The following is a 144179-nucleotide window of genomic DNA, read 5'->3' as shown; positions in this document are numbered from 1 at the left end:
CCACCAATGGTTACCTCCATTGCATGGTGCTGCGCGAAGGTGAGCTATATGCAAACAGATGCTTCTGATTGCTTAGATGAAGAGAAAACGAGCCAAACGAAAACCAATAAAACAAAAACAAACTGGATCCTTAGCCCAGGAACAAACCAGTCAAGCAGGAAAGTAGCTTAACGCAATTTTATTAAATTAAAAACAAATGCGTTTTCGCTGCTGAACCTTCAGCTGCTTCTTCAGAGCAAGTAGTAGCAAAACGCGCCAAATTTTAAAAAGAATATTTAAATAGTGTTGTCATAATGACATCACAATGTACAAAGCAAGAACATTCCTTAAATAAACTTTTTATTTTTTACTTGTGATGAAACATTTTATCTTTATTTTTGTTTCAGATTCGTTCTGATTTCATAGTTTTTTTACACATACAGTTTCTATATGTATGGCTGCTGGTGTTATGCATCGTGTTTCTTTAAGGAATGTTCTTGCTTTGTATATTGTGATGTCATTATGACACCACTATTTAAATATTCTTTTTAAAATTTGGCGCGTTTTGCTACTACTTGCTCTGAAGAAGCAGCTGAAGGTTCAGCAGCGAAAATGCATTTGTTTTTAATTTAATAAAATTGCGTTAAGCTACTTTCCTGCTCGACTGGTTTGTTCCTGGGCTAAGGATCCAGTTTGTTTTTGTTTTATTGGTTTTCGTTTGGCTCGTTTTCTCTTGGTTTGATATATGGATACTGGAACTCCTGTTCACCCTGGCACTACTAACTTACCTTTAGGAAATGGTCCTAATGACGGTAACGACAGTTTTGAAATCCCGTCAATTTTGATGTCGCTCTCACAATGGCTTGATGTTTTGAACTCTCGTTTGGATTACCTTGACCGTAAAGATAACCACAGAGTGACTACAATTATCCCTGGCACTTTGCAACAATTACACCAGCTCAACAATACTTGTTCGCAATCTCTTCCAGCTGGACAACCCGTGGAGCCTATGGGTTTATCAGATGTCAATATTTTACAAGCTGAAGCTGACGGCCCCGTTAGGAGTGGGATTCACTTACCACAACATAATGGGAATAATAACCTGTCTCCTAACTTGACACTTAGTGGTATTCCTTTGCTGGCTGATTGGATTGTGAATTTAGAGGCCTTTAAGTTTGCACAGTGCCCTACTGGGGCACAAGCGACTGGCGATTCTTCTGGCTTACAAGGTACTTTGTCCACATTAACTGATAATTTGAAAACATTTGATAACAAATTATTGAAAATTAAAAAGTTTCAACTAGAGGTAGCTTACTTACAACAATGCTTGAATGAGAACATTGTCCCTAAGGGGTTAAGAAATAATTTTTCACCTACAGGGTTGTTATCAGAACTAGCTTTTCTTATTGACTTGACAGCTTTATTTGAGAGACAAGGAGCTCATTTAATGGAACTTATGATAAAGCACTATTCAAACGCTATTACAAGCTTGTTATCTGAAATCACAATTTTGGACAACGCTATCAAAATGGACATAGATTTTGTCCATTACAAGTATGACTACAATCGTATTTTTGTCAGTATTGATGCACTCCTTGTTAAACTAAAAGTGAATAAAACTAAAAAACTTGTTAGGGACAGACTTGCGTACCAACATTTTAATGCTTATCCTAAACTTAAGGATAGACCCAGTATGGCTACTCCGGTAGCTAGTAACCATAATACATCTAATACACAGCAGATTTCTGAGACATTTGAAGTAATTGATGAGGAAATAGATGGTGAATCAACACATGGTCCTAGGCGTAGTAACAGAATTAAATCTTCTTATAACAACAACGCACCATCTTACCCTAATAGATTTGGTAACAACAGGAATAATAATTTTTTAGGGAATCAGAACAACTCCCAGTCTCAGAAAGGGAACAGGAAGCGCTACAATTGACTGAAATAGAGGACCATCCAACTGCTTTGGGGTGTGCCTCTAAACCCCCTACTGTCCTCACTAACAAGAAAGGGGATTTTCACGTTTATAATTTCTCAAGTGCTGTGTTGGATGATGATTTAGTTGAGCTTCTCTCGCTGGGTTATACTTTTGTCCCTACTAATTATTGCAATTTAGCTAGAACAATGATTGACTTTAAATGTTTTGTCTGCAAACTTAATTTAAAGCTGCTGTTTAACAACCCTTGTACCACTGATGACACTCGTTTAAAACTTTCGAGTGTGTTCAATCCACCCTTACATCCTGGTTTGAATACTTTTGAAAGCATTTGTGAATTAGACTTTAGACACCTGGCTTCTTCCAACAATAAGATGGCCTCTACAGTTCAGAATTTTAACATCACTAAGGAACAAGCTTGGGCTTTGGACAACTTGAGTAAATCACCAGTTAGGGTCATCAAACCTGATAAAGGTGGCGGCCTGGTGGTTTTTGACAAATCAGAATATAACGAAAGAATGTCTGTAGTGCTCAATTCTCCAGCCTACTCTGTTTCGTCCCTTAATGAAATGAATGTTACATACAAAAGAATTAGAGGCTATTTAAGGGACTTGTTTTTGACTGGTAAAATAGACTTAGACACTTATAATTTCTTGGACATTAATTTTCCAAAAACACCTGTAATGTTCGGAATCCCTAAGATTCACAAAGACCTGGTGAATCCACCTATGAGAGCTTTAGTAGATGGTAGATCTTCTATGACACATCCTGCTGCAGCTTGATTGACACCATCCTCTCAAAGTATCTTAAATCCATCCCTGGGATTTGTAAGGATTCCTGGATGTTTCTCAGCAACATCAATGCAACTGACTTTAGCCACACTTTGAATTTCTTGACCACTGACGTGGTCGATCTTTATACGTCCATTCCACATCAAGAAGCAATAGAATGGACTAGTAGCCTATTGAAGGAACTGAATGCTTCACGTAAAGAGATTGATGTTGTCTCAGAACTATTGGACATTGTCCTTAGTTCTAATTTCTTTATCTTTGACAACCAATTTTTCTTACAAAAACATGGCATCGCCATGGGGTCTCCATGTGGAGCGAGTGTAGCTAACTTTTTCATGGCTTATTGGGAGAAACATTTTCTCCTTAACCATCTTGTATTTAAAGATTCGATCAAGTTCTACACTCGCTACCTTGATGATATTTTCATCCTTCTCCGTGGTGATGACCATCTTGCTAACCAACTAGTAGAGTTTATGAACTCTACTACTGATTTTCTCAAATTCACTCATCAATTTTCTTCACTGGCTATCGACTACTTGGACGTGAAGTTAGAAAATAACACCTTCCTTAACTCATTCCATTCTTTCATCTTCCGGAAACCGACTTATTGCAACTCTTTTTTGCATTTTAGTAGTCAACATCCTTATAAACAAAGACGGTCAATTGTAAAAGGTCAGCTTGTCAGAGCAGCACAGATGTGTAGCTCTCTGGATGTCTTTCATAAGGAATGTTCTTTTTTGAAAAACTTATTTATCAACCGGGGTTATCCGTCTGGCTTGATTGATGACCTTATTGAGGAAATTGTCCAAAAGAGGCTGGTTGGTTTTTATAAACCACTTCTCCATCATGATGGGTCTTCCCTGCCTGGTCTTATTCCAATTGAACATTCTATGGATGACCCCTCTGCCTCTACTGATATTACTGTACCAGAAACATCTACTTTTGATTTTACAGACAACTTTAAGATGAGTTTCATTAGAACTTTTAATAGAAATTCTAAATATATTTGGCAGATTATCTGCAAAAATTGACAACTTATTTCGGACAACCCCTTTTTGTTGGAAAAACTTGGTCCTAGACCTGTTGTCATTTATAAAAGAGGCAATAACTTAAAAGAGTTATTACAATGGAACAGCGCAGCTGGTTCTTTCTCTAGGCTAAAAGGCACATTTACTTGTGGAGCATGTAATTGGTGTTATTATTGACAACAGGTAGTTCTGTCCCTGTTAGAAATAGAAAGTATGACATCCATTATAACATCAATTGTAACACTAAGTCCATAGTCTACGTAGCTCTGTGTGACTGCTGTGAAGCTTTTTACGTTGGTAAGACTGATCGCAAATTCAAAGAGCGTATTTACCAACATATTTACTCTATCAGGAATAACAAAATGGATAATGCGCTGGCCAAACATATTTCGAGTGCACCAGGTCATAGTTTCCATTTCATGGCAATTGACCATGTTCCACCTAACATCAGGGGAGGACCTACTTCTCTCCTTCTGGAGAATAGAGAGTTAGAATGGCAGCTTAAATTGAATGCTTTTTCTTTTCCCGACCTGAATGAAAGCTGCAATATTGCTTGCGTTTTAAAACTTAAAAGCTATTTGAGATAATCATTTTGGTTTAAAACCATAATATAGCATATATTATTTAATTTTTATACTTAATTTTCTATTTTCTTAAGTCTTAATTCTTAGAAGATTTAATTCATTCATGCTACTTTTAACTAAGTTTATATTTACAATTATATTACACTTTTTATTTTTTACTTGTGATGAAACATTTTATCTATATTTTTGTTTCAGATTCGTTCTGATTTCATAGTTTTTTTACACACACAGTTTCTATATGTATGGCTGCTGGTGTTATGCATCGTGTTTCTTTAAGGAATGTTCTTGCTTTGTATATTGTGATGTCATTATGACAACAATATTTAAATATTCTTTTTAAAATTTGGCACGTTTTGCTACTACTTGCTCTGAAGAAGCAGCTGAAGGTTCAGCAGTGAAAACGCATTTGTTTTTAATTTAATAAAATTGCGTTGAGCTACTTTCCTGCTTGACTGGTTTGTTCCTGGGCTAAGGATCCAGTTTGTTTTTGTTTTATTTGCTTAGATGAAGATAGTGGAATAGTGGCTGGTCACCAAACTTTGTGGAGCTGCGTTAAAACAAGTGCAAACCCTCACAAATGCAGGGCTTATGTAGCAACTGTGAGAACCCTTTTTTAAAACAATTTAACCAATTTTCAAATAAGCTGACCAATGGAAATGCTTAGTACTGAGCCTTATTCCAACAATCCCCAACGAAGATGAGTTCTTTGCTACACTTGTCTGCCACAAGGTTGCAGTGGGCCATCTTAATGTTAGATGACCGGTTTTAGTGCTCAGATAATGCCAAACAGTGTAGATTCAGTAAATCTGAATCTAGACTATGCTATAAAATGCAAAAGTACTAGAAAATACAAAGTGCAGGAAAAACAGTCTCAAACAGCAAACAGTTGAAACAGCGAAACAGAAAAAGTTAAATAGTTAAAAACTGTTAAAATTAGGTGTCAATTCAGTAATACACAATTTAAAAGTGCAGTACACTGAATAAAAATACTTATTTTTTTCTGTAGATTTCAAAGGATGCCTTGGATTTCATTTGGATTCACTGCAGAGATCAGAGAGAGCACACCAATCCTAGAGCAGCTCCTGTAAACTGAGCACAGGCCCTTGTAAACATTCTGCCTAAATACAAGCTAAGTTAAGCAATTTTCAAACAAGTTGGCCAATGGAAATCTTCAGTACTGAGCCTAATTCCAACAAGCTCAAACTCAGATGGATCCTTGCTACACTCTTATGCCACTGGGGTGCAGGGGCCCTCTTAATGTAAGATGGTTGGTTTTAGTACTCAGATAATGCCAAACTGTCTAGATTCAGTAAATCTGAATCTAGCCTATGATATAAAATACACAAGTACTAGAAAATACAAAGTGCTGGAAAAAAGGTCTCAAACAGTAAACAGTCGAAACAATGAAACAGCAAAACAGTTTAAAATAGATGGCAATTCAGTAATACACAGTTTAAAAGTGCAGTACAGTGAATAAAAGCACTTATTTTTCTGTATTTTTCAAAGGATGCCTTGGAATCCATTTAGATTCACTCAGAAGATCAGAGAAAACACACCACTCCTAGAGACGTTCCTGTAAACTGAGCATAAATTGTTTATGCCTATAATGGCTAAATGAATGGCAAAGATAATGCCAAAATTGATAGATATGGATCAGTGTGGTACTGTGGTGGGGAGGCAAACATTTGACGACATAAACAGAATAATGATGGTTCAGAGGGAAGCAGAATGTAAGAAAACACCACTGTTGTTGGTGGGTCTTGATGCATTGAAAGCATTCAACAGAGTAAACTGGGATTTTATGAGTAGGGTTATGGAAGCATTTGCATTCCCTAAGAAAATAATAAGGTTAATTAGGAGGATATATGAGGGATCTGAGGTGAAAATCAAAGTGGGAGATGGTTTCTCTCTGATACGTTCTGTTTGAATAGAGGAACCAGGCAGAGGTGTCCTCTTTCCCCTTTTTTATTTGCATTATATTTAGAATTATTGTCAAGGAAAATAAGAGACTCAGAAATTCATAAATATAATTGTTATGGTAATCAAGAAAAGCTGGCTTTATTTGCAGATGATATTATTTTGTACCTGATAAAATCAGAAAAGGCTGGATATTTCAGTGTTGTGGAACATTCTGAGTCAGTTTCAAGTCTTATCAGGATACAAAATTAATAAAGATAAAACAAAGGCAATAGCTGTGAACTATATACCCACACACAAATTGGTTCAGCAATATCCATACTTATGGGGACATGATAAAATGAAGTACTTAGGAGTATCGGTTAAAAGGGATTATGTTGTGGCAGCTAGGGATATGTGGTAACAGACTAAACTAAAGATAATACAAAAACTGAGAAATTGGAAGCTCTGTCTTATGGATAAAAATAGCAAGATATAAGCACTGAAAATGTTTTAGTTTCTTTAGTTTTATACATAGGTCAGACATAGGGGGATTCAGTAATCCTCCATGTAAGACTAACTAAATCTTACATGGAAACGGCAGCCTAAGAGTATGACGTCAGCTCGCCATGCATATTCAATTCATGAGGGTGCACTGACTCAACTCTAAGGCTAACACGGACCATGTAGGAGTGCAGGGGGCGTGTCAGACTGCCAAGCAGTCCAAATATCCACACCCCTGCAAGTGCCTGAATTTGCAAATGTCAGCAGATATGAGTGAGTCCGCTCAAATGTGTATACCCCCAACACTACACTCCCCCACATTCAAACCCCTGTACAAATGAAATAAAATGTAAAACATTTTTTTTTATTATTCCTGATATAGCTCTCCGTATTTGCAAGTGTGTGTGTGGGTGTGCCCATTGCTTAGCTACAGTTAGCAGTTTAGACATCAAAGAGGATAATAAACCACTTATATGCAAATTAAGCCAAATAGCAATAGTGTAGTGGTAGAGCCTTCGCACAAAGAGGAGGCATTCCCGGTTCGAGTCCCACCACTCCCCTTTCCATTTTCTGTAGGAAATCTGTGCATAAAAATAATTCCTGACATTTACTTTTTAAATTTTATTAAAATGCATTGAAATGGCCTATGTAGTAGTGAACAATATTTTAAATATATATATATATATAAGAAGGTGAAACAGTCATGCATACTAATGAATGCATAAGTAACCTATCTTAAGCAATGTGAAGCACTGCTAAGCAACGTTTACCAGCATTAAGCACATTTAAGAATAATTGCCCATAGCTAAGCACAGCTTTAACTAGCGCAATGGCTTTGCGCGTAGCTGCGCATCGCGCCAACTCACTCAACAAAACATGTTTGCGCGGAGCTGTGCACAGCGCTAACTAGCGCAACGTCGGGCAACGTAGAGCAATGTTGGGCAAAGGTGACCAAAGTCGGCTAAACATAGCCATACCTCCTAGCTGGTCAGGCCAGTAGTAAAATAAAAAGCAATGACAGGTTTCAAACCTGGGATACTGTGCACCATAATCACAGTACTGAACCTCTAAGCCATGACAGCTTTTGCTGTTCATGCACTGTCAACATACATATACATATTAATGAAAGTTTACTCAGGGTTAAGCAGGTGTGCACTCAGCTGAGAATTTTCAAAACTGGCCAATCACAAATAAGTGCAGGAAATGAGGCATATTTAAGCTCCATAGGCAGGAATAATCGCCATAACTGGTTGTAGCTCCCATCTGCAGTCAGAATGGCCAATGCAGGAGAGGGCTCTCATTTTCAAGCGCAACGGTGGGGCATTGAGGAGTCAAAACTGATGGTTTGGCTCCTTGTCCTTCATCATGATGCAAGATTCCTGCAGGGCCAGTTCCAAGGCACGGAGTACAAAGCGGAAGCTTGGAACCGTCTAACACATGATCTCACCAGTGTCACAGGTGTCTCTCGGACTGGTGAGCAGGTCAGACACCACCATGTAGACCTGTAGAGACGGAAGCAGGACCAACTGAACCAGTGGATACACGAGGCCAGTGGAAATGACAATGCCCCACTACTGAGTAGGTAGCCATGGAATGGAGTATGTGAGAATTGCTATTGTAGTCTATATAATAGACAGGTATGTCTCAATATCCCTTCATTTACTTCACAGCTGCAGGTGTCCATGCTGCGAATCAGCAAGCCTATGTAGATAGGCTGCTAAGGCTGCACCACCAGGCAGGTTAGTAATTATTCTGCATGTATTGTTATATAAAATAAGTAAGAGAGCCTGAAAAAAATGTTGTAGCCCAAGAATAAAGGCATAATAAGCCCTGAATAATTTCTCTGCATGTACTGTTATATAAAATAAGTGAGAGAGCCTGAAAAAGAGTGTTGTAACCCATTAATAAAGGTATAATATGTCTTGAATAAGTCCTCTGCATGCACTGTAATATCAAATAAATGAGAGAGCCTCCAGAAAAGTGTGTAATGTAATTAATAATGGTATAATTCCTGGAGTGTGTCTGTGTCACTTACTTCAAAATGTTGTTGTACTCTTGCATTATATAAATAGTACTGTTGTATTAAGCGTTGTCAACCCACACTTGGCCAGGCCCATGTAAAGTGGATGAAGGGAGTGCCAGTAGCTGGGAAGCATATAAACAGTCCTCAACTGTTGGTTAATGGCTGGCATGCATAGGTAAATCTGGCACATGGGTAGCTTGTTAATGTGTTCCCCAGAAATGTCAGTGTGCTGCCAGAAATGTAGGGGGCTGTAGAAATATAACCGATAATGTCACCTGAACACATCCAGATATGTAGATATATAAATATAAAAAAATATATATAAATACATAGCAGTAACATCTGCATCCTGGACAGTTTGTATGTCAGATACAGGTCAGGTATATAAGGAACTAGTCAAACCCATTTCACAAATTAATGGACTTTGCCTAGTGTAATAATACATGTAGGGGATATACACCCACAGTCAATAGGAATGTAGTGTAAACTATAAGTACATATAAGATGTTAATGTCGGTATCTTTTTACACCCTACTGTATGTGCATAAACAATCAAATTCCACACCTCAATGGGTATGTCTAACCTCAAAACATTTGTTGGGACATATGTTCTATTGGTTTATAAATATCTGCATTTACTTTGATAAATTGTGCCCTGTTCATATATCACAATCTTGGTGCCCTTTTGCCACCAATCAATCCTGCATGCTGTTGGAATGTCCTCTGCTGTTCTATATATGCATGTGTTATGCTTGATGTTCAACTGTTGGAACTCGGGTGGGTTAATGGGAATATTACTGCATGGTGTTACAACTAATTTGGAATGCTGTTGGCTGTTAGCAACCCATATTGTCGTTAAACCTCCTAAACACAGGAAGTATAGGAAGGCCGGTCCCAGCAGACCCACCTGTCCCACCTCAGCTGGCGATGGCACCTGGCAACAGCAGGTTCGGTGCCCAGCCTGGGACCTCCTCCTCCGTTGGCTCTGTGCCACCTTCGGGTGGAAGTGCTGCAGGGGATGGGGCTCATCCCCATGCAAGAGTGGCCAGAGGAGGGCCACCTATCACCCTCCAAAAGGTTCAGGCTGTGATGCGTAAGGAGATCCAGTGTTCAGTCGCTGATCCTCTACGCCAGCTCGAGGCGAGAGTGGCGCGACTCACGGGTGAGCCTGCCTCTCCTACGCAGCCCCCAGCATAGCCACCCTCTGGGCTGTGAAGGTGCAGTGGTGACTGCCCATGGGTGGGGATTTCAGTTCCACTGTTGCCATCTGTGGGCTCATGGGCTTGCGATTTCCAAACATCCTTCCCCGTCAATGGTGTTCACCCACCCCATGTGTCATATTCCGCCCCTGTATAAGTCTTGTTTGTCTTATCTGTTTGCCTCCCCAACCTACCTCCCCAAATATACCTACTTCCCCTACCCCACATTCCACTCTCACCTGTAAAAAAAATGGGCAATCTGTTCCCACAAAAAAATTACGCCCCATACATAGCTGCCCATTTTGCACAAATGTCCACTGGACACAGAAACTGAAATTTAATTGGCAGTACAACATACTTCGTTGTCCCCACCCCTCTCTCAGGGGTGGAAGGTTTCAAATTTCCCTCCAAATTACTAGTATATGCACAGCTGTTGCTGTTAAAGAAATGGGCAGCTATGGACCTTCCCTACACCCGTCCTGCACATACCAAGCAGTTTTCCCTACTGTCTTACCCTCTTTGTACCCCTTTTTCACCAATTTTCTATCACCTCATTTTCTTTCAAAGAAATTAGCGCGGGGTTAGGGGGAGTAAGCACTTTTAAGCAGTAGTTAGCGGGTTTGCGTGAGTGTGCACATGTGTGCGCTTAGCTAAGTATTGCTAAGCATTGCGCAAACCCACACAAACCCACTTACAACTGCGTAAAAGTGCCTTAGTCACCCTGCATATGAGGGGCCTTGTTCTGCTCAGCAGCAAAATAAAACACCACTGTCAGTCTCGAACCCCGGACCTTGGATACACTAGACTGCATGAAGTACCACTAGGCCACAGTAGATATACAGCAGATTGTTGCTGAAATATATATATATCATGCAAGAGAATGTGTGAATGTAAAGGAAAGATAGGAATGCCATAACACAAAACCTGTTCTGTGGAACTTTACCAGCAGTTGTTGTGGAATTGCATTACATGACTGTGATAACAGAACCACACATTCTAGCAGTAAATAATTTTACAGCAGCACTCTACAACCCTCACACAGTATCCCACCCAAATGTACAAATTACCACTGTGTTCAAGTTACAGCAAGGATGTAGGTAGGCATACTCAGTACTGGAATTGTCCAGTTATCATGAGCATCCTGTGATAATGTCAACAAAATAAAAAGCACAAACTGTGCAGAAGTGAGTACATTAATATCCACAGTACAGCAGTTCCCAAACAGTTCATGTGCAAAATGAAAACATCTCAATAACTATGTATGTATGTATGCCAGCTAATTGTATAAGTAGAAAAGAAAATACATACTCCCATGTATCTTGTGTTAGCATTTGTAGGGGTGAGTACAGTTCTACACTGTCAACTGTGTACTAAAAGTAGCTACATTCAGGTCTGAGTACAACATTCAAATCACTGGCTACACCCCTAGCATCAGTTATGAGAAGTATACCAACCTTCTGATTTACACAACGGTGTCCACAGCAAACAAACATGGTCCCCACTTTGGAAAGCAGAAAGGGCTATGCCTACCTGACTTAGCAATTTATAGTATTGGGTTGCTATGACAGTGAGTACTGCAAGTACCACACAGCAAGCTACATGCAATTGCCAAATGGTGGCCACCAATTGGTGCAGAGGCCATCACATGCACATGTGCAGATGCGTACAAAAGCAGGCTGTACTTGCTGTCCACACATGCAATCACTTCATTGCAAGTATGGAGGGAGAGAGAGAGAGAGAGACGTACAGCCGCAGCTGACAGCAGCAGGAAAAAAGAAAAAAGATCAACCAGAAATATATTTAAAGAAAATGTAATATATAGCAAAAAAAAGCTAAAAGAATATATTGAAAAAAAAATATTGACAAAGATATATTGCAAAAAAAAGTTTATTGAAAAGAAAAATATATAGCCAAAAAAAATCATATTGAAAAAAAATATAAAAAAAATTATTAAAAAAATATATATTGAATAGAAAAATATATTGAAAGAAAAAATATTGCAAAAGCAATAATATATTGAAAAGAAGTATAATCATACTGAAAAAATATATATATGTTGAAGAAAATCATAAGCTATAAAAAGAAAATCTTTTACAAAGCACACGAAACAGAGGAATACGAACACATAAAAAGGTAAGGTATGTAACAGCTATGGATTTACTGGCATGTAGTAGATGTTCATGAAGAGTACTCTACATAGTTTGAATCATCCATATGTGGCAGCAGTATGTAACTATGCACAGATGCCCTGCATAACTACTGGCATGGAGACATCAGTGTGAAGCTGTGTGCAGTGGGATATGACTGACATATGTAGTTCAGCATTAAATGTCAAACATCTGATCCATGTTATCTGTGTTCTGTACAGTAGTGTGTACAATGTCTGTCTGTGGGAGTAGTGCATACGGTTATATAAACATGGATGTCACAGAGTAACAAATGGATGATAGTCATATTAATGTGTAGCTTAGCATTGGCAACAGCTGTACCAGGCTAGTATGTTAATCTAGCATTCACAGCTATATATACACGCTCTAATATTACTGTGTGCTCACATGTGACACCTGTTCATGTTGCAGCAAGGCCCAACAGGTCAGCCGTGAGGTACACAAACTTACAACAGTGTGGACCTTGTGTGTGTATGGCACACAGATACGAAGAGATCTGTTTGTGTCAGATATATTAGCATCTGTACATGTGCATAGAGCAAGGGACATACTGCAACTGTTTGTGAAGGGTGGACATATATGTTGTTGATGGCTGTTATATGCATATGTCTATGTAGGTTGTAGTGTGTGGCAAACAAGACAGCATACAGTGCTGTTATATGACATGTGGTAGTTAAACGCTGTGTGTATGATTCGTCAGGTTTGTAGTGTTGCAGCCAGTGAGGCCTGCTAAAGCTACATGGGCTGAGAACACCTTCAATGCATTCTGCACAACACTGTGCAACATAATGACATAACAGTATATCTCACAACCTTTGCATAATTGATATACCCACCATGAAAGGTGGACTGTATATGTGCCAATATGTATATCTACATGTACACCAATAGACGTTTATATGTATGTGTGTGTGTGTGTGTGTGTGTGTATATATATATATATATATATATATATATATATATATATATATATATATACATACATACATATATATATATATATATATATATATATATATATATATATATACATATTAGAGAGAGAGAGAGAGAGACAGGGTCATATTTACTGCAACAGATGCCTGGTGACAAAGCCATGGACCCAAGCTTACTGCTGATACTGCATTGGCATACCTTCTTGCAAAGACTCTGTACCCATGAACTACCACATAGGTGGTAGTCTACTTAACACCGAAGGTGTGATAACAGCCCATGGGACACAGCTGGACAGTAGTCACCCCTTTGATAATCACAGTGCCACACTAATCATGCCAACTGTCTACGTGGTGCACGTCATCACAAAAGATGTGTCATCCAGGGAAACCACATCGCCACAGTGGTCAGGAAATCCTTCTACATGGCTCATCTCATCACAAAAGGATTCTCATCCAGAAAAAAAGAGGTCATTGTTCCCCTCTACTCATCACTCATTAGACCCATTATAGAGTACAACGCCCCTTTTGGTATGTACCTCACAAGACATCTACAATAACTGGAAAGACCACAGAAATACCTCACAAAGAGGATTACTGGTTTCAAACAGATGCCCTATGCAGACCGTCTCAAAAAACTACAGCTTTACTCCATCGCATATCGCCTACTCAGGGACAATCTCTGCCTAACATACAAAGCTATGTTAAACCCAGAGCTGTTGGACATGCTCCACTTAAAGAAATCCCAATCCCTTCGAGCTACATGCTCTAGGGACCAAAACCTTGTCACCACAATAAACAGAATATGCTGGAGGGATAGATTCCTGTCCCAGAGGCTTCCCATACTCTGGAACAGACTATCTATCTATGTCAAACAGAGCTCCTCATTAGCACTCTTCAAGAAAAATCTTGATGATTGGATGGGAAATGGGAAATTCACCCTGGGGATCACTTCTGTGGCTCTGCTCAACAGGGGCACAGGAAAATAATTTTCTTGGGTGGCGAAAGCCAGGGAACATTTTTTGGCTAGGCTTATATGGGCCCTAGGGCCGATAGCCTAGTATCTACCTATGAACCTATGAAATATAGGTCAGTGTTCCCCTCTACTCATCACACATAAAGCCCATTATCGAGTACAATGCCCCATGTGATATGTACCTCCCAAGACATCTACATCAACTGGAAATGACACAGACATATCTCACAAAGAGTAATACCAGTCTCAAACAGATGCCCTATGTAGACCATTTCACAAACCCATAGCTAGACTGTGTTGCATACCGCCTCCACAGAGGTGACCTCTGCCTAACATACTAAGCTATGTCAAACCCAGGGATGTTGGACATGCTCCATGTAGACAGATCACAATCCCTACGAGCTACATGCTCTAGGGACCTAAACCTTGTGACCTCAATAGACAGCACATGCTGGAGGGACAGATTCCTATCTCAGAGACATCCCATACTCTGGAACAAACCACCTATCAATAGCAAACAAAGCCCCTAATCAGCTGTCATCAGAAATAATCCTGATGAATGTATGGGAGAGAGGAAATACACCCCGGGAATCACCTCTGTGGCTTTGCTTGACAGGGCCACGTGAAACATACTTACCTGTGTGTCAAAGACCAGGGTAGCATATGTCTAGACTTCTATAGGCCCTAGGGCCAATTGCCTATTACCTACCTATGAAGCGATACACACACACATGTACTTGTTGCAATAATTGCTATGTGAGGTTGACTGAGTGTGATGGTGAATGTGTTGGTGAATGTGTCAGAGTTCGGTATATGTGTGATACCTTAGTGGGAAACTGTTTCTGTCATGGTATTATGTGTCCTAGCTGTGATCCTACCAAAAGATGTGTATACAATTGCTAGGCTGAAGAAGCAGTATGCCATAAGGTCTGACGTAGTCCCTTGTTATCGACTGTGGTGCCCATTGTAGGCTAAAGCAGTACATGCATGCTTATTGAGTGTTACTGCTGGTGAATCCAACACCTGTATGAACTGTAGTACTACCTGAAGCTGTATGCCTAAACAGCACAGTATGGTGTACGTCCACATGTATTGGAACCACTGTTTCATGTGTTCCCTGTATTCATCACAGATTACGTACCTCAGGCATAAGGTCTCGTAACTATTGACACACAGTACTGTAAGGTACACAGGTAAAGGTCACCTGGGTTGCCATACCTATGTGTCTGGTATGTATGTCTGATGTGTTGGTGTGTGTATGCCTATACCATGGCCTCGGTCATATGTGTGTCACAGGATATAACTGCGTATCTAGCAACATGTATAGTCTAGTACAGCAGTATGCCACCTATATTCACGAATGTGCACATATGTTAGGTTTGGGTCTGCCATCGACGACTAGTGTGGTATAGTGGTAATACTGTCACTGGACTTTACAATCATTGCAATGGATTACAATTTTCATGATGCATTAGCATGATATATACCTCCTGTGGCTAGGTTGTGCATTGTGTTGCATACAGTGTGCCATGTACTGTTGTATAGTATTACATACTGTTGTAACTTTGTTGCTGTGCAAAATGTGGTTTGATATATAGAGTGTGCCAGGCACTGTCAAGCAGTTGTGGGTTAAGAACTGATATGTGGTATTGAAAGTGTGTATCTTCTGACAGCCAATAGGTTGCTATATATGGCAGTTAATTGATATCTGTACTTTAGAAAGTTACGTGTGCCACATGACTTGCTCACACATATTGTTTCATTGTCTTCCAGGGTTATGTCCCACCATCGTAATCCCGCCTATACCACGGTGGAGGAAGAAGTGATCACAGCCAGCCTGGTGCAGCAGTATGCCCTGCTGTTCTCCAGAACCAGCCAGGACCAGCATGAGTGGACTGCGCTGTGGCAAGAGCTTGTCCATAGGGTAAATGACATAGGCATGCATAACCAGACATATGAGCAGGTACGCCATCACTGCAGTGATTTAATTAGACATGTCCGGCAGCATGCGTCTGATATCCACAGACAACAGCTTGCCACAGGTGGGGGGGGTAGCCATCCATCCCCCCCTCACCAGAGTGGAGGAGCTGCTCCTGAGCCAGGTAGCTCCTGGCCAACAACAACCCCAACAATTAACATGTGTCATCCTGGAGGCCGGAGCCACCCAGCAAGTTGACATGGAGCGTGCAGGTAACATGGCATAGCTGTAGACTACTGTTACCTCTATTGTTAGAGCATGCTTATGTGAGATGTGTACTGTGTAGTTAGACATTGTGGTGCCTAGTGTTGTGCAATAGTAATAATTAGGAATACAATCTGTAGGCCTGTGACTGTCAACCGTTGTACTACTGTACAATTGCAAACACACAGTAGCAATACCACAGTTGTTGCCACTGACAAAGTGTCTCATATCCTTGTAGGTCCCTCTGGTGTGACAGCAAGGCAGCAGACCCATGCTGGTGAGTGTGTTCTACCTTTAATATTGCTAATTAAATGTGCATGTCATAGGTGAGGTGTAGGCCATGTACACGTAACACACCTACGCATAATGCATGCTGTGCATGTTTTATTTATTTTATTTTATTTAATTAATTTATTTATTTAACATTTGTTGACTGGGAATGTCCGACTAGGTTCCACAGATCCTGTTTTCAGCGGAGGCCCGGGGAGAAATGCTCCAGAAGCATGTCTTTAGAATGTGGAAGGAAACCGGAGTACCCGGAGGAAACCCACGCGAACGCAGGGAGAACATGCAAACTCCACACAGAAGGCACCCCAGCCGAGAATCGAACTGGAGAACCTGTTTGCTGTGAGACTATGCACATCCCAGTAACGTGGGTAGCTGCCTAAAACACATACAATACACAGAGCATCCCACACAATTGTGGCAACACTGAAGTGGACATTGGATAGGCAGAGTCAATGCACATGCACACAACATACACAATTTTGTCATACGCAGTACACGTTAACATTCTACATATGGCGTATTCAGACACCCACTGTAAGGTCACACTACAGTATCCCACATGTCATCCACACAGCACACATAATATACCTGAGGGGTAGATGCCTCACATGTGGCTGTGTGACACTATTTGACACACAACACATTCATGGTAGGCAATGCCCCCTATTGTGCACCTTACAAACCCATGTAACAACTGGCTGTGAAATGGTGAATGTAGCCATGGTACTGCAGTTCCGGTACAGCATGGTATGTGCCAGTCTGGCACACATTATTAGCCTTGAATGACAACATGATGCTGCATGATGATGGCTCATGGTAGTACACCCCATCCAGTTACAGTGACCACAGTACTACACATAGCATTACCTGCTATGCACCTCAATGTTGTGTGTGTGAAAACATAGGCACCTATACAAAATATGCATAGCAATCACCATTTGTACAAAGTGACACATATATGTCTTGTAATGCTATTGAGTGTATAGGTCACATGACACACACTGTGTCTGACTAGAGAGGTTGTTGACTGCAACTGAGCTACAAAATATAAGTATCTTGATTTTTTTTACAGATTACTGTTTTTACAATTTAATATATATAAAGCACTTTGTCTATTCAGTATCTTCACAAATCCTTATCTGTTTAAAAACTTTCATTTGTCTCTGTAGTGCTTGCTGTCTTGTAGGCTATTGTGTAAACTGAAACATCTCCTCTGTGTAATTATCTCTTGGCTAGTGGGGGCTGGTTCTTTTGTGTTCTTGTAAAAAAAAAAGTTTCTGTTTTTTGCACACAGTGCAGACTAGAGAGGTTGTTGACTGCAACTGAGCTACAAAATATAAGTATCTTGATTTTTTTGATTATTTTTACAGATTACTGTTTTTACAATTTAATATATATAAAGCACTTTGTCTATTCAGTATCTTCACAAATCCTTATCTGTTTAAAAACTTTCATTTGTCTCTGTAGTGCTTGCTGTCTTGTAGGCTATTTTGTAACACCCTCCCTCCCTGTTGGTGTCTTGCTCTTATACTTGGTGGCTTTGCAGTTGCCCGCCCCTACTGTGACACACCTCCCAGTCTAGTGTCATTAGCTCATTCTGCTTAATACAGAGAGAACATTTGATAAGGCCTTCTGTTCCTCCTTTTTCCCTTTCTAAAAGTATATCAAAACTTTATTTTTTTTCTTCGCCTGAACCTTCTTGTGTTCTGACTGTCCTTCTCAAACATTTTGGAAATATACAGTATATTTCAGAGTATTTGTTATAACTGTATTTGCTATAACTGATTTAAGTATTTTTTCTGGCTTTTTGATTATTTACTGCTTAGCGACTGCATTTTAGCCTGTTTATACAGCTCTGCATTCTATTTAAACTGTTTTTGTGTTGATTAACTGTTTTGCACTTTTAAAAGTTAGTTGTTGCTTAATTTTACCTGTAGGCTAACACACTCAAGTGCGCTAGCCGCTTAAAAGCATTTATAGCATTTACTGTCTGTTTTTCTTCTGTTTTCTGCAAAAAAAAAAACAAAAAAAAAATCTTGTTTTCCCGCCTTACTGAACTAGAATAGTCCAGTCTTCAGAGTTTGCTGACCTCTGGGCTTTGTCTTGGTTCCTGTGCTATTCCACATCCTTATTTGGATAAAAGGAAGCGTCTTTATTCACCAGTGGGAGTGAGGAGCACTGAGCGGCCTATTTGTCCCTAGAGGAGTGGTTCCAGCCAGAAACTTGTAGTCTATTGGCCATTTTGGGTCAATTCCTAGCTCTTTTCAGCCCCCTGTAATAAAGCCCGCTTTAGCGCGCTTTTTCGCTTGTATTCAACTCAGCACAGCTCCTCGTGGTGTCCTGCAGAGTTCTACAAGCAGCAGAGAGCAAAAGAGTGACTTTTTCCTGATTTAAGTATTTTTTTCTGGATTTTTGATTATTTACTGCTTAGTGACTGCATTTTCACCTGTTTATACAGCTCTGCATTCTACTTAAACTGTTTTTGTGTTGATTAACTGTTTTGCACTTTTAAAAAAGTTATTTGTTGTTTAATTTTACCTGTAGGCTAACACGCTCAAGTGCGCTAGCCGTTTAAAAGCATTTATAGCATTTACTGTCTGTTTTTCCTCTGTTTTCTGCAAAACAAAAAAAAAATCTTGTTTTCCCGCCTTACTGAACTAGAATAGTCCCGTCTTCAGAGTTTGCTGATCTCTGGGCTTTGGCTTGGTTCCTGTGCTATTCCATATCCTTATTTGGATAAAGGGAAGCTTCTTTGTTCACCAGTGGGAGTGGGGAGCACTGAGCAGCCTATTTGTCCCTAGAGCAGTGGTTCCAGCCAGAAACTTGTAGTCTATTGGCCATTTTGGGTCAATTCCTAGCTGTTTTCAACCCCCTGCTATAAAGCCCGCTTTTGCGTGATTTAGCGTGAAGTTGCCCATAGAGCACCATCGGGCAGCGCCGGTTAAACAAGGTTAAACTATTTCTGGCTCCGTAAAGTCTGCTTTTCAATTTTTCCCTTAGAACTTCTCTACTTGCAATCTAAACAGTCTATTCTCTATCTCAAAAGCTCAGCACTTGCTCCTAAAGCATTTTTATATAGGTAAAGCTCAGCACTTGCTCCTAAAACATTTTTATATAGGTAAAGTACTTGTATACTAAACAAAGTACTACATTAGCCTAGAATCCCCTTGAGTACCCATTTCCCTATAGGTCCCTTCTGACTCAGTTACACAGCAAACTTTTTCACTTTTTCTAGCATGTCAAGGGTCAGTTGCTAGCGTCCTCTCCTGTTCAGCTGGTGAATCTAGAATCTTGAGGCAATGTTACAATTGCCTCATGTACACAGACAACCCACTCCTTCTCCCACAAAACACAAATACATGTGAGAGATGCAACTATATAGCCAAACTGGAGGCTGAGCTCTCAACTCAGGACTGGCAAGACCAGACAGGAGGAGAAGGAAACCACGACACCACAAACCCAGTTTCACATAGAACTATCACAACTGCAAAACAAACACATAAACACACAAAGACATACTCGGAGGCACTGATCAAAAATCTACCAAAACTACAGAGGCCTCCAAAGCAGACACCCAAGCAACTGCCACCTCAAGACATAAGACATGCAACACATAGTTCTCAAAGTCAGTGTGCTAAACAGTCACAGCCCTTAAGGCCAAACACAATGCCAGACACACTTGTTATAGGTGACTCCATAGTCAGACACACTGACGTCCCACTCACCAGACTGAACAAGGAAAAGATCACAGAAAGCTGCCTGTCAGGTGCTAGAATTCGCCACATAACACAAGCACTCAGGTACCTCCACAGCAAGTACAAGTATGACTCAGTCATTGTCCATGTCGGTGTGAACGACCTGAGACGTACCTCCCTGGACTGTATGAAAAGAGACATAGAGGAGCTCTCAGATTATGTAGCCCAGGCTGGTATGACCCTGACCCTGAGCAGTATCCTACCCTCACCAAGAATGATGCCTCAATACAGAGACAAAATGATCAGCTTTAATAATTGGCTTAATTACTGGTGTCATTCTAAGGGGATCCAATGTCTGTCTGCCTGGGATGACCTGCTTGACAAGCCACGCTGCTTCGCAAGGGACGGCTTGCACCTGTCACCCCTGGGCTTCCGGATATTGGCAAAGGCTCTTGCCACCCCCATAGTGCCTTTTTAGGCAAGGCTCAAATGATAAACCTACCGCCCTAGAAAACAAAAATGGAGAAAAACTAAGGGTAATACTGCTCAATGCCAGAAGTCTAAACCTCAAGATGCACCTCGAAGCCCTCCTCAGTATGGAGAACATCGATGTCTGTGCTGTGACTGAAACTTGGTTCAAGGCTCCTGAGAGCACCCCAGCACTATCAGGTTATACCTCATATCATGCTCCGCCCCAAAATCCGGACCGAACCACAAAAGGAGGGAGTATCCATATTCATAAAGGATACCCACACCTCCAGGTTAGTGGCAATGCACAAGCATCGGAGACCATCCAGGTGCAATTAACCATAGGTAAAACTGCCCTACAGTTTGTAACATGCTACAGACCACCTTCTCAAACTCAGGAAACCCACACAGCCTTCCTGAAGACACTGGAGAGTATGAATGTCTCTCCAAACACCATCATATTGGGTGACTTCAACTACCCAAACATAGACTGGGAACATTACTCAAGCCCCAACACCCTAGCCCAAAGGTTCCTTGAGTTCATAAACTCAAATGCTATGGAACAACTAGTCACCATTCCCACAAGAGGAGAAAATATACTAGACCTGATCATCACAAACATGGGGACAAAATGCTCCACACCGGAAGTATATCCCTCATTGGTGAGATCAGACCATAAATTAATCTCACTGGAGATCCACATCCCGCCCCACCCCAGCAAAAGACCACAGTGAAGAACTTCTCAAAAGCAAACTTCACACTTCTTAAGACTGGAGTGGTATCCTTCAAGGCCCCCGAGCCAGTGGAAACCACAACCCACGCTGCTGAAACCCTTACAAATGCCTTCTACAAGCACCTCCAGGAATGTATGGATCAAGCAATCCCTAATAAAATCAAGACCCTTTCCACCAAAGACAGGCGCCTGGTCTGGTGGACTCCAGCCATAAACAAACTCTACAACAAGAGGAGAAAGCTACTACATGACAGAGCAAAATCCCTAAATGGGAAGGCATCTCTGATCAATACTAGCAAAAAACTACGATCACTCATAAAATCATCCAAGGCCAACTTTGAGAGAAAAATCGCTAATGACACAAAAGACAATCATAAAGCCTTCTTTAGCTATGTTAGAAACCTGGGTGGAAACTCCCAGATATGCTCAGAATTAGTCCAAAATGATAAAAAAAATCACTGAACCCACAGACATTGCCAACATACTGGCAGACAGGTTCAGTGCAAATTTCACCCTCCTCCCCCAAAAGGAGAAATATCTATCCCACCAGAGTCTAGCCTCCCAAACATCTCAGATGCCCAGGTGAGAGCTGCTCTCTAAAGCAAAAACACAGCATCAATGGGACCGGACGGTGTCCCCGGCTGTGTGCTACACGAACTCAATGAGGAACTAAACCCACACATAAGGCTGCTGTTTAATCTTAGCCTTACTACAGGATATGCCCAAAGAATGGCGCACGGCAACTGTGGTCCCACTCCACAAAGGCGGTGCTTCTACGGACCCTGGAAATTACCGCCCCATAAGCTTGATGAGCCTTGTCTGCAAAGCTATGGAGAAGATCATAATGGAACTCATAAATAAAGACATTGGGGACCTACAGACACTGGATCCTACCCAATTTGGCTTTGTCAAGGGCAGATCCTGCCTCTTGAACTTGGTCGACTTTTTCGAAACAGTCACTTAGGCCATTGATGAGGGTAAGGCAGTTCACACAGCCTACCTTGACCTAGCAAAAGCGTGACACAATACCCCACTGGGCATCATAGAAAAGCTCACCAGCTTAGATGTAAACCCATATGTCACAAGATGGGTTGCAAACTGGCTCAAGGACAGAACACACAGGGTTAGAGTTGCTGGTGCCATGTCAGACTCTAAGCCGGTCACGGCGGTGTCCCACAGGGCTCAGTCCTGGGCCCCTCTTGTTCGGCATTTATTTTTCTGAAGTGCAGGCAAACATAGGGGGATTGTGACTGACAAAATTTGCAGATGACTGCAAACTGGGCACCATAATTGACACTCCATCAGACACAGACATCCTCCAGAAAGGTCTCATAGAAATGGATAACTGGTGCCAGAGCCATGGCCTTAAGCTAAATGCCAAAAATGTATAGTCATACCCTTTGGGAAAAACAAGGTACCCTAATTACCACATAGGTGGTAATCCATTAAACACGGAAGAAGTTATCAGGGACCTGGGGACCCAAGTTGACAGTAACCTCTCTTTTGACACTCACATTGCCAAAGTGGTTAGGAAGACCTTCTACATTGCCCACCTGATCATGAAGGGATTCACATCCAGATCAGGAGAAGTCATTGTACCCCTGTACTCTTCACTTATCAGACCAATGATTGAGTACAACGCCCCATTCAGAATGTACCTTACCCGACACCTGCAGCAGTTGGAAAGACCCCAAAAGTTCCTCACCAAAAGGATAAAGAGGCTCAAACATATGTCATACGATGCCCAACTGAAGAAACTCCAGCTCTATTCAGTCACATACCGTCTGCTCAGAGGTGATCTGTGCCTGACATACAAGGCCATGTCCAACCCGGAATTAATGGACATGCTCCACCTCAAAAAATCCAAATCCACCAGAGCCATGAGAGCAAGAGAATTAAACCTCAACACAGATATAAATAGGACGTGCTGGAGGGACAGATTCATCACCCAGAGACTCCCTACACTATGGAACAGAATCCCAGTCCATGTGAGGCAGAGCCCCTCACTGACTCTGTTCAAGAGAAATCTTGACGAGTGGATGGGAGATCGTAGGTTTACCCCGGGAATCATCTCTGTATCACTGCTGGACAGAAGCACAGCAAACTAATGGGTATAGTATTCTCATCCTAAGGGGTGGTGAAAGCCACACACACTCTGGCTAGGCTTATAAATGCCCTAGGGCAGATAGCCTAGTATGAACCTATGAACCTATGAACCTATGTTTAATGTAGCAGTTGTGTTGTAGCATGCCATGTCATGTCTGGCACTGGCATGTCCACAATTTGTCCTACACTCACCATAACCACTGTACAATGGCCATGTTGAGCAATGGTATTCCATCAGGTAAACATGCACCACTCATCCTGTGTGTATACACTGCATGCATGTGCTAAACCTGTGTCCACAATTATCTGCTAAAGACACAGACGCTCTAATCAGAAATGGATATCTATGTGAAACACAGATACACATCCAGCCATGATATGTATACCTGTGAGAGATGGTGCACAGGACATTGCAAAGCTTTTAATACTTGCACAGCAATGTCGTGTCCATGTACACAGTGCATTCCAGGGTGAGGCTAATCACTGAACAACAACACACATGCATCAAAGACATGTATAGTGTTATTGGCAAGGGCTGTCAACACCCGCACTACATGCTGTTGGGAAACACACGTCCTGCATGCTGACACATGTGATATAAATGTTTGCCTTGTGATACTGTACCCCACCATCACCCGCTATTGAGTATGTTCTGGATTGCTGGCGGTGTGTGTGTGTGTGTTTTAGTGAGGAGTGTATTTGTGTGCATGTGTTCATGTGTGCATGTGTGCATGTGCTCATGTGTGCATGTGTGCATGTGTGCATGTGCTCATGTTCGCATGTGTTCATGTGTTCATGTGTGCCGACATCATATACAGATCGTAAAGTGTGTTTCCAATCTTCCTCTCACAGGTGCTGGCTTTGGGCTGGTTCACTGAAGCAGGGAAACTTATGTCACTGAGCAAAATAGTGATACTGATGATAGGTGTGTTGAGGCACAGGTATGTTTGCCAGGGTCTGTCGTTGGGCCACCAATCGACAGTACACAACTGTCCACCCCATCCATGCATACAGTCATACTGCCAATATATCCATCACCAATGCCCTTAGCTGAGGGACAGCGTACAGTTGGCATTGGCCAGAACAATGTGGTATCCATGGCACATGCATCCCGACACAGCAGCCATACCCAGATGTCTGGAAGGGTACCACATAGGCAGATGTCCAGGGGTTCTCGCAGGAGCACTGCTGCTCATCATGCCACTGGCAGACGTGCCACAGGTCTGACAACATCACGCATGTTCCAGGCTGTCAGGGAGGCACAGGCATGTATGGAACAGTACACCAGACAGGGACTAAGGGCACAGAGGGAACATAACACCACCGTCATTGACAGTATCCGTGACCTAGCAGGTGCCATCCGTAATTACATCTAGGTCACTGATAGACGTTGGGGAGAGACATTAGATAGCCTCCACAATGTCATGTCCATGTGTCAGGACAGTACGAGATGGTTGAGTCGTCAATGTGGACATATGACAGCAACATCAGCAGCTGGCAGTCACCGCAGACATCCCTCAAGCCACAGCCGCTCCCATAGTGCCAGTACCAGCCCCAGCAATGTTGGGGGTGGGCTGTCCATAGAACGTCCTAGAAGACCACATGCACGTGACTCTGGACAGTCCCAGCAGGGACCTGTATCCAGTGTACATCCATCTACCTCTGGGGATAGTACCCAGTCTGGCTTAGTACCTGATAGTGTCAGTAGCACCCCTGCCAGGCACAGGTACTGTATCCATGGCCAGAGACAGTGATCTGTAAAGCCTCGCAGGTACAGTCTGTGGCTGTCCCACAAATACCCGTATATGGCAGCCTCATGGTGGAACTGTGTGCATGCAGACACACACACATACTCCAGACACCTAGGGCTAACACATACCCACACACATTACATCAACATTGGCCCATACCAGTATTCTTGCCCCACACACACACCACACACACACACACACACACACACACACACATGTTGATTGGATGGCTCACTGTAGGCATCTGGCAAACCAACAACACACCCTGTGCATATGATGAAACCTGTGCCACCTCCTGTCATCTGTAACATCGATGCAGGAACAGGCTACCATGGTGCTGATGCACAGGGTGTCTTTATAGCAGTATAGCAATGTTAGCATGTTGTCAGCAGTAGAGTGTAATGATATGCTTGAAGGTGTAGCTGGGCAGGCATGATGCATTAAAGCTATGATTGTCATTGTAGTGTTGTTTACACCAGTGTACGTTCCAGTTGTGTATTTTCCAGCCATGTGCCACTTGGCTGATGTGTGCAGTATTGGCAGCATATGTTAGAGAGTGGACAGTATGTGTGGGATGTATGTAGCACAGATTTGCAGGTGTACAGTTGTGAACATGGTGGAGGTGCACTGTCTGCATGTACGTGCATAGTGGACACATGGGCAGGGTGACATGCTCTGTATTACACAGTAACACTCCATAGTTTCTATTGATGGCCAGTATGCATTGTACTACACACATTTCAGAACCTGACTACACATGTGTGCATGACATGGTTTGAAACTGTGCCGTGGCTGATACTGTTACTATCTGTCATTGTTTTGCATTCTGGTAGTATACATCACTTCAACAGCCTGACCATAACCAATCGTTAGATGATGTCTTGACAACTGACACACAGATGTAGGACACACAGCAACATTTGGATCCTTCAGGTATACTATGCCAGTAACCACTGGTATTCACCTGCACTCATTACTGACACCATTACTATTTGGCATATAGCTCCCTTATGTACAAGGAATCACAGTAGGGATATGTCCGTCCACGTCTAGTAATGCATACTGTGGCCTATAATGTATTCTCCAGATGACACACCCATCCTCCAAAAGGGTATCATACAGACAGATGCCTGTTGTCAAAACCATGCTGTAAAGCTATAAGCCAAACTAAGCATAATCATCCACCTTTATGGAACATATTATCCCCACAGTACCACATAGGTAGTAGCCACCAACATGATGAACAGGTACTGATGTGTACATGCAACCAAGTGTTACGTCATCTCTCCTTTGTTAATCACATTTCCAAAGGTATTTTGAAATCCCTCAGTGGCTCACATAAGCAATAAGGGGTCTGCATGCAAATCCTCAAAGGTTGTTGTACACCTGTTATGAATAGTCATCATTGACAGACTTTGCTTTGTTTGAACAGGTCTGACATATACCTCGGCCATAAACCCTCACTCACACATTCCAATAGAAACTGTAATGAGTTTGTGTGACATGGATGACCTATGCCATCAGCATACAGATGTGACCTAAGATCTGGGAAGCAGCAGCACAGTCTGGCAAAGATGACAGCTGTGTTCTTGAAGAAACCAGGGTTCCCACACATGCAATAATTGAGGTAACATGTACGTATATGTATTTGCCACACAGCTAGCGCACATGTGCAATGCATACTGATATGTCATACAGTAGTAAAAGCAAAACCCACAACACATTGACCAACAGTGTCACACACATACAGCACACACACTCATAAAGTGCAGGATTCAAACCCCTACCTAACTACTTCATGATACTAGAAGAGTATGCATTAACACGACGCGCTATACACATTACTGGGAGTTATTTTTTCCACAGGTATATTTGTAGGATGGTGACATCATCAGACTATACAAAGTGGGTTACATTAGGTGACATTAGATGGGCTATATTGAAGGAATGTCTAAACACTTTGGCCATGTGATCATTAAAGGGGAGTTTACTATCTACCTGTGTCCCCAGGGCCATAATGACTTTCTCCATACATACTGGATTACCACCTATGTGGTCATTTGTGTGCACTTTGTTTTATCCAAAGGGGATGACTATGCATTCTTTGCCATTTAGCTTGAGGGCATTGTTTTGACACTAGGTATCTATCTCTGTAAGACGCTTCTGGAGGATGTCTGTGTCAGCTGTACAGTCGATTATGGACCACAGTTACTATTCATCTGCAAACCTGTTCAGCCATACACCTCCTGTGCTTGCCAGTACCTCTGAGCAGTATCTACTGAACAGGTGGGGTCCCAGGACCAAGACCTGTGGGATGCCATTTGTGACTGGCTTAGAGTTGGACATGGCACCTGCAACTCTGAACATGTGTGTTTGATCTGTGAGCCTCTTGGCCACCCATCCTGTGACATAGCTGTTAATGTTCAAGCTGGTACACTTGTCCATGATGACAGAGTGGGGAATGGTGTAGTAAGTCCTTTGTGAGGTCCAGGTGGGCTGTGTGGACTACTTTCACCTCCATCTATGTCCTTGGTAACTGTTTTAAATAAGTCAACTAGATTTGGGAGCCAGGATCTGCCTTTAACAAGGTAAAGTTGTGTAAAGTCCAGTGTCTGGAGGTCTCCAATGTCTCATTTTATGGGTTCCATGACAATTTGCTCAATAGCTCTGTAGACCCGGCTGAGTAGACATATTGGGCAATGGTTTCCAGGTTCTGTTTTGGCACACCCTTTGTGGAGCTGGATGACTGTTAGTGTATGCCATTCTTTGGGTATATAGCCTGTGGTACGCTTGAGTCTGGACAGTGAATGTAGGTGAGGGTGTAGTTCCTTATGGGCCTAGTGTAAGATGCAGCCTGGGACACCATCCAGTCACATTGATGCTATGTTCTTAGCTTTGGTGAGGGCTGTCTTTACCTGCATGTCCATGACGTCTGGGTCTCTACATCCTTCTGTGATGGACACAGGCCCTTTTGGGGGTGATGGGGGGGAGTTTACACTGAACTTGTCCCCCTGGATGTGGGCAATAAAAGTTGGTTTGGTGTATTTCTTTCCTTTTTTCAGTAGCTGGCAGCATATTTGGAAGTTGACACCTATATGTCCGGTATAGCTACCGAAGGCTTTGTGGTTGTTATTCTTACATTCCTTGGCTATTTGTCTTTAGAAACTGCCCTTGGATTATTTTATGAGTGATCATTGTTTCTTCCTGATAATGATCAGTGATGCCTTTCCTTTAGTGAAGTTGGATCTATCATGTGTTCGTTTCCTCCTTCTGTTGTCTAGCTTATTTATGGACAACAACCACCTGATTGTTGTCCTATTTTTGGAGGAGTGCATCTTGGTTTTATTTGTGATGTCTCATTCCATGCATCCCTGTAGATGCTCATAGGATGCACTTGTAAATGATTCTGCAGATTGTATACCATTATCCTATAGCAAGAGGTGTTCGGAACGTTCCACTTTGGTCTTGGGAAGTGTGCAGTTTGCTTTTGCAAATGTCTTCACAGTGGTTTCATTGACTGGGTGGGAGGGGGCGGGATGTGGATGTCCAGTGTGATTACTTAATGATCTGATATTACCAGTGAGGGGTTTATCTCGGTTGTGGAACACTGGTAGCCCATGTTGGTTATGATCATGTCCAGTATGTTGTCACCTCTAGTGGGTGTGGTGACCAGCTGTTCCAGAGTGTTAGAGTTTTTTAACTCTAGGAAACATTGGGCAAAGGACGTTGTACACGAGTAATTTCCCCACTCAATGTTTGGGTAGTTATAATCTCCTCATATAATGGTGTTTGATAGGACCTTTATATTTGTCACTGTTCTCTGGAATACTGAGTGAGGTTCCTGAGACAAGGTACGTGAATCTGTAGCAGACTACAATCTGATGGGCAGCTTTGCCCAATGTTAGTTGCACTTGCATGGTCTCCAAGGCCTCATGCTGTGTCACTAACCTGAAGGTGTGGATATCCATAAAATATCCAACAGCTCTGTGTTTGACATAGCTTTGTATGTTAGGCAGTGAACACCTCTGAGTAGGCGATATGCAAGGGAGTATGGATGGAGCATTTTGCGATGGTCTGTGTATGGCATGTATTTCAGGCCACTAATGCTCTTTGTGAGGTATTGCTGCTGGCTTTCCAGTTGTCATAGTTGTCTTGTGAGGTACATAGCAACAGCGGCGGTGTACTCTATTATAGTTCTAGTAAGTGGTGAGTAGAGGGGAACAATGTCCTCTTCTATTCTGCATGAGACGCATTTTGTGATGAGGTGTGCCACATAAGAGGGTTTCCTGATTACTGTGGGAATGTGATTATCACAGTTGTATCCACTGTCCACCTGTGACCCAGGGTCTCTTGTCACACTTTCAGTGTGAAGTATACTACCACCTATGTTGTAGTTCTTGGCTACAGAGTTTTTAACAAAGGGGATGATAATGCACCTTTTGGCATTGAGCTAGAACCCATGGCTTTGACAACAGCCATCTGTCTCAGTGAGGCCCTTTTGTAGGATATCTACATCTTTATTGTTTATAATTATGGCTCCTAGTTTGCAGTCCTCTGTAAACTTCAGTAGCCACAGACCTTCCATGTTAATGTTTACTTCAGGGAAGTAGATATTACACAGCCTGGGAAGTTATCTAGTCCCATGGCTGCTATGATACTGGCTTTGGAGAGTGTTTTTTACCTGTGCAGCCATGATGACAGCAACTTTGCAGTCTTCCATTATAGAGATGTGCTCTTTCATGGGTGAGAGGGGGGTAAAGTTAACACTGATCCTATCTGCCAGGATGTTGGCAATATCAGTTGGCTCTGTACATTTAGTGCCATTGAGCTGTAACTCAGAACAGATCTGAGTGTAACTATGAAATGGACCTGTCTGTTGGGCAGAGATCTCCTGAGTAGGCAGTATGCAACTGAGTACAGATTGGTTACATTCAGTCTTGTTGCATGGGGCAACTATTTGAGGCCAGTAATCCTCTTGTTAAGGTACTTCATCGGTCTTTTTAGCTGCTGAACGTGCCTAGTCAGATTCATCGGAAGTGTGTTGTGGTACTCTCTGACAGGTCTGATGACTGCTGAGTAGTGGCAACCACCTTTGACCTACATGCACAGACCTTGGCAGTTTGTGTGAACACATAGCATGATTTTCAAACCACTTTGTGAATGTGTTTCTGGAAGTAGAGATGACTATCCACATTTGTCCATAGATCCCTTATTATCACATCCGTATTTAGCCTGTGTATGTCAGCATGCCCAGTATGACCTTTCAGTATGTTCCTGCCTGACATTTGATTCGTTTCTTTAAGTGTGTAAGCATGCCCAGTATGACCTTTCAGTGTGATGCTGAATGGAATCCACTACATTTGTTGGAGCGTGGGAACACGCACAATATACACATTTATACTATATGTGTATGGTAAATCAAGTTGTATTTTTACAGCAGGGCTCACCTTTGTGTCATAGATCAACAGGGATCATGCTGTGCCTGCAGGGCTTCCATGAGACACTTTACATAGACTTATCAACATTTCTACATACAGGGGGGACAGCTATTCTTTGTACATTTCTACCCATGGGCATACTGGATTGTTACTGTGGGTGTACATAGGATGTGGGTTTCACCTGACACTTATACACATTTGCTATGCCTGCACTGCTATGTACATGACACCATTTCAGTCTGTACTGTTGCCTATTGTACTGGCTTGAGGCATACTACTGTACTACAGATCTTAGCGTCCAATGTCACGTATATTAGCTTGCAACTTCATAGCCTACACAACCCACATCACACCACCTGGCCTGATGTTCTCTGTCTGCATATGTGTCTGGGGGAGGTTACCCATTTGCCTCTTTAGGGGAATGATACAGCATTTATTTGTGTTTGCATTATTGTACAATTGTCCTGCTGTGTCTGTGCCACCGAAATGCTATCATGGCTTAGTGGTTCAGTACTGTGACTACAGTGCACAGTATCCTGGGTTCAAGCCCTGTCACTGCTTTTTATTTTCATGCTGGCCAGACCAGACTGCTTAAGGAACAGTAAAGCAGATATGAGCATGTTTAACTGACTTTGCTCAACTTTCCCTGACCTTGCCCAACACTGCACGAGCAATTTTGTTTACATATACTAGATATTGGTAAAAGCTGCTTAGCACTGCTTTATATTGCTTAAAACATGGCAATCATGTCTCAGGTGGTGCTGCAGGGCTGCCTATGTCAGATGCACATACTACACTCCCTATACATGTTTGGAAACAGGTAGTGTCAAGTTAGGTATCCCTTTTATTTTATGTGCGAGTCAGAGAGAGGTATCATTTCCAGGGTCCCTACTGAGCCAGTGTATGTGCTATGCGTTGCCTCTTTGCCAAGGCCAAGGCATACTGGGCACGCCTTCTTCTGCCTACTGGGGCAGGCTCAGGTTGTTCCTCCTCCGAGTCACGCTGTGCTGGTGCAGGCCTTGGCAATGGTGGGGGGCTGTTTGGCCCTGCCCCATGCTGTTCCTGCTGCAGCTGTTTTCGCAGGATCATATTATGTAGCATGGCACATACCATGACAATTTGGGTACATGTAGTTGGTGAGTACTGCAAGGCTCCACCAGATGTGTCCAGGCACCGGAACCGTGACTTGAGCATCCCAAACACATGCTCGATTACATTTCATGTTTGTGCGTGTGCCTCATAATGGAGTTCTTGTTCAGGTGTGTGTGCATTTCTGATGGGTGTCATCAGCCACGGCTCCAGTGCGTATCCAGCATCCCCCACTAGGTGACCGTCAGGAATGTCCCCATTGGCAAATGTCTGGTACAGCTGTGACAGATGCCAGATATGGGAATTGTGGTAGCTTCCAGGGCAGCCAGCACACACATTCAGTATTCACACACGACCTGGCAGTTGATGGAGTGGAAGCCCTTGCGGTTGATGTAGGCCCTACCCCTCTCACCAGCTAGTGCTTTGATGTGTATGTGCATGCAGTCAATTGCACCCACTACCTCAGGGTATTCCACTATTTGTTGGAAGAGATGCATATTGCTGGCCAATACCTCATGGGAATTGGGGAAATATACATGATCACCGACATGTGCTGACATGGCATTCAGGAACTGGTGCAGTACCCTGGATGCTGATGCCTGTAAAATCCCCATCATATCAACAGTTGGTCTCTGGAAGGTACCTGTTGCTAGTATTCTTAGGCCAACACATACCTTGGTTTCCACTGGGATAGGTTCCCCTCTGTTGGTTCTGTGTGTGAGGAGTGGCCTGCACAGCTCAACAATTTGCTGCAGGAGCTCTCTGTCCACTCTATAGTGCTCCACTATCTCCAGCTCATGTAGCCCCTGGTAGGTTACCCTGGGTCTGTACACTCTTCTCCGTCTCCTCACTGTGGGTTGCTCAGCAACATTTGCAATGGCACCACCCTCAGCATCTTGCACATGTTGCCTTATAACAGCAATGGCAGCCCCTAACATTTTTATGTCTCAGTTTAAGCTTTTTAAGGTTTCACTTCTCTTTGTTGACTGCAGTGTTGAAGTTTCTGAGAAAAACATGAGGGAATGTTGTTTGCAGAGTTTTAAGTGCTGGGCTGGGCTGGGCTAGTGTATTGCCTGTGTAATTGGCTGATTCTGATTGATTTCACCTGGCAGCTCTGCTAGTTCTCCTTGGTTAACTTCCTACTACTTTTTTCCCTTCCTTTTCCATTTCTGTTTCCACAGGGGGCAGCGCACACGCTTGCACACAGGCTTACACAGGCTTAGATGGGTGCACATGCGCGCACACAGTCTTACACAAGCTTACACAGGCTTAGGCGGGTGTACATTCTTGTATACAGGCTTAGACAGCCTTACACAGGCTTACACGGGTGCACACAGGCTTAGACGGGTTTACACGCTTGTACATGCACGCACACAGTGTAAGCAGCGTTGCAAGAAACTTTAGTGATAGCCATGGCGTACACCTTCGGTTTCTGGGTTTCAGTTTAGACAACTGTAGACAATCCTCTTCCAGTCCTGAGTAACTCACAGCAAACACATGCCACTCTACTCCAATAAGCTTACAGTCTTTTTGATACATACCCCCTCATGATGTCACCCATTTTCTACTCTGTTACTCCCCTAATCCTACTCTTACACTCTAGGGACATGGTTCACATAGCAGGAAAATTTGGGCTTCACTATCCTTATACTCATTTGCACATAGGATTGCCTGCTAATGCTTGGTTACACCTCTCAGACTGAGCTTCCCCCCTTAGCAACCACTACTCAGTAGCCATGTTGTCTTCAGCCTGCCATTCACTTGCATGGCAGATGAATATTTTGAATAAAATCCCTTTTTGTGGCTTTTATTTTTTGTTTTTCTGGTTTTTAGTGCGCGGCGCTGCACTACGCTTAAACATCGGAGATCGAGGGAAAAAAAATATTTGTTATTATTTTGCAACAGATAAAAATGCCAATGGCCGTATATTTGGCCATTGGCATGCTTCCTCAACTGAATGCATCCTTTATTTGGAGCTGTCATGGCTCCATTTTGCTATTTGCAGAACGGTACTCAGTTGCCAACCGAGTACATTTCTGCAAATAACACTACTCTTACTCGGACAGGTTAGTGTTTCCTGGATCGCAAATTTACCTCATTTGCATAGCTTTCAGCAGCAAATGAGGTAATTTGCATAAACTAACACTGTCCGTGCAAAAGTTGTTTTAGGAGCTCTCTTGCACGCCCTTGCTGGCTGTTCCTGGATCACTCGGCAGACATGTTGGCTGGCTGGAGTCTTACTCTACTCTTAGACTCCGTGCAAGCCTTTGTGAATCCGGCCCATATTTTTTTATCAACTGGAGGAGAAGCTGTGGATAGCAATAAAGAGTTGAAGGATTTTATGTAGGAGGGAAAGAGGGCAGGAGTCAAGTGGAATACAGTAAACTGTCAGTTAACCAGAACTCAAGCAACCATCACTCTGAGGCAACCGGCAAAAAAAATCAAAGAAATACAGTACAATTTTCATGTGTTGCACTTTCTGTTGTCCCCCTGCAGAAACATAACTTTACGTTTTTAGAGTTTTATAAAGGAAGATAGGAATGAATTCCCTCTCTCCCCAACCTGAGAACAAGTCAAACCAAACAAATAGTATAGGGTACAGTATTAGTCAGACCTATTTTTAATAGAAACTCTCAAGCAACCAGAAACTACATTTATCCGGCATCTACCGATCCCCATGGGTGCCAGTTAACTGAGAGTTTACTGTATGCTGAGCCTTCCAATAGAACAAGGAGGTTTAAGATTTCCTAATTTGAAGGGGTAATACAGAGCTATACAGTTAAAGCTCCTATACATAGCACAAGCAGAAATATATAATTCAAAGTGGAAAGGGATGATAATGAAATGGGGGAAGCTCAATAAATAAGGAGATACTTGGATTTTAGATGCAGATTCTTAAGGATAATAATAATAACTATACATATTTGAAAGTAGTAGAAAGTATTCTCAAAAGAATAACATTTCACTGAATTGTGGTTAACTATTAGAACATTTTCAATCAGAGGTGCTTTTTTAGGGGAGGGAATACATGGTGGTTTAAGAATCCCTAAGATATACACAAGGGTACTAGAGAGTTATGCTGAATGAGATAAATAATATGCCAGTGGGACTTGGTTTAAAAGCCTGCGTTTGCACTTGTTTCCTGCCTTTCCTGTAACTAGTCTAGTCCAGGTACAGATTTGCTGTATCCAGGACTGTTTGTAAGCTTCTGAGTGGTGCTAAAGACTGCTCTTCAATTTTTCCCTTAGATCTGCTAGTTCTCTCCTCTCCTGCACTTTTACTAGCTTATTAGTTTAGCACTTTACCAGACTTCTTGTAGCAATTATTGTAGCACACAAAAGTGCTACCAGCACTAAACATTCTACAAGGAAACAGCTCCAGTAATTATTAATGCCCACCCCTCCAGGCATGTCTAAAGGTCAGTTCCCTGTGCCTTCTCCTATTAACCTGGTGAACTTGGGCATCCTGAAGCAATGTAGCAACTGCATCATGTATACCGACAACCCTCTCCTCTTACCTCCCAACACTCAGACTTGTGAGAGATGCACTTATATATCCAAACTGGAAGCCACGCACTCTCCAGCCAAGACCAGAATAGCTGGTCAAGAGTAGAAGGTCAACACTTGCACCACACCACATGGAACACATAACCCTCCAGAACACACACCATCACTGCCTTCACATAAAAACACAAACCCACCTTCGTGGAGGCTCTCAATAAAAATCTACACAAACAGCAGAGACTTCCAAGGCAGAAACATAACCGACCAGCACAACACAACACTAATAATGAGACACATAACTCTCCTAAACAGTGTGCCACTCAACCAAAGGCCCTAAAGCAAAACAGCATGTCCAACACACTAGTCATAGATGACTCGATAGTGAGGCACACTGATGTTCCACTCACTAGGTTGAATAAGTAAAAGGTCAGCTGCCTGTCAGGTGCCAGGATCCGCCACATAATGCATGCACTCAGGTTTCTCAACAACAGGTACAAATATGACTCTGTCATTGTACATGTGGGTGTGAATGACCTGAGACACACCTCCCTGGACTACATGAAAAGAGACATGGAGAAAATCTTGGATTATGTAGCACAGGGGGGTATGACCCTAGCCCTGAAAAAAATCCTACCATCACCCAGAATGATACCTCAGTACAAGCAGAAAATGATTGATTTCAACAATTGGCTAAGTTTGTGGTGTCATTCTAAGGGGATCCAGTATCTGTTTGCATGGGATGACATGATTGACAGACCTCGATGCTTTGCCAGAGATGGCCTTAATCTATCACCCCTGGGCTTCCAGATACTGGCCAAGGCTTTTGCCACCCCTATAGTGCCTTTTTTAGGCGGTGTTCCAAAGACCAAATTACCACCGTAACAGCTACAAACAAATACAGTCTGAGAGTCATGCTGCTCAATGCTAGAAGTCTAAATTCAAAATGCACTCATTCGAAGCACTCCTTAAAATGGAGAACATAGACATTTGTGCTGTAACAGAGACCTGGTACAAGGCAGCAGAAAGCACTCCTTAAAATGGAGAACATAGACATTTGTGCTGTAACAGAGACCTGGTTCAAGGCAGCAGAAAGCACCCCTCCACTATCCGGCTATAACTCATTCCACACCTTTTGGCCCGAGAACTTGGACCGAAGCTCCAAAGGTGGTAGTGTTTCCATATTCATAAAAGATGTGCACACCTCCAGACTGGTAGCCCAACATAACGCATCTGAGATACTTCCAGTGCAGCTAACACTAAGACAGCAATTCAGGTTGTAGCCTGCTATAGGTCCCCAACCATATCCCAAGACTCGCACTCCATGTTCCTAAGCACCCTAGAGAATATTAGGGCCCAACCTAACACTCTCATACTGGGTGACTTCAACTACCTCTCCATTAACTGGGAAAACTACTCATGTACCTATACACTTGCCTAATGCTTTCTGGAATTCGTTAATTCCAATGCTCTGGACCAGCTCGTTCTTACCCCCACTAGAGGTAGCAACATCCTTCACCTGGTCATTACTAACATGGGTGACTGTTGCTCTACACCAATAGTGAACTCCTTCCTGGTTAGATCTGACCACAAACTAATCACCTTGGAAATCCACATCCCTCCCATCCACCGCCCACAAAGGTAACCATCATGAAAAACTTCTCCAAAGCTAACTTTGGGCTCCTAAAAACAGAGATCGCTAACTTCACGGCACCCATGCAAATGGAGAATAATTGCATGACCGCTGAATCATACACCAATTCACTGTACAAATACGTGCACAAATGCATGGATCTCGCCATACCCAAAAGAACTAAGATGCTCTCCTCAAAAAAAAAAAAAGGAAGCCAATCTGATGGTCCCTTGCCATAAACAAATTCTACAACAGAAGAAGGAAACTGATACGGAATAAGGCAAAGTCTCAAAACTGGAAAAACTCCCTTATCAGCCTCAACAAAAGGTCGAGATCACTCATCAAATCCTCTAAAGCTAGCTATGAAAACAGAATTGCAGCAGATAGTAAAGACAACCACAAGGCCTTCTATAATTGTGTAAAGAATCTCCATGGCAATACCCAGATTTTCTCTGAGCTACTGCACAATGGTACCTCCTATACCGAGCCAACAGATATTGCCAATGTACTGGCCGACAGATTCATTGCTAACTTTACCCCTCTCTCCACCCCCAAAGGACCAATCGCAATTCCAGTAGATTGCCAGGCACCCAGAATTACTGCTGCACAGGTTAAAACAGCACTGTCCAAGGCCAAGAATACAGCTTCTATGGGACCTGACAATATCCCTGGCTGTGTTCAAATGAACTATGGAGTGAACTGGCACCTCACCTGTGTGTCCTGTTCAATCACAGCCTCACCTCAGGCTTTGTCCCTACCAAATGGCGCACTGCTACAGTCATCCCTCTCCGCAAAGGAGGAGCAACTACAGACCCCAGGAATTATCACCCAATTAGCCTGATGAGTCTGATATGCAAAGCTATGTAACGCATCATCATGGACCTAATAAACAAGGATATAGGGAATCTCCAAACTCTGGATCCTACACAGTTTGGTTTTGTGAAGGGTAGATCATGCCTGCTCAACTTGGTTGACTTCTTTGAGTCAGTCACCAGAGCTGTGGATGAAGGCAAGGTGGTTCATACAGGCTACCTTGATCTGGCCAAGGCCTTTGATACCATTCTCCACTCAGGAATCATGGAAAAACTCACTAAGCTAGGCATCAACCCCATGTCACTATGTGGGTTTCAAACTGGCTCACAGATAGAACCCACAGTGTGAAAGTAGCTGACTCCAAGTCAGACTGCTGACAAGTCATGCGTGGAGTCCCACAGGGTTCAGTCCTGCATCCTCTCCTGTTTGGTATCTACTTCTCTGAAGTCCAGGCCAACATGAAGGGACTCTGGCTGACAAAGTTCGCAGATGATTGCAAGTTGGGAGCTATTAACTCCCCAAGTGATGCTGACATCCTACAGAAAGGTCTCAATGACACCAACAACTGGTGTCAGAACCATGGCTTTAAGCTCAATGCCAAAAAATGTGTCATCATCCCCCTTGGGAAAAGACCCGGTTCCCTTGAATTACCACATTGATGGTAGTCCACTGAACACAGAAGGCTTTATAAGAGATCTGGGAACACAGGTTGACAGCAACCTCTCTTTTGACCACCACATTGCCACTGTGGTCAGAAAGTCCTTCTATGTGGCACATCGCATTACTAAGGATTTTGCATCCAGGAAGAAAGAAGTCATTGTCTCCCTCTACTCTTCCCGCATTAGGCCAATCATTGAGTACAATGCCCCATTTGGCATGTACCTCACTAGACACCTGTAACAACTGGAGAGGCCGCAAAAGTACCTCACAAAGAGAATCCTAGGCCTTAAACACTTGTCCTATATGGGCAGACTCAAAAAACTCCAACTATTCCCTGTCTCATATCGCCTACTTAGAGGCGATCTCTGCTTGACTTACAAAGCCATGTCTGACCCAGCTCTGTTAGAAATGCTACATCTAAAGAAATCCAAATCCCTCCACACCACATGCTCCAGAGACCTCAACCTCATTACCACAATCAACAGAACATGCTGGAGGGACAAATTCATAACCCAGAGACTGCTCATGCTATGGAATAGACTTCCCATACATGTCAAGCAGAGCATCTCACTGGCCCTCTTCAAAAAAAACCTTGATGAGTGGATGGGAAATAGAAAATTCACCCCAGGGATCACTCCAGTGACTCTACTCGACAGAGGCACTAAGAATTAAGGTCGGGTGGTATGATGCCAGGGTAATCCTATGGGCTAGGCTTGTAAAGGCTCCAGGGCCATTAGCCTAGTACACACCTATGAACCTATGAACTACAGGAGTGAAAAGTAAATGGAAAGACTAACAGACTGTAATAGACAATCCTGGGGATTCAATAAATTCTGTGTAGGCTTAGTGCAAAGCCTACATGCAGTTTACATGTTTGTGTGGTGAACAGTAGCATGAATTACATATGCATGCTGTGCACCATGTTTAAATGTAAACAGGTGTGGTTTCATGGCTGGCAGCACAGAAAACCTTGTAAATTAACACAAACACCAGCAGACATGTAAACCTGTTTACCTACAGGCAAATTAGGTCTGCAGGGTTGTGCAGAAAGCCACAGTGACTACCAGGTTTATTAATAAATCAATGTATGTAGTTCTAACACATTGCATGAAAGTGTAGACAGTGCACAGTATTGTAGAAACCTGTGTCGGGCATACTGAATAAAAGTTGCGTAAATGACCAGTAAGGGTACATAGACTGCATTATAAATAAATAGTCAGGGGGAGTATGTGTAGTGAAAAGGGAAACACAGATAAATTGTAAGAATGAGCACAGGAGAACATGACAGGTGAAACATGGTAATGTACAGCAGATGAGGGCATGTCAATGAAGACAGTGGTAGCATGGATAATAATCACATGACATGATACAGCATGGACTGCTCAGCTATGGTATATCATGTGACTATCACAGAATCTGACACATCAGTGGAGAATATTCTTTGTGATATAAGCATCCTGACATGAACAATGATGAGGACCTATATCAGGGATGGCATATACAATAGGGGATAGGTGCATATTGTGAAGCTGTGCAAAATGAGTTGCCTGAATATGACTGTAATGTCAGCACAGGTCTCAACCAAGTGGGACACATAGCAACAGGCTAATGGACAACAGTAGACAGAAGCATGCACAATCATGGACAATATCAGAATAATACCACCAGTAGTCCCATGTCTGTGACATATCATCTGTGATTGTAAGTGATCACACATGTTCTTGTACAACTATTATGATTTGTCAGCAATCTTTGAGGGGAATCAAGCATATGTTCAGCAAAATTTAACATCTCCTGGAGATGTTAGGAGGGATACTGTCACACCTGTATTTGCAATCATAAGTGATCTTGGCTAGCTGACAGGTGTGCATACCATACATATGGCATAATCTACACTGTCACAAATGTAACTCATGCCATCAATGTTTTCAATCAGCTATATATTTACTGTGTGCATTACAGATACAAGTATCACACATGTATCTTGAATAATACCTTGATGGGGGTTCTGCATCATCAACCAGTAATGTGTATGCTATACTTTGATATGGTCAATAAGATGTGTGGGAGGTCACAGTGGCAAATGTGGTACACTTGAATACCTCATCCCTGGAAGATGTGTTGTGAGATACATGAAAAAGGGTTGCTTGTACTCAGTTATTGTTGTGATGAGGGCTGAGAACTATGGAACTATAATACCATTTGATGTGGATGTCCCATGTGTACTCAGGAGTTGTGTTACATACATAGGAGTATTCACCACTTTGGGCACATGCAGGTGGATGTTCCGCATACCGTCTACCTGAGTACACAGGTCAGATACCAGTTGGGCCCGCAGTGGTGTGCTGTCTATATTATAATTAGGTTGTGTATTTGCTTTTATAATGTGACAAATCCCCCCATTATTTTTTTACCATGTTGCCATGGCTGTGGCAGCAATCCTCTGTGTGTGTTGATACTGTATATATTATACTAATATCACACTTGGATTCAATGCTTGTCCACAGTCTGCAGTCCTCCAAAAAGCTGTTTGGACAAATGATGTATATGGCATTCTTCATGTCTAAGACTTCAATAATTAGCAGGAAAGGGCCTAGCAGAGAGCCCTGAGATACAGGCATAATCACTGGACACTAGATATAGGTCATTTCACATACTTCAACATATTCATCTATTACTTATGTGATTCAGTGCTCTACCCACTTGGTGAAATAGGTGTTTGTGGACATTTATGAAAATGTCTGAGGAATACCTCAGTGCAGATTTGTGTCAAATGACTAGGCCAGGTCAAGTTATGCAGGATGATAATGTTGTCATCATGCATGCCCTTTTTGACCTTCTTGAGGACATTGAACAGATGTAACAGATATGATCTAGCCTGAACAAATCACACATGGGTTTGGTACACAGTTAGGATATTACCTGTGTCCTTTTAAAAAAAAGGTCGATGATGACTTGTTGGTCTGCCTCACAGATGATGAGAGTCATGATGTGACTATACATTTATGCATCAGGTGATGTTCTTCCCAGAGTCAGAAGGATGCATGTTGAGGTACACTCTTCTATGGGAACATAGTTTGTCTGAAGGCTGTGTTGAAGTATGGATCCAACCGTGTCTGGTAAGTCCATGTTTTGAGTCACACTCATGCTATAGGTAACCTGTGATGTTGTCAGGGCTTATTCATCCTGTTATTAGCCATAATGAGCACACATATGTGCTGCCCTCCTTAGAATAAAAACTGAGAAATATTTGCATGTATACTGTAGCTGATGGCCAGTGGTGACATGGTGGTGATGTGTGAGACAAACTGTCAGCTAGTGGACTGTCTATTCCTTCCAATTGGGTATGTCTGGTGGCATCCACATGCAGATCTGTGCTTATCTCTGTATTACACTTAACATTTAAAATTTATTAAAATAAATAATTTGTGAAAAGACACACAAATGCAACCTTGGTCATTCAGCACATTTCACACACTGGTACTATGCACACAGTCGTACAACTGTACCAATGTCATGTACTTACTTAAATTGCACAGAATATGCCTAATTGTGTTTCATGGGCAAGCTGAGTATAAGCAGCCTGATGTGATATCAGGACACATTACAGATCAGTTGTTTGTGTCTCATGCATAACATTTCCTGACACAAATGCTAAACATCACACAATGATGCTGTTGACCACTTCAATTATCCTTGGGTACAGCAAGGGTTAGAGGAGAGTTGGACATAGCTGTGGACTCACATATTCTAAAATTGTTACCATAGTGATTGTTGAATGCACACACAGTTGACTGAACCCCTTCTTAACTCTTTACTAAGCACAGTACTTAACACAAGTACCACAGCACAATTCTGTCATTTATAGTGTTGGAGAATACTTTATAGCTGATGACATCAGCAGAGTTTTGTGCAAAGAGGATGGTAATATCAGTGCTCCACATGCAGATGTAAAATTGTCTCTTGAATGCCAACCAAGTGAATACACACACACACACACATATCTATATCTTTATATATATAAATATATATATATATATATATATATATATATATATATATATATATATATATACACACACACACACACATCAGTTGACTGCAGTGAAAAGAAAACCTCTGCCTAAGTATACAGCACAAGGCTGACTTGGAGAGCGTCAGGCAACATTTTACAAGTGATGACATCACCAGTGTCTGGTGAGAAGAGGATGGTAATAGCAGTGTGCCACATTCTGGTATAAAATGGTCTCTTGAATGTCAACCAACTGAACACACACACACACACACACACACACACACACACACACACACACACACACACACGTACGTACCAATTGACTGCGGTAAGATTAGAATCCCTACCTAAATAAGTACACTGATTAGAGAAATGAGTACTTAACACAAGCACCACAGCACAAGTCTGACTTTTATAATGCTGCAGAACAATTTCAAGTGGATGAGATCAGCAGTAGATGTTTGCCAGAAGATGTTGGGAGACCTGAATGAAATGGATAAGTAGGCATGTATAACTGTCAAAATATTGATATGTCATGGGATTGTACTGATGACTGCAGCATACACAGCTATGCTTTTCTGAGTAGATATATACACACACACACACACACACACACACACACACCAGTTGAATACAGTGAGATTATAACCCCTACCTAAGTACAATGACTAGAGACCTTGGTACTTAATGCAAGCCCAATGCTTGCATGTTTGCATGGAGGTAAAAAATAGAGGATACAATGTAACCATTTTGAAACTGTCTACTTCCTGTCTGCAGGTGTTCTAGACCTGCAGGTGTTAGAGAAGGTTACTAACCACCATGCAACACCGCTTAGTGGGTTTGCGTGATGGAAAGCAAATGATACAACAATGTATCTGTGATGACCCACCACTGCCAACCGGTAATCAAGGAGCTTCAATCCTCACCACTGGCAACAGTGGGTGGCATTCAATGGGAGGATAGCAAGTACACACACAGCATTTCCAGATGCAGCTCTCTGCATAACTGCAATTTCCCTTAAGAGCACATAGAGACCACAGTCAGCCTGGGGCTAGTTTTTCACTCTTTCTCCAGATCCCCAATAAGACTCCCCACTGGCACAGCTATAGTTTGAGATCTCAGCTGAGTGACCAAGCCAAGACCCCCCCAGCACCCTCTCTGTCCAACTAGTGCTTTGTGTCGCTGTCCAAGTAGCTGGCACACACACACACTTTGAGGTTTGATTTATGCACACACACCTGGGAGAGGCTGGCCCATGTTTACTAGCTACGACCCTTTCTGCCCAAACTATAAGGTAGTTACCACTGCCACCAATCAACTCCTTATCAGCTACTTTAATGCCCTTAACAAATGGTGTCCAAACTTACTGTGAAATGTTAATATTAACACAAATGGCAGTTTGACCAAGAGCAAGGCTGTTAGGAGTGGCCCACACAGTGTCACCAAATAAACATGCAAGTACTCTCAAAACTTAAATATCGCTACACAGATCAGCCACAATGAACAGTTTAAATATATTTAATAATAAATAATAAAAGAACAAAACAATACTAAATATATATTCACAGTGACATCATAGTTCAAAACCACAAGAAATATTTAAAATAACATTGCTCGATAGTCTCAAATAAATAAAGGAAAAACATCTAAACTAAGCTTTACTATATTCTTGACTGTATCTAAGAGAATTACTATACCCTAGAAACTTACTTCATTATAGCAAGGAAGATGTTGTGGTGAATGGGTCTTCTCAGGTCCAAGACATAATACAGAATGCCTTGTCACTCTAAGAGACTTATGAAATTGATATCTCAAATACTATTGCAGGGATAGCTTGCAGAATGACATAATTTCTTGTCATCTGACTCTATCCCAGGTGAAATCCCCACTGCTGGAAGCTGAAAACCGAGAGATACCATATTTTATTGTGTGGCCATAAAGTCATTTAATTTAATTTATTTTTCTGAAGTTAACCTCCTGTATTCTAGTTTCCACTGTTAAAATATATACATTTAAACAGTTACAATAGTGCATGTACATTTCTGTTCTATTCCAGTAGGGCACACTGTGGTTACATTTTAAGCTCAAACACTTTATGAAATACATTTTTAACACATGTCTGTATAAACCAGTTTGATATACACATGACACATTTCTAATACAAGCATCTTATATAAATCATTTTGATATTCACCAGTGGCATGTAATTATTTACAAAATTCCAGCTAGCTGGGCTGGCAGTATCTCCTTTTGTCACAGTATCCTTTTTGAAATTGAGAATGTTTGCATCCTGTCTGCAGGTGTTCTGTCTGCTTTGTGTGTGGGCCATTAGTCCAGGTGTGTGTGAAGGTAAGTGATGCGCAAACATGACAAGCAAATCTCACCTTGTTTTATCATTTATGTTGTTTCTGAGGGATATGAAGTCTGAAACTGAAATCTGTATCATTATTTTGTAACTTCACTCTTTAATGATTTTCCAGTATCATAGAGAGGCCAAACTGTAGACATTCGGTGAAAATCTGTACAGTTTATATGTATGAATATATGAATCTTTGATTCATGAGGCCTATTAGTTGATAGAGGACACGTATTCACATAAGTCACTGCTTTCACATCTTGATGTAATTGCTGTAGAAATCACCTACCTTATACTTACTTACATTACCAAGTAAAGTATGCAAGGATATGCCATTCCTTTATATTCTTAGACATTTATTTTTCTATTCAAGGTTCAACACTTACCTTGGAGATCCCACAGGTGCAAGAGTTTTAGTTCAGGGCTGTCTCTGTCTGATGCTAGCAGTACACAGCCATTACATGGGTAAGTAAAGGTTGTGAATGTTGCCTGGCATCAGTGCTATTGTATGTATGTGCTTAGATGAAGGTTTTAACCCCTTAGGTGGTGAGTATGTGTGCTGTTCATTGCCTCTTGGCCAGTGCGAGGGTATGTTGTGCATGCCTACATCTGCCTACACCCGCAGTGGCTGCTGGTTCCCCCTCTGACTCCTCACCTGCATTTGGCTGTGGTGACCTTGCCAGTGGTTGTGGGACGCATGGCCCTTCCCCTTGGTGTTCCTGCTAAAGCTGTTTTCTGAGAATAATATTGTGAGGGGGCACAGAGAGAGAAATTTTCTGCACAAGTACTTGGATTGTATTGCAGAGCTCTCCCTGATGTATCTAGGCACTGGAACCACAACATCAGCAGCCAAAACACACTCCCTATATTTCTTGTTTGAGCATGTGCCATGGTTCCATTGCATAACCTGCATCCCCCAGTAAATGACATTGTGGGATATCTCCACTAGTAAACATCTCATACAGTTGGCAGTTGTGCCAGATATGTTAGTCATGGTAACTGTCTGGGTTTTAAGCACACACATTAAGGAAGATTCCCTTAGCATTACACACAATGTGGCAGTTAATGGAGTGGTAGCCCTTTCTATTTATGTACACCCTTCCCTGTTCCCCAGGTGGTGCTTTGATTTCTACATGTGTACAGTCTATGGCACTCAAGACTTCAGGGTAGTGTGCTACAGGGTAGAACTCCTTTATAGTTTTGGCTCTGTTCTCAGGTGTACAGAGAAAATACATGCACTGACTGGCATGTTGTAGCATGGCATTCAGGAATTGATGTAGGATCCTGGATGCTGATGCCTGTGCTGTGACACCTCCAGTATGTCCCCTGTTGGTTCCTGGAAGGGTCCTGTAGCTTAAATTCTAAGTGCTAGACATACTTTAGTCTCCACTGAGATTGGTTCCCTTCAGTTTGCCCTTGATCTCAGCTGAGGATGACAGAGGTTACACAGTTCCTGTAATGTGTCTCTATCCACCCTGTAGCTCTCTACAATTTCCACCTCATGCAGATTGTGAAAAGTTAAACAGGGTTTAAACACCTTTTTCCTTCTTGGGGGTGGTCTATTAGCAGCAGCACAGACTTGGGTCTACTCACATACACATGAATAAGAGCAACAGCAGACTCTAACATTCTTTCCATGTAGCCTAGTTTCTGTGTCTGTATTTCAATAGGTTTTGAAATTTGCAGGGAAAACCAGCACTGAGTCTACACTCTTGCTTTATAGCTTGCTCCTCCATCTTGGATTGGTTAATTAGCATACAGTTCAGCTGCTTATGTTGTAATTAGCATGCCACAATGTTTACCGTGTTCGCATGGCTCTACACAGCGTGCAGAGCTGCTTACTGAATACAAAGCAGTGCGCCATCATGTGCACATCTTGCCACGATACACATACAGATTTAGTGGACCATGTAGGCTTTATTGAATCTGCACCAGTGTCGACTGACAGACTTTCAGTAATTCATACAGCTCTCTTGACACATACCTGTTTAGGCACAGGTATACCAAATGATTATCCTTCATATCTAACATGTAGCCTAAGCCAGCCATCTGTGTATATTGTCTAAAGACATTCCTTTCCATGGTACTACAAGTGCTCAGTCAGTCTTCTTATGACAAACATACCAGCAGCTGTATGCTTGGACAAACCTTCTATTCTGTCTGCAGCTACTCTAACTACTCTGTATTTGACTGGAACTTAGTATAATGCAATGTAAGCAAATGGAGCTTTTCTCCCAGGATCTCTGCTGAAAATGGGTATTACCTAGTCAGACCTTTCTGGATTAATAAAGACAAATAAATAAATAAATTTTGAGACAGCTTTATGGCCAGACTCTAATCTTATCAGCCAAACCTGGTGAACAGACTTCTTTTTTTTGCCATGTTATGATCAAATGCACCCCAATTTTGCTGAAGAAGTATGTCATATCTAAGATGCTTTTCTTGTATTGTTCTGCTTACCCAGATTACCATATTTGGAAAATGACTGCACATCTCTGCTCTTAAACTATCATGTAGTACAACAGGATTCTATCATAAGGAATACCTTCTCCCACTAATTAAGATGGTAACGGGAGGTTTACGTGTATGACAAGCAGTTGATAAGGGACAAATCCTCAGTCCTGTACTAGTAATAACTAATTTTGCTCCTGTGCTGAGAACATTTTAGGAAAAAGACGTATCATATAGAAAGTAAATATATGACACAACAGAACATTGTTAAATAAACTATACCAGATCTTGAATCTGAAAAAAGGAGATGTGTTTTGAAGTCTATAGTGAAAACAGCACAGAAAACAAAACTAAATTAACATGACAGAGAGTTGTTTTACTTATATTTTAACTATTTATGCATGCATGTTTGCATTATGTAAAGAAATACAGAATGCAGCAAGCTTAAAAAATGCATAACTGGTAAACTCAGGACTTAAACTTGCATACAGAATGTATGGTTTGATAAAAGATAAGAGCCACTTAATGGGCCACCAAGAGTAAGACATAGAGCGTGAGAGACTAAGTGATATACTCAGTCATATAATATGGACATGGAGGTACTTGTAATCAAACACATATCTGCAAAATTTACAGAGTCAAGAGTATTACCAGTATACTGCCTCATCCGAAAAATATGTCCTCTAGATGTCTAATCACAGTATAAACACTTAGCTCCTCTATCAGGAGCTCTTTGTCATCTGACAGAAACTTGTTCATTGCATATTCCACTGGGAAGGGAATGGAAACCCACACTCTACCTACTATGTCACTCATCAGGAAAACAGCAGAATCTGAGGCTATGAGGATGCCCACGATCATCAGGAAAACAGCAGAATCTGAGGCTATGAGGATGCCCACGATCATCAGGAAAACAGCAGTATCTGAGGCTATGAGGATGCCCACGATCATCAGGAAAACAGCAGTATCTGAGGCTATGAGGCTGCCCACGATTTTACTGTTGAAACCTTAGTGCATGCAGAAGCTTTAAGCATTTCTCACCAGAGATCATGAATGATTGGTAATGTTCAGTACGCTACAGCTCAGCTGGTACAAAGGTGAGACTACCTCTACCACCACCCTTACCTGTGTTGCACTTTCCATCAGACCTGATGAAAAGTACTTTTATGGATTTGTCAGCCAGTACGCAGGTGGATGTATCGTGACTGGCAGCTGGTGTTCTAACACAGACTGGAAGTAGCAATCAATGGGATTTCCACTGAAAAAATGCTCACACCAAGAAGGAGGTCTCCTGCTGGGGAGTTGCAGGCCATTAAGAGGGAAGTAATATGAGCAAGATGGCATATATGGAACATTTTTAAAGGGAGATGGGTGGGCAGAGTCCCTCCCCATCCTGTTGAAATGATCCAACCATTGTTTACCCTCCCATAGCCTGCAGATACTTCCTCACGTGAGGATCACTGGAGCTGTTGTGATGGGGATACAGCTTAATAGAAGTAATGTTACGGAAATGCTGGCTTCCGCAAACACACAAGCATATATATATATATATATATATATATATATATATATATATATATATAATCAACTAAAGGCATAACATAGATATATAAGTAATTAATTACTGCAAACATTCTTTGTATGAACCAGAAGTGTAAAGCTGTGGGCACTCAACAGCTACTATAAAGTGATAAGGTGTACTCTGTATTTTTTAAAAGCTCTTCCATGCAACCTCTGGCTGCATTTTCCCCAAAAGCTCTATTTTTCTGAATTTGTTTTCCTCAAAGCCAATTTCTGAGAAGATGAAATGCAATGTGGCAGGAAAAAGTATAGCCATGTTCTAAATGTAGGGATAAAAATCTATGTATGTATGTAGTCACAGATCTGTTTTCATCATGTCTCAAGATCAGTGGTAGCTTTGCACAACTTAATGCATCTTCACAAATTACTGCATCTTTTAGGCAGATCATGTTGAACAAAGTTGTAAATGCAGTCTCAGTTCTAAAGTGATTTAGGGTGAATCTGATGTTAACAAAGTGAACAGGCAATTTAAACACACAGTCTCTCAAAAATGAAATATTCTGACCGTTCATGATTTTATTGTTAGTACTTACAAGATCAAGACTGACACACTGAGATGTGAATATTTTTGGAAATTATGTTCTTCATTTAAAACGTGCACACATAGTAAGTTACTATGCATAAGCAAATAACTCAAGAAAGGAAAAAAATCGAAAATTCTCCTTTTACTTATCTGGACACCAAAAGACACATTACCACATATTTGTATAAAACCGACACACGCGCACGCACGCACGCGCACACACACGCACACGCGCACACACACACACACACACACACCTCTTAGAGCAAGAAATCTGGAAAAAGCCATTACTAAAACTGGGCCAAATGCCCAAAAATAGGGACAGTTTTTAAAATATTGCTCTTACAAACTTAGAAAGTTGATAGAATAATAGTTTTTTTATTAGTATGAATTTTCTGAAGGGTATGAAGTCTGAAACTCAACTGTTTGTCATTATTTTATAAATTCAGTCTTTTATGATTTGCCACTGATTTGCCAAAAAACTAAAATTTTATGAAAAACAGACCAAAAATATGAGGGATTAATCTGGACATTCTGTGAAAATCTGTACAGCTGAGAGGTATGACACACACACACAAATGCACGCACTCACACACATTCACACACAAACAAAACTAAATTGATTTGTGTGCCCTATGTTGTTTCATCCTTAAATATGTGCCTATACATTTACTATTAGAAGATGTACAATGCCAAATGTGCATTAGGGAATCATGCTGGGCCCAGATGTGCCATTACTACATCAGTGTGAAGGAATGTATTTTTAAGCTATCGTTACCATGAAGAACAGGCACACACATCTACAGATCATCTCAATGCGTGTTAATTTATAAATCCTCTTGTAAAACTTTTGTTTAGCATTTTAATAGTTCTCAGGCATATTGATTCAATTAGAAAGTCATTTTTTTTTTAAAACAGTGAGTCATCTGGAAATAATTTGATGGATTCTGTATTTTTTTTGTGAAAAGCACAGAGTGTACTAACATCTGTAAAAGTCAGCTTCATGGATTGACAGCTTAGATACTGTTCAGTTTCAACAATGAAACACAGACACTGTATCAGGAAGCGCATATAATTGATGCACTTTAGGGATAATTCTTCAAAAGCAGACTCTTGACCAGTTTCTGTTCACCCTGCCCACAAACACTAAGCTCACTTATTTGGTGCAGGCTGACATCTTTTTCATGAGCAGTGGATATTCAGGCAGCTAGTGTTGTTAGCTATAAGTAGAATTAGCGGAGTTACATTTTTATACACATATCTTGGTTCTTATTCATGTGTGAAGGTTTTCAGTTATCTTATATTCTCCCACATGTGCATTTTAACTTCATTCATTGGAAACACATCACTAAGGCAGGCCCAGATAATATTGCCTGCCATACATCTATTTTTAACACCTTTATTGAATTATCACTTGTGACAAAGGCACATTTACATTTATATAAAAGTAATCAAACTGTATTAGCAAGTTCACATAGTGCCACACAACAGTATGGACCAAAGTTGCTTTCCAAGAAGTAGGAGCTTTTATTGAACTTTAGAATGTTCCCAAATATTCATATATGGATTTTGTCTGAAACTACTTTATGCCTAATAACTACAAATCATGGCATTATCTTTGAGTTATGATACAAGCTGATCTGCCTGTCTAGAAACTGAGACTGTATGTTGTGGGTGTGGTGTGAGATGTGCAGATTTTGTATGTAGTCTGTAACAGTTACTAGACAAAGGCATGGATATCTAGACGCATTATATACCGTGTCCATAAAGATAATATTTGCTTACTGGATGTCAGCTTTGGTCCATCTTTTGCATTGTGGCACTGTCCCTTAGTAGCAGACCCACTGCAGGTCCCACATACACCAGCTCTCATGCTTAGCAGCAGACCCACTGCAGGTCCCACATACACCAGCTCTCATCCATGTTCTTTCTGTGGCACTGAAGAGCGGAACGGCCCATTGGCAGTGGTGCATAAACAGCCTGTTGTGCCACCAAGAAATGTTTTAATTTACTGTAGTCGTGTATTTGTGATCTTGCCTACTTGTCCTTCAATGATCTATGCCATAGGGGAAAGGATAAATGTAAAATATATGTCCAAATTTAGACTAACAATCAACCATCATGTTTTGGGAAAATGGAAGAAAACAGGAGTACCTGAGGAAAACACACACAAATGGAGAAAATATGCAGATTCTACACATGGTGGCAGGATGTCAGGACTGAACCCCATACCCTGGTGCTGTGAGCAGAGTTCATCATGCTCAACAGCTTTCTTGTCAGCATAAGCCATGGATAACTGGTTAGCTGTGAGTTTGCCATGTGCATTCTCATACAGTACAGCAAATTAAACTAAAACATTATCTGTTATTTTACTTTTGGCAAGTGTTCCTTTTCATGACAACAAGAACACTCATCTATCTGCCTACTTAAGTAAATAAACTACTGCAAACGTCAACAATACATCTTTATTCCTCCCATAGGGAGGATATCAGAAAGAGTCTCCTGGATCTGCTAGCTAAAGTGACTATCTAGACTAATCCTTTGTTCTCTGTTTTCATGAAAAGTGAGTTGAAAAATCGTAACAGGAATCATAATAGGAACACAGGAAGTGAATCAAAGGTTAAGGTTGTGAGCTGTACTACACAGTTTGTTTCCCTCTGCTCTCATTTACCAACTGTGTCACCTTGAGCAAGACACTTAATCAGGCATTTCTCCCAGGCCAGGTAGCCCCTGAAAAGGGACTGTGTGTCCAATGGGCCTACCTGGTTAACAAATGGGAATTATAATTGTTACGATTACTATTGTTATTATTAGCTAATTTGTCAGTTTAAGTATGGGTTCAAGAATTTCAGATCACAGCTTAAAACAGCTCACTTACTCATTTACAAAATGTGTAAGTAAACACATTTTAAAAATTGTAGTGTACTTCTAGTCTTGTGGGGTAGAACTGTGCTGAGTCTTTTGTCCTGCTTGACCACGTGTACACAGTACTTTTGTAGCTATTCACCACCTGTGTCAGCCTGATTCCATGCCAATATTGCTTCTAGTTTCCTAGCTGGCATGTACTTTAAAGATTTGTGAAATGCTGTAGTGTTGCAGTTTTGTTCCATGATGTAGAACTGCAGCCACAGTATATGGAAATGATCTGCTTTCCATTACTAATGAGGAGTCATTATACACTATGATTCCATTGGTGTTTTCAGAATATCCCTAGTGGGAACACTGACTCAACAGCATAACCTCTAGAACCAAACCAATCTCTCGCTGCTGAAAAGGATAATGCAGTCTGGGACCGCCTTCTGTCTTGTCTGAGCCAGACAGCACAGGGAAGTAAAAACTATACTCTAGTTCATACCAAGTGAGATATATATATTAATTTATGCAGTGCTTTATGAAACTAGCTTTTTATTACTTAACAAAACACATAGTGAAAAGCTGATTCATGCTTTTACTACCTCACATTTAAGAAATCTTGTCTTAGATAACTTCTGCCTCTGATGGCACAATACGAAAAGATTCTTTCTCCAATTATCATTTTTTATCCAAGCTTGTAAAAATAGTATAGGCTCACAAAGAATACGCCAAATTAATGTGAACCCATGATTATCTTTTTGTTTTGAATGTCATCACTTCTCCAAAGAACATGGAGGCTTGATTTGTTCTTTAATATTTTGATTCTATAACAGCAATACATAAAACTGTCAAGCAGTAAGCAGATTATTTTGTGTTGTTATCTAGCTGTCACCACCATCCTAGTGCATGCTAGTATTTAGTTCCCTAAGAATGGAATAAAGTATAATTTATATTGTGCACTCTGTTCAGTGGAGGAGTTGTGATACAAGATACTTGAGCTTGACTGCTATCGAACACCTTGCATCAAAGTCTGAGTGTGATTATTTTTTACCTTTTGAAACATACTTCATTTATATGGAAACATACGTGTTTTGTAAACATCAGCAATTATATACTAGTAGATTCTAGAGAAACTGAAAATTAATTTAAAATGGGTGGCGAAAGCCAAACACACTCTGGCTAGGCTTATAAATGCCCTAGGGCAGATAGCCTAGTATGAACCTATGAACCTATTTGTTCAACACACCTGAAATCCCTATATATTTTGTGTAGTGTTCTCTGTAGGTGGCAGAGCTAGGTTTTCTCTCACAAATGCAGGTATTCTTAATGCTGGATTCATTCGCTCACCTTGCGTTTGTAAATTATAAGAAGCTACACTAATCTTTCACCACTAGCACACATCTCCTGAAGAGAGGGATCTAAACTGGGTCTTCCCTAAAATAAATAGACTTGCAGCTGATGTTACAAGACAAGACAGCAGATATTAATTAAGAGTATCTGTCTGCCTGGGATGGCATGCTCGACTGACCTCGATGCTTTGCCAGAGATGGCCTGCATCTGTCACCCCTGAGATTCCAGGTACTGGCTAAGGCTCTTGCCACCCCTATAGTGCCTTTTTCAGGCAGTGTTCCAAGAACAAAATTCCACCATAACTGCTACAAACAAATGCAATCTGAGAGTCATGCTGCTCAATGCTAGACGTCTAAATCTCAAGATGCACTAGCTCAAAGCTCTTCTCAAAATGGAGAATGTCGACATCTGGGCTGTAACAGAGACCTGGTTTAAAGAGGCAGAAAGTACCCCTGTGCTTCCAGGCTACAACTCATTCTATACCTTTCGGTCCCAGAATACGTCCGGAAGCTCCAAAGGCGGTGGTGTCTCCATATTCTAAAAGGATACGCACACCTCTAGACTGGTAGCCCAGCATAATGCATCCGAGATACTTCATGTACAACTAACAATGGGTAAGACAGCGATACAAGTCATAGCCTGCTACAGAACCCCAAAGATGTCCCCAGACTCTCACTCCAACTTCCTAAGCACCCTGGAGTCTATCAAGGTCCAACCCAATACTCTCATACTGGGTGACTTCAACTACCCTTCCATCAAATGGGAAAACTAGTCAAGTAACAATGTACAGGCCCAACACTTTCTGGAAGTTATCAATTCCAATGCCCTGGACCAGCTCATTCTGACCTCCATTAGAGGAAGCAACATCCTCGACCTGGTTATCACCAACATGGGAGACTGTTGCTTCACACCTATAGTTAATTCCTCCCTGGTTAAATCTGGCCACAACCTGATCACCATGGAAATCTCCATCTCACCTACAACCCTTGCTAAGGTGACCACAGTGAAAAACTTCTCTAAAGCTGACTTTGAGCTCCTAAAAACAGAGGTGGCTAACTTCCCGGCACCCGTGCCAATGGAAAATAGCTGCACGACTACAGAATCATACACCAATGCATGGACCTTGCCATACCAAATAGAACTAAGACATTCTCCTCCAAAAAAAGGAAGCCAACCTGGTTGTCCCCAGCCATGAATAAAGTCTACAACAGGAGGAAGAAACTGTTGCAGAAAAAAGATAAAGTCACAAGACTGGAAAACCTCCCTTATCAGTCTCAACAAAAAGCTGAGATCCTTTATCAAATCCTCTAAAGCCAGCTATGAAGGCAGAATTGCGGCTGATTCCAAAAACAACCAGAAAGCCTTCTATACCTATATCAAAAACCTCCTAGGCAATACTCAGATTTGCTCTGAGTTATTGCACAATGTCACCTCCTATACTGAGTCAACAGATATAGCCAACATACTGGCCGACAGTCAGTGCCAACTTTACCCCTCTCTCCCTCCCAAGGACCCTATGACAAGACCAGAAGAAAGCCTGGTACCCACCATTTCTGCAGCACAGGTAAAAACTGCATTGTCCAAAGCCAAGAATACAGCATCCATGGGACCTGATAATATCCCTGGCTGCATCTTACATGAGCTACAAAATGAACTGGCACCACATTTGTGTGCCTGTTCAATCACAGCCTTACTTCAGGCTATGCCCCTAATGAATGGCTCACTGCTACAGTCATCCCATTCCATAAAGGGGGAGCAACTACAGATCCTGGTAACTATCTCCCCATTAGCCTGACGAGTCTGGTATGCAAAGCTATGGAGCGCATCATCATGGACCTGCTTAACAATGATATAGGCAATCTCCAAACTCTTGACCCCACACAGTTTGGCTTTGTCAAGGGGAGATCCTGCCTACTGAACCTGATTGACTTCTTCGAGGCAGTCGCTAAGGCTGTGGATGAAGGTAAGGCAGTGCATACAGCCTACCTAAACCTGGCCAAGGCCTTTGATACCATTCCCCACTCAGGTATCACTGATAAACTCAGCAAACTAGGTATCAGTCCTTACATCACTAGGTGGGTTGCAAATTGGCTCACAGACAGGACCCACAGAGTGAAAGTTGCGGATTCCAAGTCAGACTGTCGACCAGTCACGAGTGGAGTCCCACAGGGCACGGTCCTGGGCTCTCTCCTGTTTGGCATCTACTTCTCAGAAGTCCAGGCCAACACAGAAGGACTCTGGCTGACCAAGTTCATTGATGACTGCAAGCTAGGAGTCATTATCAACTCCCCAAGTGATGCAGACATCCTACAAAAGGGCCTCTCTGAGGCCAATGACTGGTGTCAGAACTATGGCCTGAAGCTTAATGCCAAAAAATGCGTTATCATCCCCTTTGAAAAAAACTCAGTTCCCATGAATTAAACGTTGATGGGAACCCACTGAACACTGAAGGGGCCATAAGAGATCTGGGCACCCAGGTCAACAGCCACCTCACCTTCAACTACCATATTTCCACTGTGGTCAGAAAGTCCTTCTACGTGGCATATCTTATAACCAAAGGTTTTGCATCCAGGAAGAAAGAGGTCATCATCCCTCTCTACTCATCCCTCATTAGACCAATCAATTAATATATCGCCCCATTTGGCATGTACTAGATCAGACACCTACAATAGCCGGACAGGCCACAAAAGTACCTGACAAAAAAGATACTAGGCCTTATACACATGTCCTACATAGACAGACTCAAGAAACTTCAGCTGTTCTCAGTCTCTTATCGTCTACTTAGAGGTGACCTCTGCTTGACTTACAAAGCCATGTCCGATCCAGCCCTACTTGAAATGCTACACATAAAGAAATCCCAATCACCCCATGCCACATGCTCCAGAGATCACAACCTCATTACCACAATTAACAGAACATGCTGGAGGGAAAGGTTCATTTCCCAAAGACTCTGGAATAAGCTTCCCATTCATGTCAAGCAGAGCACCTCACTGGCCCTATTCAGAAAGATCACCCTAGGGATCACTTCAGTTGCCCTACTGGATAGGGGTTCTGTGAACTAACATCAGGTGGTACGGTGCCTGGGCAATTTTTTTGGGCTAGGCTTGTAAAGGTTCCAGGGCCATTAGCCTAGTACACACCTATCAACCTATGAATAGAGGTAAGCCCAGGTTGGCAAACATTTATTTAAGGAATGTAATCAAAATGTGTTTGAGGCTTCTCAAATATGCAACAAAGTTTAGAAGATTTAGGATTTTTGCTTGGGAGTGTTTGCCTACGTATTTTGTACCCCAAACAGAATCCAAAGAACTTTCCTCAGGTAGATGGCAAATGTTGAAGGTGTGATGGGGAAGAAAGATGTAATTGGTAACATATGTTTTCGGAATTTAATGAGTTGGCAGAATTTAAAAATTCCATACAAAGTACTCTGTCAGATATACTGGGTCAGCAAATGAGTGTAACTAAGGAATGATTTTTTTTTTTAACTGGGATACAGGATCTAAATGATCTAGACATGGTAAATGCCTTGTTAAGTTTAATTTTGGTTGCTGCTAAAAAAGCAATTACTAGAAAATGGAAATCAAAGTCTAACCAACCATATTTGAAATAGTGAATTCTAATAGAGCTGATAGAACTGGAAGTGGGATCTTTAGAATAGGGTAGGAGTAAATTACATAGAAAAAAAAAGAAATTATGGGAACAATACATGCAGGAAATGTTTTCGAGGAGGAATGAGGTTTAAGGGAAGGCAGGAATTGATCAGCTTATGTAATGTTGGATTTATTATATCGTACAGAAGAATATGTGTGATGTATAATGTTTGTAACTATGAACATGTTAATATGCTTTGTTTTCTCTTATATACATGTAAGTTTGCCTTAATGTTTTTGAGGGTTGCCTTACTTAAACTCAGTATTTATTTAGCTAATTAACATTGGGCTTGTAGCTTTCCCTGATTAAGTTACTTGTTCGCTGAGATACAAAAATATTCAGTGCTATGCAATAGATATGCTGTCCCTTCCTGCAATCAGATTTATAAAGAAAAGTCAGGCCTCGCTGTACTCACAATACACAGACCAGTACTGCAATTTAACTGCTTGGTTTAGTGAGTCTTTTGCTATTCAGTTAATGTAAGTGATTCAGTTTTGCACTTTTTAGAGATTACTTTATTATCGTCTGTTAACCCGCAGTGGTGGTGCTGCGGTAGCGTTGTCACCTTACAGTAAGACGCTGTCCAGTTCGATTCTCAGCTAGAGTGTCTTCTGTGTGGAGATACGCGTGAATGGGTGTACCTTCGTTGAAGGTTGTGCGTCAGGCCTGGCAAGCCAGTACGTAAAAATCAGCTGCCAATCATTAGCAGACCGGTGTTCTGCTGCGGCGACCCCTAACCGGGAAAAGCCGAAAGACACAAACAAACTTTATTATCTTCTGTTAATAGGCCTCAGAATGACTATCATATTTTCCCCCCTGAGGTGGGATGACAACAATACAGAGCAGACGTAAATGTGTTTTAGCTGATAGAGTGGATTAATATGTTCCAGCAAACATTGTAAACTATAGAATCACATCCTTTTCCCAAGCCCCTGGTTTTGTCATCTGTGTTAGTAGTGTGGACATTTCCTCTGGTAAGTTTTCATTCACACCACCGGCATAGTAAAACACTCGGTGTCACATCTGCCAAATCATAAGAAATTATTTCTTCTTCTCCTTCTCCCTCTTCCTTGTACAAACCAATGATGATAAGTCTAATGAGTAAAGGCTTTGGCTGTCATCTGTCCTGCCTCCTCTGTGAGGTGTTGCGGTTGTCATTTATTTTATTTTTTTTATTTTACATTTGTTGACCGGGCTAGTCCAGCTGGATAATTTCCATTTTCAGTGGAGGCCCGGGGAGAAAAGCTCCACAATTAAAACAAGGTTAAACATTTAAGCAACAATGCATACATTTTAGTGTAGTAGAAAATACAGCGAAAAAAAATCAGGTAAAAAACAAATAGCCTAAGCTATATATTCATATTTTTTTTTTTTAGAACAGTACAGTAATTTAGTCATTTGAAATAGCAGGGAAAGATAGTGATTTTTACGTAGGGAGGTATGGCTGAAGAGCGAAGAAGTCATTTAGTCTGGATTGGTACAGGAGCAGAGCCAGAAGTTGTTAAGATGTAATAGAAGTTGTTTTTTGAGTCTAGTGAGGTAATGTGTGGTGGGGAGGTTATTCCATATTTTCCCTATGGAGTTTGAAAATAGACAGTTACCTGCTGAATTTGTAATTCTAGTTGTGGTGACTTGTATCTTTTCGCAGATCATAACTGTTTCAAGTTTTTGTAGGGAGTAAGGAGGTTACTGAGAGCTGGTGTTTTGTTGGTTGATAAAGAATGTTATGTGTAATTAAGAGTTGTTGATAGATAAGCTTGTTAGGTAGTTCTAACCATTGTAATTGTTTTAAGTTATTACAGTGGTGAGTTCTGTACTGGGATGCTGTGGCAAAGCGGGCTATATTATGATAGGATGTAGTTAGTTTTTTCAGGTTACCTTTAGAGAGATTGGTGTAAATAGAGGAAGCATACAGTAGGGTGGAGATAAGATTTGATTGAGCTAAGGTGGTCCGTGCTTCTGGAGTAAGGAAGGGTTTTATTCTGTACAGTGAACCTATCTTTTATTTACTGCTTTTATAGTGTTATTGATATGACAATCATAGTTAAGATTATTATCAATAGTAACACCAAGCAGTTTGGTAGTAGAGTCTGGGGAGATAAGAGAATTGTCAGCTGCAGTAATAGTAAAATTTAGTTGAGGAGATTTGTGGGTAGGTGAGAATAGTAATAGCTTTGTTTTCTTGGAGTTGAGAAGGAGACATCTTTTTGAGAACCATTGTTCAACGGTTGAAAAGGTAGATTGTGTGAGTGACTGGAGTTCAGATTGGGTGGGAGCTGTACAGATGATGGTAGAATCATCAACATATTGTATGCAGGTAGTGTTATGGATAGATGATTGAAGATCATTAATAAAGATAGAGAATAAGAGTGGACCTAATATTGATCCTTGAGGTACTCCTAAGGAGATAGGTAGTAGAGCAGATAGAGAATTTTTCCAGAGTACTGCTTGTTGTCGGTTTTCAAGGTAGGATGAGAACCAGGTTAAGGAGGAAAAATCCAAGGCAAGTGAGTTTAGTATGTGTAGGAGAAGTTTATGGTTGACCATGTCGAAGGCTTTTGACAGGTCTAGGAAAAGAGAAGCAGTTAGTTTGTTATTATTACGAATCCCTCTAGGCACTGAGGCACAGAACCCTCCGTTTAATGACACAAAACAGTACTTTAGATAGGATCACTACAGCTCCAAACTGTCGAACACCAGATGGACGAGCAGGAAAGGTTAAAAAGTTCTTTTATTGCACACAACAAGAAAACCATCCAAGTAACCACTCCAAGTAACCACAAAGCTTCGCCTGTTCTTAACAGGCTTTTTCAAGTGTATTAGGTTGCTGCTTCACTCAAAATTTAAACCAAACCAACCCTGCTCATGTGATTGAATTAATTGCATAATTGTCATCAATTGATTAATACAAAATATTTAAAAATACATACCCTAAAACCTGTAATTCTTTTTCAAAACATTAAAACTGCAACTTTACTTATCAAGTCTTTCTGTAGTTTGCATATAGAAAAAGTAATAAATATATATGTAACTGAACTTTCAAAACCTAAAAATATAACTTAATACTTTGTGTAAACTTATTGTGTGAAAAATAAGTTACAAAAATTTTTGTTGAAATGGAATACTTTCTTTTCAGGTACATTAAGCACACATTTTGTAACCACAAAACACATTTCCCTTTTTCATAGCTTCAGAACAATATGCAAGTTTTAAAAAATGTAAATTAGATACTTGCTACAAACCCCTAACCTATTTAATTTGTTAAAAAATATGTTAAAATATACTGCTTGGCTTAGGTTACAATTAAACAACTAGTAATACTGTAAACATGACTTTTTTAATATTTGATGCTTTTAGATGATAGTTAAACCTTAGAAACTCAACAATGACCAGATTCAGAACCATTAATACATAATGGTTCTGAATCTGGTCATTGTTGAGTTTCTAAGGTTTAACTATCATCTAAAAGCATCAAATATTAAAAAAGTCATGTTTACAGTATTACTAGTTGTTTAATTGTAACCTAAGCCAAGCAGTATATTTTAACATATTTTTTAACAAATTAAATAGGTTAGGGGTTTGTAGCAAGTATCTAATTTACATTTTTTAAAACTTGCATATTGTTCTGAAGCTATGAAAAAGGGAAATGTGTTTTGTGGTTACAAAATGTGTGCTTAATGTACCTGAAAAGAAAGTATTCCATTTCAACAAAAATTTTTGTAACTTATTTTTCACACAATAAGTTTACACAAAGTATTGTTATATTTTAGGTTTTGAAAGTTCAGTTACATATATATTTATTACTTTTTTCTATATGCAAACTACAGAAAGACTTGATAAGTAAAGTTGCAGTTTTTAATGTTTTGAAAAAGAATTACAGGTTTTAGGGTATGTATTTTTAAATATTTTGTATTAATCAATTGATGACAATTATAAATTAATTCAATCACATGAGCAGGGTTGGTTTGGTTTAAATTTTGAGTGAAGCAGCAACCTAATATTACTTGAAAAGCCTGTTAAGAACAGGCTAAAGCGCTTTGTGGTTACTTGGAGTGGTTACTTGGATGGTTTTCTTGTTGTGTGCAATAAAAGAATCCTTTTTAACCTTTCCTGCTCGGCCCATCTGGTGGACCCCCGAAAACCCCCTAAAAAAGAAGGGGGGGAAAGGGGGAAAAAAGGAAAAAATACCTAAAAAAAAAAAAAAAAAAAAATCGGAAAAAAAAAAAAAAAAAAAAAAAAAAATGGGAAAAAAAATTTTTTGGGGGGGGGGGGGGGCAAAGGAAAAAGGGGGGAAAAAATGGGAAGGGAAAAAAAAAGTAAAAGGAAAGGGAAAGCCCTGGCGGGGCTGCTTACCCTAGGGGCCCACCCGAAGTTTAAGGAGGGAACTTTGTTAAAGGGGGCTTTAAATTTAGCAAAATTTTAGGAAAAAGAACATACTCTCTTTTTCTGGTGGTAGAGGGTGGTAGAAGAAGACAATGTCCTGACCGAGTCCAAGGGTATTCTGTGGGAACACCCTAATAGTGAAATTAGAGGATACAACCCAGGCAAAGACACAGGGTCGTGGAGGGATAGCTGTTAGAGGAGGGAGAGAGGACAAAAGATAATGTTAGAGTACAATATTAACATACAGGGTTACAATTCAGAGTCAAAATGCAATAAAAGACAGGTTATGCAACTGGTAAGCAAAGCAACGTTACACATAGTTGATATAACTCTTTAGGATGTACATATTAATGGTGAAAAGTACATTTCAAATAAATAACTGTATAGCTAATAATATATAGAGCCTAGTGTTACAGCAAATCACCACACACACCAGAGTAATGCAGTGAACGCATTCACGTTAACATAAACAATTCAATTGAAACACTTTCCAGTCTCTTTAGGAGGTGTAGATGGTGTAAATAGCAAGTCATAACATGGAACACTATTGCGTATACAGAAATATGATATGTGAAAGCAATAGGTGTGAGGACTAGGATAGGAGCAGTCCCAATGTAAGGCAAACCTAATAACTAAACGCATTCACTTCTAAGTTAGCAACAAAGTCAAGAGCAGTCACTTTAAAAGCTAGCCAAACTATCTAAAATTATTCACGTTTGCACAGCCCGTAAGTACTCATAGGTTGGAACAGCACAGCATACAAAACCAGCATTTGCGTGAGATGTAAAGGGTTCCTATACCAGCAAGCAGTATCGGTATCAGTATCAGAGGGTCCCACTTATGTAGCGCTACCTGAAAGCTAAGCGCATTCGTATAGCTGAGCAAAGATCCACGTGCTACAGAATCAATGCAGACAGTAGCGGAGTAGCATTACAAGATAGACTATACTAAGCGATTCGCGTTAATCTGTCCACGAACAATATTATTGCAATCCTACCAATTTAGTGCCACCTTAAGGCTGAACGCATTGGCGTTTGGATTAGTAATAGTAAACACGCTGTTCTATCAGTATCAGAGGTAGATGAGTAGTCTTATATCAGAGGCTGCATCAACGCAACTCCCACCAACCTGAACACAACAGTACTAGAGCCGTCCCATGTATTCAGTACCACCCAAGTGCTAAACACATTCGCACTTACACTAGAAAGAGTACACACACTATAGCACAAATCCAGACAGTAAAAGAGCAGTCCTATACTAGAAAAAGTACACACGCTATAGCACAAATCCAGACAGTAAAAGAGCGGTCCTTCAACTAAGGCTATACTAAACACAGTCGCGTTAACCTGAACATAAGCTGGAATAGCATATAATCATCAGTTTCACCTGACTTGGAGTGTTATAGGTAGATAACAGGTTACTACAGCAATATGGCACAAGCTAAACACATTTAACATAAACAGCAGTTAAACACCGACTACTAGAAATGTTACAATACAATTCCTGAAAACTGGAGTGCAATATACAGCTTAAAACTTACTTCAGAGCTGTCGCACACAGCCAAGCAGACTCAGCAGCAGCGAGGAGGGCAGATTTAAAGATGGCGCCTTTGGGACATGGGCAGTCTTTAAAACTTCCACAGGAAGTCCCTAGGGAGGAGGAGGCGGAGATAGTAGGGGTAGGTATAGACCGGAAAAGGAGGAGTGAAGAAACCTGGCTGAAGAAAGGATAGGATAATAAGGTTGCAGTAGGAAGATTAATAGAAGGGGGAAGGGGAGGGAAGATAGCAGGGAGGCAGGTATAGACCGGAAAGGAAGGGGGGTGCAGAGATCTGGCTGAAAAGGATAGAATAGTAATAGGTTCAGTAAAGAGAACAATAGGCTAGGGAAGGAGATAAGAGGCTAAGTGGGTAGGATGTGGAACAGGAGTAATATCTAAGGGTAATAAAGCATACAGATATTGGGGCCTAGTAAATACAATAGTATGTGAAAAAGGGTAAAACAGGAGTACAGACCTGGGCTCAAAGGAGACAGGAGAAGCAAGTAGGGAGCCCAAGGAGAAAGGGTGTGAGCAAAACACAAAGTAGACCAGAGGAGAGTGGAAAAAGTATCAGGGAAGGAAGGGGAATCAAGGCAAGAGAAAGTATCCTCGGGGAGAGGATGAGACAGAGAGGTAAAGGAGGAAAAGGATTAGTATAAGGAGGGAGAATAAAAGTGTAAGGCAGAAGTCAGTACTAATATCCCAAATAGGGATGAGAAAAGTATAACATCTAGTGGACAAAGTAGTAGTGCAGTAAGCAAACAAGGGAGCTACCAGGCGTGCAGCTGTACTAGAAGGGGGAGAGGATAGCCTATGTGGCCATCCGAGGAGACTGTGAGGGAAATGAAGGAGTAAGGAGGGGTAGCTGCTGGCTGCTTAGCTAGTGGCAGTCTGAAAGTTTAGCAGGAACATTTAGTTAAAACGTAATATAGCATGACTAGGTAGACATACTCTCTTTTTCTGGTGGTAGAGGGTGGTAGAAGAAGACAATGTCCTGACCGAGTCCAAGGGTATTCTGTGGGGAACACCCTAATAGTGAAATTAGAGGGATACAACCCAGGCAAAGACACAGGGTCGTGGAGGGATAGCTGTTAGAGGAGGGAGAGAGGACAAAAGATAATGTTAGAGTACAATATTAACATACAGGGTTACAATTCAGAGTCAAAATGCAATAAAAGACAGGTTATGCAACTGGTAAGCAAAGCAACGTTACACATAGTTGATATAACTCTTTAGGATGTACATATTAATGGTGAAAAGTACATTTCAAATAAATAACTGTATAGCTAATAATATATAGAGCCTAGTGTTACAGCAAATCACCACACACACCAGAGTAATGCAGTGAACGCATTCACGTTAACATAAACAATTCAATTGAAACACTTTCCAGTCTCTTTAGGAGGTGTAGATGGTGTAAATAGCAAGTCATAACACGGAACGCTATTGCGTATACAGAAATATGATATGTGAAAGCAATAGGTGTGAGGACTAGGATAGGAGCAGTCCCAATGTAAGGCAAACCTAATAACTAAACGCATTCACTTCTAAGTTAGCAACAAATTCAAGAGCAGTCACTTTAAAAGCTAGCCAAACTATCTAAAATTATTCACGTTTGCACAGCCCGTAAGTACTCATAGGTTGGAACAGCACAGCATACAAAACCAGCATTTGCGTGAGATGTAAAGGGTTCCTATACCAGCTTAAGCAGTATCGGTATCAGTATCAGAGGGTCCCACTTATGTAGCGCTACCTGAAAGCTAAACGCATTCGCGTATAGCTGAGCAAAGATCCACGTGCTACAGAATCAATGCAGACAGTAGCGGAGCAGCATTACAAGAAAGACTATACTAAACGCATTCGCGTTAATCTGTCCACCAACAATATTATTGCAATCCTACCAATTTAGTGCCACCTTAAGGCTGAACGCATGGCGTTTGGATTAGTAATAGTAAACACGCTGTTCCATCAGTATCAGAGGTAGATGAGTAGTCTTATATCAGAGGCTGCATCAACGCAACTCCCACCAACCTGAACACAACAGTACTAGAGCCGTCCCATGTATTCAGTACCACCCAAGTGCTAAACACATTCGCTTACACTAGAAAGAGTACACACACTATAGCACAAATCCAGACAGTAAAAGAGCAGTCCTATACTAGAAAAAGTACACACGCTATAGCACAAATCCAGACAGTAAAAGAGCGGTCCTTCAACTAAGGCTATACTAAACACAGTCGCGTTAACCTGAACATAAGCTGGAATAGCATATAATCATCAGTTTCACCTGACTTGGAGTGTTATAGGTAGATAACAGGTTACTACAGCAATATGGCACAAGCTAAACACATTTAACATAAACAGCAGTTAAACACCGACTACTAGAAATGTTACAATACAATTCCTGAAAACTGGAGTGCAATATACAGCTTAAAACTTACTTCAGAGCTGTCGCACACAGCCAAGCAGACTCAGCAGCAGCGAGGAGGGCAGATTTAAAGATGGCGCCTTTGGGACATGGGCAGTCTTTAAAACTTCCACAGGAAGTCCCTAGGGAGGAGGAGGCGGAGATAGTAGGGGTAGGTATAGACCGGAAAAGGAGGGAGTGAAGAAACCTGGCTGAAGAAAGGATAGGATAATAAGGTTGCAGTAGGAAGATTAATAGAAGGGGGAAGGGGAGGGAAGATAGCAGGGAGGCAGGTATAGACCGGAAAGGAAGGGGGGTGCAGAGATCTGGCTGAAAAGGATAGAATAGTAATAGGTTCAGTAAAGAGAACAATAGGCTAGGGAAGGAGATAAGAGGCTAAGTGGGTAGGATGTGGAACAGGAGTAATATCTAAGGGTAATAAAACATACAGATATTGGGGCCTAGTAAATACAATAGTATGTGAAAAAGGGTAAAACAGGAGTACAGACCTGGGCTCAAAGGAGACAGGAGAAGCAAGTAGGGAGCCCAAGGAGAAAGGGTGTGAGCAAAACACAAAGTAGACCAGAGGAGAGTGGAAAAAGTATCAGGGAAGGAAGGGGAATCAAGGCAAGAGAAAGTATCCTCGGGGAGAGGATGAGACAGAGAGGTAAAGGAGGAAAAGGATTAGTATAAGGAGGGAGAATAAAAGTGTAAGGCAGAAGTCAGTACTAATATCCCAAATAGGGATGAGAAAAGTATAACATCTAGTGGACAAAGTAGTAGTGCAGTAAGCAAACAAGGGAGCTACCAGGCGGAGCTGTACTAGAAGGGGAGAGAGGATAGCCTATGTGGCCATCCGAGGAGACTGTGAGGGAAATGAAGGAGTAAGGAGGGGTAGCTGCTGGCTGCTTAGCTAGTGGCAGTCTGAAAGTTTAGCAGGAACATTTAGTTAAAACGTAATATAGCATGACTAGGTAGACATACTCTCTTTTTTCTGGTGGTAGAGGGTGGTAGAAGAAGACAATGTCCTGACCGAGTCCAAGGGTATTCTGTGGGGAACACCCTAATAGTGAAATTAGAGGGATACAACCCAGGCAAAGACACAGGGTCGTGGAGGGATAGCTGTTAGAGGAGGGAGAGAGGACAAAGATAATGTTAGAGTACAATATTAACATACAGGGTTACAATTCAGAGTCAAAATGCAATAAAAGACAGGTTATGCAACTGGTAAGCAAAGCAACGTTACACATAGTTGATATAACTCTTTAGGATGTACATATTAATGGTGAAAAGTACATTTCAAATAAATAACTGTATAGCTAATAATATATAGAGCCTAGTGTTACAGCAAATCACCACACACACCAGAGTAATGCAGTGAACGCATTCACGTTAACATAAACAATTCAATTGAAACACTTTCCAGTCTCTTTAGGAGGTGTAGATGGTGTAAATAGCAAGTCATAACACGGAACGCTATTGCGTATACAGAAATATGATATGTGAAAGCAATAGGTGTGAGGACTAGGATAGGAGCAGTCCCAATGTAAGGCAAACCTAATAACTAAACGCATTCACTTCTAAGTTAGCAACAAATTCAAGAGCAGTCACTTTAAAAGCTAGCCAAACTATCTAAAATTATTCACGTTTGCACAGCCCGTAAGTACTCATAGGTTGGAACAGCACAGCATACAAAACCAGCATTTGCGTGAGATGTAAAGGGTTCCTATACCAGCTTAAGCAGTATCGGTATCAGTATCAGAGGGTCCCACTTATGTAGCGCTACCTGAAAGCTAAGCGCGCGGCGTATAGCTGAGCAAAGATCCACGTGCTACAGAATCAATGCAGACAGTAGCGGAGTAGCATTACAAGAAAGACTATACTAAGCATTCGCGTTAATCTGTCCACCAACAATATTATTGCAATCCTACCAATTTAGTGCCACCTTAAGGCTGAACGCATTCGGCGTTTGGATTAGTAATAGTAAACACGCTGTTCTATCAGTATCAGAGGTAGATGAGTAGTCTTATATCAGGGGCTGCATCAGCGCAACTCCCACCAACCTGAACACAACAGTACTAGAGCCGTCCCATGTATTCAGTACCACCCAAGTGCTAAACACATTCGCTTACACTAGAAAGAGTACACACACTATAGCACAAATCCAGACAGTAAAAGAGCAGTCCTATACTAGAAAAAGTACACACGCTATAGCACAAATCCAGACAGTAAAAGAGCGGTCCTTCAACTAAGGCTATACTAAACACAGTCGCGTTAACCTGAACATAAGCTGGAATAGCATATAATCATCAGTTTCACCTGACTTGGAGTGTTATAGGTAGATAACAGGTTACTACAGCAATATGGCACAAGCTAAACACATTTAACATAAACAGCAGTTAAACACCGACTACTAGAAATGTTACAATACAATTCCTGAAAACTGGAGTGCAATATACAGCTTAAAACTTACTTCAGAGCTGTCGCACACAGCCAAGCAGACTCAGCAGCAGCGAGGAGGGCAGATTTAAAGATGGCGCCTTTGGGACATGGGCAGTCTTTAAAACTTCCACAGGAAGTCCCTAGGGAGGAGGAGGCGGAGATAGTAGGGGTAGGTATAGACCGGAAAAGGAGGGAGTGAAGAAACCTGGCTGAAGAAAGGATAGGATAATAAGGTTGCAGTAGGAAGATTAATAGAAGGGGGAGGGAGGGAAGATAGCAGGGAGGCAGGTATAGACCGGAAAGGAAGGGGGGTGCAGAGATCTGGCTGAAAAGGATAGAATAGTAATAGGTTCAGTAAAGAGAACAATAGGCTAGGGAAGGAGATAAGAGGCTAAGTGGGTAGGATGTGGAACAGGAGTAATATCTAAGGGTAATAAAGCATACAGATATTGGGGCCTAGTAAATACAATAGTATGTGAAAAAGGGTAAAACAGGAGTACAGACCTGGGCTCAAAGGAGACAGGAGAAGCAAGTAGGGAGCCCAAGGAGAAAGGGTGTGAGCAAAACACAAAGTAGACCAGAGGAGAGTGGAAAAAGTATCAGGGAAGGAAGGGGAATCAAGGCAAGAGAAAGTATCCTCGGGGAGAGGATGAGACAGAGAGGTAAAGGAGGAAAAGGATTAGTATAAGGAGGGAGAATAAAAGTGTAAGGCAGAAGTCAGTACTAATATCCCAAATAGGGATGAGAAAAGTATAACATCTAGTGGACAAAGTAGTAGTGCAGTAAGCAAACAAGGGAGCTACCAGGCGTGGAGCTGTACTAGAAGGGGAGAGAGGATAGCCTATGTGGCCATCCGAGGAGACTGTGAGGGAAATGAAGGAGTAAGGAGGGGTAGCTGCTGGCTGCTTAGCTAGTGGCAGTCTGAAAGTTTAGCAGGAACATTTAGTTAAAACGTAATATAGCATGACTAGGTAGACATACTCTCTTTTTTCTGGTGGTAGAGGGTGGTAGAAGAAGACAATGTCCTGACCGAGTCCAAGGGTATTCTGTGGGGAACACCCTAATAGTGAAATTAGAGGGATACAACCCAGGCAAAGACACAGGGTCGTGGAGGGATAGCTGTTAGAGGAGGGAGAGGACAAAAGATAATGTTAGAGTACAATATTAACATACAGGGTTACAATTCAGAGTCAAAATGCAATAAAAGACAGGTTATGCAACTGGTAAGCAAAGCAACGTTACACATAGTTGATATAACTCTTTAGGATGTACATATTAATGGTGAAAAGTACATTTCAAATAAATAACTGTATAGCTAATAATATATAGAGCCTAGTGTTACAGCAAATCACCACACACACCAGAGTAATGCAGTGAACGCATTCACGTTAACATAAACAATTCAATTGAAACACTTTCCAGTCTCTTTAGGAGGTGTAGATGGTGTAAATAGCAAGTCATAACACGGAACGCTATTGCGTATACAGAAATATGATATGTGAAAGCAATAGGTGTGAGGACTAGGATAGGAGCAGTCCCAATGTAAGGCAAACCTAATAACTAAACGCATTCACTTCTAAGTTAGCAACAAATTCAAGAGCAGTCACTTTAAAAGCTAGCCAAACTATCTAAAATTATTCACGTTTGCACAGCCCGTAAGTACTCATAGGTTGGAACAGCACAGCATACAAAACCAGCATTTGCGTGAGATGTAAAGGGTTCCTATACCAGCTTAAGCAGTATCGGTATCAGTATCAGAGGGCTCCCACTTATGTAGCACTACCTGAAAGCTAAGCGCATTCGCGTATAGCTGAGCAAAGATCCACGTACTACAGAAACAATGCAGACAGTAGCGGAGCATTACAAGAAAGACTATACTAAACGCATTCGCGTTAATCTGTCCACCAACAATATTATTGCAATCCTACCAATTTAGTGCCACCTTAAGGCTGAACGCATTCGCGTTTGGATTAGTAATAGTAAACACGCTGTTCTATCAGTATCAGAGGTAGATGAGTAGTCTTATATCAGAGGCTGCATCAACGCAACTCCCACCAACCTGAACACAACAGTACTAGAGCCGTCCCATGTATTCAGTACCACCCAAGTGCTAAACACATTCGCTTACACTAGAAAGAGTACACACACTATAGCACAAATCCAGACAGTAAAAGAGCAGTCCTATACTAGAAAAAGTACACACGCTATAGCACAAATCCAGACAGTAAAAGAGCGGTCCTTCAACTAAGGCTATACTAAACACAGTCGCGTTAACCTGAACATAAGCTGGAATAGCATATAATCATCAGTTTCACCTGACTTGGAGTGTTATAGGTAGATAACAGGTTACTACAGCAATATGGCACAAGCTAAACACATTTAACATAAACAGCAGTTAAACACCGACTACTAGAAATGTTACAATACAATTCCTGAAAACTGGAGTGCAATATACAGCTTAAAACTTACTTCAGAGCTGTCGCACACAGCCAAGCAGACTCAGCAGCAGCGAGGAGGGCAGATTTAAAGATGGCGCCTTTGGGACATGGGCAGTCTTTAAAACTTCCACAGGAAGTCCCTAGGGAGGAGGAGGCGGAGATAGTAGGGGTAGGTATAGACCGGAAAAGGAGGGAGTGAAGAAACCTGGCTGAAGAAAGGATAGGATAATAAGGTTGCAGTAGGAAGATTAATAGAAGGGGGAGGGAGGGAAGATAGCAGGGAGGCAGGTATAGACCGGAAAGGAAGGGGTGCAGAGATCTGGCTGAAAAGGATAGAATAGTAATAGGTTCAGTAAAGAGAACAATAGGCTAGGGAAGGAGATAAGAGGCTAAGTGGGTAGGATGTGGAACAGGAGTAATATCTAAGGGTAATAAAGCATACAGATATTGGGGCCTAGTAAATACAATAGTATGTGAAAAAGGGTAAAACAGGAGTACAGACCTGGGCTCAAAGGAGACAGGAGAAGCAAGTAGGGAGCCCAAGGAGAAAGGGTGTGAGCAAAACACAAAGTAGACCAGAGGAGAGTGGAAAAAGTATCAGGGAAGGAAGGGGGAATCAAGGCAAGAGAAAGTATCCTCGGGGAGAGGATGAGACAGAGATGTAAAGGAAGAAAAGGATTAGTATAAGGAGGGAGAATAAAAGTGTAAGGCAGAAGTCAGTACTAATATCCCAAATAGGGATGAGAAAAGTATAACATCTAGTGGACAAAGTAGTAGTGCAGTAAGCAAACAAGGGAGCTACCAGGCGTGGAGCTGTACTAGAAGGGGGAGAGAGGATAGCCTATGTGGCCATCCGAGGAGACTGTGAGGGGAAATGAAGGAGTAAGGAGGGGTAGCTGCTGGCTGCTTAGCTAGTGGCAGTCTGAAAGTTTAGCAGGAACATTTAGTTAAAGCGTAATATAGCATGACTAGGTAGACATACTCTCTTTTTTCTGGTGGTAGAGGGTGGTAGAAGAAGACAATGTCCTGACCGAGTCCAAGGGTATTCTGTGGGGAACACCTAATAGTGAAATTAGAGGGATACAACCCAGGCAAAGACACAGGGTCGTGGAGGGATAGCTGTTAGAGGAGGGAGAGAGGACAAAAGATAATGTTAGAGTACAATATTAACATACAGGGTTACAATTCAGAGTCAAAATGCAATAAAAGACAGGTTATGCAACTGGTAAGCAAAGCAACGTTACACATAGTTGATATAACTCTTTAGGATGTACATATTAATGGTGAAAAGTACATTTCAAATAAATAACTGTATAGCTAATAATATATAGAGCCTAGTGTTACAGCAAATCACCACACACACCAGAGTAATGCAGTGGAAGCATTCACGTTAACATAAACAATTCAATTGAAACACTTTCCAGTCTCTTTAGGAGGTGTAGATGGTGTAAATAGCAAGTCATAACACGGAACGCTATTGCGTATACAGAAATATGATATGTGAAAGCAATAGGTGTGAGGACTAGGATAGGAGCAGTCCCAATGTAAGGCAAACCTAATAACTAAACGCATTCACTTCTAAGTTAGCAACAAATTCAAGAGCAGTCACTTTAAAAGCTAGCCAAACTATCTAAAATTATTCACGTTTGCACAGCCCGTAAGTACTCATAGGTTGGAACAGCACAGCATACAAAACCAGCATTTGCGTGAGATGTAAAGGGTTCCTATACCAGCTTAAGCAGTATCGGTATCAGTATCAGAGGGTCCCACTTATGTAGCGCTACCTGAAAGCTAAGCGCATTGCGTATAGCTGAGCAAAGATCCACGTGCTACAGAATCCATGCAGACAGTAGCGGAGTAGCATTACAAGAAAGACTATACTAAACGCATTGGCGTTAATCTGTCCACCAACAATATTATTGCAATCCTACCAAATTAGTGCCACCTTAAGGCTGAGCATTGGCGTTTGGATTAGTAATAGTAAACACGCTGTTCTATCAGTATCAGAGGTAGATGAGTAGTCTTATATCAGAGGCTGCATCAGCGCAACTCCCACCAACCTGAACACAACAGTACTAGAGCCGTCCCATGTATTCAGTACCACCCAAGTGCTAAACACATTCGCTTACACTAGAAAGAGTACACACACTATAGCACAAATCCAGACAGTAAAAGAGCAGTCCTATACTAGAAAAAGTACACACGCTATAGCACAAATCCAGACAGTAAAAGAGCGGTCCTTCAACTAAGGCTATACTAAACACAGTCGCGTTAACCTGAACATAAGCTGGAATAGCATATAATCATCAGTTTCACCTGACTTGGAGTGTTATAGGTAGATAACAGGTTACTACAGCAATATGGCACAAGCTAAACACATTTAACATAAACAGCAGTTAAACACCGACTACTAGAAATGTTACAATACAATTCCTGAAAACTGGAGTGCAATATACAGCTTAAAACTTACTTCAGAGCTGTCGCACACAGCCAAGCAGACTCAGCAGCAGCGAGGAGGGCAGATTTAAAGATGGCGCCTTTGGGACATGGGCAGTCTTTAAAACTTCCACAGGAAGTCCCTAGGGAGGAGGAGGCGGAGATAGTAGGGGTAGGTATAGACCGGAAAAGGAGGGAGTGAAGAAACCTGGCTGAAGAAAGGATAGGATAATAAGGTTGCAGTAGGAAGATTAATAGAAGGGGAGGGAGGGAAGATAGCAGGGAGGCAGGTATAGACCGGAAAGGAAGGGGGGTGCAGAGATCTGGCTGAAAAGGATAGAATAGTAATAGGTTCAGTAAAGAGAACAATAGGCTAGGGAAGGAGATAAGAGGCTAAGTGGGTAGGATGTGGAACAGGAGTAATATCTAAGGGTAATAAAGCATACAGATATTGGGGCCTAGTAAATACAATAGTATGTGAAAAAGGGTAAAACAGGAGTACAGACCTGGGCTCAAAGGAGACAGGAGAAGCAAGTAGGGAGCCCAAGGAGAAAGGGTGTGAGCAAAACACAAAGTAGACCAGAGGAGAGTGGAAAAAGTATCAGGGAAGGAAGGGGAATCAAGGCAAGAGAAAGTATCCTCGGGGAGAGGATGAGACAGAGAGGTAAAGGAGGAAAAGGATTAGTATAAGGAGGGAGAATAAAAGTGTAAGGCAGAAGTCAGTACTAATATCCCAAATAGGGATGAGAAAAGTATAACATCTAGTGGACAAAGTAGTAGTGCAGTAAGCAAACAAGGGAGCTACCAGGCGTGGAGCTGTACTAGATGGGAGAGAGGATAGCCTATGTGGCCATCCGAGGAGACTGTGAGGGAAATGAAGGAGTAAGGAGGGGTAGCTGCTGGCTGCTTAGCTAGTGGCAGTCTGAAAGTTTAGCAGGAACATTTAGTTAAAACGTAATATAGCATGACTAGGTAGACATACTCTCTTTTTCTGGTGGTAGAGGGTGGTAGAAGAAGACAATGTCCTGACCGAGTCCAAGGGTATTCTGTGGGGAACACCCTAATAGTGAAATTAGAGGGATACAACCCAGGCAAAGACACAGGGTCGTGGAGGAGATAGCTGTTAGAGGAGGGAGAGAGGACAAAAGATAATGTTAGAGTACAATATTAACATACAGGGTTACAATTCAGAGTCAAAATGCAATAAAAGACAGGTTATGCAACTGGTAAGCAAAGCAACGTTACACATAGTTGATATAACTCTTTAGGATGTACATATTAATGGTGAAAAGTACATTTCAAATAAATAACTGTATAGCTAATAATATATAGAGCCTAGTGTTACAGCAAATCACCACACACACCAGAGTAATGCAGTGAACGCATTCACGTTAACATAAACAATTCAATTGAAACACTTTCCAGTCTCTTTAGGAGGTGTAGATGGTGTAAATAGCAAGTCATAACACGGAACGCTATTGCGTATACAGAAATATGATATGTGAAAGCAATAGGTGTGAGGACTAGGATAGGAGCAGTCCCAATGTAAGGCAAACCTAATAACTAAACGCATTCACTTCTAAGTTAGCAACAAATTCAAGAGCAGTCACTTTAAAAGCTAGCCAAACTATCTAAAATTATTCACGTTTGCACAGCCCGTAAGTACTCATAGGTTGGAACAGCACAGCATACAAAACCAGCATTTGCGTGAGATGTAAAGGGTTCCTATACCAGCTTAAGCAGTATCGGTATCAGTATCAGAGGGTCCCACTTATGTAGCGCTACCTGAAAGCTAAACGCATTCGTATAGCTGAGCAAAGATCCACGTGCTACAGAATCAATGCAGACAGTAGCGGAGTAGCATTACAAGAAAGACTATACTAAACGCATTCGCGTTAATCTGTCCACCAACAATATTATTGCAATCCTACCAATTTAGTGCCACCTTAAGGCTGAACGCATTCGCGTTTGGATTAGTAATAGTAAACACGCTGTTCTATCAGTATCAGAGGTAGATGAGTAGTCTTATATCAGAGGCTGCATCAACGCAACTCCCACCAACCTGAACACAACAGTACTAGAGCCGTCCCATGTATTCAGTACCACCCAAGTGCTAAACACATTCGCGCTTACACTAGAAAGAGTACACACACTATAGCACAAATCCAGACAGTAAAAGAGCAGTCCTATACTAGAAAAAGTACACACGCTATAGCACAAATCCAGACAGTAAAAGAGCGGTCCTTCAACTAAGGCTATACTAAACACAGTCGCGTTAACCTGAACATAAGCTGGAATAGCATATAATCATCAGTTTCACCTGACTTGGAGTGTTATAGGTAGATAACAGGTTACTACAGCAATATGGCACAAGCTAAACACATTTAACATAAACAGCAGTTAAACACCGACTACTAGAAATGTTACAATACAATTCCTGAAAACTGGAGTGCAATATACAGCTTAAAACTTACTTCAGAGCTGTCGCACACAGCCAAGCAGACTCAGCAGCAGCGAGGAGGGCAGATTTAAAGATGGCCTTTGGGACATGGGCAGTCTTTAAAACTTCCACAGGAAGTCCCTAGGGAGGAGGAGGCGGAGATAGTAGGGGTAGGTATAGACCGGAAAAGGAGGGAGTGAAGAAACCTGGCTGAAGAAAGGATAGGATAATAAGGTTGCAGTAGGAAGATTAATAGAAGGGGGAAGGGGAGGGAAGATAGCAGGGAGGCAGGTATAGACCGGAAAGGAAGGGGGGTGCAGAGATCTGGCTGAAAAGGATAGAATAGTAATAGGTTCAGTAAAGAGAACAATAGGCTAGGGAAGGAGATAAGAGGCTAAGTGGGTAGGATGTGGAACAGGAGTAATATCTAAGGGTAATAAAGCATACAGATATTGGGGCCTAGTAAATACAATAGTATGTGAAAAAGGGTAAAACAGGAGTACAGACCTGGGCTCAAAGGAGACAGGAGAAGCAAGTAGGGAGCCCAAGGAGAAAGGGTGTGAGCAAAACACAAAGTAGACCAGAGGAGAGTGGAAAAAGTATCAGGGAAGGAAGGGGGAATCAAGGCAAGAGAAAGTATCCTCGGGGGAGAGGATGAGACAGAGAGGTAAAGGAGGAAAAGGATTAGTATAAGGAGGGGAGAATAAAAGTGTAAGGCAGAAGTCAGTACTAATATCCCAAATAGGGATGAGAAAAGTATAACATCTAGTGGACAAAGTAGTAGTGCAGTAAGCAAACAAGGGAGCTACCAGGCGTGGAGCTGTACTAGAAGGGGAGAGAGGATAGCCTATGTGGCCATCCGAGGAGACTGTGAGGGAAATGAAGGAGTAAGGAGGGGTAGCTGCTGGCTGCTTAGCTAGTGGCAGTCTGAAAGTTTAGCAGGAACATTTAGTTAAAACGTAATATAGCATGACTAGGTAGACATACTCTCTTTTTTCTGGTGGTAGAGGGTGGTAGAAGAAGACAATGTCCTGACCGAGTCCAAGGGTATTCTGTGGGGAACACCCTAATAGTGAAATTAGAGGGATACAACCCAGGCAAAGACACAGGGTCGTGGAGGGATAGCTGTTAGAGGAGGGAGAGAGGACAAAAGATAATGTTAGAGTACAATATTAACATACAGGGTTACAATTCAGAGTCAAAATGCAATAAAAGACAGGTTATGCAACTGGTAAGCAAAGCAACGTTACACATAGTTGATATAACTCTTTAGGATGTACATATTAATGGTGAAAAGTACATTTCAAATAAATAACTGTATAGCTAATAATATATAGAGCCTAGTGTTACAGCAAATCACCACACACACCAGAGTAATGCAGTGAACGCATTCACGTTAACATAAACAATTCAATTGAAACACTTTCCAGTCTCTTTAGGAGGTGTAGATGGTGTAAATAGCAAGTCATAACACGGAACGCTATTGCGTATACAGAAATATGATATGTGAAAGCAATAGGTGTGAGGACTAGGATAGGAGCAGTCCCAATGTAAGGCAAACCTAATAACTAAACGCATTCACTTCTAAGTTAGCAACAAATTCAAGAGCAGTCACTTTAAAAGCTAGCCAAACTATCTAAAATTATTCACGTTTGCACAGCCCGTAAGTACTCATAGGTTGGAACAGCACAGCATACAAAACCAGCATTTGCGTGAGATGTAAAGGGTTCCTATACCAGCTTAAGCAGTATCGGTATCAGTATCAGATGGGTCCCACTTATGTAGCGCTACCTGAAAGCTAAACGCATTCGCGTATAGCTGAGCAAAGATCCACGTGCTACAGAATCAATGCAGACAGTAGCGGAGTAGCATTACAAGAAAGACTATACTAAACCCATTGGCGTTAATCTGTCCACCAACAATATTATTGCAATCCTACCAATTTAGTGCCACCTTAAGGCTGAACGCATTTGCGTTTGGATTAGTAATAGTAAACACGCTGTTCTATCAGTATCAGAGGTAGATGAGTAGTCTTATATCAGAGGCTGCATCAACGCAACTCCCACCAACCTGAACACAACAGTACTAGAGCCGTCCCATGTATTCAGTACCACCCAAGTGCTAAACACATTCGCTTACACTAGAAAGAGTACACACACTATAGCACAAATCCAGACAGTAAAAGAGCAGTCCTATACTAGAAAAAGTACACACGCTATAGCACAAATCCAGACAGTAAAAGAGCGGTCCTTCAACTAAGGCTATACTAAACACAGTCGCGTTAACCTGAACATAAGCTGGAATAGCATATAATCATCAGTTTCACCTGACTTGGAGTGTTATAGGTAGATAACAGGTTACTACAGCAATATGGCACAAGCTAAACACATTTAACATAAACAGCAGTTAAACACCGACTACTAGAAATGTTACAATACAATTCCTGAAAACTGGAGTGCAATATACAGCTTAAAACTTACTTCAGAGCTGTCGCACACAGCCAAGCAGACTCAGCAGCAGCGAGGAGGGCAGATTTAAAGATGGCGCCTTTGGGACATGGGCAGTCTTTAAAAACTTCCACAGGAAGTCCCTAGGGAGGAGGAGGCGGAGATAGTATGTGGTAGGTATAGACCTCAAAAGGAGGGAGTGAAGAAACCTGGCTGAAGAAAGGATAGGATAATAAGGTTGCAGTAGGAAGATTAATAGAAGGGGGAGGGAAGATAGCAGGGAGGCAGGTATAGACCGGAAAGGAAGGGGGGTGCAGAGATCTGGCTGAAAAGGATAGAATAGTAATAGGTTCAGTAAAGAGAACAATAGGCTAGGGAAGGAGATAAGAGGCTAAGTGGGTAGGATGTGGAACAGGAGTAATATCTAAGGGTAATAAAGCATACAGATATTGGGGCCTAGTAAATACAATAGTATGTGAAAAAGGGTAAAACAGGAGTACAGACCTGGGCTCAAAGGAGACAGGAGAAGCAAGTAGGGAGCCCAAGGAGAAAGGGTGTGAGCAAAACACAAAGTAGACCAGAGGAGAGTGGAAAAAGTATCAGGGAAGGAAGGGGGAATCAAGGCAAGAGAAAGTATCCTCGGGGAGAGGATGAGACAGAGAGGTAAAGGAGGAAAAGGATTAGTATAAGGAGGGAGAATAAAAGTGTAAGGCAGAAGTCAGTACTAATATCCCAAATAGGGATGAGAAAAGTATAACATCTAGTGGACAAAGTAGTAGTGCAGTAAGCAAACAAGGGAGCTACCAGGCGTGGAGCTGTACTAGAAGGGGAGAGAGGATAGCCTATGTGGCCATCCGAGGAGACTGTGAGGGAAATGAAGGAGTAAGGAGGGTAGCTGCTGGCTGCTTAGCTAGTGGCAGTCTGAAAGTTTAGCAGGAACATTTAGTTAAAACGTAATATAGCATGACTAGGTAGACATACTCTCTTTTTTCTGGTGGTAGAGGGTGGTAGAAGAAGACAATGTCCTGACCGAGTCCAAGGGTATTCTGTGGGGAACACCCTAATAGTGAAATTAGAGGGATACAACCCAGGCAAAGACACAGGGTCGTGGAGGGATAGCTGTTAGAGGAGGGAGAGAGGACAAAAGATAATGTTAGAGTACAATATTAACATACAGGGTTACAATTCAGAGTCAAAATGCAATAAAAGACAGGTTATGCAACTGGTAAGCAAAGCAACGTTACACATAGTTGATATAACTCTTTAGGATGTACATATTAATGGTGAAAAGTACATTTCAAATAAATAACTGTATAGCTAATAATATATAGAGCCTAGTGTTACAGCAAATCACCACACACACCAGAGTAATGCAGTGAACGCATTCACGTTAACATAAACAATTCAATTGAAACACTTTCCAGTCTCTTTAGGAGGTGTAGATGGTGTAAATAGCAAGTCATAACACGGAACGCTATTGCGTATACAGAAATATGATATGTGAAAGCAATAGGTGTGAGGACTAGGATAGGAGCAGTCCCAATGTAAGGCAAACCTAATAACTAAACGCATTCACTTCTAAGTTAGCAACAAATTCAAGAGCAGTCACTTTAAAAGCTAGCCAAACTATCTAAAATTATTCACGTTTGCACAGCCCGTAAGTACTCATAGGTTGGAACAGCACAGCATACAAAACCAGCATTTGCGTGAGATGTAAAGGGTTCCTATACCAGCTTAAGCAGTATCGGTATCAGTATCAGAGGGTCCCACTTATGTACCGCTATGTGAAAGCAAAGCGCATTCGCGTATAGCTGAGCAAAGATCCACGTGCTACAGAATCAATGCAGACAGTAGCGGAGTAGCATTACAAGAAAGACTATACTAAACGCATTCGCGTTAATCTGTCCACCAACAATATTATTGCAATCCTACCAATTTAGTGCCACCTTAAGGCTGAACGCATTGGCGTTTGGATTAGTAATAGTAAACACGCTGTTCTATCAGTATCAGAGGTAGATGAGTAGTCTTATATCAGAGGCTGCATCAACGCAACTCCCACCAACCTGAACACAACAGTACTAGAGCCGTCCCATGTATTCAGTACCACCCAAGTGCTAAACACATTCGCCGTTACACTAGAAAGAGTACACACACTATAGCACAAATCCAGACAGTAAAAGAGCAGTCCTATACTAGAAAAAGTACACACGCTATAGCACAAATCCAGACAGTAAAAGAGCGGTCCTTCAACTAAGGCTATACTAAACACAGTCGCGTTAACCTGAACATAAGCTGGAATAGCATATAATCATCAGTTTCACCTGACTTGGAGTGTTATAGGTAGATAACAGGTTACTACAGCAATATGGCACAAGCTAAACACATTTAACATAAACAGCAGTTAAACACCGACTACTAGAAATGTTACAATACAATTCCTGAAAACTGGAGTGCAATATACAGCTTAAAACTTACTTCAGAGCTGTCGCACACAGCCAAGCAGACTCAGCAGCAGCGAGGAGGGCAGATTTAAAGATGGCGCCTTTGGGACATGGGCAGTCTTTAAAAACTTCCACAGGAAGTCCCTAGGGAGGAGGAGGCGGAGATAGTAGGGGTAGGTATAGACCGGAAAAGGAGGGAGTGAAGAAACCTGGCTGAAGAAAGGATACGATAATAAGGTTGCAGGACGAAGATTAATAGAAGGGGGAAGGTGAGGGAAGATGGGAGGAAGGGAGGTATAGACGGGAATGGAAGGGGTATGCAGAGATCTGGCTGAAAAGGATAGAATAGTAATAGGTTCAGTAAAGAGAACAATAGGCTAGGGAAGGAGATAAGAGGCTAAGTGGGTAGGATGTGGAACAGGAGTAATATCTAAGGGTAATAAAGCATACAGATATTGGGGCCTAGTAAATACAATAGTATGTGAAAAAGGGTAAAACAGGAGTACAGACCTGGGCTCAAAGGAGACAGGAGAAGCAAGTAGGGAGCCCAAGGAGAAAGGGTGTGAGCAAAACACAAAGTAGACCAGAGGAGAGTGGAAAAAGTATCAGGGAAGGAAGGGGAATCAAGGCAAGAGAAAGTAACCTCGGGGGAGAGGATGAGACAGAGAGGTAAAGGAGGAAAAGGATTAGTATAAGGAGGAGAGAATAAAAGTGTAAGGCAGAAGTCAGTACTAATATCCCAAATAGGGATGAGAAAAGTATAACATCTAGTGGACAAAGTAGTAGTGCAGTAAGCAAACAAGGGAGCTACCAGGCGTGGAGCTGTACTAGAAGGGGAGAGAGGATAGCCTATGTGGCCATCCGAGGAGACTGTGAGGGAAATGAAGGAGTAAGGAGGGGTAGCTGCTGGCTGCTTAGCTAGTGGCAGTCTGAAAGTTTAGCAGGAACATTTAGTTAAAACGTAATATAGCATGACTAGGTAGACATACTCTCTTTTTTCTGGTGGTAGAGGGTGGTAGAAGAAGACAATGTCCTGACCGAGTCCAAGGGTATTCTGTGGGGAACACCTAATAGTGAAATTAGAGGGATACAACCCAGGCAAAGACACAGGGTCGTGGAGGGATAGCTGTTAGAGGAGGGAGAGAGGACAAAAAGATAATGTTAGAGTACAATATTAACATACAGGGTTACAATTCAGAGTCAAAATGCAATAAAAGACAGGTTATGCAACTGGTAAGCAAAGCAACGTTACACATAGTTGATATAACTCTTTAGGATGTACATATTAATGGTGAAAAGTACATTTCAAATAAATAACTGTATAGCTAATAATATATAGAGCCTAGTGTTACAGCAAATCACCACACACACCAGAGTAATGCAGTGAACGCATTCACGTTAACATAAACAATTCAATTGAAACACTTTCCAGTCTCTTTAGGAGGTGTAGATGGTGTAAATAGCAAGTCATAACACGGAACGCTATTGCGTATACAGAAATATGATATGTGAAAGCAATAGGTGTGAGGACTAGGATAGGAGCAGTCCCAATGTAAGGCAAACCTAATAACTAAACGCATTCACTTCTAAGTTAGCAACAAATTCAAGAGCAGTCACTTTAAAAGCTAGCCAAACTATCTAAAATTATTCACGTTTGCACAGCCCGTAAGTACTCATAGGTTGGAACAGCACAGCATACAAAACCAGCATTTGCGTGAGATGTAAAGGGTTCCTATACCAGCTTAAGCAGTATCGGTATCAGTATCAGAGGGTCCCACTTATGTAGCGCTACCTGAAAGCTAAACGCATTCGTATAGCTGAGCAAAGATCCACGTGCTACAGAATCAATGCAGACAGTAGCGGAGTAGCATTACAAGGAAGTCTATACTAAACGCAGTGCCGTTAATCTGTCCACCAACAATATTATTGCAATCCTACCAATTTAGTGCCACCTTAAGGCTGAACGCATTCGCGTTTGGATTAGTAATAGTAAACACGCTGTTCTATCAGTATCAGAGGTAGATGAGTAGTCTTATATCAGAGGCTGCATCAACGCAACTCCCACCAACCTGAACACAACAGTACTAGAGCCGTCCCATGTATTCAGTACCACCCAAGTGCTAAACACATTCGCTTACACTAGAAAGAGTACACACACTATAGCACAAATCCAGACAGTAAAAGAGCAGTCCTATACTAGAAAAGTACACACGCTATAGCACAAATCCAGACAGTAAAAGAGCGGTCCTTCAACTAAGGCTATACTAAACACAGTCGCGTTAACCTGAACATAAGCTGGAATAGCATATAATCATCAGTTTCACCTGACTTGGAGTGTTATAGGTAGATAACAGGTTACTACAGCAATATGGCACAAGCTAAACACATTTAACATAAACAGCAGTTAAACACCGACTACTAGAAATGTTACAATACAATTCCTGAAAACTGGAGTGCAATATACAGCTTAAAACTTACTTCAGAGCTGTCGCACACAGCCAAGCAGACTCAGCAGCAGCGAGGAGGGCAGATTTAAAGATGGCCTTTGGGACATGGGCAGTCTTTAAAACTTCCACAGGAAGTCCCTAGGGAGGAGGAGGCGGAGATAGTAGGGGTAGGTATAGACCGGAAAAGGAGGGAGTGAAGAAACCTGGCTGAAGAAAGGATAGGATAATAAGGTTGCAGTAGGAAGATTAATAGAAGGGGAGGGAGGGAAGATAGCAGGGAGGCAGGTATAGACCGGAAAGGAAGGGGGTGCAGAGATCTGGCTGAAAAGGATAGAATAGTAATAGGTTCAGTAAAGAGAACAATAGGCTAGGGAAGGAGATAAGAGGCTAAGTGGGTAGGATGTGGAACAGGAGTAATATCTAAGGGTAATAAAGCATACAGATATTGGGGCCTAGTAAATACAATAGTATGTGAAAAAGGGTAAAACAGGAGTACAGACCTGGGCTCAAAGGAGACAGGAGAAGCAAGTAGGGAGCCCAAGGAGAAAGGGTGTGAGCAAAACACAAAGTAGACCAGAGGAGAGTGGAAAAAGTATCAGGGAAGGAAGGGGGAATCAAGGCAAGAGAAAGTATCCTCGGGGGAGAGGATGAGACAGAGAGGTAAAGGAGGAAAAGGATTAGTATAAGGAGGGAGAATAAAAGTGTAAGGCAGAAGTCAGTACTAATATCCCAAATAGGGATGAGAAAAGTATAACATCTAGTGGACAAAGTAGTAGTGCAGTAAGCAAACAAGGGAGCTACCAGGCGTGGAGCTGTACTAGAAGGGGAGAGAGGATAGCCTATGTGGCCATCCGAGGAGACTGTGAGGGAAATGAAGGAGTAAGGAGGGTAGCTGCTGGCTGCTTAGCTAGTGGCAGTCTGAAAGTTTAGCAGGAACATTTAGTTAAAACGTAATATAGCATGACTAGGTAGACATACTCTTTTTTTCTGGTGGTAGAGGGTGGTAGAAGAAGACAATGTCCTGACCGAGTCCAAGGGTATTCTGTGGGGAACACCCTAATAGTGAAATTAGAGGGATACAACCCAGGCAAAGACACAGGGTCGTGGACGGGATAGCTGTTAGAGGAGGGAGAGAGGACAAAAAGATAATGTTAGAGTACAATATTAACATACAGGGTTACAATTCAGAGTCAAAATGCAATAAAAGACAGGTTATGCAACTGGTAAGCAAAGCAACGTTACACATAGTTGATATAACTCTTTAGGATGTACATATTAATGGTGAAAAGTACATTTCAAATAAATAACTGTATAGCTAATAATATATAGAGCCTAGTGTTACAGCAAATCACCACACACACCAGAGTAATGCAGTGAACGCATTCACGTTAACATAAACAATTCAATTGAAACACTTTCCAGTCTCTTTAGGAGGTGTAGATGGTGTAAATAGCAAGTCATAACACGGAACGCTATTGCGTATACAGAAATATGATATGTGAAAGCAATAGGTGTGAGGACTAGGATAGGAGCAGTCCCAATGTAAGGCAAACCTAATAACTAAACGCATTCACTTCTAAGTTAGCAACAAATTCAAGAGCAGTCACTTTAAAAGCTAGCCAAACTATCTAAAATTATTCACGTTTGCACAGCCCGTAAGTACTCATAGGTTGGAACAGCACAGCATACAAAACCAGCATTTGCGTGAGATGTAAAGGGTTCCTATACCAGCTTAAGCAGTATCGGTATCAGTATCAGAGGGTCCCACTTATGTAGCGCTACCTGAAAGCTAAACGCATTCGCGTATAGCTGAGCAAAGATCCACGTGCTACAGAATCAATGCAGACAGTAGCGGAGTAGCATTACAAGAAAGACTATACTAAACGCATTCGCGTTAATCTGTCCACCAACAATATTATTGCAATCCTACCAATTTAGTGCCACCTTAAGGCTGAACGCATTCGCGTTTGGATTAGTAATAGTAAACACGCTGTTCTATCAGTATCAGAGGTAGATGAGTAGTCTTATATCAGAGGCTGCATCAACGCAACTCCCACCAACCTGAACACAACAGTACTAGAGCCGTCCCATGTATTCAGTACCACCCAAGTGCTAAACACATTCGCGCTTACACTAGAAAGAGTACACACACTATAGCACAAATCCAGACAGTAAAAGAGCAGTCCTATACTAGAAAAAGTACACACGCTATAGCACAAATCCAGACAGTAAAAGAGCGGTCCTTCAACTAAGGCTATACTAAACACAGTCGCGTTAACCTGAACATAAGCTGGAATAGCATATAATCATCAGTTTCACCTGACTTGGAGTGTTATAGGTAGATAACAGGTTACTACAGCAATATGGCACAAGCTAAACACATTTAACATAAACAGCAGTTAAACACCGACTACTAGAAATGTTACAATACAATTCCTGAAAACTGGAGTGCAATATACAGCTTAAAACTTACTTCAGAGCTGTCGCACACAGCCAAGCAGACTCAGCAGCAGCGAGGAGGGCAGATTTAAAGATGGCGCCTTTGGGACATGGGCAGTCTTTAAAACTTCCACAGGAAGTCCCTAGGGAGGAGGAGGCGGAGATAGTAGGGGTAGGTATAGACCGGAAAAGGAGGGAGTGAAGAAACCTGGCTGAAGAAAGGATAGGATAATAAGGTTGCAGTAGGAAGATTAATAGAAGGGGGAGGGAGGGAAGATAGCAGGGAGGCAGGTATAGACCGGAAAGGAAGGGGGGTGCAGAGATCTGGCTGAAAAGGATAGAATAGTAATAGGTTCAGTAAAGAGAACAATAGGCTAGGGAAGGAGATAAGAGGCTAAGTGGGTAGGATGTGGAACAGGAGTAATATCTAAGGGTAATAAAGCATACAGATATTGGGGCCTAGTAAATACAATAGTATGTGAAAAAGGGTAAAACAGGAGTACAGACCTGGGCTCAAAGGAGACAGGAGAAGCAAGTAGGGAGCCCAAGGAGAAAGGGTGTGAGCAAAACACAAAGTAGACCAGAGGAGAGTGGAAAAAGTATCAGGGAAGGAAGGGGAATCAAGGCAAGAGAAAGTATCCTCCGGGGAGAGGATGAGACAGAGAGGTAAAGGAGGAAAAGGATTAGTATAAGGAGGGGAGAATAAAAGTGTAAGGCAGAAGTCAGTACTAATATCCCAAATAGGGATGAGAAAAGTATAACATCTAGTGGACAAAGTAGTAGTGCAGTAAGCAAACAAGGGAGCTACCAGGCGTGGAGCTGTACTAGAAGGGGAGAGAGGATAGCCTATGTGGCCATCCGAGGAGACTGTGAGGGAAATGAAGGAGTAAGGAGGGGTAGCTGCTGGCTGCTTAGCTAGTGGCAGTCTGAAAGTTTAGCAGGAACATTTAGTTAAAACGTAATATAGCATGACTAGGTAGACATACTCTCTTTTTCTGGTGGTAGAGGGTGGTAGAAGAAGACAATGTCCTGACCGAGTCCAAGGGTATTCTGTGGGGAACACCCTAATAGTGAAATTAGAGGGATACAACCCAGGCAAAGACACAGGGTCGTGGAGGGATAGCTGTTAGAGGAGGGAGAGGACAAAAGATAATGTTAGAGTACAATATTAACATACAGGGTTACAATTCAGAGTCAAAATGCAATAAAAGACAGGTTATGCAACTGGTAAGCAAAGCAACGTTACACATAGTTGATATAACTCTTTAGGATGTACATATTAATGGTGAAAAGTACATTTCAAATAAATAACTGTATAGCTAATAATATATAGAGCCTAGTGTTACAGCAAATCACCACACACACCAGAGTAATGCAGTGAACGCATTCACGTTAACATAAACAATTCAATTGAAACACTTTCCAGTCTCTTTAGGAGGTGTAGATGGTGTAAATAGCAAGTCATAACACGGAACGCTATTGCGTATACAGAAATATGATATGTGAAAGCAATAGGTGTGAGGACTAGGATAGGAGCAGTCCCAATGTAAGGCAAACCTAATAACTAAACGCATTCACTTCTAAGTTAGCAACAAATTCAAGAGCAGTCACTTTAAAAGCTAGCCAAACTATCTAAAATTATTCACGTTTGCACAGCCCGTAAGTACTCATAGGTTGGAACAGCACAGCATACAAAACCAGCATTTGCGTGAGATGTAAAGGGTTCCTATACCAGCTTAAGCAGTATCGGTATCAGTATCAGAGGGTCCCACTTATGTAGCGCTACCTGAAAGCTAAACGCATTCGCGTATAGCTGAGCAAAGATCCACGTGCTACAGAATCAATGCAGACAGTAGCGGAGTAGCATTACAAGAAAGACTATACTAAACGCATTCGCGTTAATCTGTCCACCAACAATATTATTGCAATCCTACCAATTTAGTGCCACCTTAAGGCTGAACGCATTCGGCGTTTGGATTAGTAATAGTAAACACGCTGTTCTATCAGTATCAGAGGTAGATGAGTAGTCTTATATCAGAGGCTGCATCAACGCAACTCCCACCAACCTGAACACAACAGTACTAGAGCCGTCCCATGTATTCAGTACCACCCAAGTGCTAAACACATTCGCTTACACTAGAAAGAGTACACACACTATAGCACAAATCCAGACAGTAAAAGAGCAGTCCTATACTAGAAAAAGTACACACGCTATAGCACAAATCCAGACAGTAAAAGAGCGGTCCTTCAACTAAGGCTATACTAAACACAGTCGCGTTAACCTGAACATAAGCTGGAATAGCATATAATCATCAGTTTCACCTGACTTGGAGTGTTATAGGTAGATAACAGGTTACTACAGCAATATGGCACAAGCTAAACACATTTAACATAAACAGCAGTTAAACACCGACTACTAGAAATGTTACAATACAATTCCTGAAAACTGGAGTGCAATATACAGCTTAAAACTTACTTCAGAGCTGTCGCACACAGCCAAGCAGACTCAGCAGCAGCGAGGAGGGCAGATTTAAAGATGGCGCCTTTGGGACATGGGCAGTCTTTAAAAACTTCCACAGGAAGTCCCTAGGGAGGAGGAGGCGGAGATAGTAAGGGGTAGGTATAGACCGGAAAAGGAGGGGAGTGAAGAAACCTGGCTGAAGAAAGGATAGGATAATAAGGTTGCAGTAGGAAGATTAATAGAAGGGGGAAGGGGAGGGAAGATAGCAGGGAGGCAGGTATAGACCGGAAAGGAAGGGGGGTGCAGAGATCTGGCTGAAAAGGATAGAATAGTAATAGGTTCAGTAAAGAGAACAATAGGCTAGGGAAGGAGATAAGAGGCTAAGTGGGTAGGATGTGGAACAGGAGTAATATCTAAGGGTAATAAAGCATACAGATATTGGGGCCTAGTAAATACAATAGTATGTGAAAAAGGGTAAAACAGGAGTACAGACCTGGGCTCAAAGGAGACAGGAGAAGCAAGTAGGGAGCCCAAGGAGAAAGGGTGTGAGCAAAACACAAAGTAGACCAGAGGAGAGTGGAAAAAGTATCAGGGAAGGAAGGGGAATCAAGGCAAGAGAAAGTATCCTCGGGGAGAGGATGAGACAGAGAGGTAAAGGAGGAAAAGGATTAGTATAAGGAGGGAGAATAAAAGTGTAAGGCAGAAGTCAGTACTAATATCCCAAATAGGGATGAGAAAAGTATAACATCTAGTGGACAAAGTAGTAGTGCAGTAAGCAAACAAGGGAGCTACCAGGCGTGGAGCTGTACTAGAAGGGGAGAGGATAGCCTATGTGGCCATCCGAGGAGACTGTGAAGGGAAATGAAGGAGTAAGGAGGGGTAGCTGCTGGCTGCTTAGCTAGTGGCAGTCTGAAAGTTTAGCAGGAACATTTAGTTAAAACGTAATATAGCATGACTAGGTAGACATACTCTCTTTTTCTGGTGGTAGAGGGTGGTAGAAGAAGACAATGTCCTGACCGAGTCCAAGGGTATTCTGTGGGGAACACCCTAATAGTGAAATTAGAGGGATACAACCCAGGCAAAGACACAGGGTCGTGGAGGGGATAGCTGTTAGAGGAGGGAGAGAGGACAAAAAGATAATGTTAGAGTACAATATTAACATACAGGGTTACAATTCAGAGTCAAAATGCAATAAAAGACAGGTTATGCAACTGGTAAGCAAAGCAACGTTACACATAGTTGATATAACTCTTTAGGATGTACATATTAATGGTGAAAAGTACATTTCAAATAAATAACTGTATAGCTAATAATATATAGAGCCTAGTGTTACAGCAAATCACCACACACACCAGAGTAATGCAGTGAACGCATTCACGTTAACATAAACAATTCAATTGAAACACTTTCCAGTCTCTTTAGGAGGTGTAGATGGTGTAAATAGCAAGTCATAACACGGAACGCTATTGCGTATACAGAAATATGATATGTGAAAGCAATAGGTGTGAGGACTAGGATAGGAGCAGTCCCAATGTAAGGCAAACCTAATAACTAAACGCATTCACTTCTAAGTTAGCAACAAATTCAAGAGCAGTCACTTTAAAAGCTAGCCAAACTATCTAAAATTATTCACGTTTGCACAGCCCGTAAGTACTCATAGGTTGGAACAGCACAGCATACAAAACCAGCATTTGCGTGAGATGTAAAGGGTTCCTATACCAGCTTAAGCAGTATCGGTATCAGTATCAGAGGGGTCCCACTTATGTAGCGCTACCTGAAAGCTAAACGCATTCGCGTATAGCTGAGCAAAGATCCACGTGCTACAGAATCAATGCAGACAGTAGCGGAGTAGCATTACAAGAAAGACTATACTAAACGCATTCGCGTTAATCTGTCCACCAACAATATTATTGCAATCCTACCAATTTAGTGCCACCTTAAGGCTGAACGCATTCGCGTTTGGATTAGTAATAGTAAACACGCTGTTCTATCAGTATCAGAGGTAGATGAGTAGTCTTATATCAGAGGCTGCATCAACGCAACTCCCACCAACCTGAACACAACAGTACTAGAGCCGTCCCATGTATTCAGTACCACCCAAGTGCTAAACACATTCGCTTTACACTAGAAAGAGTACACACACTATAGCACAAATCCAGACAGTAAAAGAGCAGTCCTATACTAGAAAAGTACACACGCTATAGCACAAATCCAGACAGTAAAAGAGCGGTCCTTCAACTAAGGCTATACTAAACACAGTCGCGTTAACCTGAACATAAGCTGGAATAGCATATAATCATCAGTTTCACCTGACTTGGAGTGTTATAGGTAGATAACAGGTTACTACAGCAATATGGCACAAGCTAAACACATTTAACATAAACAGCAGTTAAACACCGACTACTAGAAATGTTACAATACAATTCCTGAAAACTGGAGTGCAATATACAGCTTAAAACTTACTTCAGAGCTGTCGCACACAGCCAAGCAGACTCAGCAGCAGCGAGGAGGGCAGATTTAAAGATGGCGCCTTTGGGACATGGGCAGTCTTTAAAACTTCCACAGGAAGTCCCTAGGGAGGAGGAGGCGGAGATAGTAGGGGTAGGTATAGACCGGAAAAGGAGGGAGTGAAGAAACCTGGCTGAAGAGAGGATGGGATAAGAAGCTTGCAGTAGAAAGATTAATACAGGGGGGGGGGGGAGGGCAGATAGCAGGGAGGCAGGTATAGACCGGAAAGGAAGGGGTGCAGAGATCTGGCTGAAAAGGATAGAATAGTAATAGGTTCAGTAAAGAGAACAATAGGCTAGGGAAGGAGATAAGAGGCTAAGTGGGTAGGATGTGGAACAGGAGTAATATCTAAGGGTAATAAAGCATACAGATATTGGGGCCTAGTAAATACAATAGTATGTGAAAAAGGGTAAAACAGGAGTACAGACCTGGGCTCAAAGGAGACAGGAGAAGCAAGTAGGGAGCCCAAGGAGAAAGGGTGTGAGCAAAACACAAAGTAGACCAGAGGAGAGTGGAAAAAGTATCAGGGAAGGAAGGGGGAATCAAGGCAAGAGAAAGTATCCTCGGTGGAGAGGATGAGACAGAGAGGTAAAGGAGGAAAAGGATTAGTATAAGGAGGCGAGAATAAAAGTGTAAGGCAGAAGTCAGTACTAATATCCCAAATAGGGATGAGAAAAGTATAACATCTAGTGGACAAAGTAGTAGTGCAGTAAGCAAACAAGGGAGCTACCAGGCGTGGAGCTGTACTAGAAGGGGGAGAGAGGATAGCCTATGTGGCCATCCGAGGAGACTGTGAGGGGAAATGAAGGAGTAAGGAGGGGTAGCTGCTGGCTGCTTAGCTAGTGGCAGTCTGAAAGTTTAGCAGGAACATTTAGTTAAAACGTAATATAGCATGACTAGGTAGACATACTCTCTTTTTTCTGGTGGTAGAGGGTGGTAGAAGAAGACAATGTCCTGACCGAGTCCAAGGGTATTCTGTGGGGAACACCCTAATAGTGAAATTAGAGGGATACAACCCAGGCAAAGACACAGGGTCGTGGAGGGATAGCTGTTAGAGGAGGGAGAGAGGACAAAAGATAATGTTAGAGTACAATATTAACATACAGGGTTACAATTCAGAGTCAAAATGCAATAAAAGACAGGTTATGCAACTGGTAAGCAAAGCAACGTTACACATAGTTGATATAACTCTTTAGGATGTACATATTAATGGTGAAAAGTACATTTCAAATAAATAACTGTATAGCTAATAATATATAGAGCCTAGTGTTACAGCAAATCACCACACACACCAGAGTAATGCAGTGAACGCATTCACGTTAACATAAACAATTCAATTGAAACACTTTCCAGTCTCTTTAGGAGGTGTAGATGGTGTAAATAGCAAGTCATAACACGGAACGCTATTGCGTATACAGAAATATGATATGTGAAAGCAATAGGTGTGAGGACTAGGATAGGAGCAGTCCCAATGTAAGGCAAACCTAATAACTAAACGCATTCACTTCTAAGTTAGCAACAAATTCAAGAGCAGTCACTTTAAAAGCTAGCCAAACTATCTAAAATTATTCACGTTTGCACAGCCCGTAAGTACTCATAGGTTGGAACAGCACAGCATACAAAACCAGCATTTGCGTGAGATGTAAAGGGTTCCTATACCAGCTTAAGCAGTATCGGTATCAGTATCAGAGGGTCCCACTTATGTAGCGCTACCTGAAAGCTAAACGCATTCGCGTATAGCTGAGCAAAGATCCACGTGCTACAGAATCAATGCAGACAGTAGCGGAGTAGCATTACAAGAAAGACTATACTAAACGCATTCGCGTTAATCTGTCCACCAACAATATTATTGCAATCCTACCAATTTAGTGCCACCTTAAGGCTGAACGCATTCGCGTTTGGATTAGTAATAGTAAACACGCTGTTCTATCAGTATCAGAGGTAGATGAGTAGTCTTATATCAGAGGCTGCATCAACGCAACTCCCACCAACCTGAACACAACAGTACTAGAGCCGTCCCATGTATTCAGTACCACCCAAGTGCTAAACACATTCGCTTACACTAGAAAGAGTACACACACTATAGCACAAATCCAGACAGTAAAAGAGCAGTCCTATACTAGAAAAAGTACACACGCTATAGCACAAATCCAGACAGTAAAAGAGCGGTCCTTCAACTAAGGCTATACTAAACACAGTCGCGTTAACCTGAACATAAGCTGGAATAGCATATAATCATCAGTTTCACCTGACTTGGAGTGTTATAGGTAGATAACAGGTTACTACAGCAATATGGCACAAGCTAAACACATTTAACATAAACAGCAGTTAAACACCGACTACTAGAAATGTTACAATACAATTCCTGAAAACTGGAGTGCAATATACAGCTTAAAACTTACTTCAGAGCTGTCGCACACAGCCAAGCAGACTCAGCAGCAGCGAGGAGGGCAGATTTAAAGATGGCGCCTTTGGGACATGGGCAGTCTTTAAAACTTCCACAGGAAGTCCCTAGGGAGGAGGAGGCGGAGATAGTAGGGGTAGGTATAGACCGGAAAAGGAGGGAGTGAAGAAACCTGGCTGAAGAAAGGATAGGATAATAAGGTTGCAGTAGGAAGATTAATAGAAGGGGAGGGGAGGGAAGATAGCAGGGAGGCAGGTATAGACCGGAAAGGAGGGGCGGTGCAGAGAGGTGGCTGAAAAGGATAGAATAGTAATAGGTTCAGTAAAGAGAACAATAGGCTAGGGAAGGAGATAAGAGGCTAAGTGGGTAGGATGTGGAACAGGAGTAATATCTAAGGGTAATAAAGCATACAGATATTGGGGCCTAGTAAATACAATAGTATGTGAAAAAGGGTAAAACAGGAGTACAGACCTGGGCTCAAAGGAGACAGGAGAAGCAAGTAGGGAGCCCAAGGAGAAAGGGTGTGAGCAAAACACAAAGTAGACCAGAGGAGAGTGGAAAAGTATCAGGGAAGGAAGGGGAATCAAGGCAAGAGAAAGTATCCTCGGGGAGAGGATGAGACAGAGAGGTAAAGGAGGAAAAGGATTAGTATAAGGAGGGGAGAATAAAAGTGCAAGGCAGAAGTCAGTACTAATATCCCAAATAGGGATGAGAAAAGTATAACATCTAGTGGACAAAGTAGTAGTGCAGTAAGCAAACAAGGGAGCTACCAGGCGTGGAGCTGTACTAGAAGGGGAGAGAGGATAGCCTATGTGGCCATCCGAGGAGACTGTGAGGGAAATGAAGGAGTAAGGAGGGGTAGCTGCTGGCTGCTTAGCTAGTGGCAGTCTGAAAGTTTAGCAGGAACATTTAGTTAAACGTAATATAGCATGACTAGGTAGACATACTCTCTTTTTTCTGGTGGTAGAGGGTGGTAGAAGAAGACAATGTCCTGACCGAGTCCAAGGGTATTCTGTGGGGAACACCCTAATAGTGAAATTAGAGGGATACAACCCAGGCAAAGACACAGGGTCGTGGAGGGATAGCTGTTAGAGGAGGGAGAGAGGACAAAAGATAATGTTAGAGTACAATATTAACATACAGGGTTACAATTCAGAGTCAAAATGCAATAAAAGACAGGTTATGCAACTGGTAAGCAAAGCAACGTTACACATAGTTGATATAACTCTTTAGGATGTACATATTAATGGTGAAAAGTACATTTCAAATAAATAACTGTATAGCTAATAATATATAGAGCCTAGTGTTACAGCAAATCACCACACACACCAGAGTAATGCAGTGAACGCATTCACGTTAACATAAACAATTCAATTGAAACACTTTCCAGTCTCTTTAGGAGGTGTAGATGGTGTAAATAGCAAGTCATAACACGGAACGCTATTGCGTATACAGAAATATGATATGTGAAAGCAATAGGTGTGAGGACTAGGATAGGAGCAGTCCCAATGTAAGGCAAACCTAATAACTAAACGCATTCACTTCTAAGTTAGCAACAAATTCAAGAGCAGTCACTTTAAAAGCTAGCCAAACTATCTAAAATTATTCACGTTTGCACAGCCCGTAAGTACTCATAGGTTGGAACAGCACAGCATACAAAACCAGCATTTGCGTGAGATGTAAAGGGTTCCTATACCAGCTTAAGCAGTATCGGTATCAGTATCAGAGGGTCCCACTTATGTAGCGCTACCTGAAAGCTAAACGCATTCGTATAGCTGAGCAAAGATCCACGTGCTACAGAATCAATGCAGACAGTAGCGGAGTAGCATTACAAGAAAGACTATACTAAACGCATTGCGTTAATCTGTCCACCAACAATATTATTGCAATCCTACCAATTTAGTGCCACCTTAAGGCTGAACGCATTCGCGTTTGGATTAGTAATAGTAAACACGCTGTTCTATCAGTATCAGAGGTAGATGAGTAGTCTTATATCAGAGGCTGCATCAACGCAACTCCCACCAACCTGAACACAACAGTACTAGAGCCGTCCCATGTATTCAGTACCACCCAAGTGCTAAACACATTCGCTTACACTAGAAAGAGTACACACACTATAGCACAAATCCAGACAGTAAAAGAGCAGTCCTATACTAGAAAAGTACACACGCTATAGCACAAATCCAGACAGTAAAAGAGCGGTCCTTCAACTAAGGCTATACTAAACACAGTCGCGTTAACCTGAACATAAGCTGGAATAGCATATAATCATCAGTTTCACCTGACTTGGAGTGTTATAGGTAGATAACAGGTTACTACAGCAATATGGCACAAGCTAAACACATTTAACATAAACAGCAGTTAAACACCGACTACTAGAAATGTTACAATACAATTCCTGAAAACTGGAGTGCAATATGCAGCTTAAAACTTACTTCAGAGCTGTCGCACACAGCCAAGCAGACTCAGCAGCAGCGAGGAGGGCAGATTTAAAGATGGCGCCTTTGGGACATGGGCAGTCTTTAAAAACTTCCACAGGAAGTCCCTAGGGAGGAGGAGGCGGAGATAGTAGGGGGTAGGTATAGACCGGAAAAGGAGGGGAGTGAAGAAACCTGGCTGAAGAAAGGATAGGATAATAAGGTTGCAGTAGGAAGATTAATAGAAGGGGGAAGGGGAGGGAAGATAGCAGGGAGGCAGGTATAGACCGGAAAGGAAGGGGGGTGCAGAGATCTGGCTGAAAAGGATAGAATAGTAATAGGTTCAGTAAAGAGAACAATAGGCTAGGGAAGGAGATAAGAGGCTAAGTGGGTAGGATGTGGAACAGGAGTAATATCTAAGGGTAATAAAGCATACAGATATTGGGGCCTAGTAAATACAATAGTATGTGAAAAAGGGTAAAACAGGAGTACAGACCTGGGCTCAAAGGAGACAGGAGAAGCAAGTAGGGAGCCCAAGGAGAAAGGGTGTGAGCAAAACACAAAGTAGACCAGAGGAGAGTGGAAAAGTATCAGGGAAGGAAGGGGAATCAAGGCAAGAGAAAGTATCCTCGGGGAGAGGATGAGACAGAGAGGTAAAGGAGGAAAAGGATTAGTATAAGGAGGGAGAATAAAAGTGTAAGGCAGAAGTCAGTACTAATATCCCAAATAGGGATGAGAAAAGTATAACATCTAGTGGACAAAGTAGTAGTGCAGTAAGCAAACAAGGGAGCTACCAGGCGTGGAGCTGTACTAGAAGGGGGAGAGAGGATAGCCTATGTGGCCATCCGAGGAGACTGTGAGGGGAAATGAAGAAGGAGTAAGGAGGGGTAGCTGCTGGCTGCTTAGCTAGTGGCAGTCTGAAAGTTTAGCAGGAACATTTAGTTAAAACGTAATATAGCATGACTAGGTAGACATACTCTCTTTTTTCTGGTGGTAGAGGGTGGTAGAAGAAGACAATGTCCTGACCGAGTCCAAGGGTATTCTGTGGGGAACACCCTAATAGTGAAATTAGAGGGATACAACCCAGGCAAAGACACAGGGTCGTGGAAGGGATAGTTCAGAGCTGTCGCACACAGCCAAGCAGACTCAGCAGCAGTCCTGGTTCCTCTGTGGGGTGTTGTGGTTGTCATCTGTCCTGGTTCCTCTGTGTGATGTTGTGGCTGTCATCTGTCCTGGTTCCTCTGTGTGATGTTGTGGTTGTCATTTGTCCTGGCTCTTCTGTGTGGTGCTGTGGTTGTCATTTGTCCTGGCTCCTCTGTGTGGTGTTGTGGATGAGGTGAGAGCTGTACTGCTTCTGTATTTCAGCCATGCTGCTGGATTGGCAACGTTTACAGGTATCTGAATAAATCAGTTTGCATAATGTCAAATGCATCATTGAATTCCAAAAAAGACTCAATACAAGGAAAATAAATCTTCTTTCGCATGCGGTTGTCTATATCCCTGTGTATTCCATCCTTGATCCATTCCTGTAGCTTAATTTACTACCTCAGTTTGATACATCTCCAAATTCACTACTGACCTTCTCCCACACTCACCACAATCCACTCACTTAAAGTCCCTCTCCCTCATTTTTGTCTTTGTGTTCTCACCCCACATGCTCACTCTAAACATTATAGTGGCATGATCTATGTTAGTTAACAGTGCCTTCACCTGGATATCCATCACTACCTCTGCTTTGGTTAGAAGGAGAAAGACAGCAGAAAGGCACTCATTGGTGCAAAAGGGGCAGGTAATGAGAGCTGATTACTAAAGACTGATGTTTCTATGTGATGGATAAACAAGGAAAATAACATTAATAGTCTCTGGTTTGTATTTTGTATAAACAGTGTGTGAATGTTTATTGTAGTTTTTAGAAAGTACAGTACATAGGTTTGGAAGCATTTTATAGCTTTAATGATATGATAGGGGTGTATATAGATTGTTGCTGATGAGCAAAGAGCAAACAAAACCTTTTATGATTTGTCAAGAGTCTGTATATGCATACACACTTATATAAATTGATTAACAGCTGAGTTCTCAATTCTTAATGAATTACACTATGCACGATTCATATTTTTATCATATCCTTTCTCTACTACTAGGATAAGTGTGTATGTCTGTCTCTGTGTGCTTCTTCTATATGCATATACATTTGTATACTTATAGGTGTAAATATGGGTGTTTTATTAAAGAGTTTAAGAGTTAGAATCTACTTCATTTGGTTCCAATTTATGCTTTTTCTATTAATTTCTCATACAGGCAGGTTCTTCAATGAGCTCAAGTTTATACCCCCCCCCCCCTGCTTCATTCCCTTGTGTCATATACTGCAAATGTTTTTATGCTGTCATTTTTTCAATTACCCTCTTAATCTACTTCAGGGTCACTGGGTAGCTGGAGGTGGAGCTTGGTGGTGGAGGTGGTTACTGGATAGGGTGCCAGTTCATTGCAAGATGTACATAAAGAATTTTACACACACATCTATGGACAGTTTATGGAAACACCGATTTACTTGTGACACATTTTGGTATGCTGGAGGAAATTGGAACACTTGACAAAAACTTATATGGTCACAGACAGGATTCCACACAGAAGGCAACCAGTGCAAAACTACCAGTCTTGGGAGCATTTACAAATCTCAGTAGCCAATGAATTCACTTTCTGTGCTTGAAGGGAATGAGGCACTGCTTTATACACTTTACAACAAATACATTTTACAAAGCACCTCAAGCTGCATACAAGTTGAAAATTGCACTACTCTTGATGCATACAGATTAAAGCAAAAGGTACTTCAACAAAGTATTAGTTTAAGGGTGTGCACACTTATGCAACAGCTTATTTTATGTTTTTTATTTTTTTATATTTTTCCCCTAACAGATTTGCTTTTCAATTGAATTGTACAGGTTATGTCACATTAAAGGTGGGAAAAGTTTTGAAACGATTTATTGTGGTCTCATTTTTTTATATCACAAAAAAACTGGCATTTTAACAGGGGTGTGTATACTTTTTATATATTTTTTATATATATGTTTAAAACATAGAAACACTTCAGTTCATGTATCTCATTCATGTTACTTAAGTGCTATATGCCTTTAAGTGAATATATTAAATCATTATTATATCAGCACTACATTGTATAGGATATAGAAATATTGATAAGTGAAGTGAATGGAGTCTTTGATGTCTGTCTACTCGGGGGAAAGGTGACCTTGACTGAGTAAAGATATTTTCCTTTTCTCCTAATGTGTGTGACCTCAAAGTCACATAGTTAGAAGCTGTCCCCACTTCAGGGATTACAGGGTATGAAAAGGTTATTTAAAATTCTTTATAAAAAGTCTTTATACGATCGTTTGACTTATTAGTGTTATGAGCTTTTGATATTTATTTAATGATGTTTTCAGTCCTGACATAGTAGGGCTTGATATTGTATTATGAGCCTAAAAAATCCACATGTATGTGCTTGTAAGTACACACACTGATATATAAATTAATTGACATATGAGTTCAATGAAGTGATGAACCTCTGCACAAACAAGGTCTCCGAAGTCATTAGAGTAGAAGTGAAATGATTGCTCCTGGGTCAAATACTGCTCAGTCTGCTTATTTCAGGTATATCTGAGAAAATACAATTGGATTGGTTTCTTTGTTTTTATATATATATATATATATATATATATATATATATATATATATATATATATATATGTATGTATATATATATATATATGTGTGTGTGTATATATATATATATATATATACATATATATATATATATATATATATATAGTTTTACTTCATAAACACGAATTGCTGAAATATCGAATTTCAGCAATTCGTGTCCATGAAGCCGAAATCTCAAAATAACAAAAGTGCATAATCGCAAATAGGACTATGCCGAATTCGCGGTTATGCATTTACGTTATCTTATGGAAGTGTTCGGCTGGGTTGGTGTCTGCAGTTTAAGGTGAGTGAGTGAGTGTGCGTGAGTGTTTTTGTAACTTGTACGAGTGGGTTAGGGTAGGGAGGTGGAGGTATGAGTATGCGTGTTGGCTGTGTGATTTTTTTTTTTTACTGTTTGTGCGATCTCGGAGTTAGTATATATAAGGGGGGGTGCAGGAGGGCTTGCCCCCCTGCATTTATGTAGTGTAGGTGTGTGTCTATGTGGTGTTGTTGTATGTCATTGTTTTGTGGTGTGGGTGTTATGGTTTGTGTGTTGTGTGCTGTATGCTGTGTGTTCAATTTTGTGGTTTCGTGAATGTGAGGTGTCAGTGTTCTGATGGTTTCGGCTTTATACTGTCGAAATGCTGCAATTTAATATTTCAGCATTTTGGCAATATGAAGTGAAATTGTGTGTGTGTGTGTGTGTGTGTGTGTGTGTGTGTGTGTGTGTGTGTGTCTACTTTGGAAGACCGAAATACCAGAAGGCCGACTTTTAAAATCCTGAGACAAGAAAGCCAACAACCACAGAAAACTGACATCCTGGAGCATCGACTTCCAACAACTCTAGGTAAGTAACTACTTGGCCACCATGTTGAACTTTGCCCCTTACCCCCACAGTAGTGTGACCTCTGACTTGGTATATTCAGTTAGAGGGCTGTGAGGGGTGAAGCCCCCCACATCGGTGGGTTTAATTAGCTTCGGGTTTAATTTTGTTTTTTTGGGTTTTTTTTTTTTTTGTCCAAGTGGTTGCTTAGCTAGAGTTGAAAGTTGGTGTTGACCATATGTATGTAAGTATATGCGTGTGTGTGTGTGTGTGTGTGTGTATATATATATATATATATATACAGACAGATATAGAATGTATGTATTGTCCTCCCACCCAGTATTTTGTGCAGTTCTGGAGGCCATAAAAGGCAAGAAGCATCAGACTGCTGGCCTGGAAGGACTCCAGAGGAAATTCGCCAGAAGAGTGTGAAATGAAGATTCATAACAATAAATCAATAACAGTAAAACACTGTCTGCTAACCCCAAAACATTAGTATCAATTAGACATTAAAGTTGACTGCCACAAAAAGACTTATAAAAGCACCGTCTTGCAGAGGAGCAAGCCACCTCCCCTTGCACTCTTGTGTTGGGCACAATATTCCATTACTTAAAGGTACTAACTTCATGGTTGCACAACTCGGATCGGTGGATCATATCTCTCAACCTCTTAGAGCAAGAAATATGGACAAAGCAATTAATAAATGTGGGAAAAAGGCCCAAAACTAGGGACAATTTTTAAATATTGCTCTTACAAACTTAGAAAGTGATACAATAACAGGTTTTGCATTAGCATGAATTTTCTGAAGGGTATGAAGTCTGAAACTCAAATATCTATTATTTTCTATCTTCAGTCTTTACTGATTTGCCACTAGTTTGCCAGTAAACCACAATTTTATGAATAACAGGCCAAAACATATGAGGCAAAAATCTGGACATTCTGAGAAAATCTGTGCAGTTGAGAGGAATGCGAGTGAAGGTAAATAGCTAAGAAATGCAAAACCATTCCTCACATTTGTTGCCCATACTCTACTAAAATGATAAATACACACCAAATGCAAATGTAAAATTAACATTTCTAGTGAAAAAAATGTAAATCCAAATCTAACCCTTGGGATTTAAATGTATAATTGAACACTACACTAATATTGAAATGAATCGGCAATATGTAATACTAGTGCTAACCTAGTAATGATCTATTCAACAAGATCTTAGAAATTTTTATTTTGTAACAAGGGATGACATTAAACTGCCATCAGTTGTACTAAATATACTAAATATAAACAGCCACAGATAATGCCAAGGCCCTGGTAGAGTGAGCCTTGACCCTGTCTGGAATTTCCTTGTTGTGGTAGGTATAACAAAAGGTAATAGTGTAAGACAACCATTTGGAAACTAGCTGCTTGGACAAGGTTATCCTTTCTTCTTGCCTTCACAAGAAATAAAACAATTGATCAGAGTTTCTAAAATATTTACTTCTGTCAAGATAATGTTCAAGTTGTTTGTGGACATCTAAGGTATGAAGTATCCTTTCTCCCTCATTTTTACATCATGGAAAGAAGACAGGGAGATGGACCCCTTGATTCAAAGTAAACTTTGATGCCACCTTAGGCATAAATGAAGGATTAGTTCTTAAGGAAACCCTAACTTTGTGGAAACTGAATAAGTCTGACTCACCATAAGAGCTTGCTACTCAGTTACTCTTCTTGCAGAGGTCAGAGCCATCCAAAACATTGTTTTCCATGTTAACAACCTCAAGTCAGCCCAATGAGATGGTTCAAATGGAGCAAGAACCATTTTCTCCAAGACAAAATTAAGATCCCAAGGAGAAGCAACCAGTTTTCAGACGGCTTGGTATGCAACACCCCTTTCAAAAACATTTCACTTGAGAATGCATTTAAAACAGGAGACCCATAGGTAAACATGATGAAATGATAGCTAATGTACTTGATGGAAGAGTAAGACAGGCCAGAAGATAGTAACTCATACCAGTAATGCAAAACCAGAGAAACACTAGACCTTAAAAGGGTCCTAGTTCTTGCCCTGGTACTAACTAGAAAAGCTTTTCCATTTACTAATACATGATTTTATAGTAGCAGGTTTTCTTACCTCCTTTAAAACCTACTACACATACTCAAACAAGTGCTATCTTCCAAGACAAGTAGCTGCAGTTGTTTGGGGTTGGAATCTATCAAACACCCCTTGTCCTCCATGAATAGGTTCGGTATGTGAGGAAGCTTGTTGCAACTGCCCTTGGCCATTTCCAATAGAAGTCAGAAATGAAAGTTATGTACTTACCATAATGCTAAATCTGTATTGTCATGTTTTCATCAAGTTCAACATTTGTGTTACTGGATCCAACCTCAGCACATTTTCAGAAGCTTGGATCCAGGCCTCTGGCTCTTCCCCTATCCATAATTTCCTCAGTCCCCCCAGAGTACCTTAGATTGAGCTTGCCTGTTTATAGTCATAAGATTGTATCTCATAAAACTATACAGGCCTACTTAACACAGTGGACAAAATACTGAACAGCAGCAAGAAACAGACTATCCAAAGCAAGGTCCAACCATTCAACATGAGTCTAAAAATGATAATTTAGGTTGGAGATGGAGTGAAGGATGTTGAACCAGATGAAAAAAAGATAACATAGACCTTAGCATTATTGTAAGCACATAACTTTTGTATCCAATGTCTGTTTTCACATAGCTCAACCTTTATCACAGATTCCCAAGTTACTGAAATACCTGGGTAGAATCAAGGAAAGACATTCCTGAGAATGGTGGGGTCAAAGAATGTAGAGGATCTGAATTGTACACTCAACTTGTAGTATGACACAAAGGTATGAACAGTAATCCAAGTAGCTCAACACAAATCTTATTAATATGACCGTTACCCATAAAGGCAGTGGAAACCGTGGTAGAATGAACCTTTGGATTTCCCCACAAAGTCAGTCCCAAATTTTTATACACAAACATTATACAGTTGAAAAGACACCCGCATGCTCCTTGACCAAATTTAGCTTTAGAAAGAGCAATAAAAAGTTGAACAGACTTCTTGATATCCTTTGTTCTACACAAATAAAACCTGAGTTGATGATGACTATCTAAGAAGTGTATAATATATTCCTTTTTGGTAGAAAAACTGGTAAAAACAATGGTAAATTGATAGCCTGAGTAAGGTTCCCTTCAGAGGTCACATCTGGGAGAAAGTGAGGATTTGTTCTCAAAGATGCTCTGTTTTAATGAAAAAACAGATATGGGGGATTACATAAGGCCTGCAATTCCAAATCCTCCTTGTGGATGTAACGGTCACCAAACAGTTTTCCAAGAAAGATATTTTAAATTTATGGTACAGGCAGGCTCAAATGGAACTTTTGTTAAAGCATGATGGCAATATCCCAAGTGGGAATCAGATCCCTGAATGGTGGTCATAACAGAAAGGCTCTCATCAGAAAAGCAATATAAGTCTGATTTGCCCTATATGAAAACTGGAAATGGCTACTAATTGTATCTTAATGGTTGGGAAGTTGAAACCTTTATGAATAAGCTTTGACAAGAAATCTGAAATGAATGGAGGCGGTACTGAAAACAGTTCTAGCCCTCTGGAGGAAACCCATATAGTAAATCTTCTCCATTTACTGAAAAGCTTTTCTTGCATTTGGTTTCTGTGAAGACAAAATATGAATCACTGAAGCAGAAAGCCTGGCACTTCTGATTACTGTTAACATTGGAGAAACCATGCAGTTAATTTCAGAGTTTTCAGGTCACAGGTTCCCTCAGTGCTTGACCCTGTGGAGAGATCAGTGCAAAATAACTGCTACACTTGTTTAGATATGAAGCAAAAGAATAAGAGCAAGTTTTGCCCCAGGGAATGAAACTCTGTGTCACTGCTGTCCAATTGAGGGATCACTCATGGGACAGAAGAATAGACATCTTTGGTATGTGTGTAGCAATGAGAAAGTGACAGGAAGACATTGCCCATTGCCACACTTTTGTGGCTTACTGGCAAAGTGGATATGATTGGGTTCCTCCCTGCAGTCCATCTATACAAGGATCACACCTATGGGGAGGGAGTCCTGGGAAGCCTGCAGTGCTAAGACTGCTCTCATCTCCAAGACACAGATGTGAAGACTACCCTCTACTGCAGACCAAGAACCTTGAACAGTCTTCCCTTCGAAATGGCACCCCCCACTCCAGAGCAGAAACATCCATAGTTACCATGGCTATTGGGGGTGGCAGGGAGAATGGTTGACCCTTTGACACTCTGGAAAGTCCATTGACTGACATGTTTTCAGCATATTAGTGTGAGGCATATCGGTACATGCAGGGATGAAACATCAAGGACCATTGAACAAAAACAGTCCACTGCAGGACTCTCATGTAGTTTCTTGTTTGAAGAAGCAGGCATCAAACCCAAAAGTCTGAAAATAAGTCTTGCTGGGGCCAAAGGTGAAGAAGAACCTCTGAAGCTACCTGAAACAGGGATAATACTCTGGATTGGGGAAGTTTGGCTATCTGAAAGTTTGTATCCAGGTGGCATCCAATAAACTATTTGCTACATCAGTGTTAGCTGACTATTTGTATGACTGACTGGAATTCCCAGCTGTGGGGCAAGGTGGAGCAAGAAGTCCCTGCACTGGACTAGTAAATCCATGGCTGGTGCAGTAAGAAGCCAATTGTTTGAATATGAGACCTCCTGTAGTTTGAGATAAGCTGCTACCACTGCCAAGCATTTGGTGAATGCCCTAAACTGAAAATGATTGGCTCCCAGACAGAAATGGAGAAATCTCCTGGACTGGTTTGTTATCTTACTACACATCATGGAGATCTATGTAGCACATCTATTTATCCTTCTTCAGCAGAGGTAGAATGGACTGTACCATGGCCATCTAGAATTTTGTCTGTTTCACAAATTGATTGAGGTGGCTTAGGTCTAACATTGGCCTTAGAGCACGTTTTTTTTTTTTTTTTTGGAACTAAAAAGAACCTGGAATAGACTCTGGATCCTGACTGTTTTGGCAGAAGCTAATGGATGACTCTTTTGGCTAGCAGCTTTCTTACATTTGCTGCAGATTCCATTTGACTGGGTAGTACATTGGGAATTACTTCATTTTTCTGTGGAGGAAACACAAGGGGAAGAATTTAGCCTCTGGTGATTATCCTCTGCATGAATCATGCATGATGGCCTACCAGGCTACAGAGTGCAGGGTAAGTGCCCAAAATGCCCCTCCAGAGTGCTGCAGTCAGGTAACTGTTCAGCAGCACTTTTTCCCCCATTTGCTTCCCAAAAAAGGTCCTCTGTGAATAGTAATGTCAGTGCCTGACACCCTGGCCATACCATCAGCTGCAATAGAGAGCAAATGCATGGATATTTTAGACACAGACTGAGGGGTAGACAACCGGGAATCCTCTGATTTATGGATGTCCACAGGCAGATTACCTGAGAGGGACTTAGCTGCTTTGTTAAGTCCCTCTGAGAATGTGTCATATGAGTGAGGTAATTCAATGATCTAAGTGCAGTAGTTGCTGAAGTATATGTCTGTTTCCTGAATCTGTCCAAAGCCCTAGATTCTCTGTTAGGGGGATGGACAGACATGGTCTTGTTAGAGAGCTACTTTCTTGTAGCTGCTGAAGCAAACACAGCATCTACCAGGGTCCCTTGCTCCAGTGTATACTAGTCCTGTAGGCTACTAAAATTGTATCCAGTTTATGTGGTATTAGTTCCACTATGTAAGGTTCCTTGCATGCTTGCTGAGAAACTAGGTCAATGAGTTCATCAGCAGATGACACCACCCAAGAGGAAGAAGAGCCAGTCCCTAATTTCTCAAGGAATACAGACTCATCAGGAGAGGATAATTCAGAAGACCAACTCACATGTTGCTTCATTAATTCTAAAATGTCACCAAAGGTGACATCCTCTAGAGGGAAATTGTGGGGAACCCTCTCCCTCAAAGTCTGTGCCTTTGGTGACTGATTCTGGTGATGAGTCAAAATGTCTCCTCTTTCAAGTCAATTTCCTTGTCACCTACCCCTTGTGGACTTATGGGGAAGGCTCAGAATTAGACTGGGAGCTTGTGTGCCGAGTACCTCCCAGGTGAAGGAGGCCTACTGTCCCTGTCAATCAGGATGAGCGGGTTTGGATGCAGGATTCACCAGAGGTTGGGACAGAACCGAGTGGCAGAAACAGCTCTTCTGTTGACTTGGAGAGAACCCTTTCAAATGTGTTGAATGCCAAAGCCAAAATTGGGGCAGAGGAAGTACTCCTCCAATCTGCAAAAGGAAAAGGAAGGAACATCTTTGGTGCAGACTCATCCCAGCTATGGGGTTGACAATGGCACTGAGGGGAAGGGATGGATCAGAAAACTTCAGAGTCGACCCCAAGCCTCAGCTCTGACTCTGAGAAACATCCTGATCAAACTGTGCCAGAGCCAAGAGAGTGAGGGAAATTGTCAGAATCAAAGTTGAAAAGGCTGCTTGCTCTAATGTCAGTCATCTAAAGGGAAGGCTTGGATCTGTGGACTTTGGATCTGAAAGTCAGAAGGGAGAAACCAGTGGAAGAGGAGTCAGGGCTGTAACTGGAGCTCTTGAAGGGGTCAGTGCTAGGATGATTCCCAGCTGAATCTGAGTCTGAGTCTTAAGGAACCTCAACATCATCTAGTCATCTGCTTCTGAGAAACTCCTTGACAAACAGAATGTCCTAAAAGATGAAGACACCAAAGGTGGACAAGAAGACCACCTCTCCTGTATGAAAGGGGAGTAAAGCCTGGGACTCAAAAGCTTGAAGGAGGAGTCACAGATCAGATCCATCAATGTGCTGGATCAAGGGACAAAAGGGATCTGAGGTATTCTCGGGGACTATGGTAGGGGAAGACTCACAGCCATAAATCTAACCTTATGAAAAAGTGATGAAGTCAGATCCAATAACCCAAATGTTGAATTGGATGAAAAACAATGGACCCACTGTTACCTGGGTCAGATGGGAGTCACCACAGTGATCTTCTGAAAGTCCTTCTGAATCTTCAGAATGACCCTGAATATTAATAAAAAGAATGAAAAATGCAAGGAGTCATGGAGCAGAAGTTTACCAACTGATTGTTGTGACTACAGGCAAAATGATTTATCTCAGTTATTCCATATTATTGGATCAATTACTGGAAGGTCCCAAGACTTGCTTTCAATATGTGAGAGTCTTGGCCTAGTCCTTCTTACCTCATCTGCTTCACAGTTTTGCTCTAACAGAATGTAAGACACATGTAGAGTGAGATTATTAAACAAAAACCTCCACTGGTGTAGCAAAAAGAGAAGACAGTAAAAACTATGCAATAGTTTTATAAGCTCTTTCATCTGATACAGGACTTCATCAGAATGAGTAACAAAGACATTGGAACTTTTTATAAAACAAAAGAACCAATCAGCATTGTCTTATCACATCACTAATAATCAAACAATTAATAAATGCTATAAAACTTTAAAAACATATTACAAAAAAAAAAACATTTAATACAAATAGTTTCGTTCAAACCCGGAAACTTGCCCTCTTGCATTTTTAACTGCCATAAAAAACACATCACCACTACAAAAACATTTAATACAAATATTTACGTTCAAACCCAGAAACTTGTCCAGTTGCATTTTTAACTAACATAAAGTTTCTTTTCTTAAAAGATGTTTTGTATAGCATCCCCCTCTTTAATCAAAAGGCAAATGTTCCAAAACAGAAAGCTAATGTGTGCTTAAACAAGGCATCATTACCAGTCTTAACTCTAATGGCATATAACTGCTCTAATTCTTTTAGATCATTTTCTTGTGCTCATATAAAGCACCACAATGTGAGCAAACTGCAATGTATATTAAGCCCATAGAGGTACAATCATAATGTGTATTAACTTTGATTGCTCTGTCCATATGTCTTGAATTTAAACTGGGATTTTCCAAAATAAAATCACAAGTGCTGCAAAAAATACATTTAAACATACCATTACTTTTGTTAGTGTGCACTAAAGCTTTCTTGGTATTCTCATTTTCTAAAAGTTGCTTGATAGACAGTTTTTTTTGCAAATGAAAATAGAAGAATCAACAGCATTGTAAACTTCAGGATTCTCCTTAAAAATCAGTAACACTGTTTTTAATGTTTGTATCAAGTGGTCATTTGTAGAATAAAACTACTGCTGTAGCTGGATTTTTTTTGCTACATTCAGTTCTTTTAGGCATACCTCCCACCAAAATAGGGTAAAAACTTTTTTCTCTTACATTTGAATTCTTCAGGTGTTTATTCTAACAAACACAGATCAAAGCCCCTAGCACAAAACATATTAATTTCTTTAATTCCATCTAGAAAAATATCTTGATCTGTAGTAAGTCTTTAGAAAGCCTAATCATTTGGCCCCTTGGGATGCTCTTTTTCATAAAAGGGGGATGGGCACCAAGACAGTGATTTCTTCTGCTGTTTGTTCTAACAGAGATCATAGCTCCTAGCACAAAACATGTTAATAATTTCTTTAATTCCATCTAGGGAAATATATTGATCTGTAAGTCTAGAAAGCCTAATAATTTGGCTCGTCAGGCAGTTATTTTTCATAAAAGTGGGATGGCACCAAGGCAGTGCAAATAATTTTTCAAAAAAAAAAATGTTTCTTATAAATCTTGCTGGAAAACACACCTTCCTCAGAATCCCAACTAACCACATCATCAGATAAGGCACATTTTCCCCATGTGACCAAGAACAAAAAACTGGTACTCCTATTGACATCAGTAATAAACTCTTCTATGTATCTTTTAGACGGATCACTGATGAAAAACAAATAAACAGATCTCTTGTACAAGTTAATATGCTGAGAAAAAAGGGGATTTGTCTAAGTATCTGAACTTCCCACCAACCCATAACTAGGTTAGTGAAAGAGGGTGCTACAATAGCACACACAGCAACCCACTTTAATTGTTTAAAGTCTTTGCCATTAAAGTAGAAAACAAATTATTTTTCAGCATAATTTCCATTAGGTAACAAGTACTAATCAAGTCATTAATAATGTTGGCAAATTTAACCAAAAACAATCTCAAAAATTCTATTCCATCATCTATAGGAAAGCTAGAATATAAAGATTTGACATCCAAGGTGAATAATGTCAACTAAGGGGTTTCTGTCATAAAAACTCTTAGTGAGTCCAAAAATACCAAGAATCATGCACATAATTATCCAATTTTTGTACCAGGGGATTCAAAATGTGGTGTTATATAGCTTATATCATGGACAGAAGTAGGTTAAAAAAAAGATAAAGATAGCTGGGTGCACAAGTCCCAGGTTAAAAAAAAAAAAGTGCCCAATCCTGGTAGGTACCGTGAGGATATTGTATATTACCTGTGCTAGCATGACTGGCTGAAGTTTTGTAAATAGTTGTAAATTACCCTGTGTTACATATGCCAGCATGACTACCTATAATTTTGTAAATAAGTTTATGTCTTTTGTTGACCACTCTGATTTATGCAAGAATTCTGAATGTATGTTATGCCACAGTCAGCTGACCTAGATATGATGTCAGTGTGTGCCAGAGTTGAGAGAATAGAATCTTCACTGCAGCTGTTTGTTTACTTTTCAGTCCGATATGAGAGTAAAATTCTCATAGCAGCTTCCTGTCACTTTTGAAAAAGATCTGCTATAAAAAGCAGGTTCAGAGTCAGTTGTTCAATAGTTGTTTTCTAGAGCTGTTCAGCAATAGTAGTCCAGTTGTTTCCAGGAGAGTAGTAGTTCCAGTTGCTGAGGACAGACAACAGCCTGGAGTGTGGATATAATTTCTCATCTTACCTTGCAGAAGTAAGAGTATAATCTTGCCTTGCTGAGTTGTTTAGATTAGACAGGGACAGCTAATCTTCAGACAGTCAGGGAACAACAGCTAGATATTTAGAGGTCTTCTAAAATCAATATGAGATATATCCTGCAGTATTAGTTTTATATTTCCCTGTGTGGGAAACTCTGTTTATTGGAATCAGTTATTCAATATTTACATGTTTTAAATCCTTTCATTATTAAATGTTTTACTACCTCTCATTGTGGCTGGTTATTTAGTTAATATTTTAATAACTTGAGAGTGTAAACGCTTATTGTGATAACACCAGAACCACTACAAAAGCCTTACTATTTGTTTCAATATCTATCTTACCCAATATAATTGCACCCCTGTCGAAAGGTATTGTGATATTTGACTGGTGGCAGCCATTACCTTGTAAGTTAGGCAAAGAAACAGCAGGTAAATCTGTGTTAATCTTTCTTAAGAGTGGGTGTATGTGTAAATATCAGACATTTAAGTGTGTGCGTCAGATGCCTAGAACTAGGGGACAGTGTTTAGTGTGGAGGCTCCTTTGGGGACCTGGAGTGAAGCATATAGTCCAGTCCCAGGTTCTGGAACCTGTTCCCAGTATACTGTTAGCGGAAATTGTATATTTCTATCCCTGCTTTTAGTGACATGAAGACAGTGGTGAGGTTTAAGACTGCTTAGTTACTGCCCGGGGTAAAGAGGGCTCATCAGGATTGGAAAAAAATGAGTGTAGAATCCTCAAGATAGAGAAATATTCCTACAATGGGGCTAGGCCAGAACCAGGGTTAGGATAGCCCCCCCTGCTGTAAAAGTAGCAATCCACAAAAATCACTAAAACTGGTAGGCCAAAAGAGACATACAGACTACAGAGTGGACTATTCAGGATAAGAAAGAAATTATTTCTTATTACTATTATGCAAGAGCCCAGAATTTCCAGGCAAATGACATATGAAAAGACTGAGAGAGAAATTAGTGGAAAGAAAAATAGTTCCACAAGAAAAACTGTCAGAAGCTTCAAACAGAAATTTGTGTTCATTAATGTAACAGATCCATGAAAAACACTTTATAGATCAAGAAACCTTGTGCTGTTTGGAAAAAGAAGTGACTGAGGAAGGGTAAAATTTTAAAAACAAAATTTAAATATGTTTGAAGGGTATAAAAAAAGAAATACGGACATAGGAAAGAATGAGAGATCTGATAAGGTGCAATATTTATTCAAAGGAGAAAGCCAAATTAATAAACACAAAAAGGCAGCCCCAAAGATAGTTGAAGAGAAATACAGGCAAAGGCATCCAGGTATGGAAAATTTCACAATACAAATACGATTACAAAGAGGGGATGTAGAACAGAACAGAAGATTAGTCAAGTAGAATTTAAAAAGTAGAAGCTGGAGTTATGGAATATTTGTGAAGTAAAGGATTCAGTTTAGAAAGTCTAACACAGGTTATATCACAACATGATGGAACAACTAGTCCCCAAAGTAAAGAGAAACAAGAGGAGCAGGAGACATCTGAAGAATATGGACATGGGAAAGAGAGAGATTTAATATGGTGCAATATTTATGCAAAAGAGAAAGCAAAACTAATCAATGCAAAAAGAGCAGCACCAAATATATTTGAAGAGAAATACAGGCAAAGACATCTGCATATGGAAAGTTTTACAATACAAAAAAAATAAGAAAACAAAGAGGAAAAGTAGAAAAGAGGATTAGTAATGGAGAAGTTAAAGAAATAGAAACTGAGATTATGGATTACCTGCAAAGTCAAAGAGTTGGTGTAGAAAATTTAACTCGGACAACACAACAAAATAGAGCAATGGACACCCAAATTAAAGAGAACCCAGTGGAGTGGGAAGCATCTAATCAGTTGACATATGAAGATATTATAGAGTCTCTCACAGGAAACCATCACAAATGTTCAATTGGCACTATACAGCAAGGGAAAGAACAGGAAACTTGTGACAACTCTGTCACATTCAATGTCGTGGAGTTGAGTTCCAATATGGAAGAGCAACAGATGACAGGGTGAAACTGAAGAGAATGTGGCACAGGAAGATGCACTGGAACCTTCTAGAATGTCCACAGGAAATGGAGAACAAAGAATGTCCCTCAGTTTATAAGAAAATGATCTAAGAGAAGAGTTGCTTGATTTAATAGAGATGGCTAGACATATTAAGATCAATGAAAGAAAAACACTGCAGAAGGTCAATAAAACCCAAAAAGGACTGTCCATAGGGATTCATCCGATATAACAGAAGTAAATAGGGTACATTACCATGCAGCCAAATTAATATCACATAAAGTGCTACCAATAGTAAGGGAAAGAACGGGGAGAAATCAAATGCCATCATGGAAGTATTGAATAGAGAAAACTTTAAAGCAATTAAGACAATAAGTGTTATTGTTAGAAAAGTATAGAAGAGGGAACAGATCAACAAAAATACTCAAAGATAGACATGTTCAAATCAATGTGCAGTATTATAACAGATCAGGATTTTAACATGCCCGATTGTAAATAATAAAGCATCAGCACAGGCAGAAAAACTTAGAAGATACACAGATAAATATAAAGGAAAAGTACAAATCAATGTGAAAAAAAAAAAAAAAAACAGATACAGTGGTCCATGAAAAAAGATAAAAGTAGCATTGATCATTAAAGCCGCTACACCCAGTGACTACAGTGTCTTGCATACAGACACACACAAAGTCATAAAATATCAGGATTTGCAGGCAGAAATGAGAGCAATGTGGAAGAAAGATACCCAGACATCCAGTATCCAGTAGTAAAGATAACCAGTAGTAATAGGAGCAATGGATCTTATAAAAAATAATCTACAATATTTAGATACATTACCAATACATGCAACTCCATATGAATTGCAGGAGGAGTTATTACTAGGCACATTGCAGGTGCTGGGAAGAGCACTTTTGGCTAACATCAGAGTGTGAAACAATACTAATTTCATGAACTTTAATCATACTTTGTCTTAGGAATGGGGCCCATTCCTGTCATGGTATTAGAAACCCAAAAGTCTTGGAGAAATTATAAAAGGGAAAATTCACCTTATTTAGATGTGGTTAGCTGGGATTCTGATAAAGATGTGTTTTCCAGAAAGATTTATAGGAAACCATGTTTCTCAAATAATTATTTGCACTTAGTGCCCATCCCACTTTTATGAAAAGAACATCCCAAGGGGACAAATGATTAGGTTTTTTAAATACTTACTACAGATCAAGATATTTTGCTAGATGGAATTAAATTAAAGACATTAATGTTTTGTGCTAGGGGCTATGATCTGTGTTAGAACAAACACCAAAAGAATTCAAATGTAAGAGAAATTTTCTCCCTATTTTGATGGGAGGTGTGAAGGCTGCCAGCCTCGCCAGATAGAATTGTGCAGATAATTCTGTCATTTATAAACATGAATGTAAACTACAGGCTTGTTGTCTTAAATGTAAAGAAATACTGTTACATGTGGAACTGGAAATAAATGTGACAACAGTGCACTCTACTGACCAAAGTAAAGCATGTGGTCACCCTTTGAAGTAGACAGTGGTGCCGAAAAGTCTAGATGAAGAAATTATTTCTATTGTTTTAACCACAAGTTAAATTGCTAGATTTAAACATGCAAATGTATTTTTATTGCTCTGTTCCTGACCAGCTGCAAGATAACAAAATGGAGATGTTAAGCATGTAAATGCAGTTAATGTGTAGCCTGGGAACTCCAGGAAAGTGAAAGAATGATGTAATGTTTATCAGAACTGCAATTTCAATTTAAACAGAGAGAGAATCAGAAGGCATTAAGCATTTTTGTCTTGATCATCCAACTCACACGTACTGCCTTTTGTCTTATGTAAGTTATCTTAGACTTGTGTTTTCTTTTAGATAGCTAGAACTAGAAAGATTACACCGTTTTTCTGTGATATCAGAACTGTACTACTGAATTATTTTAAGTATTTGTGTAATCTCTGAACTTTTGACTAGCACTGTATAGTAGAAAGTATTGTCTTGTGGTTTTAATTATTAAATATTTTAAAACCTTTTAACTGTGGCTGGTTTGTGTAGAGATAATTTATGCTCTAGAGTACATTGCATATTTATAGAATTTACTGTCCAAGTCACTCCAAATAAGCACTGACTGATTAGTCACACTTACCAATTGGATGATATTGCGCAGTAATAATTGGACACCCTTTTAATGGCTTTGAGTAGCTGATAAATATTAGCTGGGTGGTGACAAGTGGTACTACCATATAGTCTGGGTAAAAGGGGCACAGCTGGAGAAACTGTGCCGGTCTTCCCCAGGAGTGTCTGTGTGGGTGTATACACTTATCTCAAAGTGTGTGTGTGTCAGCTACTTGGGCAGGGACGTGAAGCACTGGTTGGATAGAGAGGGTGCTGGAGATTTTAGCTTGCCCAGCTGGCTGAGATCTGGACCCTATAGCTGTGCCAGTGGGGAGTCTTATTGGGGACCTGTAGAGCAAGGGAGTGACCAGCCCCAGACTGACTGTGATCTTTAAGTGCACTTAAGGGACATTGCAATTTACTGTGTGTATTTGTTATCCTTTCCTCTCATATGAGATACCCTCTCTGGTGTTCCATTTCCCATCCCAATATCTGCTTTTCCTTCAGCCATATAGTAAACCTTTTCCACTTGCTGAGATATGTATTTCTGGTGGAAGACTTATGAGATGCAATAAGAATGTCACATACTGGGGAAGAAAGATCATTCTGCCTGGCAATCACAGGAAGTGGAGGAACCAAGCTGTGGGCTTCAGGCTGTTCAAGTTGGGGTGAATCAGGTTCTGCGCATAGGAGATCAACTCTGGAGTTGGATCAAGAATCCATTGTTGATCTAGCAGGTGAGGCCATAGAAAGGGGAAACAAATTTGACGAGGCCAATATGGCGCTATGAGGATTACTTTGCTCTTCAACCGGTGGGCTTTCTTCAGCAACTGGGGAATGAGGGGTAAAGGCATAAAGTAGACCCGAGGGCCAATCATGGACTAGAGCATCCCTGGATGACTGTCCCCGAGGGGGAATCAGGGCGAAGTAATTGCTGCATTTGTAACTGATCGGGGATGCAAAAGGTCGCAGCAAGGGAGACCCCAGCAGTTGAAAATCTCTGCCGCTACTAAAGGATTCAGGGACCACTCATGAGGTTTTATAATGCACCTGCTGAGTCTGTCTGCTATCATGTTGGAACTTCCAGGAATGTGCGTTGCAATGAGAAAGCGGTTGGTAGCCATCACCCATTTCCATATTCTCATGGCCTCCTGCCAAAGTGGGTAAGATTTGGTTCTGCCTTGTTTGTTGATGTACCAGACTACCGCCATGTTGTCTGATCGTATTGCAATAACCCCCGACGGCAGTAGGGGACTGAATGCTTGCAACGCTAGAAGCACCACCCTCAGCTCTAGGACATTTATATGCAGATGCGCCATTTTGGACCACGCACCCTGGACTGTCTTTCCCTGAAATAGCCCCCACACCACATCAGGGAGGCTTCCATGGTCACTGTAGCCTTGGGCTGTTGGGGGGGGGTAAAGGGGCGAGAAAACTGTGATAGGTTCTGTGACATCCACCAAATTAAGTCTTGTTTGTACCTCTGGATTACCTGAATCTTGGATAACACAGGGTACTGAAAGGGATACCACTGGGTGAGTAATGGCCATTGTAGAAGCCTCATGTGGAACCTCGCAAGGGACAATAGTGATTGAGGCTGCCATGGAACCCAGCAGCTGGAGAACAGAATGTGCCATGAATTTTTCTTTTGAAAGGATTGGTATGAGTTGTTATTTTATCCTTAGGATTCTGTGCTCTGGAATGGATGCTCTGCAGTTTTTCTTTTGTATTCAACAGGACCCCAATGAATTCTATGGACTGAAATGGGGACAGGTTGGATTTTTGCCAGTTTATAGTTATGCCTAGCCCTCCTGCAGTGTGAAGAGAGTATGCCAAGGCTGCTTCCAACAGATGTCTGGTGGGGTAGTAATGAGCCAGTCGTCCAGGTATGGAAACACCTGGAATCCCTGTAATCATAAGTGAGCTGTGACAACTGCCATGCACTTTGTGAACACTCTGGGGGCTGTAGAGAGTTTGAAGGGCAGTACTCGGAACTGGTAATGACTGGCTCCCGCACAGAAGCAAATGAATCTTCTTGATCGTCTGTCCACCTTTATGTGGTAGTAGGCATCTTGAAAATATATAGAGCACATCCAATAGTCTTTTTCCAAGAGTGGGAGGATAGACTGAATTGTGACCATCTGGAATTTCTGTACCTTTACAATCTTGTTTAATACACTGAGATCCAAAAGTGGTCTCCAGTCCCTGGTCTTTTTTGGCACCAAAAATCGCCGAGTAAAATCTGGATTCTATATCGTCTGGGGGGACTACATGGATGACTCTTTTTTCCTAGCAGCTTTGAGATCTCTAATGCTGCTTCTTCCTTCTGACTGGGTGGAATGTCGAGAAGGTTTCTTAATGGGATGGGACAAAGATCGAAGGGGATATGATAACCTCTGGTTATTATCTTTTCTACCCAAGAGTCGGTGGTAATGGTTAGCCAGGCAGAAAGGTACAAAGAGAAATGACCCCCAACGGCTTCCAGAGGAAAGCAGTTGGGCCACTCTTCAGGAGTGCTGGTAGGATTGACCAGAGAAGGAGTCTCTGGAACCCTGGTTATGCGAACCTACTCTGCCCCAAAAGGGGCATCTCCCATATGAGTTTCCCCCTCTGCCTCTAGGAGTGAAATCGGCTCATGTGTCACGGAAAGAACCTTGAGACTTTTTGTGCCACATCTTCCCGCTCTTCTGGTTTCTGGGGAAAGCCTATTGAGGGGAAGAGTAATGGATGCCCACTGCAGCAAGGGTCTTACCGTCCAGTTCACATCTAGCCAGTGTGTCTTTCCCCTTGGGTCCAAATAACGAAGAGGCTTCAATGGGAGTGTTCAGAAAGGAAGCCTTGAAGTGTTCTGCAAGGTCACACAGGTGCATCCAGGCATGCCGTTTCATGACTATGTCTGCACCCACTGCTCTAGATGCTCCTTCTGATGCATGAGAAATCAGACGCATGGAGGAGTTAGATACTGATTCAAGGGTGGCTAACTGTGAGGCCACTTTGTCACAGACCTCATCAGACACAGCTCCGGCCAAAGTTTCAGAGAGGTCAGAAATTAACAAATTCCGAAGATATGGTAGTTCCAATGCAGGAACCACAAACCAAACCAAGTTCGAATACAGGAAATTGTATTAAAGGTAAATATTCACTGAATTCACCACAGGAACCATGTAAATCCAATAATCAAATATAGCTCCCCATGAAGGTAAGGATACGAATAATGTCACTTTATTCTCCACAAAATTCACAAAAAACATGATACACACGTATTATTCCACAAGAATCACAAAGTTATGACACGTAATGTTAACCTAGGTTTCGTCTTAGTTTTAAAGACTTCTTCAGAACAACTACTACAACAGTTTTAGGTTCATCAATAGTTAGATAGATTTTATTTATGGGTTTATTTACAATTATAAATTAATTATTACTATTATATATAATTTCATATATATATATATATATATATATATTTTATCCATTAGGGATACAAAACTGTATTTTTTATAAAATAAAAATTATAAAATTATAAACAAAATATAAATATATTATATTATATATATATTATATATAAATAATAATATATTATATAAATAATTTAATAAAACAATTGGTTTTAAGGTTTTTTAAGTTTTTTTTAAATGTTAGTGTGTTTTATATTTGCATATGTATATTTTTATGTTTGCACATACTAACTTTGAATTATATTCAGCGATTTATATGTTATTTAAATAATCAAGTGTTATCTAATTTTATTAATTGCAGGTTGATTAAGTTTTTGATTGGTAATTAAGCTGGGTATTTATACTAGAAAACTGTTGTAGTAGTCGTTCTGAAGAAGTCTTTAACACTAAGACGAAACCTAGGTTAACAGTACGTGTCGTAACTTTGTGATTCTTATGGAATAATACGTGTGTATCGTGTTTTTTGTGAATTTTGTGGAGAATAAAGTGACATTATTCGTATCCTTACCTTCATGGGGAGCTATATTTGATTATTGGATTTACGTGGTTCCTGTGGTGAATTCAGTGAATATTTACCTTTAATACAATTTCATGTATTCGAACTTGGTTTGGTTTGTGGTTCCTGCATTTGAACTACCATATCTTCGGAATTTGTTAGTGGTCGTGTGGTTACTTAGTAAGGTTAGAAATTAAGTCTCTCTGAAGACTGGTAAAATGTGCCATATAATTCAGGGACCTAACCGCAAAGGTCGCTGATGCAAAGGTATGCTTCCCAAATCTGTCCAGTGCCCGGGACTCCTTGTTGGGTGGATGGACAGTCTGGCTTTCTGCCAGATCCTTTTTAGTTGCAGCCACCACCACCATGGCATCTACTGGAAGACCTTTGGACCAGTGGAGGTCAGTATCTGGAAGGGACAAGATTTTATCTGGCCTCCTGGGAATGGCTTCAACGGTGTCAGGAGCCTTCATGCACACTGCACGATGAGCCGGACAAGTTCATCGGTAGGTGGAGTAACCCAGGAGGTAGGGGTCCCGGCACGAAAGGCCTGCAGGAACACATACTCTTCAGAGATCAGGTTAGAGGGCTGCCAATCACCTCTCTGTTTAAGGATTGGAAGGATATCCCCAAAGGATACCTCAGAGGGTGGTCGAGGGGACCCTTCCCCATCATCAACATCTATCTTCCATGAGGGACTCTTCTGGGGAGTCCACGTGCTTCCTCTTACATGAACTCTTGTGACGATCTTCCTCAGAGGGAGATGCTGGGGAAGAGAGTGCAAGAGGAGCCTCCTGTGGGAGTGTATCCTGAGGCCCTTGTGCCCGGTGTCCGTTAGGGGTGGCTTGTGTGAGCTGCAGCCAAGAGTAGGACGGAAAACCAGGTGGCACAGGATCGCCTACAGCGGCAAGAGCCTTCTCCATAACTTGAAAGGCTGGTCCACCTAAGGAGGGGTGGGAGCCTATAGTGACCCCTTGCTCAAGCAAGCCAGCCTGCCAACTGGGAGTCTCCAGATGGCCATGGGAAGCAGGGGAAACCATGCCACAGCTAGCATCCTGAGAAGAACAGGAGTAAAGTGTCTCTCCTGCCAAAAAGGCAGCTGCAATTCCTTAGTAAGGTCTACAAAAGGAGCTGCAGCAGTGGAAGTCTGTGATCTAGGAAGGGGCTTAAAGGCTGAAGATGATGGAAGAGAACAAGTAGGGATCTCTGAGGAAAAATGTCCCCCTACATGGGAGGGATAGGTCTTGGGAGGTGGGATTCCTCTAGCCAAAAGCAATTGGAAAACAAGGCACACCACATCATGCTCAGAGAGGCTTCTAGTGGATCTCATGGACATAGCTGATGGAGAGTCAGGTCTATCTAGAGATGGAGTAAATTGAGAGCCCACAAAGGGGTCTTTAAAAGGAGAGTAAGTTGTAACAGCAGGTAGGATAGGTGTCTGCACCCAAGGCAATGGTGCTGTAATGGCTTGTACTATCAGTGTCTGCACCGAGAGAGTTGTTGGTGCTGAGAACAGAGTCTGCACCAACAAGGTCAGTGCTGTAGTAGTAGTTGGCACCATAATCGGTGCCGAGAGAGTCTGTGCTGACAAAGGAGTACTCCGAACCGACTGGAGAGTCGGTGGTGAGAGCACTGTCGGTGCTGAAGAAGGTACAGGCACCAGAAAATCCCTCAACGTCGTAGTAGTCTGCATCAACTGTATGGTCGGTGCCAGTGAAAGGGTCTGAGCCGAGGAGCCCCTCAGTTCCAATGCTGTCTGATGCCCACTCGGTGCCATAGTAGGAGTCAGTGCCGACAGCTTCGGTGCTGTAGATCTTGGCTCCGAAAGCCTCGGAGCTGAAGAAGTTAGTTCAGAAGATGACAATTTAACTTTCTTTGGTCTCGGTTCCTGGGGGTCCCCAGCAGGGGACAAAGGAAGAGACTTATTCTTCTTTAGGTTGTCTTTCTTTCTATGGGAGCTAGGAGGGAATTAAGCCTCCGACCCAGAAACAGCCTCTGTAAAGGGTGTTTTTATAATACCCTTTAAAATAAGATTGTTTTTCTTCTCAAAGAGGGTCCAGGTTGAAAATTTTTTTACAAATCCCACAAGGTGGGTTGACAGTTAAATGAGGTTCACCCAAGCAGTACACACATAAGGCATTTGCATCTGAAGTAGGTAACTTGTGGCCACAAATAGTACACCTCAAAGCCCGGACATCCTTTCTTTTCTGCCATGATAGGTGAGAGAGAAAAAACAGATAGAAGGGAAAGTAGAGTACCAGCTATGGTACAAAGGATACCCGAAGGTACAAGGGGAAAGATTACCAACGATGGTAAAACAGATACAACAGAGTCACTAGATGCGATAGGGTAAGAGACAACTATACAAATAAATTTCCTTGAAGAAAGGTAAATCTACAAGGTAATATATCAAGAAAAGTAACTTAGCTCAAAAGCAATGGCTTGACACGACTGAATGGCGATGCGGCAAACGAAATCTGGGGTAATGGAGAGGGGAATTCTGGTAAGAGTTTAGCTCGAGAGTTTGCGGCTGACGCGAGCTTGGAAGAAGGCTGGCTCAGTTTTCTGAGGTCGGAACAGACTACCCAGACGTAAGGAATGAATGAGGATTAACAACATCAGATTATATTTTACAGGGAGTAATCTGAGTATTCTGTTTTGGGAAACCTGACTAGAAAGACTGCTCACGTATTTTGTTGTGCCTTGCTCTATCATGTAAGTTATCAGAGAATAGTAATTCTCCTAGATTCAGTTAGAAATATAGTGAAGCTTAGTTTAGATATTGTTTTTCTTTATTTGTACAAGTCTGTCCATTAATTTTTTTTCAATATTTCCTGTAAATTGAACTCTGTGGTATACTGTAAATATATAGTAAGAAAAAGTTCCCAGCCTCAAAAAGCAGCTCCAATATTTTATTTTAACAGAGTAAAAAGAGTGCTTTCATCTCGACCAGGAGACTTCCTCAGTTAGAAATTACATCTACATCACATCCTTTTATACCCCCACTAATTTCCTGTCACTTAGTTATTTGGATTAATTAAAAGTGAAATGCATCCACACTGGGAGAAAAACTGAATTAAAATCATAAGCATAATCATTAAATGACACCCTTTCCATTTTTGCTTGGTAAACAAGTGTGCGTGTGTAAAATACAAAAGTGAAAAATAACTATTTTAACCTAAGTGATGATTGCTGCCTTTCCCTTAAGAATGGGTTTTAGTGTAACATGTTCAATTAACCCAGGGGGTAAAGTAGCCCTTAACCTTAACTGTCATATAACTTGTCTTTTTAGAAGAGCTAGTTTCCATTCCTCCCCCCATCATGTTCCTTTTAATGACCTCAAGAACACCAAACTGAAAATCAACGTAATTAGGGCATACCAGGGAGTGCTTGTATAAAGCATTAGTGTCTTTTTTAGTTCTTATATCATATAAATGTTCGTAAATTCTATTTTTTAAGAGCCTTCTCTGTTTTTCCTATATAAAAACAGAACAGTTGACACAGACGGCTAAATAGACCAGTTTGCTAGTCATACAGTTGCCCTTCTTGAAATAAATCTTACTCCCCAAGCCATTTTCAAGTGACAAGTTCTCTGTTGTGATAATATAAGAGTAAGAAGTTATGTACCTACCATAACGTTCAAGGTTAGTTGTATTCTTCTCACCTTCTTTCTTGCTGGTTGGGTTCGGAGCTGACCCTCGGCTCCGACTCGGCCATTTTCTAAAGCTCGAGAGCTACTTCCTGGCTCGAGGCCTCCCTATATCCCACAATGCCTGGCGCTAGACCCCCAGATCTCATTTGGAAGACCTAACACCAAAATAATACAAGAGGACAACTGTCCCAAAAAGCAAGACTTCAGCTACAGGGCTGAAAAAAAAGGTAGAGGACATAAAACGGTAAAGACTCAGCCAGTGACAAGACTCGTAGGAAGACTCTTCTCGGTCCATCTAGGCTAGGGGGATGGAGGGTGGGAAGCAAGAAAGAAGGCGAGAAGAAGACAACTAACATGGAACATTATGGTAGGTACATAATTTCTTAATATTAAGTTGTGTCTCTCACCTTCATTCTTGCTGGTTGGGACAGCGTCCCTAGCACCTTAGTCCTGGGTGGCTCATCGGAACAGACTCGAGCACAGTGGAACCAAAATCAGCTCTACTCCTAGAGGCCACATCCAATTTATAATGTGAAATGATGGTATGAGGGGTGGCCCATGTGGCCGCCGCACAAATGGCTTCCATTGGTGGTCTTGCTTGAAAGGCTACCGATGTAGCTAAAGCCCTAGTAGAGTGGCCTTTGGGTTTAGCAGGGAGTTCTTTATGCCTCAACTGAAAAATAAGGGTAATAATAGAGGACAACCACCTGGATAAGGTTACTTTAGACACTGGTCGACCCTGCTTACCCTCCGCACAGGACATGAGGAGTTGGTCTGATTTCCTTATTTGCTCAGTCCTATGCAAATAGAAACGTAATTGCCTATGAACGTCCAACTGGTGTAATTTTGTGTTCAGCTTTGTTGGAATAATTTGGAAAAAAACTGGCAGATTGATGGATTGATTCAAGTTGTTCTCGGAGGGGACCTTAGGAAGGAATGAAGGATTAGTCCTGAGTGAAACTCTATCCTTATGGAAAACTAGATAAGGAGGATGAACACAAAGGGCTTGAAGTTCAGAAACTCTCCTCGCTGAAGTAATGGCCACCAAAAAGAGGGTTTTCCAAGTAAGCAATTTCAAGGAACAGGAAGCTGCCGGTTCAGAGGGAGGAAGTATCAAGGAAGCTAGGATCAAATTTAAGTCCCACGGAGGCAGGGGATCTTTCATTGGAGGCCTGACCAAGATTGTTCCTTTCAGAAAGGTTTTGCAAAGCTTATGGGACATGATGCTGGTTTCTGACAGGCCCGTATGGAAATTAGAGATTGCTGCCAATTGAACTCTAATGGTGGCCGATGAGGAACCCGCTTGAAAAAGATCTGCTAAGAAGTCCAGAGTGTTATGGACAGGGGCTGTGAAGGGATCTATATTTCTAGCCTCTGCCCAGAAAGAGAAACATTTCCACTTACTAGCATAAGTCTTCCTGGTTGTAGGTTTGTGCGAGGAAAGGATAATCTCACGCACTGAATTGGAAATACTGGGAAGCCTGGCTAAGGCTGGAAGTGGAGCAACCAAGCAGTGAGGTTGAGAGACTGAAGAGACTGATGCAGCCTGCCCGACTGATGTATCAGGAGGTCCAGAACTGGGTCCAGATTCCAAGGCTGCTCTAGAAGGTGACAATGCAGGAATGGGAACCAGATTTGTCGAGGCCAGTAGGGGGCAATGAGGATCATCCTGCAACTCAGCATGGTAGCTTTCTGAATTAGTTTGGGAATTAGTGGAAAGGGTGGGAATGCATACAGAAGTCCCTTGGGCCAATCATGAACTAGAGCGTTTCTGGTGGAGTATCCAGGAAGAGGGAAGAGAGTGAAGAAACTGTTGCACTTGCTGTTGAGAGGAGTTGCAAAAAGGTCGCAACAAGGCTGACCCCCATTTGCGGAAGATTCTGTCCACTACTGTCCGGTTGAGAGACCACTCGTGAGGCATAAGAATAGCTCTGCTTAGCCTGTCCGCTATGACGTTGGATGTCCCAGGGATGTGCGTTGCCGTCAGAAACCGTTGAGAGGAGATCGCCCAGTGCTTCTCGACATAAGGGATATGACTTGGTTCTGCCCTGCTTGTTGATGTACCACACTACAGACATATTGTCTGTCTGAATTGCAATGGTCCCAGTGGGTAGAGAGTTCTGAAGAGCTTGCAACACTAAAAGCACCGCCCTCATCTCCAAGACATTTATGTGCAAGTGGTACTCGTGGGGTTGCCAGGTGCCCTGGACAGTCCTGCCCTGAAAATGCCCCCCCAACCCAATCAGGGAGGCATCCGTGGTCACAGTGGCAACTGGAGGAGGAAGGACAAATGGTCTGCCCTGGGGTACTGATGGAGACACCATCCACCAAGCCAAGTGGTCTTTGCATGACTGTGTAATTATTATCTTGTGAGACAAAGGAAGTTGTTGAAAGGACCAGTGGGTGAAAAGCATCCGCTGGAGAATTCTCATGTGAAAATGAGCCAGGGGAACTAATATGATCGCTGCTGCCATGAGACCTAAGGTTTTTAGGACGAATCTGGCCTGAATCTTTCTGCATCCTACTAATACCTGTACATGTCGGCGAATGTCTGCCACTCTGTCTACTGGAAGCCTTGCAGACAGATCTTTCGTATTTAATCTTGCGCCTATAAAGGTCAAGGACTGACAAGGTGACAATGCAGACTTTTCGAAATTTATTGAGATACCTAGGTTGGAGCATGTTTGGATGGTATAATCCCTGGCTCTTAGCAATTGATGTCTGGTGGTAGCAGTAAGGAGCCAATCGTCTAGATATGTTAACACCTGGAATCCTTGCCATCTCATGTGAGCGGTAACCACTGCCATGCATTTGGTGAACACCCTGGGGGCTGTGGTGAGACCAAAGGGCAGGGTTCTGAACTGGTAATGACTGGCCCCCAGCCGGAAGCGGAGAAACCTTCTGGAACGCCTGTCCATTTTGATGTGGTAGTACGCATCCTGAAGATCTATGGAGCACATCCAACTGTCCTGACCCAAAAAGGGTAGAAATGACTGAAGCATGACCATCCGGAACTTCGTTCTTTGAACAGACTTGTTTAGTCTGCTGAGATCCAAAATGGGTCTCCAGTCCCCTGTCTTCTTTGGTACCAAAAAGAACTTTGAGTAAATTCCGGATCCTTGCTGGTCTGCTGGGACTTGTTGGATGGCCCGTTTTTTAAGCAGTCTTGAAATTTCTTGTACTGCCTGTTCCCTTAGACTGGGTGGAGCATCTGGGATGGGGTTGTTTGATTTTAAGGGAGTGTGGACAAATGGGATTTTGTAATCTCCGGATATGATAGACTGTACCCATCTGTCTCAAGTGATGAGACGCCAGGCTTCTGGGTACAGAGACAATCTTCCCGCAACTGCCTCTGAAGGTGGACAGCCAGGCAGCCCCTCAGGGGTACTGGAAGGGCTTGTCAGAGAAAGATTCTCTGCTGCCCTGATTCTGCGGACCCCCTCTGCCCCGCGGGCGGCATCTATTGTTGTTCTCTCTTCTGCCTCTGGAGGGAAACACACCACGTGTGTCAGGCACATCTCCCTGGGGTTTCCGGAACCACATCTTCCCACTCTTCTGACCCTTACGGTATGGTCTAGAGGGAGTGGAAAAATGGACTCCAACGGCAGAGAGAGTTCTTGCCTTCCTGCTCACACCTGGTAAGTGCATCTTTCACCTGAGGTCCAAACAGAGCCGAACCATCAAAAGGGATGTTAGTGAAAGACGCCTTGAAGGGATCAGCGAAGTTACATAACCGCATCCAGGCATGCCTTCTCAAAGCCACGCCTGTGCCTGCGGCTCTACTCGCCCCATCAGCCACATACGAAATGAGCCGCATGGAGGAGTTAACGATAGAATTAAGAGTCGCCAGCTGGGAGTTTATCTTGTCTTGAGCCCCCACAGCTGATGGATCTTGCAGGGTATCTCCTAGCTCCTTGAGGAGATCCCTCTGAAGACGGGTGAAGTGGCACAAATAATTCAGCTACCGCATGGAGAAGGTCACTGAGGAAAACATCCACTTCCCGTACCTATCCATCGTCCTAGACTCTTTTTTAGGGGGATGGACAGGTACAGAAGTGTCAGCCAACTCCTTTTTCGTGGCAGCTGCTACCACCATGGCATCAATGGGGACACCCTTTGTCAGAAACTGTTTATCTTGGGGGGGCCGTGATAAACTTAGTGGAACTGCGAGGGGTTGGTTCCAGTGTGTCCGGAGCTGACCACGCCTTCCAAGCCACCACTTCCATTAATGGATCAAAAGGCGGAGACACCCAGGAGGTGGAGAGGCGAGAACCAAACGCATCCAAGTATACCGACTCGTCCTCAGAAGGGTTAAGGGCAGACCAGTTCCCCCTCTGCTTAAGGATCTCAAGGATGTCTGAGAAAGAGACATCTTCAGAGGGGGATCTTGGGGACCCTTCCAAATCCTCCAAATCAGTATCTGATGTGACCGACTCTGGGGAGTCAACATGTTTCCTCTTACATTTCCTCTTTCAAAGGGGCTCCTCTGAAATCTCAGGGGAGGCCTCGGAAGAGGAAGATACACCTAGTGGGGTGACCTGGAGCATTTGATCCCCTCGCTTGGGGTCTGCAGGAGGGGCAGAGACTGAAGCAGGCACCCTGGGGGGGAGGAGCTGAAGGGGCTGATCGAGGTGCAAACTCAGAAGCCAGCATGCTCCTCATGACCTAGAAGGCACCCGTCTGGCACAGAAGAGGGCCCCTGCTCCGAGGAGATGGGAATCCTCTCTGGCACTGAAAGGGATGGCTCCGAGGCTGATGTAGGAGCCGAGCTTATCTGTGCCGAGGCTCCGAGAGGGAGAACAGGGTCGGACAAAGGTCCAATGCCGACGAGGGAGTCTCGGTGCCCAAATCCCTCCGAGGACGGAACCATTGAAGAAATATGAGCCGACGAAGGAGACGAAAGGGGAAGCATCAGCACGGACGTTTCCAGGATCCAAGCCCCAACAAGCTCTGGCTCCGAACTGACAGGAGTCGTCAGAGGAGGAATTACTTCAGAAAAGGGAGCAGCCACAGCCTGAGGAGGAGGGCTAGTTAACATTTTAGCCAGGGCCTGCAATTTGAGGAGTCTACTAACCACTCTCTCCAAGTCATGATCGGACAGCCTCGAGGACCGAGAAGAGTGGGACCTATGGCTACGTTCAGACTGTATCAAAGGTGATCCCGGAGCAGAGCGAATCAACTCCAGGGATGGCGATCTGGATCGCTTACGGCTCCCTGATGGCTCTGACACCAAGGTCGGAGCCGAGAGAGATTTTGATACTTCGGTCCTGGCCGGAACCAAAATTGAAGCAGATGCTCCACCTGGCGACTGCTCCATACTGGGAGCCGACGGCTTGGTGTGCTTAGGGGTTTTAGCTGGCTGAGACTTTGCCGGAGAACCCTCAAGCTTTAGTAAACCCCTGAGAATTAACTTGTTGCTACACTCCTGCAGGACTCTCGGACTAAAGGCATGACATACCGAGCAAGAGTCCTGCAGGTGTAGGGAACCCAAACAATAAACACAAGAAGTGTGACCGTCTGTCAGAGACATTTTCTGACAGCACGAGTCACACTTCTTGAACCCTGATACCTTGGTATCCTTTGCCATGTTATAAATAAAAGGAATACCAATGGATGAAAATTTAGATTAGTGCAAAAACACACACACACTACTCCCACACCTTCACACAAAAATTTTAGATAACTATACTAACAAAGACTAAGAGACTATGATCTTAGACTACAAAGGCTAAACACTACTTCCTACTGAAAACAATATAAAAAGGAAGGGGATAGCCTCTAACGTAAACGGCCTACTAAGGGAGATGGGGGGAGGGGGAAACTCTAAGTAAAGTTTCCTAAGGGTCAGAAAACACAGAGAAACAGAGACTAGTCTACAGTACTACTCTGATTTAACAAACGATTTGAAAAATATACACTAACAGTTAAACTACTAAAAATACAAAAGATCAATACGACCTGAGCCAGTGAAACGCAACCTCATAGCTGAAGCAGCAAACGAGATCTGGGGGTCTAGCGCCAGGCATTGTGGGATATAGGGAGGCCTTGAGCCAGGAAGTAGCTCTTGAGCTTTAGAAAATGGCTGAGTCAGAGCCGAGGGTCGACTCCGAACCCAACCAGCAAGAATGAAGGCAAGAGAGACAACTTAACATCAATAGTTACACATACCACAAGGTAAGGTTCCCCCTTTCTTGTGTCACCACTATTTTGCACTTCAATCTCTGGAAACTCCTTAAAATTTATACCTGTTCTGTGTGAAAAAATAGTCATGTCCCCCACCAAGTCATGGAGCTCTTTACTAACTTTAAAGATACTCCAGTTAGTCTGCAATATGTCATGCAGAAAGCCAATGAAGAAGTTGTATTCCGTAACATATGCTTTGTCAAATCTTCTGTTAAAATCGCCTAAGGAATCCTTAGTTGAATCCTTTCTAAACTCAATACCTAAGAGGGGAAGATACCTAGTACCCCAGCCACAGTCAACCTCATCAATAGTGTCATGAACTAGTTGGTGTGGATATCCTCTATTAATAAATATTCCCTTCAGCTTTTGAAACTCGTCCTTCAGATCTTCACCTACTGATGTCATTCTAACTATACAAATAGCTTGTCCTTAACAAATTCTTCTTCTGAAAGTGGGGGTGGTGACTGTCACAATGCAGATAACTATTGCACCAAGTGTCTTTCCTGTATATGTTGGACTTGAACCCCCCCCTTGCGTGTAGGAAACAATGACGTCAAGATAACTTATACAGTCCCTCCCCCAATTGTAAGTGAATTTGAAATAATGAGAGCAACCAGTGAGGTATTCAATAAATATAGTGATGCCATCAACCTCTCTGTCCCACAAAATAAAGATGTCATTCAGGAATCTAACAAAGATCTAAACATTTTGAAAATTCACTGTTGAAAACATGTTCCATTTCCCATCCCAACATCACCAAACTGGCATAAATAGGGACACAAGCTGCCCACATAGCGACTCCTGTGACCTGCTGGTAGAACTCTCCCTGAAAGTGAAGGTAATTATTCTCAAGGACTAAGTCCATAAGTTCCACCAGCAAAGTCTCAGGGTCATGTGTCAAATGGTCGGTTAATATTTCTTGAAAATATTTGATCCCCTCGTTTTTTGGCATGACAGAAAAAAGATCCTTGACGTCAATGGTCAAAAAAATAAGTTTCCTTTTCCAAAAATGTTGATCGTTTTATTCATATATTTGAAAGGGTATGTAAACAGTATAATGTTGACCAAGAGCTTGGGGCATGGTTCCTGACCCCCTTACTCCATGGTAAAGCTGTAACTGATGTTTCTAAATTGTCTGGAACTGACTGCTTAAACTATGCTACAGCTAAAAAAAAATGTTTACTGGAATGTTTTAAGTTAACACCTGAAGCTTACAGAAAAAAGTTTCATGAGCATAAACGCAAGGCAGATGAAAGTGTGTATAATTATATTGCCAAGTTAAGCTCTTATTTTCATAGGTGGGTGAGTGGGTGTCAAGTCATCACTTTTCAAGGGCTGGCAGACCTTTTGGTAAGGGAACAAGCTCTTAGAACTTTGCCTGAGGACATGAAAATCTGGTTAGCAGATAGGGAATGCAACTCTGCAGATGAGCTGGGGAAAAAGGGGGATCTCTACTTAGCAAGTAGGGCATCACTACACAGGAAGGGGATACCTAGTGCTGCACATGGATGCAAGGGAATGCATGCTGGGCAGCCTAAACCACCTCAATAGAGTCTGCCAGTAACAGGGGGAGCCATTAGTTCATGTACATGGCCAGGATCAAGGGTTAAATGTTTTAAATGTAACCAGTGGGGCCATGTAACATATAGATGTCCACAGAGGCAAGGTGGGGAACAAACGATGGGGAGGCCAGCAAGTGGGAATCACAGAATATCCATGGTAATTTGTCTGGAGACAACAGGGGTATCAAACTACCAGCAGAGTTTGCATCCTATCTTGGGGGATGGAAAACAGACCACTGCCATGAGACAACCTCTGATATAACTATTGTGAAGCCTGCAGTGGTTAAAGAGGTGCAGTACTTGCTTGGGAAGTCCACTCCAGTCAGAGCTCTAGGAGGGATCCCATTCCAAATGCCTTTGTCCATATTTCACCTTGACTTGTAGGGTGGAAAAGAAAGCAAGCAAGCAAGCAGGTGTGTTTGAGCATATCCCTGCAGATGTCGTGACAGGGAATGATTTTGATAATGCAGTACCCAGTGTGCATGCAGTGACAAGCAGTCAGGCTTGGAGACAAGCATGTCATTCTGGTAGCCTGGGGCAGACCCAGACAGAACGCATCCCTGAAGGCAGGACTGGTGATGTGGCTAATTCAGGGAGGGAGCTACCTTGTAGCAGTGTGCCTGAAGACAAGCCATGTCTGCTGGTAGGTACTGATGTTCCCTTGGACAGGGTGAATGCAAGGGCAGAGGTGAGTGGTAGTACCCAGGCTGACAGAGAGGCACTGCTATCAGAAGATACCAGATTTCCTGTGAAAGGGGAGCTGGGAAAAGTCACAAAGACAGAGTTGAGACAGGCTCAGCTCTCAGACCCTACATTGCAAGGCTTGAAAGAGGTAGCTAGGGAGGCACCTGATTCTCAAGGAAAAGGAGAGTCTGTATACTGGAACAAAGGGTTACTGTATAGAGCGTGGACCCCAAAGGGAGGGCTAGAAGGTGAGGTAATACAGCAGCTGGTAATGCCCAGAGCTTACCATCTGGCACTTCTAGCCATAGCCCATGACATTCCTTTTGCATATCATATGGGCATAAAACATACCAAGAGTCATATTATGCAGAACTTTTTTTGGCCTGGGATTGCAGGAATGTAATAGGGTACTACAGGACCTGTGAGCAGTGCCAAAAAGTAGGCAAGGCAGAAAACAAGGTCATAGCTCCTTTGATGCATTTGCCTGTGATTGAAGAGCCAATTCAGATGGTAGCTATGGATATTGTGTGGTGTCCAAATACCCCAAGTTCCACAGGGAAGTATATCCTAGTGGTAGTAGACTATGCAACTAGATACCCTGAGATGGTGGCTCTGTCCTCCATTGAGGCAGAGAGGTAGTAAATGCTTTGCTAGAAATTTTCAGCAGAGTAGGTCTCCCAAGAGAAATACTGACTAGCAGAGGTGCCAATTTCATGTCAGATCTACTGGCTTGTCTGTGAGAGTGCTGTGGAGTGAAGCACCTAAAGACAACCCCTTACCATCCCCAGACTAATGGTCTTGTGGAGAGGTTAAACTCTACACCAAAGAGCATGCTATGGGCATTTGCAGACCATTTTAAGAGAGAGTGGGACAAATATTTGCCCCATCTCTTTGCTTACAGAACGGTACCCCAGGAATCTACAGGTTTTCACCCTTTGATTTGCTGTATGGGCATAGGGTGAGGGGACCTTTAGATTTGATTAATGATAAGTGGGAGGGTGAGTGCAAATCCAGCAAGGAGTCTGTTGTGGTATATGTCCTAAACCTCAGGACAAGGCTTCGGAAGCTCTTTGGTCTGGCTCAGGAGAAACTGGCAGGACCCCAAGATCAGAAAAAGGTCTGGTATGACAGGAATGCTCAAGCCAGAAAGTATGCTGTGGGACAGCAGGTGATGGTGCTCATTCTTGTCAGACAAAATAAACTGCAGGCAGCATGGGAACGACCCTTCAAAGTGTGAACCTCTAGACTTTATTTGATATGAGTGGGAGGGTGTGTGAATCTCACAAGCAGTCTGTTGTGGCATATGTCATAAACATCAGGACAAGGCTCAGGGAGCCCATGGGCTTGGCCCAGGAGAACCTGGCAGAAGCCCAACAGCAGAAAAAGATCAGGCATGACAGGAATGCTTGAGCTAGAGAGTATGCTGTAGGGCAGCAGGTAATGGTTCTCATTCCTGTCGGACACTACAAGCGGCAGGCAGCCTGGAAGGGACCCTTCAAGGTGGTAAGAAAGGTTAGTGATGTTAACTACATGGTAGAACTACTAACCAGGAGGCAGGGGCATAAATTGTACCATGTTAACACGATCAAGCCTTACCATTATAGGGAGGCCCTTGTGCTATTTGCAGTGGATAGGAGGAGGAGGAGTCTGAGGGGGTTCTATGGCTGCAGTGAGCCAGCCAGCAAAATCCCAAGTTACTATGGTGGAGCCTAGGGTTGCAGGCATATATGACAGTGCAGCTCTGCAGTGGGGTCAGCAATGGCAGGGCAGAGGGAATCTCAAGACAAGGTATGGAATAATGTATTCCCAGACATGCTTTTTTTTCTGTCAAGCCACATTTCTCAAGGGTCGCTTGAAAAACTAGCATGAGTCTTTGAAGGGGGAGAGATGTGATGATATGGGCTAGTGCCAATATAGCTACTAGCTGAAATGTTGTAAATAATTATATGTCATTTGTACATAAACAGATTTGTACAGATGCTTGTACTGAAAATGTATCCGAGAAGTTTGCCTGTGTTAAAATGTATCAACAGTGCACCCTGCTGGAATGAGAAGAAATGTACATGTATTATTGTAACTGAATTAAATGTATATGTTTTAATAGAGGATACTGGGGCAGCACAGGTTAACCAGCTAGGTTACTTTAAGAAATATAACAGAAATGTAAATGAGTTGTTAAACCATTAAAATGGCACCCTACAGGGCTGAAGAGGCCTGGAGTTGGTGGGCCTAGAAGAAGCCTTTATTCATTAGTTCAGTAAAAAGAGGGGAAGCCACAGGCAATGCCACAAACATTTAGATGTGTATTGTAGCAGCCTATGCTAATTTCTTGTCCAAGCTTCAAAAGGGGATGCTGTGAGGACCTAGTGTCAGGTGACCAGATGAGTTTATTCTGCAAGCTATCTTGGATATTATATTTTACAGGGAGTAATCTCTGAGTATTCTGCTTTGGGGAACCTGACTAGAAAGACTGTTCATGTATTTCATTGTGCCTTGCTGTATCAAGTAAGTTATTAGGGAATAATAATTCTTCTAGATTGAGTCAGGAATATAGTGAAGCTTAGTTTAGAGATTGTTATTTTCAATATTTCCTGTGAGATGAACTCTGTGGCTTACTGTAAATATATATTTAGTATTTTCTTGTTATTTTATTATTAAACATAGTTAAACGTTTCATTGTTGCTGGTCCTTCTGAGAAAATATTTAAACTATGAGTGTGCTTATACTTATTTTGTAACACTGTGTGGGCCACTCCAGGAGGCCTAACTGTCTTGGTCAACTGCTACCATTTGTATTAGTATTAATATTACACAGTGTAATTGGACACACTTTAAGGGACTTAGAGTAGCGGATTATGGAGTGTTTGGTGGTAGTAATATCTTCCTTATACTCTGGGCAGAAGGGGACACAGCAGGTAAATCTGTGCCAGTCTTCCCCAAGTGTGTGCATGTATGAAAAATCAAATCTCACAGTGTGTGTATGTGTGTGTGTGTGTGTGTGTGTGTGTGTGTCAGCTACTAGAAGCAGGGATACCAAACACTGGGCTTACAGAGAGGGTGCTGAGATCTTGATTTGGGCACTCGCTTGAGGACCTAACCCTACAGCTGTACCCGTGGTGAGTCTTAATGGGGACCTGGCGGGAGACAGAGATCTAGACCCTGGACTGTGTGTGTTCCCTGTGTGCTCATAAGGGAAACTGTGCTTGATGCAGAGAGGTCTGCATCTGGAAATACTGTACATGTCCATTTGTATTCCAAGTGCACGTCCCTCGCCAGTGTCAGTGGTGAGGATTTAGGCTCCATGATTATTGTCCCAGCGTGGGACATCACACAAGGAAACTGTGTGTATTGAATAGGGACACACAGATGAATTGCAGGAATGAACACAGGGAAAGAGTAAAGGTGAAACCCCTGCATGCACAGCAGATGAGAGCATGTCAAAGGAAGATGGTTGTAGCAACAACACTAAGCATATACCTATAGAGTATAGTACAGACTGTACAGTGAAAATGTATCATCTGTGACTGTCACACAAGGTGATATAATGATGAGGGTTTGTGTGAGTTACGAATCCTTGCATGAATAATGCATGGGGCATCCATCAGTGATCTGAGATACAACTGGGGTAGGGTGTATATTGGGTAGCTGTGCAAACTGTTACACCTGAATGAGTACACTATCAACAGACTCCAGCAAAGTGGCCAAAAGTAATGGATCATGGCAAACTTTACAAAAACCAACAATATGAGAATAATACCATCACTAATCCCATGTCTGTGACATAACATGTGATGTGGACGGATAACAGATGAGCCTGCATACAAACACCCTTGACAACTATACATCCACATGGGTCTACTTCACGTTGTCAAAGACCGACAATATCAAAGCTGATACTGTCGGCACCAGATTAACGAAAGCAAAAAAACATTGAACGTTTAAACGGAAATCTCCGTAAGGGGAGATTTCTGTTTAGTTCAATGTAGTGCAGTCTCAGAGTTGGTATATTTAAGTAGGGGGTGTGGGAGTACAGCCCCACACATGGGGGTACAGGGGGGCTAACCCCCCCGCCTGCTTGCAAAGGTAAGTTTTTATTTATTTTTGTTTTTAGGTAGTTTTTATCTTTCGATGTTTCAGAATTCTATGATATGGTGTCGACCAGATCAGATTCGATATTCTGAAACTTTGATAAGACAATATAGATGCCATCCACACTCTAGTAGTGTAACCATGCACACTATCCTGCTACTCTAATATCTGCAGGAGGGACACTGCTATACATGTATGTGACAGTATGGGCAATACAGGCTTGTTGCCTTGTGTGCAAGACATATATCTATGGCACAATCCACACCATCAAAAATTATATACATGCCATTAATGTTGTCATCTATGTATGCAGGGTGTGCATAAGCTGAACAGGTAGCACACATGCATCTGGTGTAACAACTCTTTAAGGCCAAGAGCAGTGCATCAATGGGTCCAGACAATATCACAGGATACCTTCTAAATAGCATGAAATATGACCTATCAGGTCTTCTGGAGCTATTTAAATGTAGCCTCCAAACATGCTTCATGCCTCATGAATGGAGAACGGCAACAGTCATCCCTCTGCACAAAATCTGCAGACCCTAGAAACTACAGAACCATAAGTCTCATTAGTCTTATATGTAATGGCATGGAAAGAACTATCATGGAAATGATCAACAGTTATATAGTAAACTTCCAGACACTGGGCTCAACCCAGTTTGGTTTTGTCAAGGGCAGGTCATGCCTACTGACCCTGGAGGACTTATTTGAGAAAGCCAACAAAGTGATGGATATGGGCAAAATGGTTCACACTGCCTACATTGACATGGCCAAGGCATTTGATGCAGTAGGCCAGTTGGGAATTCTTGACAATCTCAATAGATTAGGTACAAACACATATTTCACCCGGTGGATAGCCAATTGGCTCACAGACAGGACCCAGGAAATTAGAATTGGGGAGTCCACCTCTACAAAGAGGCTGGTCACAAAAAGTGGAGTCCCTCAGGGATCGGTCCTTGGACCGCTCCTTTTTGGCATTTATTTCTCTGAAGTAAAGGCCAATGTTAATGCTCTTTGGCCAACTAAATGTGCAGACGATTGCAAATTAGGGGCCATCATTGAATCCCACACTAACACAAATCTTCTCCAAGAAGGGATGACACAAACAACTGGTGTCAGAGCTATGGACTAACACTTAATGCCAAAAAACGCATATAATATCCTTTGGGAAGTCATCCACCCATGTTAACTATCATATTGACAAACACACCCCTTACATTTCATCCAGCAGTCAGGGACTTGGGAACAAACACAGACAGCAACCTAGACTTTGACCATCATGTACTTATAGTACTGAAGAAATCATTCTATGTTGTGCAACTTATAAACAAAGGTATGGCATCAAAGTCCAAAAAAGTCAGTGTTCTGCTGTATTTTGCATTCATCAGACCTATTATTGAGTACAGTGCCCCCTTTGGTATGTACCTAACCAGGCATATCTAACAATTGGAATGCCTACAGAGGTTCCATACTGAAATGATACAGGTCATATATGTAAGATGTCCTATGCAGACCGCATCAAGGCCCTATTCTGGTATTCTGTCTCCTACAGGCTTTGAGACATCTATGTCTGGCATACAGGGCATTGTCAGACAACACTCTGATGGACCTCCTGCATATCCACAAAACAAACAGCACCAGAATTACCCATTCTAATTATTAAACCTTGCCAGTGACATAAATAGGATGTGCTGGAGAGACAGGTATGTATCCCAGACACTACCCTGTCTCTGGAACAGGCTCCCCATCCATGTGAAGCAGAGTTCCTCCCTAATTTAATTCAAGTGCAACTTGGATAATTGGATGGGGAACAAGAAATTCATCCCTGGTTTGGTACCTATGCCTCTAATGGACACAGGTAACCTGTAAATGGTCATATTCCAGGCCCCTGCTTGTAAATGTTTCATCTCCCAAGCCCCTACTTATCAAGGGTATCAGAACTTGTCAGAGATTTGAGATGCATGGCTAGGTGTAAAAAGGCCCTTGTAGTCATTAGCTTAGTAAACACCTATGCACCTGTTGGTGTTCTGCACCAGGCAGTTATGTATATTCCCCAGAAACAATACCTAGGTATGGCCAATAAGCTGTGTGACAGCACACTATGACAAAGGTGATACACTTCAGTTACACATCACTGGAAGATGTGTCGGGAGGTACATGAAGGGTGCATTGTAAATGGTTATCGGTGCGATGGCGGCTTGGAACCAAGAAGTTATTATGGTCTCTGATGTGAATGTCCACCACATACACAGTAGTTCTGTTACATTCAAGGGAGTAGTCAGCACTGTGACCACATGATGGTGGATGCACCACTTACCCTCTACCCCAGGACACAGGTCACATACCTATCGGTATGCTTTCAGGGTGTGATGTCCACAATATGCTCGGGTGGTGTATCTGTTTCTCGATTCAACAAATCCTTCCATGCATCTCATCAATTAATGTGTTGTCATGACTGTGGTAGCAGTCTGGTATGTGTTGATTCTGTCTGTATTCTACTAATATCACAGCTAGAGTCAATGATTGCCCATAAGCTGTAGTCCTTCAGGCAGCTGTTTGAACACAGCATGTGTATGTAATCTGTGATGTCCACCACTTAACTAATGCGCAGGAAAGGGCCTACCAGACACACCTGATGTACTAAACTGATCACTGGATCTGAGATATATGTCACAACACACATTTCGTCACAGTGAGATGCCATGTGTGTCATACACTGGTCTACCCATTTGGTGATATAGCTATTCATGGCCACATATGACAGTGTTGATTGAATGACTCATTGATTTTTGACAAATGCCTTGACCTGATCAAGCACCACAAGATGATACTATTGTCATCATGCATGCCTTCGAACTCTGTGGCAGACAAGAGGTTGGGAGGCCTGTATGCAATGGATGTATAGGCATGAGCAAGTATCAAAATACTGGCAATTCATGTAATTAGAGAAGTAACTGTAGGATACACATGCATGCTCTGGTGTCTAGTCTCACACACAGAGAGTCAACTGCAGTGAGAACAGAACCCCTACCCAAGTACAGAGACTACCAGAACACAGTACTTAACACAAGCACCACTGGACAAGTCAGATTTATACAACAGTGCAGGTGAACTTACAATAGATGACTTCAGCAGGCTATGTGGGAGATGAAAGGTTGGGAGGCCTGTATGAAATGGATGTGTAGGCATGAGCAACTATCAAAGTACTGGCAATCCATGTAATTGGAGAAATAACCTGTAGGATACACGCATCTGCTCTGCTGTCTAGAAAACAAACACACACAACTCCAGTGAGAACAGAACCCCTATCCATGTATACAGACTACAGAACACAGTACATAACACAAGCACCATGGCACAAGTCTGACTTATACAAGACTGAAGGTGAACTTATAGTAGATGACATCAGGCCACGTGGGGGCAAAAGGTTGTAAGCTGTGTAAAAACAAAAGTACCCTTACTGAGCATAGTTGGATGGTTGTTTTTAGCACAGCATATTTGTGAGCAGCAACCAACTGGCCCTCTCCATGAGGGGACATAGGAACAAGCCCAGAAGTGACTTTACAATCACCCAACCAGTAGTCAAGTTTGCACTTGAACAGGATCTTTGAGAACCACTGCTTTACACACAGTGGGAGCCTGTTATAGGGGAGTGCGAATTGTCATGAGCTACATCTGTCTCCCCAGCATGTCCTGCTCATGTCACCGGCCAGGTTGAGAACCCTGCGGCAAATTATAATTGTCCCATTTGAATTGCAGATGTCCATTTCCAGAAGGGCAAGGTCTGAGTGCAGTGACAGGTATGTCAGTCTTTCCATGCATTTCATGTTTGTAGGCCTGGGAGTCTCTGAAGCACAACTCTGCATTCTCTCCAACTGACGCAGGTGTTTGGTGAGCTATAGAGAGATGTGAGCACTGTACTCCATTATTGGTGTGATAAGGGGAAGAGTACAGCAGAAGTATGACTACCCTGTTCTTGGATGTAACGTCCATATGTATGATGTCTGCACTGCAGCTTGTGTCTCTAACCACAACAGGCACATAGTGATGAAAGTGTAGATTGCTATCAACATGTGTTCCCAAGTTTAACAACACTGTTTGCGCTTAGGGGGTGCTATGTATATCATAATCTGCAGCGATACTTCATTGACAAAGTTGACAAAGAGTCTTTGTATGCTTAAAGTTCAGTCTGAGTTCATCACCAATCATCAGTCTGTCAGTCCCTACTGTAATATGCTACCATCACTGGGGAACACTATACGAGTGCGTCCAGTTAGCAGTTATCTGCAAACTTGGTACAGCACATGCCATGTACTGTTGCCTGTGCTTCAGTGAAGTATTTCCCAAACAGATGAGGGCCCGTCACAGATCCTTGTGGTATTCCACTGATGAGTGTGCTAGTGGTGGAAGTGCAGTCCCCAACTTTGACAGTGGGCATTCTGTTGTTGAGCTAGTTGGCTACCCATCTAGTACTGTATACCCTAATTCCCTGATGGGAGATCTTCAGTATGAGACATGATTGGGGGGGTAGTGTCAAACACCTTGGATAACTCAACATAGGCAGTATGTACTGTTCTCTCTAATCCAGGTCTTTGGAGTCACTATCCAAGAAGTCCACAGGGGTCAATAAGCAAGATCTACCCTTGGCAGAACCAAGATGGGTAGGGTCAAGTGTGTTGAAGGTCACCTCTATCTCCGTGGATATGGTCCATGCTGATTCCTGCAGTAGCCTTGCAGATAAGGCTTTTTAGGTGTATGGGTCTGCAACTGTAGTTCTGCATGTTACCAGATTGATGAGCATTGTATAGCAGACATTTGATAATACATTGTGTAGCATGGTTGATATATGTGTTGAAAAAGTAAGAACCCAGGGTTGTAGTTGCTTGATGGGGTGCCAACACATGGATGCATTTTAAATATATGACAGAGTCCTCGTGTAATTTCATGTCACACAAAGGAATGGACAGTAAATAGCAGAAATACAGCATAATACATAGATTTCCATAGCGTGGTGAGCAGCAGGTTTGTACAATGGTTAGCAAAGTGCATACACATGCGAGATACCCATGTTTACGAGTAGGTAAGCAGTGGGCAAACAGACGCATTGCAAAAGTTTGACAATTAGTATTGAGTCTAGGAAACACACCTGCTGCTTAACTGACTCTGTGGCAGCACGTGTTAATGGACTGATGCATTCCTTTTTTGGGCCAGATGGTACTGGGTTTGAATACAGGTGTATCTAATACTTTAAAATAATTTTCATTACAGAGCAAAAATGCAAGGACATGAACTTTTTATACAACACATGTTGCTGTGTATTTGCACAGGACAGCTAGGTTAAGTGGCATTGTGTGGGGATAACCTTGAACCTGAAATGTATTTTTAATATCATAGCATATCCTTGTATTTCATCACTTGATACAATAAGCAAGGGAAAGGTGCAAGATTTTTACAGAAATTATTTGACTTGTATGTGCCCAATAGTAAGTAGTAGGCCTCAGGCATCAAAGATACTGTCATACCTCTCAAAAGTAATGATGATGACTGCATGCCCTCCATTTAGCACCATATATTTGTACTAGAAAATAATTAAAAAGATAAGGTAGTAAGGATACACACTGCAGTTTCAGACTTCACAACTGTCAGAAGATTAGACAACAGGCAGGATGCAAAAAAAGAAGAGTGACAACAGCAATGTATCCTTGTTTGTGCGATAGCAGCAAATCACCTTTGCACCCCCAAAGGAACAGTCCATTCTTGTTTGTGCCTTAACAGTAACTCTCATTTGCTCACCTCAAAAGAACAGTCTATACTTGTTCGTGCCATAACAGTACCTCAGCTTTGTTCACCCTCGAAAGAACTGTGTACCCCTGTATGTGCCATAACAGTAACTCATCTTTGCTCTCCCCCAAAAGAGCAGTCTATACTTGTTTGTGCCATCCAACCTGTCCTTCAGCTGCTGGCAACTGCATACCATATTATTCCCAGTTAAAATCCTCACACACGCAAGGCCAATGGTATAGATTGGCTTACACACTGCATGTTTCAGAGTACTGGTCAGATAACTGATGAAAGACCAAGAAACACAGAAAGGTAAGACAGAGCTGTATATTTACAAGTAATAATCTACGTCCAAATATAATAAATGTACAAAAAACTGTTTATGGTTTGTTATGCTGTTGCAGTTGGTTGTGTGAAGAATTACTTCAGTTCTTTGCTGCAAAGCTGTTTGTGTAGCAGAGGGATAAGCCATCCATCCTGTGTTCTGAAGGTGCACTGCAGTGAATTCTAAAACCAGACCTATGTAGAAATATCTCATGTGTACTAACATTTTGTAGTGTGTATGCCATAAATTGTTTGTCCTCACTTCAAATTTCTCCCTTTTTTATTTTTTTGCCAGTGTTTGCCAGATGCTGCACTTAATGTAAACAGGGTTGACTCTGCTTATATTGTTTGTGTGAAGTGCAGCAGTGTGCAAACTGGACTACCCAGGAAGCTGACAGGATCCAGATAGCCAAAAGTAGAAACCAGATGCATTTAATACTACTGTGCATTGCACAAACCCGATAAGTGAAGTTGCACTGTGGTTAAAAGCAACAACTTAGCAATGAATACTAAGATGGGGAATATCATGTAACTAATCTTGTGACAGCAGGTTATGTGCAGTGCTGGAGTCAAGATGGTCTGAGGTTCTACTACAGGGTGTGCAAAGCTTGTTTTACTGTTGTGACATTGCAGTTTGTAGCAATGAACTGCAACATAGATGAGTGTTTTTTCAATCCTCTTGTGGCACCAGGTGTAAGTGTAGGACTATCATACACATGGTCCTGAGTTCGAATATAGCATATTCCATACATGTAATGTTCCACTTCCCATTATAGTCACTCTCACTTGTAACACTTGACAACACACAGTGTAGCTGATACTAATTTTTATAAGTATGAGGGGCTAAGATACTACAATTGTTAGCTATTTACTTCTTTATTCATATATGTACTGCCCATTTATCAAATGTATGACCGTGGGAATACTGTGTACTATGTTCCTATAAGCATATTTCTTCTATATGGAGTGGCATGGCCTTCACATTTGAGTAAGACACTTACACAACTGCCTGTACATCAAATAACCTTGACATTGCATTGCTTGCCATTGCTGTGCGCTGTTTACCATTGCACACCCAGGAGCACTCTGAGGGATGGTGCACTATGTGCACCATTTTCAAACAGTGAGCACATTCCCAGTAATTGAAGTGAAACTATCAGTCTCTGTTGCCTTTGATCTGTAGTAGACATGGCAGGTATTTGTGGACAAAGTCCAAGATTTATGGGCTCAGAGATGTAGTATCCAGAAGTCCAAGATTTTTGCTCGACTCCTAGTGAAAGTGCCAGGCTGGTGCAGGAGAACTACTTTAGGAGCCAGTCTGAGAGGCTTGGGCTGTGACTAGTGCCACTGGTATACCCCACACTGGTGAACAGTATAGACATTACTACAGTGACCTCAGAAGGAGGAAGGGTGTAACCTCGATGCATGCATCAAGGAATTTAGGATGGAGGACATATTTACACAGAGTACCTGTAAGTCTTAAATGAATATAGGCAAGACTGGTATTCAACTCTTATCTGCTCTGCACCCTCACTTACCATGTTACTTCAACTCCCTCAGGATTTCTTTAGCTTAGTGGAAAGTTGGATTACTCATATCCAACTTATCCTAAATCCCAAAACGACTAAATTGGTTCTTTTCACCCCCAACAAATCTATTCCTTCCTCTCTATCCTTCTCATTCACTTACAAAAATGGTACTATCATCACCCTCTCTGATTATACCAAACTCCTGGATGTAGAAATTGACAAAAACCTACAGTTTGAAGTCCACATCTCACAAACCATCAAAAAGTCCATAATAAAATGGGCACACTATACAGACAAAACCTTTCTAAACAAGCTAGAATCTCCCTAGCCCAAACCCACATTTTGTCCACTCTAATGTATGTGGCACCAATCCTTACCCATATCAGAAAACATGATCTTGCTACACTTGTAACATGTTGCAACAAAATTGTCATATTCTAAAATAACTGCACCTTCAGAACCAATCACGGTCATTCTCTAAAGGAACTACAATCACTAGAATTTCCCCAACTACTCAATTACCATCAACTAATCATTGCCTACAATACTGTGAGACATCCTGATAAAACCCCAGCACAAAGTCACCTACTCAAGCCCTACAAATCAAATTGTCCCTTCGCTCCACTGACAAATCACTCCTTTGTATCTCTAAAACCAACAAAGCTGCAGGTAAAGCACTATTCACCCATAGTGAGCTAAATCTTGGAATAACCTTCCCCCTGCTTTATCTTTTGCCTCCACTATTACGCTGTTCAAAAACTCACTTAAATTACGCTTAATGAATTCTTGGCCATGTCCATGCATTACCTAACCTTCACTGTTTCTACAACCCCAGATAGCTTCATATCCAATTATACCTACTGTAATTTTTCTACAGTATCAGGTATTTTATTTTTCTGCTCAAGTTTCTAATAGTTATACTAGCTCATGCAAAACTTTCATTAATTAATTTCTAAGTAGTCGCTGTCTCTATAGTCAGTTATAATGTTTATCTATTGTCAATTTCTGTTTCTAGAAAGTTGTATTTTTAATCTAGTGTCAATTTTTTATTGTATCAATTTTATTTTTATCTTATGTTAATGTTTTGCTTCTGTACAGATTATCATATTGTTCAACTATTTGTTTTTCTGTACTGAATGTGGAGCTTTTCTCCCCAGGCCCAAACTGTAAATGGACATGTGTCCAGTTAGACTATCCCTGTAAACAAATGTAAAATAAAATAATAGTATTCTGTTTTTTTCCCCACAGCTGCAACTAAGAGGGAGTGCAACATGAGGACCCATGCCTCTAGACTGGAGAAGATGAGGGCAGCATGTAGTATGTATACAGAAAAAGTGTACTGTTATTGTACTATTAAAAGTTAAAGATAGCTTGTTTGGTATTTTATACAGTTGTATCATGTTAAACATACATATTCCAACTGTAAAAGCAAGTATGCATGCATTAGTTTGTAGCATAAACCAAGAGTGCAATATTAGTCTTTAGTCAGAGGTAGTGGGTTCAAATACCACACTAACTATACATTAACTGTTAATTCTTCAATTATGTGTAACTTAAAGGTTTAAAGTAAAAGCTCTATACTAATGGCATGCATACCCTTCTGTAAACCATAATCTGTATAACTGGAACATGCATATGTGCAATATATGCACATGTAGAGGAGTACTTGCTGCAATATGTAGTGTAGTCTACATTTGTTAGGAGCTGCTAGTCTTAAAAGTAATGTTACCTGTTAGAGGGTGGTAGTCTAAGAGTAAATAATTGTATGTTACATATGAAGGTACTAATTGCATCCTTTTTTTCTCTCACCCAAACCCTTCTCGTTTTTTTGTTTGTTTTATCATGTGTTGTCAAAATGTGTCCATGTCATCCATGAGTACCACAACACAGCAGGGTAGGCCTGCCTCACAGGAACCACCCACCATGGCACCATTGCCCAGCACATCCAGGAGCTCAACTAACAGCACCATTTCTGCTGCTGCACTAACTGCCCCCTCAGGTAGTTCTGCCCTGGTGGATAGACCAATGGTTACCTCCAGAAGTAGTGGCATGAGTTGTGAGTTTATCACCCTTGTTGAACTGCCAGGGATGATGTGTAGGATTGGCGCATGCCTACACCGGATGGAGGGGCTTCTCTCCCTCTTTTACATAGGACTAGGAGGAGGAGAAGCAGACATTGAGAGCTCCAGCCAGTGGTGGAGTGAGGTAAAGTACAGTTTTGTACCTACCATAAATGTAGATGTCCGAACAGGAATGCATCTGCAGTCCTTACAAATGGGTTGTCCTGTCGTCAGGCAGCCCTTCGGTCGGCCGGATTCCAAAGTCTGGGTCTGGCCTCGGCTGGTGTCGCACTTCACCCGACATCATAGCTGCAGTTCTTCGGGTATAAAGGCATCAGCAAACGCCATTTTCCTCAGTGTTTCTTGCCCCAGATGCCAGTTGCCCTCTTGGATAGCTAAATTTTGGATAAATGCCAATGTTTCCAAATAGTAGAAGGCAAACAGAAAAAATAAGCATGTATGTACATATATATACAAACAAATACACCATAAGAGATCCCCCCAGCTAGCTATTAGATGGGCAAATACCCTAGGAATACCACAGAGGGGAAGGAGGGTGGGTAATCCTGACTGCAGATGCATTCCTGTTCGGACATCTACATTTATGGTAGGTACAAAACTGTACTATGTCCTTCAAGGATGCATCTGCAGTCCTTACAAATGGGTAGAATACCATAGCCAAACTAGGGGAGGAGGAAAAAGAAATTATGGTGTAGTTAGGATAACTTGCAAAACAGCAGTGGCAAACCCTGCTCGGGATCTAGAGTATAAAGGTAAGTTATAATGCTTGGCAAATGTATGCACGGAGGTTCAAGTAGCAGCCTCTATAATGTCCTTGGTAGCCACTCCTCGTAGGAAAGCTGTGGTAGTGGCTGTAGCCCTTGTCGAATGAGGCCTTATGTTCTGTGGAGTTTGCTTTCCATGGTAGGAGTAACAGAATCTGATGCAATTTCCTATCCACTTGGAGATTGTCTGTTTTGAAATTGCTTTTCCTTCCAATCCTGTTGCATATGCTACCAGAAGCTGGTCAGTTTTTCTATTGCCCTTGGTTCTGTCCAGGTAGTAGCGCAACTGTCTATGTACATCCAAAGTATGCAGCAGTCTT

This window comes from Protopterus annectens, chromosome 10.part0, assembly GCF_019279795.1.
Source record: "Protopterus annectens isolate FY-2018-M chromosome 10.part0, PAN1.0, whole genome shotgun sequence".
NCBI lineage: Eukaryota > Metazoa > Chordata > Ceratodontiformes > Protopteridae > Protopterus > Protopterus annectens.
The sequence above is the reverse complement of the archived record's forward strand: the minus strand, read 5'-3'. Positions refer to the sequence as shown.